Raw genomic sequence first — 123,662 nt, 5'->3', positions numbered from 1 at the left:
AGAAACGGGTTGATTCCAATGGGATGAATGACTTTGTGCCCTTTGGCCACCCCAACCTCCTGCAGCACTCCAGACTGGGCACAGAGTGGCTGGAGAGCAGCCAAGCAGAAAGGGACCTGGGGGGACTGAGGGACAGGGAGCTCAACATCAGCTGACAGTGTGCCCAGGTGGCCAAGAAGGCCAATGGGATCCTGGCCTGGATCAAAACTAGCATGGCCAGCAGGCCCAGGGCAGTGACCCTTCCCCTGTACTCTGCTCTGGTGAGGCCACACCTTGAGTGTTGTGTTCAGTTCTGGGCCCCTCAGTTCAGGAAAGAGATTGAGGGGCTGGAGTGGGTCCAGAGAAGAGCAACGAGGCTGGAGAAGGGGTGCTGTGGGGAGAGGCTGAGGGAGCTGGGGGTGTTTAGGCTGGAGAAGAGGAGGCTCAGAGGTGACCTCAGCACTGTCTAGAACTCCCTGAAGGAAAGTTCTGGCCAGGTGGGGGTTGGTCTCTTCTCCCAGTCAGTAGAACAGGAGGGCATGGGCTTAAGCTCTGCCAGAAGAGGTTTAGGTTGGACATTAGAAAGACATTCTTTACAAACAGAGTAATCAGGCATTGGAATGGGCTGCCCAGAGAGAGGGTGGATTCTCCATCCCTGGAGGTTTTTTAAATAAGACTGGATGTGGCACTCAGTGCTGTGATCTAGTAATCAGTGTGAGGTTGGATCAAGGGTTGGACTTGATCTCAGAGGTCTTTTCCAACCCAGTTCACTCTGTGTTTCACTCCTGCCTTGGTAACTACTTGGCAGACCCCTCAGGCAGGGATACCTTCACTATCCCAGGCTGTTCGGAGCCCCATCCAACCTGGCCTTAGACACTTCCCGGGATGGGGCAGCCACAGCTTCTCTGGGCACCTTGTGGCAGGGCCTGCCCACCCTCCCAGGGAAGAATTTCTTCCCAATATTTAACCTAAACCTACTCTCTTTCAGTTTAAAACCATTCCCCTTGCCATCTGTTCACTGAAAACAAAGTCTATACTATTTATAATATTTATGCAGTCTTATGTTAAGTACTGACTCCAAAAAGAGGAAGTTTTGACACTTTAAAGAGTAGAAGTTAGCATTGAAATTTTCTGAATATCTCCATAAATGAATTTCAACATAACTACATTTTTAAGGACTATGTTGTAGATATCTTCTAACTGAACTATTATATTCTCTTAATGTATACAAGTAGTAAATTGTTTTTGACATTATTTCTCCAGCTACAATAGTATTAAAACCTAAAACTAGTACTTAAATGCAGACAACATACTATACAAATTAAGATGTAATTAATTAAAAGCATCAGTAAAACAAAGAAAGAACATATCTAAATATAGCACTTAAAGATACTACAAAGATAAATGTAAATTTAGGGTTAGACATGTTTTACAATGGAAATCATTTATCAGATTTCTATATTAACTATAATAATCTCTAATAAACAATTCAAGTATTTTGTTCTTTCAGACATTATTGTTATCTACCTTGCCTGTGCACAAAGCAGTAGCACTACTGAGAAAACTCACCAGCAGCTCAGCAAGCTGAGTCCTCGTTAGCCAAATTTTAGGGGATGGAAAGGTATGAAGGGCTTTAAGTAGAAACCAACCCTCCTGTCTCAGCTGTTTGGGATTTCCAAAGTCAGCAGGAAAGTGATAAAACCTGTGCCTGGGTGAGGTACCCTTGAGGATCCTAATGATTAAAGTTTTTGTGGAGCTGAGGTGGCTGGTTAAGCTTGCTTTGATCAGTAATAAAGGTGTTAGAATCAGTGCTTTAAGTTTATTTCACATAATTTAAGAGATCAATTTTTTTTGTTTGGTTGGTTTTGGGTTTTTTTGTTTGGTTGGTTTTGGTTTTTTTTGTTTGTTTGGTTTTTCTGTTTGTTTTTTTAATTTTGTTTTTTGGGGTTTTTTGTGTATACAGCTTCTTCCTTAATTGTTTTGTTTACTAATCTTGGTTAATATCTTGTGTTCTTATTTATTTTCTTTTAAGAAATGTCATGGAGATTACTTGTTTGAGTGAACTCTGCCCTTTTATTTTTAACTGGTGTAGAATGCTTCATTTCCTCAAGCAGAGAAGTCTTTTTCATGGCTGTGGAAAACTTCATTGCCCCATTTCAGGAGCTAGCAACAAGCAACAATGGTAAGGATGGCAAAGGAAATTCTTGTGATGTGCCTCAGATGGAAGCTAAATTTGAAAAGGAATTTACCCTCAACAAGAAGAACAGCCATTGGGCTAAATCTGTAGTGACTTTGAGTACATAATTTGTGACTCAGTAACAATCAAAGCAGAGCTTTGTCCTGTTTTCTTTATGTTTTTGTCTTCCCAAGCATCCACCTTATCCAGAAGTAGTTTCCCATTCTGTGCTGAGGTATGGGCCTTTCCTGTTGGCTCTTAGGCTGAAAACAAAATTTCCCTGCTGTTATTGGGAATTGTTGGTGCGTCACTTTGTGGGCCTCAGGGGTACAAAGAGGATGGCATGGGACAACAGGGGTCTTAAACCAGAGGCAGCCTGTTTCCAACAGAACTGCAGAAGGGACTTTCCTTTTGTGAAGGGGTTACTCATAGCCAACTGTGAATTTGGCACTATTTTCTGAAAAATTAAGGTGTTTTTTATGTATTTGGCCAAGTGACATCTTGTCTTTTCACAATGGTGTCCTAAAACCCATTGTTCTGAGTAAAAGTATTGTAAACAAATCAGGTGACAGTGAACTGATGTGATGAAAATTAAGATAAGATAGTGGATGTTTTTTATGAGTAGTTGTAGGCAAAACATAGGAGTCAGCATTGCCAGAATTTTGTATTTCTATTTTATAAATGGGGCTTGTTTTGCATTATGGTTTGCAGGTTTTGGACTGGACCCAAATGACTGAAATTGCTCTTTGTGTCCTTTCTGTCATTATGATGTTGTTTTAATTCTTATGGTCTTAGAAAATTCATCTATCCTTACACTGCCTTGGCTTGTGACAATATTGCAATGTGTGTTTCAGTGGATTAAACTGTTGGGGTAAAAAAACATGCTGGGCTGAATTTGGGGTGTGTCAGCCAAGATACTGGTTGAGCTGGTGCATCTGAACTTGGTCAAACTTCTCTACTTATTCCAGGAACCAGAGAGATTAAAAAGAAGCAGCAAAAACTGTGGTTTATGTGACATGGTCTGATAACTGGATGTTGTACCCATTGTAGCTACTCCAGTAAAGGTACGTGATGTCCTGGTACCTTCTCAAAGTACTTCCTGACTGTCCTGAGAGGGATAAAGGAGGTTATTGCTTTGTGTTCTCTATTGTATCCCTTATGAATGGGTCCCGTGAGTATGAGTTTTTGTTTAATAAGTCTTGAACATGTTAATAAATATCAAATCAGTTTGAGACTATGATAGAGCTGTCAATGTTATTATATTCATATAAATTTCAGGAAAATAGGTGGAGGACAGAGACACTGAGTGCCTGCTGAGAGAATATGTTCCTGTGTATTGGGTGAAATATGTGGATGATGGAAACTGCTGGTGGGGACAAGGGCATTCTTGTCACACTTAGCTGCGTTTCTGCTGGGCTTTGTGGTGGCACTGAGGCTGTGGTGTTTGCATTTCTTTTAAAGTAACTATACAAACAACTTTATGGCAAAGTTTAATATACAGTAACTGATGGTTGCAAAGAAAACACACTGACTTCCGTTTCTGAGTAACTCAGTAGCAGAAGAGGTCCCTGAAAAAGCCTGGATTGAAAACCCAGGTGAGCCAGCCCTTATGCCTGATGGCATATGGGATTTCTGATCTGGAGTTAAAAGCTAATTTGGCCTTGAGTGAAATTATTGAGGAATTATTATTGTTGATTGCTAAATGTCCCTTTATCAATTTGGATTGAAATGAAGGAAAAAAATAGCGTGGCCAGCAGGCCCAGGGCAGTGACCCTTCCCCTGTACTCTGCTCTGGTGAGGCCCCACCTTGAGTGTTGTGTTCAGTTCTGGGCCCCTCAGTTCAGGAAAGAGATTGAGGGGCTGGAGCGGGGCCAGAGAAGAGCAACGAGGCTGGAGAAGGGACTGGAGCACAAGTGCTGTGGGGAGAGGCTGAGGGAGCTGGGGGTGTTTAGGCTGGAGAAGAGGAGGCTCAGAGGTGACCTCAGCACTGTCTAGAGCTCCCTGAAGGGAAGTTCTAGCCAGGTGGGGGTTGGTCTCTTCTCCCAGGCACTCAGCAATAGGACAAGGGGGCACGGGCTCAAGCTCTGCCAGGGTAAATTAAAGTTGGAGATCAGAAAAAATTTCTTTCCAGAGAGAGTGCTCAGGTACTGGAATGGGCTGCCCAGAGAGGGGATGGATTCCCCATCCCTGGAGGTTTTTCAGCTGAGATTGGCCGTGGCCCTGAGTGCCATGATCTGGTAAAGGGACTGGAGTTGGACCAAGGGTTGGACTTCATGATCTTAGAGGTCTTTTCCAACCCAATCCATTCTAGGATTCTATGATGGGGAAGAGAAAGTGAGGCTGCACTGCAGCTGTATATGGAGACGGCAAGGCCAGTTGTAATTGAGTAAGTTCAGGTAGCAGAACTCATCTGGCTGCAGAAACTTAGAGCTCGGATCCAACTGGCTTATCCTGCCAAAACCCAGGATCAGTTTACTGTGTGGTCTCAGATTTGGTATTTCTGGTTTGCTTTCAATGCCCAGACTACAGTAGTTAACTTGCAGGACATTTTAAAAGGAAAAAACTAGATTGCCATGCAAGACCAAATGTAACATTTCATTTGAGAATAGGAAATAAAACCTGTAACCTGGGAGTATCTCAATGTCAAAACACTCTCATGTTTATTTTGATATTTAACCTCCAATTATCAAGTGATTGGAAAAGGAAGATTATTGTGCAAATGCGTTATGTTGTGCTGCAGTGAAGTTCAGCATGGGATTCTCTAAGGCCTCTATGCCAATCCAGCTTCCCAGAGTCAGGAAAAGGGAAGCAATCAGGTTGAATTCCAACTGTATAAATTTTTCCTTTTATTAAGCTCCTTGACAGCAGAGCACAAGATGTAGGGATGTATTTGGCCACTGCTCGTGTTACAGGAAAATATTAAGGAAAGGATTTTGAAGTAGGTGATTTCCATCATGTGTAACTCTCACACGAGGGAGAAAATAAAACCAGAGTCAACTTTCAGCTGTACCTTGCAAACTTCTTTTGATCCCAGAGGGAGTGCACCCTGGAGTTGAGCAGAAGAATCCCTAACACACTGGTGCAAATGAAACACACTCTTTTAAGTTGTAACTATCACAGACATCAAAGATCACAAGTCTGCTTGGCCACACAATGTAATAGGATTTGAACAAAGATGTTTCTTCAACTGCTGTTGATTAGTGCTCCTCAGATTAGCAAAGAAGCTGGAACAAATGCAAGATTAATAACATTATCTCCCTTAGTGTCAGCATCCTTGGGATCTGTGTATGGATATGGTCAGTTCTGGAGCCCAAGGCTTGGTTTGTGCACAGGAGGTGAGGAATCCAGGCCAAGCTCCAGCCTGCTGGAGTGTAAAGAGCCTCTTCTGGGCCTTTCATACTTTGCTTTCATGAAAAATGCTCTCCTGTGGTCCTTTTCAGAACAAGATCTGATGAAAACCAAGTCTTCTGTTCTGCTTTTCATAAAAGGCAGTTTTATAACCTCATTGCTCTGCTGGTTAAAAACACTCTATCATTTTTTGTCTTTATTTACTCACAGGTGGTTTGTAGCCATTTGGGATGTTTGTACCAACTTCATCCCTTTATAAACTGAAAACTTCTTTACTTTGCTGAGCCTATTGCATCCTTTCTGAGTCTTCCTAGCTGTTCCCTCTTCCCCGGGCTTAAACACAAATTTTTAATAGAAACCTGGAAAGGTATTTCTTTAGAGGGGACTTCATGGAATATCTCCATGCTTTGAAAAGCCCAGAGTTTGCTACCAGGAGGTGTCATTCTCCTTGTGAATAACCCTAAATATCTCCTGCCTGTCACAGGATTGTTAGTCCTTAAGTAGTGAACAAATTCTGCCTGCCTTGAATCCCCCTGTTCAGTGAAACCAGCCCTCTGTGTTTGTTTCCAGGGCTCTGCTGTCCTTTGCTTGTCCTTCCTTGCTCTCTGTGTCTGTGCCTTGCACCATATGTTGGGGGCAGGATGGAAATGGTGTGCAGGTGATGATTCCTGAGCCCCAGCTGTTACTTTGTGGTCTGCAGAGACAAACAGTGTGAATGAGTTGTTTAATTGATCAGAGTTCATTTATGTGGGATATATGACATCCTGAATAGAAGGGCCTTGGAGCTGCAGCTGCTTTTCTTCAAGGTAAACTCAGGCATTTTTGCTCCTGGATTAGAGATATGGGAGTATTTTGAATGGTGGTTTTAGGGCTGGAGGGACTCAGCCTGGAGGGAAACCATTGTCCTTTGTTTGTCATGGTGTTGGGATTGCAGCTCCCAGGAAAAATATCAGAATGAAGATGATGGATGTGGAATGTAATGGTATGAAGAATTCTGGACCTAATTTGAAGTTATGTCCTTTGACTTAACCTTTATATAAACATTTCTCTGCCTTTGACTTTAGGGAGTATAGAGCAAATGCACTCCTAATTAACTTATCTTCAGGTAGGCATAAATCTGCATGTTTCATTTGATTTTAACAGTGGGGTAGCTTCCCCTCTGTATTTTATTTGTATTTATTTGTTGCTTAGAAGTACAAATAAACAGAACTCTTAACTGCTTCAAATAAGAATGTTGCATGCAGGCCCAGTATTATTTTATAGATGATAAATGGCAAGTCCCTCCCTTTCTGCTGATCCAATACCTATTATGAAAGTTAGCTTAGCTTGTTATTACTTCTGTCACCTAAATAACCAGGCTCTGCTATTGTTTGTGATCACATGTTGCCACAAAAGATGAGTAAATGCCTATTGATAAACAAGAGGGGGGGTGGGGGAAAGACCCAACTAATATTCACCAGAAATATAAATAAAGAATCAATCATTTAGTTTGGGGAAGACTCTTAGGATCAGAATCCAACCATAAACTTAACACTGCCAAGTCCACCACTAAACTATGTCCCTAAACACCTGAATATCCCCAGGGATGGTGACTCCCTGGGCAGCCTGTTCAGTGCCTGACAACCCCTTCAGGTGAGGAGTTAACAGGGTCTCTAAGGTGGGGTACATGTTCAGTATGTGAGAAAAATCGATTTTGTGGACTGCTTTTTAGGCTCAAATATGAAAGTGCAGCAATTTCAGGGGAGGTGACAGACTCATTTTTCCTGATGAGTCAAGAAATCTAAAAGTGTCGTGAGAACAAAATTTTCACTGGAAAAATTAAAGTATTGTTTTCATGGCCAGGAAATAAGAAAGACCTAATAATCTTAACACCAATTAACTGGAGCTTTGAAAAGCCTTGCGGTGCTGTGGATTTTTGTGTGAGTTTTTTGTTTTGCTTTGTTTGATTTTTTTTGTTTGTTTTGGTTTTGTTTTTTTTTTTTTCGGGAAATGATAAGATTAAGGTATTTAACACCATTGCTTTCAACTTTAGTGATGATTTCTTTGTTCTTGAAACAACCACTATATGCAGCAATTGAAGTACTCGCCACTAATGACCTTGTGTTAACATGCCTGTCCTACAAAGTAATTACTTATCCAGCTGATAGAAACAAATTTCTTTGTTTGAATAATTCATGGATGAAATGATTGTGGCAAACTTGTGGTGGAGTGGCTAAAAATGCTCCTGAGTAGGTACTTAATTCAAGAGCTTCTGTTCTCTCATCTGCTGACTGAGAAACACGGTGAGTAGTCTGACTCGTATGTCTTTGCTGGCTGTTCTTGAGTTAGGTTTTACTTCTCAGTGCTGAGCAGTTACTCCTTGTACTTTGGTCTTCTGCCTTGAAGATTTCAGATACCAAGTGAGAAGATCTCATTCCACAGAATTACTCCAGTAGGTTTGGTGGTGGACCTTCCTGCTGCTTGGTTTCATAAATGGCATCAGACAGTGATGATAATCCCTGGGGCTTGGCTTGAAATACAGAGGTCAATATTACCCAACACCTTTTAGATACATGGTCCAAAACTTCTAGGTCCTTTGGAAAATGGGTCTCTCTAGTTCATGATCTGCTGCAGGTAACACTTGGAGAGTTTGTTTACTGCTTGTCTCCCAGTAAAAAAAAATTAAGGACTAAAATATCTGACTGTCCTTCACTGAGTCTTGCTTAGCAGACGTTCCTTCCTAGAGCAGCACAGATCTTGGAGTGGGCAATTTGGGCTGAAAACTTATGGAGAAATCTGAGAAATCATAATACTGAAATTATGAGATGCTTTATTTAATGATTAAAGAGTTGTTGTTGAATGTGGCTTTAGTTATGAACTCAAACATGTTAAATATTTTGTCCACTGATGTATAAACATGATGTATCTGAAACTGACTTCATCACTGAAGAGAACAGCCTGAAGCTTGGAACCCATATCCTAATGGTGAGATGTATTAGTAAAGCAGGGAAGCTACTGCTTTTTCATCCTTTTTTGTAGTCTCTCCCTCATAATACTGCAAATGGAGAATTGAAGGTCATGTCAGCACTGCAGTGCTGCTCATATTTCATGTGCTCTCTGGTAAATCAAAACAGAGCAGGGAACAGAGCTAGGTAGAAGCTATGCAAAGAATCTGCAGAACAAAAAACATATCTCCTGATGACTGATCTTACACTACCAACCACCTACTTATTCTCCTAATGCTGAAATTTGCTTTCACTCCTCCCACTTGCCAAAAGCAGTAATTGTTCTGTTCCTCAGAGCCAGCATTCCCATTAGTGCCACTTCGGGGACATCTCCCCTGCCGAGAGCATGGGGCTATGGATCACACCTGGGCAGGAAAATCATAGAATCCTAGAATGGATTGGGTTGGAAAAGACCTCTGAGATCATCAAGTCTAACCCTTGGTCCAACTCCAGTCCCTTTACCAGATCATGGCACTCAGGGCCACGGCCAATGTCACTTGAAAAACCTCCAGGGATGGGGAATCCACCACCTCTCTGGGCAGCCCATTCCAATACCTGATTACTCTCTCTGGAAAGAATTTTTTTCTGATCTCCAACTTCAATTTCCCCTGGCAGAGCTTGAGCCTGTGCCCCCTTGTCCTATTGCTGAGTGCCTGGGAGAAGAGACCAACCCCCAATCACCAGTGCTGGGTCAATGCATGGGCTTTAGTTATTCTTATGTATTCACAAAGCCTGGCAATCCTCCAAGGGCTTCTCTGCCGTAATTTCCAACAGTGGAATTAGAAATAATCAAATTCTGCATGGGATTAGTTCCTCCTGCACCTGTGGGCAGCCAGTGTGTGATGTGAAGGCTGGCCCTGCTTTTATCTTAACTCAAGGTGTGAGTTGTTGTTTCCTCTGCTTGTTTGCTGTGTTTCAGTGCTCTGGATCCCAGCTGGGCAGTGCAAATGATTCCTGGCCTCAGGTTGGATTCTTCAATGCATATTTTTGCCTGTTTGGAGGAAATTGAGCATTATGAGTCACATCAGGGTTCCCGAAATGAGGAGGGGAGATAAAATTCTGTGGCTCCTGGGGTTCCACTCCAGACAGAGTGGAGACTGTCCTGGGCAGCCTTGCGAAATTCCAGCGCCTTTGTGGCAGTTGCACTGCCCACCTTATTCACGCTTAGTGAGACACAGAGGCTGGGAGATGAGTATGTTTGGGAAATTCTCCTTGCTTCCCATTTAGTCCCCGGGGAAAACTTGTGCCTTAAAGCTTTTGTCTCAACTTCTGATGAATTAGCATTGCAAGCTCCTTTCCAAACAGGAAACACCTTCACTTCTGGCATCACAACTCCTTTTCCCCTCAAGGCTGGCTAAAGCTCTTACTTTTCCTCCTCTCGTGAGCGTCACTGTGGGTGAAGCTGGAGATATTTCCACTACTTCAAAATTTCAAGTAGCTCTCCAGCTCTTTGCCATGAGATAAATGTCCACTATACAAAGCATTTTGACATAAATACTTATCAAGTGTTTTAATTTAGGAATGACAAATGTACTTTCTAGGAGAGAGATGGAACTGGATTACTCAGGGGTACTTAGTACTCTATTTTTGTCTGTTGACATAAGAGCATCATTAATTTTTTTTAAAAGGAAGACTTAGAAATATGTAAATGCAGGTGTAATCTTTCCATGTAGATAAAGAAAAAGTTTTTTTTAAAGACATGGGAAAGGAATCTGTGTCTCTTCTTAGATGTACAAATGTACATCTATATATTCTGCTTACCTGAGATCCCACCATATTCTGTATTTGTCTTGGATTTGTGACGTCTGCAAATTCAACAGAGAATTTTATATACTGTAAAACAATTTTCTGCTGCATTGAATTTTCATAAGCAACTGATAAAGATATTAAAAAATGTTTCTCAAACCACGACTTAAAAATTTCCAGCAGAAGCGTAGACTCAACAAAACTCTTGTCTTAGCATTTCATGGGCTCTTTGGAAAACTTTCCTTTAAAACTTTATCACTACAAATCAACCCACAACTACCTATCATGCACCAAGTGGACACAAAACGTTGATCACGTGCCTACTAAATACTCTAAAATAACTTTTAGATTTTAGAAAATGGTAAAGATTTCTTTCCTCCATCACCCTTTTCTACAGTGGGGTGGGAATAAAACAATTCTCTGGGACAGAGAGTGATCTTTGAAAAACTACCCTTTGAGTAGTGATTCTATCTTTTATGTAGTCATTTTATGGGGATTTCAGCTAAGCATTGTTTCATTTGTTTCCTCAAAAGAATGTCTCATGGGACATTATTAAAAGTCTTAATTATAACAAACTGTAGTCCACTATTGTTTCTTTGTCACTGACTCAGCCTTGAGCCACCAGCTCAATTGATCTGCCAGGAAGAGATCAATCCTATCAGTATCAGCTGTTCTGAACAGCAGAGCAGCTTTCTGCTGATTTTTTTCAATTATTTTCTTTAAAATTTTTTCAGTGTCATTCTTGTATTTTTCTAGGAGCTCATATGGAAGACCCAGCTTCCAGTTACTTTGGTCTTCCTTTCCTAGACACAGAAAGGCAATATTTGCTTTCACCAGCCCTCTGACACCTTTTTCCCCACACTCCCAAAGGTACTTAATGAGGGTTTGGATTCCTAAAGAACTAACTGTACCTAACATAAGGAGCCTTCACTCCTGTCTTTCCTACTCTGACCTGTTCTCTTTCCCCAGTACGTAACACAGTTGTATATCTACCAGCTTTTCTCTGTGTACAAAGAAATGCCATTTGATGTGTCCTCTGTCACTTGCTGTCTTTTAAGTAGCAGACCCGACTGGGGTTTGTTGTTTTTACTGCTAATATGTTTATTTAGCCTTTTCTTACCCTCTGTCTTTTAGTCACATGTTAAGTAAACGTTCCAAGGGGGAAATTAGTTGTGACTGGATAATCCTTGTTAGACACCTCTGTTTGTAGGGGAAAAGGTGATCTGGAGTATTCCCATTCCCCTGTAAAATGCTGGGCTTTCACTTGTGGAAGTGAAAGTCTGGAGTGTGTAAAAGAAGCATTCAGCATTTCTAAAAATTTGATTTAAGTTTGGAGTCTCCTATTTTTCTGGCAGAGAGGAATTTATTAATTTTAAGGAACTATGTCTGTGTTCATGTAGCTTAAGAGAAGAGTGGGCAACTTCACCCAGCTCTGCACAGCACAAGAAATGAGGCTCTTTTGTTCCCAAATCAAATGACAAAAGAGGAAAAAAGTGTTAATGTGAAATAACTGTGAGAAGAGAATAAATCAGTAACATGCAAGCCAGCTAAGGGGGAGGCTGCATGGCATTTCTAGCCTGATTATCTACTGTTCAACCTAAATGACTATCACAGGAATTTTTCCTGAAATTTGTGTGTAACTTTGAATCCAATATGATCTTTAGCTCAAAGGAATCCCAGTCCTCCTGAACTATAAAGTTGAAATTTTAAGAGCTTTTGACTTTTAATAAAGAGGTTTTAACCTCTGTTGTACTTTTGAAAATATTTTTAAAGTAGTTTTTTGGGTTTGTTTTGTTTTTTTTTTTTTACTCCTTGAAAATTTTAAATTTTTATTTATTTTTTATTGCATTATAAGGAAATGAAAATGTAATCAGTGAATGGCAGAATTCCTTGGGAAAAACCAAAAAGAGCCCCATGTCAGTGTATAAGGCAATACTGCCAACAAAAACAGTCAGTCTTTTTTTAGTCTGGAATTTTTACAAGCATATTGCTTTCAGGCTTTGGTGTTTTGTTATTTTTTTGGGAGGGGGGGTGTTTCTTTATCTGTCGCAGACAAGAGGTCTCGGGCAGCCCACATGAAAGGAAGACTATTGTAAATTCTGAAATACTCTTCCTTCCTCCGGAGATTCCATTGGCAAAGCAATTCTGCCAGAGTTTCCCCACGCAGCTTCAGCGCTTCTGCCATGACAAGGATGAGCACTTACTGGTAGGAAGCTCGTTAAATGACTTTGAAAAGGGAATATCCAGGAAAAAGCATAGGATTTTCTGCCTCCTGGCAGAGTAAAAACCATCCTGGAGTTGTCTGTAATTTTTTGTCTGTAATAACTATAACAGCTGATCAATGTTTTAGAAAATAAAAAGCCTGTTCTATCAGGACTCATTAACATTAATTTGTATGACATTAATATTTACAGAACCCCTGGGAACCCAGGCCCTGCTGCATAACATACTGTGCAGGTGCTGCAAAAGCACCAGCCTTTCTCTGTGTTCTTCAGATGGAAAACCTTCCTAATAGGGAAGGGTTGGCAAACAGAGAGTGTTTTCATTCCCAATTTACAGCTGTGGCTGAAGAAATAGCAGTCCTGACCCCCTGGAAACCTCAGCAAGTCTGGTTCTTGTGTGCAAGGCTGGCCCAGGCCAGCCAAGAGCTAAGCTGGACTTTCCAGGGTTTCTTGGTGGTCAATTTGTGTCTCTAACTCTGGTGGTTCACACCTGCTAGGAAGTGTTCCTCTCCCTACAAATGTGGCGTATGTCGTTTTTAACCCTCACTCCCTTCAGTAACTGCCTTTGACTTGCTTTCTAGGCCTTTTGATTGCAATTTCTAGTCAACTCTTGTGTTTTAGAAAATACTCTTTATTTCATGCTCTTTTCTGAGATGGATTCCTTTGATGGGCAGAAATCTAGTAAGATAAAGCTACTTGTCAAATATTCTTTCGTGAAAAAATTGGGAATTGATACTATTTGGGATGTTAGCTTGGAATCCAGGAGTCACTGATTTTTATTTTGCAAGAAGGGGCTGAGGCTCCAAAATAAAAGCTCCAATACACACTGTATAAACTAGAACTATGTTTTACAGATATGAAGGGGGGTGCTGTCCTGTGGCTTTCTATTGCTGACAACCCTTGTTGAGTCCTTTGCATGTTAAACCTAATTAATCCTCAGCCACAATGGTGAAGCTTTATGCAGAAGTGTAATTAATCAGTGTATACACAGTAAATGTGCATGAATTCAGTGTATTGTCTTGTCCATCTGAAATATTATATGCACCTGTTGAGGAATTCCAACTCTATTGAGAGCAGGATATTGGAGCAAATAGTCCATGTCCCAGAGCTTAACTGTTATAAGTGACTGATGAACCTGCATTGTGAGCAGGACTGTGGAAGAGGATTAGCAGTCCTGGGTCTGGCAAACCTTCCCACAGTGTTCTGTCCACAAGGAATGGCTTGTCCAAAGCTGCAGTTTTGGTTTTACTCAAACTTGGTTAAGCAGCTTTGAGTGCTGATGCCTTTCCTCCTGAGAGACCAGAAGGACTGGCACCTCCTTGCTGCACAACATGCCAGTGAAAAACTGGAATCTGTTTATTCATGCAGCCAACTCGAGCTAACAATCTTCCTCCTCCTCAATATCCTGGAATTATGTGTTTCTGTCAGTAAGAGCATGTAACGTGTGGCACTTGGCAGTTTGTCAGCACAGTGTCTTTCCTGAAGGGCTGATTTGGCAAAAGACATCTGTTTTAATGGGAGGGCGGGCTGGATCCTGGGATTTTCCAAGAAATTTTTTTCCAAACGGACTTCCTGTCTCGTGGAGGAGAGGCCAATTAAGGGGATAAAAGGCAGGGCATTACAGAGTTGAGACAGTTGGAGCTGAACTTGATCTTCAAGTCTGAGTGCATCAACTTAGCCACAGAAAGCAGCCACTGAGAAACATTGCAGAGGAACTTCTGCCTCCTGGACACTGCAGCCACAGCCTGTGAGTAGAAATGCACTGTGCTGTTCTGTTTAGTTGCTGGGCAGCTGGATTTCTGTGTTGGTGTTCTTTAAAAGCTGTTCACTTTAAAAAGTTACCTTGATATTAAGAACTGTTTTAAAATGAATGATTTCATAAAACTTGAAATTTTATTTAAGTCTTTAGAACAATTGTTAAAAAGCATGTAGAAAAAATTGCATAGACAGTGTTTTATACTTGCAACAGGTCAGTATTTGTTCTTTATAATGTGTTTCTTTGATCTCTTATAGCTGTCTGCTTAAAAGATAGAGAAGAGAAAACGCTCAAACATGATTTGCTTGTGGTTCCTAACCCTTACTTATGGTAAGTGTGTATTTCTCTATGTACAAATCTAGCTGGATGGTAATGCCAGTGTGACTGTTCTGTTTGAGGTCATCATTAAACAAAATTTTTGAACCTGCCCTAATTAACTTGAGTGTAGGTTCACAGAAAAGCATCTTTAATTGCAATGGCACATTTCCTTGCTTGCCTGTCACATCCATACTTGGCTTCTATAGTCTGCCATGAAGTCCCAAAGCTTTGTGTCACCAGACACAGCTTCTCAGGCTGAACTCCCTGCACTTGAAGTTGAAATGCCTGGTTTGAAACTTGCCAGTTCATTGCTTATAAAATAATTGCCTCTGCTTTTTATGCAGCTTCAGATATTACCAACTCTGCAATATTTGTAGAGCTTTATTTATCCTCTTCTAGAGAGAGATGAGGGGAAAAGTCAGATACCAACTTTTTTGGACATCTTTTCATTCTAGGACTTAAAATGCTGCAAGGGGTGAATGGTTGGACATACCATTATTCAGACAGAAACATGACCTACAAGGAAGCAGAGGAGTGGTGCAAAAAGAGGTACACTAACATGGTTGCCATTCAGAATAAGGAGGAAATCAACCATCTCAATGCCTTCTTACCCTTCAATCCGGGTTACTACTGGATTGGAATCAGAAAAATTAATAATGTGTGGACCTGGGTTGGAACTAACAAACAACTGACAGAAGAGGCAAGAAACTGGGCTTCAGGAGAGCCAAATGGCAAAGGGAACAACGAAGACTGCGTTGAAATCTACATCAAGAGAGGGAAGGATGACGGCAAATGGAATGATGAGCAGTGTGAGAAAAAGAAGGTCGCCTTGTGCTACACAGGTATGGTGTGATAAAGGTCATTCTGGTGTGTCCCTGTGGAGGTGAGATGGTGGGTGGGATGAGTTGTTTAGTCTTACATATTGGCTACCTGACCCTGCAAGCACTTGCACGCTTATGATTACTTACAGGGTGAAGGTTGTTCTTGTTCTAAGGCTTAGGTTAATCTCATCTTTTAGCTCCCAGAATATTTTGTATCCTTTTAGGGGCAGATAACCGGACCTTCTCTATAATGACTGGGGAGAAACAGCCTCTTGCAGATGGTGACTTCATCTCTCTCTCAATTGGATATCTCAGCTAGATAAGAATTGCCCATTTGGAGGCATTTGTCTGCTGACTACAGGCCACTGGATTAGATTAAACACTTTGTGTAGATGTGGCTAATGCTAGGTAAAAACACCAAAAAACCCCAAAAGCCAACAAAGTCAAATATCGGCCAAATTAGAGCTGTAGTGAGTTAATGAAGAAGGTACCTTTTGAGGATTTTTACTTACCCCATAATTTATTGTCTTTAGCATTTTAAATATTGTGAGAATAAGTGGTCTTGGGAGTTTCCAGCCAGTAAAATCCTTTCACTGTGAGCTAGTCTGTCAAAGGTGTGGATTTCAGAATTCCTTCTGTGCAATGACAGGATAATCTGAAGTACCAAATCCTCTGATCTTCTTTTGCTTCTTTAGTGTTAAACCAAGTGCTAGCCAGGTTACATTAGAGGCCATTGTTGATTATTTTATAATTTGTTCTATTTTTTTCTTTCAGCTTCTTGCAACCCATCTCTCTGCAGTGGCCATGGAGAATGTATAGAGACTATTAACAATCACACCTGCCATTGTAACCCTGGGTTCTATGGGCCCGAATGTGAGTTAGGTAAGATTGTGTCATCCTTCTTTTCAACCAGCTCATGCTGGCTAGTGTTCATTTTGGATTGTTGATTTATCTGCCTAGCTGATGACCCTGACTGTGTACCTTCTTGTGCTTCTTTGAAGTTAAGAGTTGTGATCCACTAGAGAAACCTGATCATGGGAGCCTCGAGTGCAACCATCCATTGGGGAAATTCAGCTACAACTCATCCTGCACAGTCCAGTGTGAGGAAGGCTATGAGCTGACTGCACTGGAATCTGTACACTGCACCTCCTCTGGGGTCTGGTCTGCCCCCGTTGCTGCATGCAAAGGTGAGCTTTCTGCATTATACATAGCTGTGTAAACTTCTTGTTGCTCTGTCAATAGGTACAAATTGAACTCTGGCCAATTTCTTTGCAATTAGTCATGTGGTGTAGGTGCTATTTTATTTCAGCATGCAGGTCTCTGTTCCTGAGGAGATGAAATGGGCAGGCTGAATATTCTGGCCCTGGTCTAGGTTTCCTTGTAGGAAAGACTTTTTCACATGGGTGGGAACAGGGGATGGAGATGATCTGCCTGTGAGACTGCTCATAACAGAATAGTTACACCTACCATAGGAATTATTTTTTAAGGTACTTGGCTTAGAATAAGCTACTGTTTGAAGCAAATAAAAGCATCAAACATCACACAGCAGTAGTCAAAATGTGGACATTTTGGATTGTAAGTAGTTGCTGTCATGACCTGTAGAGAAATTTGCATTCTTGCCTTAAGAGTCACTTTTCCATTCTGAGATATTGCCCCTCCTATCTGCTTTCTGAAATGGCAGCATGGTAGGTCCCCTTTCTAAAGCTGCTCCTGTTTAATGGGTATGTTGCTAAGTTTCAGCAAAGAAAAAAGCTTTTTATGGTTTGTTCCAAGCTTAGCTCTGTGGTGTCTCTTGTGCTTTTCAGCTGTGACCTGTCCTGCCTTGGAAATGCCTGCCCACGGTGCTGTGAACTGCTCCCATCCCTCTGTGGAGCTCACCTGGGGTACCACCTGTGAGTTCACCTGTGAGGAAGGATTTACCCTGACAGGACCAGCCACACTGCAGTGTGGGTCTTCCGGGGCCTGGGACAGGCAGCAGCCATCCTGTGCAGGTACCTTTCCTTACCCCTGCTCACCTGAGCACTCAGGGCTGTCAGCATTGGCGTGTTGTTTTCCTGAAGCCTCTGTGCTGATTTCCATTGTGCTCCTTGTGTTGCAGCTGTGAGGTGTGAGGCTGTGTCCTGGCCAGAAGAAGGCTCTGTGACCTGTGATCCTGCAGGTCTCACCTATGGCTCCCGCTGTGAGTTTCACTGCAATGAGGGCCATGTTCTGGATGGGCCGTCCAGCACTGAGTGCACAGCCCAGGGACAGTGGTCAGAGCCACTGCCAAAATGCAAAGGTGAGACTTACTGCGTTGGAAACCATCAAATAAAGCTTAGATTAGTTCAAGGAATCTGAAGAGACCTCCTGGTTCAAGTGTAGTCAAGGAGTAGTATTTGTCCCAGAATGTATAGAGCACTTTTCATAAGCAGATCTCAAGGGGGGTCATTTCACCTCTCGTATTAATGAGGAAACAGCAGTGCAGGGAGATAAACAGCACTTGGGAGTGGTGTCCCTGACACATAACAGGCTTCTGGAGTGGAGTGTTCTGACAGGAGCTCTTTATTCCCTAAACCCCAAGTGGAGTCACTGTCTATGCAGTCCACTGTGGAGTATAATCTGAAGCCATTCTTGGGGTAGCTTGTGTGCTTTAGCTGCATGTTTAAGGGTTCTGGCTGCACTCTGCAACAAGCTGAAACCCGTGTTCCTGAGACCCACTAGGCCTGAAAGGAGGTACTCTGGCGCTGAAGGGAACAGCTCCAGGCATGGCATGTCCTCTTGTCAACTCAGGAGAGTGTTTATCTTGACCTACTCCAAGCTAAGCTCTGTGGTGTCTCTTGTGCTTTTCAGCTGTGACCTGTCCTGCCTTGGAAATGCCTGCCCACAGTGCTGTGAACTGCTCCCATCCCTCTGTGGAGCTCACCTGGGGTACCACCTGTGAGTTCACCTGTGAGGAAGGATTTACCCTGACAGGACCAGCCACACTGCAGTGTGGGTCTTCCGGGGCCTGGGACAGGCAGCAGCCATCCTGTGCAGGTACCTTTCCTTACCCCTGCTCACCTGAGCACTCAGGGCTGTCAGCATTGGTGTGTTGTTTTCCTGAAGCCTCTGTGCTGATTTCCATTGTGCTCCTTGTGTTGCAGCTGTGAGGTGCGAGGCTGTGTCCTGGCCAGAAGAAGGCTCTGTGACCTGTGATCCTGCAGGTCTCACCTATGGCTCCCGCTGTGAGTTTCACTGCAATGAGGGCCATGTTCTGGATGGGCCATCCAGCACTGAGTGCACAGCCCAGGGACAGTGGTCAGAGCCACTGCCAAAATGCAAAGGTGAGACTTACTGCGTTGGCAAATGGCAGCTTTCTGGTCATTGGGGAACACAGGAAATCCATATTCCTTTAGAGTCCTGGCTTCCATGTTTTCAGCTGTGAGTTGCCCTGCCTTAGAAGTGCGGGCTCATGGCTCTGTGAGCTGCTCCCCGTCAAATGAATTTGAAAATAAATTTCACATCTACTAGTGCAAAAAATAGTGCCAAAGACATGAAATTCCTTAATGACTCTTAACCATTTCTTTCTGTGTTCAGTTGTACAGTGTGAACCACTGAGCTCTCCTGAGAAAGGCTCTATGGATTGCTCACACAGTGCTGGGATGTTCACGTACAACACCTCCTGCCACTTCAGCTGTCTGGAAGGATGGAGTCTCAATGGCTCTCATGTTCTGGAGTGCAGTCATTCAGGAAACTGGAGTGCCAGCCTGCCCACATGTGAAGGTATTTTGCCTGTCTCTGACCACAATGAGGTAGCACTGGGTTTCTAGTTAGATGAGGTGTGGAAGGGTAGTGGGCTAAAACATTTAGTGTACTCCATGAATTAAAAAGCCCAGCAAAACTACTCAGTATTCTTGATGAAAATAGAAGAGGGGAAAAACCCTAAAAGATCTTGGTGAAAAATGCTGCAATCTGATTTCAGGTTTTGTTTGTTTTTTATTAAAATATCTCTCATGCTGGGGTTTTTTCATATGACTAAAGACAAAAGCTTTTTCTATAGAAACAGAAGATTGTGGGCACTCTGCACTCTTAAACTTTCCCAGTGAGAAACAGACTTATAAGTTTTTTAATTTGGTGTGATAGTTTCTTGGATGAACTCCTCAGCCAAAAGACCTCTCAGAGCTTTTCTGTCAGGTTGCAGTTTCAGAGGACAGAAAGTTCAGCCTTGCCTTCTTGTTCAAGGCAGTAAGAGCTCTGTCACTGTCCTCAGGGAAAACACCCTTGTCCTGCCAAAATACTTTTGCTTGAGGTCCTAAAAGCTCAACTCCACTTATATTTGCTCAAGCAGAATTTAGATCCTTGAATAATTCCATTGATCTCAACAGGGTGGTCAAAGAGGAAGACAGTACATAGGGAGTTAAAATATGAACTGAAACATGAAAAATAAAGGATGAGCACAAATTGCCATGTGAGGCTGGAGGTGAGACATACCCTGGTGTGTCCTGTCTCATCAAGAGAAAACTTAGGGGTTACAAGCTGCAGTTCTGGTTCTTGTAGACGACAAGGAAAGGGAAAAAGTAGAGAGGGCCTCAAAGACCACACAGGCCTCTTGATCTCACTGAAACTTTTCCATCCTTTCAGCTTCCGAACAAGTCAGCTATGTCTCTGTGGGCATAGCAGCCACATCTGCCTCTCTGCTGTCCACGGCATCATTCCTACTTTGGCTTGCAAAACGCTTCCGGAGAAAAGGTGAGCAGTTGGTCTGGGTCCACTAGTCTTACTTATCTTCCTGAAAAACTTCCAGTAAAGGAAAAAACCCAAAGCTCCAAAGCCCTACATCTTACTTTTTGAAAAGTTACCAATCCCTATACTTAGACAAATTCCAAAATTATTTTCAAGAACCCTGCTTTCATGCCATGCTTGGCTTTTGCATGAACACTCAAAAGTAAAAAAATAATAAACCCCAAATATTTGGAAAACAAAAATTAGATGAAAAAGTGCAGCATTTTATTTATTGGTAACTGCTTGCAGGAAAAGTGAATGAGAATTTGAGGTGGGGCTAAATGACATGTTAATAACTGCCTATGAGAATTATTGATAGATAATGGCATTTTATGAGATATTCAGAAATTTTCATAAGGTTTTTTAGTAGAAGAAAATGCTTGCATGATAGGGCTTTTGTCTTGAAATGCTAATACCTTTTCTTATTCTTCTTGCAGCAAAGAAATTTATTCCTTTCAGGTAAGTTGTGTCTCAAAATGCAACAGGAAAAACACTGCCATCACTTTGCTAAAATCCATTTGACATAGACCTGTTGTCATTAAAATACTTTTCATTTTGTGTTTTACAGCAACCAGCAGGAAACAGCCACTGAAGGTAGTTTCCAAAGGGCTGGCCAGAATGTCTAACGGTTTTTTCAGGTGAGTGCATGAGAAAATTCTCCCAAATTCTCTTCCTTTTGATCACACAAGCAATCAGAGCTGCTAATTGCTATACAGTTGCTGAAACAGCAATATGTGCTTTGGGGTACCTAATATGCATCTTGGCATTGCATGGAAGTTCCTAACAAAACTGATGGATTTATTGCTTTAGAAATAGCTATTCAGCTCCTTAAGGATGACTCTGCTTGGTCCTGTCCAACTGCATATAGTATTAGGAACATTCTCCGAAATGAGAGCAAATACAAAACTATGCCAATTTTCTGATTTATGGAGGAATTTTGTTCTCTCTGCAGAATTTGAAGCCACCTTTGTCTCAGATTTCTGGAGATTTTCTGCATGCAAATCAGCAGCTGTCCAGATGTTTTTACCTCTTGCTGACAAGATGATTGACCTTGTGTATTTGCTCAGAAATTTTTAACTCAAGCTGTCTGGTATTTCCATTGAAGACCAGCAGAGAGTAAAACCTGGCTTTCTGGCAAAATACTGTCTACATTCAGTGCTGTAGTTATAACTGGGAGCTTGCCATCTCCTGTCCAGATGGTGAGCAGAGTGCTCCGCTGCCTGAAGAGGAGGCTGGTTCCTCCTCTGCTCTACTCAAAGGTACCGAGTGAGGTGAAGACATGCATTGATTCACATCACTTACTACACTGCTGGAGGTGTCTTCTCTGGATTCACATGGGTTATGCTGGGAGAAACAGAATAATCAGGATGAAAAATATTCATTGAATAGCTTTGAAACTATTGATCCTGGTTTGTGGAGGTCAGTTTATTTTAAGAGGATGTCCTTGTCAATAAATAAGCCTGTAGTGATATGGGCAATTATTTGGGTTTCTGCTGCATATCCCAAAAAACTTAGAGACTTTAACCCCCACCTCCTTTTTTTTTTTTTTTTAATAATAGCACTAGAAACCATAGTGCTTATACAAGGTACTCTGGTTTCTGAATGCAGCAGGTAGATCTGAAATGATCTCATCCCCGTGGGATTATGCACTGTAATACATGTATATACATACATATTTAATTGTGCAACTTTTTCTGAGGGTATTTCTGTGCTGTTAACTGTAAATGTTTTGTAAAACATGTGTTCTTGAGTAGGTCTGTGGCCATTGATCCTGGCCCAGGTAATTTTAAAATAAATTGGAACTGTTTATATGGATTTTGTGCCTGCATATGTAACAAATAAAATCGAAGCCTGAGATTTCTATGTCTAGAAAGTCTTTCTTAACTTATATTTAAGTTATGATTATAAATTAAAAATCTTTGACTTAATCTGATATGTATTGTCCTGTTTGTAACATTATTTAATAAAATGTTTTTAATGTAATGATCCCTTTTGGAAACGTGCATCATTTAAATGATTTGGGTTAGTCTCGTGACTGTGGCTTCAACAGCAGAATGTGAGGGTTGGGAGACTGTCTAAAAGTGGGGGCTGTCCCTTACGGAGCTTTCCATGTTTCCATAGTGGCCAAGGACAGAGCAGCCAGCAGATGGAGCTGAGTGCCTGGAACTAACACAGCCAGAGCTAGATCCCAAACCAGCATCCGCGGTCGTGAAAGGAGGAAGGCTCAGTGTTTGTCCCGTGAAGCAGTTGCCTGTACCAGCAGCGAGCTCTGAGGGGCGTGTTCAGGAGACCGCAGAGCAGACGAAGCAAGTAGGTGATCTTGTTGCACCTCAGCCCATGCAGGTTTTTGCAGCCCTTTGTGCTGGGAAGTTGGCTGAGTGGGAGGCCGTGGGCTGACAGGTGAAAGCACAGCTCTGGGGATTAGTGCTGGCTGCTGTCACAGGACCTGCACTCCCCCTCTGCCTTGGGCTGTAGCCAAAGACTGCCATGGGCTAATGCTGGGTAAGTACCAGTGATGGCGAGACACTCCTGTGTGAGAGAGCCAAGCAAGTGGCACTGGCTCTCTGCAGCTGCTGCCAGGAGCCAGCCCTGGATGCTAAACCATGAGAAGCTGTCCTGCCCTAGGCAAGGCCCAAGAGAAGCCAGCAGGCCTGTGAGCAAGGACTCTGCTGCGAGGTGCTGTGGACAGGGCCCATTGCTGCTTATCCCAAACCGATTAGAGAACTGAGAGTGGCTGTCAGCACCTCCCCTGCCTTGACAAGGTGGGGCCCAGTCCTGTGAGCAGATGTAGAGCTGTAATCCTCAGGTTCCCTGAGGGGACACAGAGATTAGCCCTGAATGCCCTGCTCTGAATCCCTGCAGGAGCTGTTTTGAGAGCTAAACCCCCACATGGATCCCCCAGCCTGTCCTTGTTGTTGTCCTCTACATAGATGGACTTCATGTAGCATCTTCTGGAGAGAGGTGCTTAGGTCAGCATGGCTCCCACCCTGCTGTCCAGAGCAGTCCAGCTTCTCCTTCCTTGAACAGAGCTGAGATCTTACAGGGGCTTTATTGCCTGAAAAGAGACTATAAAATTATTCTCCCTCTTCCTCCAAGCCTTCATCACTTGTGACTTCTAGACGCAACATGAATGAGACCACAACTGGGTGGGATTAGTCCTCTACTTCTGCTTTATATCCCCTAGGCCAGACAAAGGGGATCTCTTTCCTTGCAGTGACTTGCAGGTTACGTCTATCCTTACCCTGTGCCTGTCCAGAATGCCTGATTCTTTATACCCTCCTTGCACAGTTTTTCCTGCTTCAGGATATGATTTACCAGTTATGATGGCATGGTGTGTCCAAGCCTCTAAGAGCTTCAGGAAGTCATTTTGAGTGGATGGGTCTCTGTTGCAGCATCTGGGAACACAGCTCTTGTTTGCTCTCTGTATAGTTCCTGTGCTGGCAACAATGGCCATGGGAATGCTGGCTGCCAGGCAGTCCTTTAGTCACTCCATTGTGTCAGTCCTCTGTGTGGTGTGGTGTGGTGTGCTGAGCGACCACTGATGGGCCACAGGGTCTTTGCTAGAGGGACTTTCCTTATTTCGTGTTGTTCCACTTCCCTTAAATTCCTCATCTCTCCCTGGGCCCATGGCATTGTTCAGAACGGGATCCGTGTTTTGCCTGGCATCTTATTTTGGAGCGGATATGTGCTTGTGCTGTGACCTATGGAAGCTGTGAAGGTGACATTAACTGGGAGGCACACATGTCCTTTCACAGCTCTGTGTTTGCTGCTTGGGAAGGGGATGGTTTTTGTGGTGTAACTTAACACATTCCTGATGAACTGAGCATGATGAAGTGTGGCTTCAGCTTTTTGCTTCTGCAGTCTGTCAGAAGGGGACTTAGAAACAAAATTTTACTAGAAGACAGGTAGCATTGGATTTGATTTTGGGTATTTCTGTAGGCTTTGGTGATATGAACTGTATAAAATAGTATAAGGTTTGTGTGTTCTGCTTTCATCAGCAATTAGCCATCAAACAAGCAGTCATTTATCAGGGCCTGGCTGAAGTTTACTTGCAAAACTCCAGTTTTCAAGTATTGGACTAGACCCAGCATTTGGCCAGAACTTCTGTTGAGATGATAAGTCACTGCTCCCGGCCCCAGGGGCTGCCCATCCTTGCAGCTCCTTGCGTGCTTTGCTGGGGCCTGGCAGTGGGTACTCTGGAGCAGCAAGTCCCGCAGGAGTTGGTGTCGTGATCCAGCCACTAACCTGCTCAGCTCCTGCTCTGGGGGCTGTCAGAGGATATTAGGACCGGGAGACCAGACTGAAAAACAGTGTCTGTGCAATGCAACATACTTAAGCTTCTGTGAGTCTGGTTTTTGTCCTAAGTCTTGCTCCTGCTTGGATTCCCCTGGTTCTTGCAGGACTCCCTCCTCTTGGCTTGAGCCTGCTGCTCATGTCTGCACACTTGTGGCTGCTGGTGGGTGTTTGGTGAGGGGTCTTCAACTCGTACACTTAGAGGAGCAAGTTGTTGTGAGGAACTCTTGGGCAGAGACAGAAAAGTCTACAAGATCACTGCTCCCTGGGAGCCATAACTCACCTTAAATGAGAAATACAGCCTGGGCTTGCCCATGGACAGGCAGACCTGGCTTGTGGTGATTGTGGTCAGTTAAGGGCTTGGTGGAGCACAGAAAAGCAGGTAACAGAGCCCAGTCACAACATTTGAACAGTTGTACTATGGAGGTCCCTAGTCTGGTTTATGGCCTCTCTCCTGCACACCTGTAGGGAGAAACAATCAAAATTGCACGTTAGATTTGACCAGTGGAGTCAAAACCTGCTGAATGGTTTTTGCTACTCACCTGGCTCTATTAAATCTCACCTAGAAGAGAGGCAGACTCGGCCAACACAGTTCAGCTGTGGCTCCACAGAAAGAAATCCACAGCCCAGAAAGTGTTTCCACAGCTGATGATGGCCAATGCTTTTTCCAGCTCGGGAAAGCTGCTGCCAAGAACAGGGCAGCATGCAAAAAGCTCAAATGCCTCCTCAGCAAGGCAGCAGAAGCCCCTGGGCAGCTGCCAGCAGGTTTTCTGTCTGCCTTCCTACTTCAGGGAAGGACATTCCCTGAAAAGCCCAACAGTTGCTTTGACTTTCAGCCTGGGCCAAGTGGGACCTTCATCAACTTCTCGCCTCGCCAGCTGCCATGAAAGCAGCAATGGCAGGTGTGAAATTGCAGGTGACTTGCTTGCTTCTGGCACTCCAGTGCTGTCATTTTTGGCTTTTGACAGTCTCTGAGTGGGCAGGACAAGGGAATTGCACTGAATTCATGCCTTCTGGAGCAGGCCTTGGGTCACAGAGCGCTTGGGTGGAAGGAAAAGGGTTAAAGGGGATATAGGAAATAGTTTGTTTAGGGCTTATTCCAGAGGATGATTTCTGGAAAGGAAGGGATGCAATCAGGCAGGATGTATTCACTTTGGGATCTTGGAAAATCAAGCCCAGCCTGGCCCAAACCAAGAGGAAAATATAGCACAGCTTACAGAGTATGAAAATGGCAACATTCCCACTTTACCTCAGCTTGTGTCAATGCAAAAACTCCAGATAACATAAAATCAGACACTGTGGATGGAATGCTGGCCTCACATGAACAACCATCAGGAAATGGTACAGCTTGAGCAGAAAGACAGAAAGGAAAATCCTATCCCTAGACAGAGAGAAAGGGCCCTCCCCAGTCCTCACTGTATTTCCTCCTCCTCCCCTGCCTTTGTTGGTATCAGGACCCCAAGCTGGTCTTTAGGTGGAGAGCAGGGTAAGTTGTTTGTCGTAGGCTCCTCCCAGCCTGGACTCTGGTCTGGATGGACCGTGAAGGCAACAGAGGAAAGCTCTGCACCTGAGTTAGGAACTGCTGGATCACTGTCAGAGAAGGAAGGAGATCTTTTCTCAGCAAATCACTTTTGACTAATGCAACCCCTGCAAATAACCAGATGTAGCCGAGGTTCTTCTATTCTGTTAAAGGCACTTGGGGAGGAAAAACTCACCTGTGCCAGTAACCTGTTGCAGCTAAAGGCAGAGGATTTGTCTGAAGCAGTTGACAGTGATATCACAGAGTCATGCAGGAGGGGGCATATAGACAGCCCGTGTTCCCCACTGTGCTTCCTCCTCTCCTACAGGGAAAAACATCTCCACTTCTGTTTTGCAATACCTTTCTTGTTTGGTACTTGTGCTTTTTTCTCTGGCCTTTTTGGTGGGTGCAGCACTTGGGGAAGGGGTGAAAGACCCTTGCCATATGCCCGTGGAGAGAAGAGTGGCAGTTTGCATTGTGGGGGCAATTGGTAAAGCCACAGTGAATTTTGCACGCATTGCTCAGACACGCAGAGTTTGCTCAGGCTGGTGGTTTATTTGTACAAAAGGCAGACCAGTCATTCACCTGAATGCATTTGTCACTGCTCTTTTGAACTGGGGTGGCTGAATATTGCTGCTCAGGGCGGTACAGTTTGATCTGTTTCATTTCCCTTTCCTTCTATTAGCTCTTTCTTCAGGAATATTCAGCATCCTGTCTAATTTGCCCTGCCTGAGTAGAAGGTTTTTCTTCTGGTATAAAATCCCAGCTGACATGCCAGGAGGAGAGCACTGAGGATGTTAAAAAATCCATGCCTTTCCTATGACTGAGTTTAAAATCTGCATTTTTAAAACATACTGGACATAAAAATTTTCTTGTAAAGTAACTGTAATTACTTACAAACAAACATCTAGCTCATTGAAGTCACAGAAGTGCTGAAAAGAAGTCAGACAGAGACCCCCATTTTCTCCACACTGCAGTTCATTCAGTTTGGGTACATTAAATTTAGAATTGGTTCCTTTAGGTGCTGACAAAAGTGTTTCAAGTGCTGCCAGACAAAACTAATAACATGCACATGCACCCACATGCTCACAATGGGGCAGTCAATGCTTTTGTCACTTTTTCTTCCTGTTTCCTTGCACACACACAGGGCAGATCTTGATTCTCAGCCCATTAAATGGTGAATTACGCCTGACAACATCCTTCCCTGTTCCCTAAGTGGGAGAAAGTCTTGCAGGTCAGCCTTTTGGTGATTGAAATGGGTGATGGAGACTGTGGACTTTAAAAGCACTTTATTCATGTTGCCGCATGAGCAGGGGAAATGGAGGTGGCTGCAAACAGCAGACACTCTACTTCCCTGTCGGCATTGAAATGTGACTCGAGAAAGTGATTCTGCCTCGGAGAAATGCACTGTGCAAGGATGAACCATGTGTGGAGGAGTTTTAGGACCATGGACTCCCCCAGATTTTCAATGAGCAAAACTAACTCTGAAGAGCAGGTTTCCCCTTGTGCTTACACCTGAGGAAAGAACTTGTTGGAGGATCTTAGAAAACAGGATTTGAAGAGCCCTGAGAAGTTCTCCACTCCAAACCCCTGTCTCAGACTGTGAGGGATACTGCAAGTGGAAGCTGGTGCTGTGCACCCTGTTCAATAAGCAGGGTCTCTCTGACAGGAACCTGTGAGCCTCCCACTGCAGTGGCACCTCATGTCTGCAAGGATGCTTCAAGCAACTCCAGGGGTTTGGGTGCACAGGTCCCAGACAGTGGGGTGGATTTGGTGTCTGAATTTCTGACCATTTGAGGAATCACAAGCTGGGGCTATTAGCTCACTGAGGCTGTGGCCTGGAAAATGGAGCACTTGGTTTAATTTCCCAGCACTGCTGAAATTCATGCCTCTACCTCATGTCTAAAAGAGACTTATAGAATCGTAGCATTTTTTAGGTTGGGAAAGACCTTCGTGGTCATTGAATCCAACCATAAACCCAACACTGCCAAGTCACACTAAACTGTGTCCCTAAGTGTCACATCTACATGTCTTGTAAATGTTTCCAGGGATGGTGACAGGATGATATTGGACTCCATAGGGAACAGCTTTGGGACCTACCCAGGAAGAGCAGAGAACCTGTACCAGGGGAATGACGTGTCATATTCTCCTGCCTTCTCTATCTGCTGCTGGATATGAGGCCAAACAGGCCTTTGATCTGGGAGTCCTGTCCTTCTGTTCCCATGTCTGGAGTGGGAAAATCTAAGCCTTAGGGGTGTTTGGATGCTGTGAAAACAGGTGCAATAGGGGACCTAAAAATAACAGATCAGAAAACATATGGGCCCACCCCAGCTCTTAATTAACCTAATTGCTGTAGCTTCCACGAAGGTCTGTGTGTTTTCCTAGCGTGTTGTTTCCGGTGCAGTCAAGCCCCTGTCCCTATGATAGAGAGCAGACACAGTAATGCTATCAGCAGCCCCTTCCTTGCCAGAAGGGGCCCAGCAGGACAGAGAACCTCCATAAAATCCATCTGGTGGGCCCAGGGTGCAGGACCTCCTAGAGGTACAGCCCACCCCCCCAAAGAGGTGCTGTAGGCTAGAGAGAGAGTGGGGGCAAGGACTGGCTTTGGAAAGCCAACAAGGGTTATTATAGTTTGGCTGGTCTGCCTGCCCTCTGTCAGAGGAGGTTACTGCTCATTGCTGCTCCAGGGGCAATGAGTCACTCAGGCTGCAGTGGTCGGCTGATAAAAGTATTGAGCCAGCTCACCTGCATGTCCAATGGCACAGGAAAACCACTGGATATTTATAGAAAGGAACTGCGTCCTGACTGAAGCAAACAGAACACAAAATGTTCTTTGGTTAAAAAACACAACTGGGCTGTAGTCCTTTCTTCAGGACCTCAGACCAAGAGTAGGGGTAGTTAAGAATCTTACTAACCTCTTTTGATGCTCATACAACAGCAAGGGTTTTTTTTCACTTCAGTCACCCTCACTGGAAGTATTTGGAGAACAAAGTCACTCCCACCTTAGTTAAACTTTTGTCTTTTCATGACAATGAATTGTAAATAAAGCTGTTGTCCTAAAAATACTGCAGATAACTCAAATTTTCCTGAGGTTCAAAGATGTCCTCTAACAACAATCCTTGTGTTGTGCTGCAAACTGCAATGTGAAATCCGTTGTCCAGATGTCTGGTACAGAGCAGCGCAGCCAGCCAGCCTGCTCTTTGTAAGGGAGCAGCTATTCCCACTGATGTGTTTCACTCCAGCAGAGCCTCGATCCTCTCTGCAGCTCAGGGGCTGGAGATGTGAAGCACAGCAGAAGGATCTGCCTTGAGAGGCACAGAAATGCCAGTGAGAGAGGAGGGAGATTGCAGTGTCTGATGTGGGCACATCTTGCCTGGGCAGCCAAGCCAAATGTTTATCACCTTTGCATTCGCCATGCTACCCAAAAAGCAAAACAGACGTGTAGTAGTATTGGCAATCTCTGTAGGAACCTTCTGTCTGCCAGATTCTCTCTCCCTGCCCTCCCAGCAGGTGCCAGCTGGGTTTTTGCTTTCTTTCATCCTATGATCGTGTTTCATCAAAGCAAGCACAGTCAGAGGATGAAGAGCCCAAAGGCTTACTAAAATTAGGCCTGATCTTTGGTCCTGTTTGCAAGCCATTTCTAGGCATGGTGACGTCTGACATACAAACTGGCTAAAATCAGGGTTTGCAAGTCCTAAGTGCAGCTATGTTTGTATTATTGTTTGCAAAGTCCTTCAGAGCAGCTGTGTGCCTGCTAGAACTGACCAGCAGCACACAGGCTCAGATCAAAGAGGCCCCTTGAAATAAATTTCAGTAGACAAGCAGCCTACACTCTCCAAGTACCTGACAAAGGAGGATCACAGGAGAAGCACAGCCACTGCAATTTTGACACAATCAAACCATGTTCATACAGTCCCCATGACTTAGTGCTGGAGTCACACATGTTCACGGTGGAGATCTCCAAGTCTTCTGCAAGAACATGTTAAGTCCCAATTAAGTTAATGGGGCTTAAACAAATCTTTCAAGTTTGTGTTTTAGTGGATCTGGATCTTGCTTAAGCTTCCCTTCCCCCTTCTTCCCACAGAGCTTCTTAAATTAAGGAGGAATTATGAACAGCAGTTCAAACCCTAAAGTGTAACCAGAATAGGTGTTTGGAATTCCTGTACAAAGTACCTTCAAAGAGCTGATGAATAAGCAACAGAGGTGAGGAGAGAGCAAAAACTGGTTTGTGCCTGTTTTTACCCATTGTGGTTTTTGAATGAAGAGGAGGTGTGGATGTTGGGTCTCTGGCTGACTGCCTAACATGCCATGGAAATCAGTGCCCATTGGTAGCACTGCCCTGAGCTAGAAGAACATTGAGCTGGGGCTAGATCTGAAATAACAAATTATTTCAACTCTGGTCTGCTCTTTGGGCAACAAATTTGGTCTAGTTCAGGTCGTCATGCAGACCTGGACAGTCAGCAGTGCTCTGCCAGGCCTATGCTCACCTGCCTGCTGCAAAATGGGCTTCTAAATGGCATGAACTAAGGTGAAGCCAATCTTGTTCCTTTTCACTGCTATGGTGTGTCCCTGTATCCTGCAACTTGTGAGAAGGAATGGGATGTATGGGGTGTGTCATGGCCCAGGACAGGGATGGAACCACTGGTTTAAAGATGTACTTGACAGGGCTGAAGTGCTGCAAGTTCAAAATAAATAAGAAGTGATTCTCCACTCTTCATTCACCTGTCTTGGAGATTGATGTCACAGCACTTCTCTCTGTGCTCCAGAGGGAGACAGGGGAGATCCTGTGCCAGCTCTAGCTTGGGGTAAGGGGCAGCTTCTGAAATGGGCTGCTCCTAGACTGTTAGAGGCTTTATAGGCCAAACCCAACACCTAAAACTTCTCCTGAAAACAAATGAGCACTCAGGCCTGATGAAGATCCTTCCAGGAAGCTTTGCAAGGTGCGCTTTTATTACAACTCTGATTATAAAGGTCTACAGCCTCTCACTTGACAAACAGACAACAGCATTTTTTCCCTCCTAACAAGGTTTCCTTAGAAATGGATCGACTGCTGAATCCTGAGTCTGCCTGGCATATTCCAGGGGACATCTGGTGTAAATTCTTCATTATTAGATTACATTAGTTGCAGCAATAATCATTCACATGGGATTATTACATCCAAGCTTGTCTCATTGCCCTTATCCTTTCACACATTGTCTTTCCTGGTTTCCCTTCAAAGAGCTGTTGTGAGTCTGTGTCGGAGCAAGAAATTAACTTGTTAGTAATGTATGCATCATTTCCTCCAGCCACATGTATTTAGGGAAAGATCAATAAAATATAATAAGGAAGCGGGTGGGCATTGTCACCACGGGGCTGAAATAATTCCTTTGGTATCACTGTAAATCCCTCCCTCGCGTATGAAGACCTGCAGTCCTGTCCATCATTAGTTTATTTTGCTAGACTGTATCAACAGGGCATTGATTCGGCTCTTTTGTGTGAGTTTGTGTCCTGCCACTTCTGCTTGCAGCCACACAAAGTGCCTCAAGTGGAGGTTTAAGATGTTGAGAGAGAGGAGTTTCACAGCCTTTCTTCTGGCTCCTGTCATGGAATTAAAGCTGTGCCATCTCGCACTGGAGATTCATTTCTGGAGTGGCTCCGTACTCTGGCAGCTGCTGCGGTATGTCAGATCTGAGAAAAGGAAAGGGGTAGGAAGACGGATCCAAGCACCACAGGTCAGGGCACAGAAATCTTGCTGTTTATGGGAACTGGGAAGACAAACTTGAGTTGGTCTGAAAGGTCACTGGCAGATTTGAGGGGATCTGGAGTCCTTGAGTAGTGATCTGACTGCTGAGCAGCCTTTCCTGGGCAAAAATAAAAAAAATAAAAAAAAAGAAAGAAAAGAAGGAGTTTGGATTCATCTTACACACAGCAGTGCAAGGATGTAAGAGGGGCAATGCCTGTGGAGAGAAGAGACAACAGAAAGAGCACACTGGATTTCTATGGCTTCTAAAGAGGAGTCTCTTTCTTCACCTCCTGGCTTCAATCCAGATTACCCTGCAGGGTTTCAGCTGCATGAGAACTTGAATTTGAGGAATTTGTTTCAGTTTCAGATCAGGAATTTTCTAAAAGTGCAAGCAAAATCAAACCAGCCTTTTGGTACCCTTGCTAGCTCTGCCTGCCTGGACTCCCTGTGGCTGCTTCTCCTCCTGCAGGAGATGTCCCAGCAGTTGGCACTGGTGTGGAGGGAGCTGTTTGGCCCACCTTGGCTTTGACTGATCTCAGCAGAGCAGAGGCTCCAAGTCCTGACAGACTCTGAAAGGCCAAGTCTTGAGATCACTCTGCACTTTGAGACCTGCATGTTTTGTTGCTGTAAATGTGGAGAAATCTAGGACAGAGACGTGGTTAAAACCCCCAAGCAGGTCTGACTCACATCCCAGAGGAACAGTCTTTGTGGAGTTGTGCTGGGCTGGGCAGGACACAGTGTACAGGATGGGGCAGTGGAGTCAGAACAATCCTGCCCTCCACAACCCCAGCAGTGTTGACACAGCCTGAAGGGGAGCGCAGAGGAGATGAGATCCCGAGATTATCAGTGCAGACAGGGGAGAGGAATGTTGTTTGCTTGTAGCTCTTCTCCATCAAGACTGGCAAAATACAAACACGAGGGAGGATGCAGGCAGGCGCCTAGGCATGGTTTGAGAATGTACAAGAGATAAGAAAGCACAGGAACAAAGCCAGGGGCTCTAACTTCAGCACAAGAAAAACCGGTCACAGCACAGGATAGTTGTCTTCTGAAAGTCTTCTGGAGACAAGGGTCTGTCCAGGTCACCTGCAAGCAACTACTGGCACTGCCCAGGAATGTGTACAGAACATTGCTGCCTTCACACCTGCCCCCACCATCCTCAGACAGCTTCGGTGAGGCAAAAGCCAACTATGCTGGTCTCCACTGGAGTCAGTGGTGATGTGGCCAACACTGTCACCCTCTTGATGACATAGGTTGTTACCAGACAGAGTGGGTGCAGAGGAGAGAGAAAAAAAGACAACTGTCAGAGAGAAGCAGGAAAGCAGAACTGAGACAGATGCTCAGACCGGATGGCAGTTGTTTGCTTGGTTTCATTCCTCTAGGAGCTGGGATTAGAAAAGAAATCATTTCCAGGAGACACTTTCTCAGCAGAGCCACTTTGGACCAACTCCTCTGCATCCAGGGCCTTTCCCAGGCAGCCTGTGCATCCAGCCCTCCCCCAGGCATTGCAACATCTCGCGCTTTCCAAAGAGACAGGAGCAAACACAGGAAACCCCAGCTCCGGTCAAGGTCTGGGAGGTAAATTTGTAACTTGGGACAGATTGTGAGGATGCTGCTCTGTAATGTGTAAACACTCCTTTTTTCTCCAACAGACCAGAGCCGCTGACAGAGCTGATCCCAAACCTCGCTTCATGGTTGAATCTGCTGAAGAGACAGGACGCAGGTTGGAAATGCAGCCGGGCACACAGGCTCCTTATTCCCTGGAGACAGGCTCCTTCCCTCACTTCTGTAAGTCCCTGTCCTGACCCTGTGTGAATCAGCTGTGGGTTGGGAGGCTGTGCAGGACACCATTGAAAGCTGTGGGGTTTGCCCAGCCTGCTGGGCATAGTTACTGCTGTTCCTACAGGCATTTGAACAGAGCCTTCAGGGGACTTTAATTTGGGCACAGCTCTTGGAAAGAAACCCTCATAACACCGTGCTGAACTTGCCATTGAAGAATGGTTTAGACACGGGGAAGATCTAATTTAACAGGAGTGTGGTAGAGGTGTGATGGGACAGATGGGCTGGGGAAGGAGGTGGCAGCTCTGTCCCCAAAGGTGTCTGGCCTGATTTGGGGCAGGAAGATGGGTGAAATGAGCTTGTGTCCCTCTGTGTCTCTTCCAGATCTGAGTCTGTGTTTTCTTCCTGCAGTGGAGGGAAAGAAAAGCATTCAGGGTGTGGGAGGGATACTGTATTTACAGATGAGGGTTGCAATGGCTAAAGGAGTTTTGGGGATCAGCTCATAAAGCTCAAAAAAGAACAGGTGGAAGTTACATGTAGAGCTAGTCAAGAATTTTCCATGAGTTTAATACCTTTAACAAAAGCGATGCTTCTCTAAAAGAAATGAAGCTCTTCCTGGATAAATATTGATTTTGTCAAATATATTAAATATGTCTGCGTATGTACACACAGAGAGAGTTCCACTGGGAAAAAATCTTAATGGCCTAATTAATTCAGATCCCTTTGAACCAGGTTTGGGTTTTGACATAATTCAGCGTGTTTCACTAACTCTGCTGCACATGAGCTCTTTGCAATATACAATGTAACAATATACATGTAACAATATTCTGACCAAAAGGAGTATATTTACTTGCCTTTATTTCTTTCCAAGTCACATAAAATCCAACCCAGCAACTCCTCTTGCTTTTTTATTAGTAAATATGTCACATATCCATATCTAGACTAAGCTAAATTAGCATCAGCAAGTACACTTTTTGTCTGATTCCTGTAAATCGGGTAAACCAGCGGTACAACACTGGAATTCATGTGGTCAGATGCAAAGTAACTTTTGCATCAATTCTGAAATCTGGGGTTCGAAACCAACTTGTGTTAGGCAGATGTGCATGAAAGTAAAGGATAGAAAGAAACTTATGTTCTAGTCTCTGTGCTCTAAAAAACTGTCATGAGAACCAGAAAGGCTCCCACCAGCCTACTCTCAGCCCTCAGGAAGCTGCACAAGATCCCTGCTTGTTGCTCAGCCCCAGTCTCAGTTTCAGGCTTAGTCCCCAGACTGTTGTCTATAAGTGATCCACAAAGGATTTGTCAACAGCTGCAGCCAACAGAGCCCAGAGTTGAAGTCCAGCATGTGCTGCCAAATCCAGCTTGCAGGTACTCACAGGTTGGTCCCTTCCACTCTGCATCTGTCAATAAAGCGAGCATCCTTCCCATCCTGACTTTTCCCAGCTGACCTTTTTAAACATGGTTGCAGGTTCTGCCCAATCTTCCCTTTGACAGCTCTGAAGATTCATTCTGAACGTTGCAGAGGCAGTTGGTTTAGGGGAGAGATCAACAACCTTTCATGAGCGCAGGGCTGGCCTGCCTTTCCCTTCCTCAAAGACAAGCTCACGCACACCTGAGAACACTCGCAGGGAGCTGGGAGAGGCTGCCTTTACAATGGACCAGATGGTCCCCTTCAGACAGCTAGCTTGGAGTTGGCTTTGGCAGGAAAAAGAAATGTCTGTATGAAGTTGGGCAGCTTGGAAATCACAGGTCACTGGATAACAGGAATAAATCCTACTGCAAGTTTCATGAAACACCAGTGACCTCCCGGGAAGAACTAGGGCTACTCTTTACAGCAGAGAGGGGACAGTAAAAGCCCTTTAATTAGCTGATGAGAAGGAGGTTTCTCCTAGGCTAGACCTAGAGTGTTTAGCATTGTAATATAATTGTTTTTATAATATTACTGATATTATAGTCACTGCAGGCATTATTGCAATGATAGCAGTAAAGGGTAGGGTACTTGTGTGTTTGTTGCAGATGTTTTGAATCCCTTCATGATCTACTTCAGCTGAATTCTCTAAGTGGACTGTCCAAGGGCTTTTTACCCATAGGATGAAGCTAGAGGGTGGTTTGGGGTTAGATTTTTCTTCTGTTACTGTGATCTTGTTTAGTTTCTCTCTCCTTGCTCCTGCTGTGGTAGCTTGCTGGGTTGATTCAGAAGATGAGCTGAAAGTTCCCACTGTGTGTGACTTGTGAGATGCCTGGTTCTGCTCTTCCTGTGAGCCCCTTGCCTGGGCTGAGCAATATCCTGTAGCCCAGCAGGCACTGCCTCACTGGAGGCATGTGCTGGGCTGCCCTTGAGGAAGGGAGAGACGTGACCTGTCTGGAGTAGGTCCCTCTGTGGCCTCTCCTGTGGCCAAAGAGCAGTGTCTGCTGAGAAAAGCCCTCCCCTCAGATGGGTTCTGCTGCTCTGTGGGTTTTCTGCAATGCTCTTCTTTGCTGCTTTCTTGTTACAGCTTTTAACAGGAAGCCTTTGACATGGTTCTGGCAGAAATTGCTCTCATCTTGGTCTGTCTCTTCTGAGTTTTTTTCCAGAAATGCTGCTGGATCATGAACAAGACATTTTTGGGGCCAGGTTTTGAATGGTCCATTACTTACCTGTGAGGGGTGGTGGCTGCATTGTGGGGAGGCCAGGCAGCCTCCACTCCCACCTGGCAGAAGTCCTATGCTGTCTGGAGTTTTACAGGAGCTTTATTTGTATTTTTTGGAATAGTATACATTAGTATTTATTACCAGAGTAAAGCCTCTATTTTCTGTGTTTTGAGGAAGAAAAGCATTGCACTGCAAATCCAGTTGAAGAAGTTGCATTCAGAGACAGACTTGGCAGTGGATTCTTTTGTTGTTGGCACCAACCCTGCTGGGCTTGAGGGCACAAAGTCAAAGTGCACAAGGAGTCTTCGTCTTCTTCTAAAAACAAACAAAATCTGAGTTTGCCATCCCTCAGCACCCTGAGGAATACATGGTATGTCTGCTGCAAACCCAGAGCAGAAGAAATTGGCTGGGCAGTTTGGCTGTTTTGAGGTGTAGGCTCAATCCTTTCCCCGTGGGTCCTTCTCTTTAGGATCCCCAGCTGAAAGGAAGGCATGAGAGCAAAGATGTCTTGACTGGGTGCTGAGGGCTGTGCTTGCTGTTCCTTGGCATAGGATCCAGCAGGGTTACAGGAGGATACAGCAGTGTTTTGGGAAGAAGGCTGCCTCAGTGTCTGGCTGGCCCTGGGGACAGTGAAGGGGTTAAAGCTGAGCCGTTCTGCCCAATCAGTCTGGCTTGCCTGTAATAACCAATTAACGAAGTGTAATTGTGCAAATCCATATGTGGCAGTAATTACCAGAGAGATTAATGGATTCCTTCCTTTCTAAGTGGACCCCACCACAGCTTGCCAGCGTCCCCCCGCCACCCAAAAGGGTTCAGAGTGGGGGGAAGCAGAAGCTGCTCTGCCCTGGACACTGTGATGAAGCCAAGCGTTCAGGGAGGCCCCGTGGGGACTGTCCAGTGCTTGTTTAAATAACCCTTTTCATCTCCCTGTGTTTCCTTATGTACAGCTCACTGCTCCCTGGCTTGGACCCGGCCTCTTGAGGACAGTTCGTGCCCATCCTGTTGGGGCCTGGGCTGCCACGTTCCTGCCCTTCCCATTGTCCATTCATTCCCTGCCCCCTGTTCCCCTGTTTAGCCCTAATTGCTGCAGAATATCGCGTCTGTTTGCCCTCTTCTTTTGTAGCTTTGTTATTTTAGTTGCAATGGGTAAACCAGCAAACTGTTAAAGGCATACATGAGGCGAGGAGGGGACACCAGGGCACTTGGGGCAGGTTTTCAGGCCAGGCAACAGGGTTGCATTGGGGGATGGCAGCTTGCAGGCAAGCTGGACCTGACACATCCTCTAGGATGGGTTTTCTTAGAGATATATCATCACAGAAGTCAAGTAGGACCCTGGAGAGGGTGAATACTTCCCCTCTAAATGCTCTGGGAACAGGACACTAAGTCCTGCTGAGGGAGAAGAGAGTGCATTTGCAGACCTGTGCCCTGACAGGTCACTAGCTGGGCAGCTGGGGCTCCTCCACAGTTGTACCAACACCTTGGGCACTTGAGATGCAAAACTGCCTGTCCCATTCAGCAGACATGGCCAGCCTTGCCTCCACATCACACACGTGGCTCTGCCTGAGCCTTGCTGGCCCATGGTGGGAGGCAGCTGGGAAGAGCTCTTGTTTCTGTGCTGGGCGATGCTCCCTGCCCCTGACAGGTATCTCGTGCAGAGAGCCAGCCCGTGGGGAGGGCTGACGTGCTGGCTGGGGAGCCAACCCTCGCTGGCTGCACGCACAGGGCTGTGGGTGCCCTGGGGGTGTCTGTGCTGCTCAGCAGGGGATGGGGCAGGTGGCTGTGGAGCCAAGAGCCCTTTGGAGCCTGGGATGGCAGGGAGTGGTCACATCACATCTCACATCAAGCATCCTTGCATCCTCACTGCCTTCCTCTTCAGGCTGAAAAAGGAATGCTGGGGTTTAAAATCTGGGCCTGTGGTATTTATTTATTTGCTTTCTGTGTCTAGCTGGGACTTGAACCTGGGGTAGGTCAGAGCTGTGTGGACCTAGTGAGAGCACCTTGTGGGTGTAAAAAGCAATCAGACAGAGCCAGGCCAAAAGTCCATCCATCTTGCAAATGATGATGTTTCAAGAGAGGATAGGAACAGAGTGTGCTCAAGTGTCATTCCTCTGTCAGGTATCTGCCAGCAGTCTCTGATCAGCACCTCCTATCACTGATAACTGTGTGGGTCCAGGACTGGCTGCCCCCCAAATCTATAGTGATATCTGTACAGACATCCCTGCAGAGGACTGACTGGCCCTGCTCTAGCTGTTCTCTGGCAGCCCTGGCCCCATTCGCTGCCACATACATGGTGATGGATCTCAATGACCTTTTCTTATTGCTGACTTGTTATAAGGGTCAGAAATGTGGCTTCTCCCTGGGAGTAGCTGTGCGAGGTGCTCAGTAAGCACAAGCAAGGCTCTTCTCTAAGTATGGTTACAGATGATGGGATGGTTTGGGGAGTTTCTTGCCTGGAAGTAATAGGAATGCACAGAAAAATTGCATCTTCCTGAAAGACCAGGAGAGGTGGAGAGCACTGACCAAGAGTCTGCTTTTGGGTCTGCTTTCTCAGGGTCCTGGGAACCAGCCCTCACCAACAGCTTGGTTTCCAGACAGGAAGAGGCACCAGGGCAGCACTTGGGTATTGCAAATGGGATAGTTTTGTTTGTCAGAGAGGTGTGTCCATTGGTGTCAGCTGAGGCCCTCAACTGTTTTAGCTCTTCTGTTTCACCTGACCAAGGGTTCATCAATATTCATCTCCCCTTGCTGCTGGGTTATCCTAGGTTAGAGGTTATGTATGCCAAATCATGGCATGTCAATGTGTTTCCTGGATCTGTTTTACTTGTGGAATCTTGAAGTAGCCTATGTCTTGGTGGAGCAGCCTTTCTGGAAAGCTTCCCACCTGGCTCAGGTGCCCAGGGGGATTCAGAGAAGTACTTGGGGCACTGATGGGTGTGTTTTGTACAATATCTGGGGTGCCTGAATTGTTTGGTCTTGGTTGCCCTGGATTTTAGGCTCTAGGGCTGCCAGATTTAGTAGATAGGTGTGATTTTAAAGTCTCATTAATTAAATGAGCCATAGAGGCTGATACGTGTGGGTGTGGCCTGGCTCTTAAATGTGCAGAGTTCCCTGTGGGAACTTCCCTTGCTGACTCAAACTGTGCTTGGGAACTGTCTGATGGGAAGTGCCAGTCTTTCCAACTATCAGGATAGACCCTGGGACTGATGAATTTACCAACCTTGGAAGCTGTGCTGCTGGTCTGGAAAGCTTAAGGCCTTAGAAGGGACTGGGCTCCAGATTTTTGAACTAGGATATGTCTGGCTGGCAGAGAAGACTCTGTGGCAGCTCTATGGAGAAGCTGCTCTGGGATCTTCAGGACTTGCTTTAATAATCTGACTTAAGCCAGTGCACATCAGTGCAGTGCCAGTACTTGTCCGTGCTTTGCTGTGCCCACTTCATCCCAGGTCCTTTCTCTGCTTCTGTTGTGTAGAGGCTGCTCCTTCTGCTCAGGGCTCTAAAGGAAAGGGCCAAAACATGTGGCTGGTTCTCTTTTCTCTCTCTCTTTCTACTGGGAAGAAGCTGAGGGCCAGAGAGCAGGTATTTGACAGTGACAGCAAATGCCATTCCACATCCCTGCAAATTCTTCATGTGCTTGCTCCTTGCTGCTGAGCTGTCTTGGCTCTGTATGGTGTGGTCTATCTTTGTCTTGATCCAGGGCTGTTCCTTTCTTTGGGGCACAGGGAATTTTGTCATGCTCCTGTGGCTTTAAATACCAGTGGATTCTCCATTTGGTACAGGGGAACATGTGGCTTTTGAGAGAATATGTTTGAAAGGCAATGGAGGGCATTGATGAAGAAAATTATGCTCACTGGAGCTGGCTCCTTCTCCACCCCTTGGCTGCACATTTTCTGCAGGGAAACACTGAGAGGAACTGGTCTCGTGGGAGAACATTTTGGCTGAATTTCGTGTTGTGTTTGTCTCCCTTCAGCTGCCACTGGAAGGTGAGTCCCAGGGGAAGGACGGCTGCTAGAACAAAGATGACAGTTGTGTGTCTGTGTGGGCAAGGCAAAGAGAGAGCTCAGTCCTCTGAATGCCAGACTGGGCTGGCAGAGTCTTGAACTGAAATTGGCTGTACCTATAAGGAGGTGATCTCAAAATGAACCTGTTGCTTTTCTATGAAGTGGAAATGTCTGCATGGCTTAGGGAACAGATGCCAACTACCAAGAGTGGAGTGGTTTGAGCCACCAGTGAGGACTAAGGTGAGGTCTCCTGTGGTTTTTTACTGCCAGTTAACTAAGGGGTTCTTTGGGCTTCAGTTCATCTTAAATGCATTTTATGCCTCATATGCTTGGGCAACAAGGCTTTGTTGTGCTTTATTTCTTCCAGCTGCTATGCCTAGTCTGTGTCCCTGGATCCAGTGTTTGGGAATGGGCTGCATAGGCATGTTTGCAGCAGAGCAGGGATATGGGTGTGTCTTTATGCAAAGATGGGGACGGGTTTATTGATTGAGGGTGTGATGGTTGCTCAGGAGAGCCATCCCCAGGAAGATTGTGTCATTACAGAAACAGAGGAGATTTTTGTGCATTAGAGGAGACAGCAGAGCACTGAGAAACCTGCCTCTCCCTCCTTCATGCAGGTACACTTGGGTTGTAGTAGAGTTTGATTTCCTTCTCTGCTCTCAGGGGACCCAATGCATAGTTGAAATCTACTGAAAAAGGGGTTAATGAGCCAGTGGCATGTGCAGGAAAGAAGTGGAAGCGAGATCCAAGCAAGCTGCCTGGTTCCTGTGGAGCTGCAAGCATCCTGTGAAAGGGGCAGCAGCCCCACCATCCCACTGTGGCTTATAGGAGAAGTCTCTTTGACTGGAGCAAGAACTGAAGTCAGAGAGGTGGCTGAGAAGTGCTGACTGGAGCTGCACCTCGGTGACACGGTGGATGTGGCTTTTGGGTCCAGATCAAAGCTCTGTGGCCATGTGACTCACAGTGCTGATCTGGTGTAAATGCCTTCTCCTTCCTCAGATCTTTTCAAATTATAGGAATGGACCAATTTGGTAAATCAAGCTGTATACTGGGTCAGATATGCTGGCTGCCAGAGAGCAGACTGTACTGGAGACATAAGAGGAGAGACAGGAGTGATTCAGAGAAAGCTGGAGCCCTCACTGTGGCATTAATGGGATTGAAGCAGTGCTCAGTGGAGAAACTAAGTGTGAGTAAACTTGAAGCTGTGGTCTTCTGGCTTGTGAAAGACAGGGATTAGAATTCCAAAGGTACACACTGATCTCCCCTCTCCCATGGCAGGATACAGAATGACCTGCAATTAGGTGTCTTATGATAAATAGCAACCTACTGGGCTTTTGGGGCCTGGCTTGGACCTTGGGACCCACAGCTGTGCCCTCAGCCATGAAGATACCGGTGCTAGCCCTTGATGTGAAGCTGTTCCTCTTGGATACCTTCAAGCCTTCCTCCCTTGAGAAAGGAGCTACTCAGAGCAGAAATAACCCTTGTTACCTTGAACTCCAAGATAGCCACGTTTGCCTGTCTGGTATAAATAGACCATCTGAGGCAGCCAGATGTGATGGAGATTGACAGGTTGTCTCTGGAGTTTTGCACTTGCTGAAGCAGGAGGAAATGTAAAAGCATGAGCGTGGGGGATGCACAGCATGAGAGCAGCAAGCAAAGCCCCCAGGTGCACAGCAGGCTGGGGCACCTGCTGGGAGGATGCAGGTGGGAGCCCTTTGTGGCCTTGTGCAGGCCAGTGCTGTGACAAGACCTCCCCCACCCCTTGTTGAGCTCTGGTGGCCATCAGTACATGCAATGTCCAGCAGATGCCTTGTGTGGCTGGGCTGTCCCCTGTCAGCTCTGTGCCACCAAGCCTAGACTCTTGCCAAGGAGGGGAACACAGTATGCTCACAGAAATCCAGGTTTCCCAGCAGAAGAGAATGAAGAATGGGGCAAGATCAAGGGGGGAAAAAAGGCAGTTTGAAAGTTTTCCAGAAGATCTGCAGAGATAGGTGGGGAACCGAGTTTCACTTCATTTGTTTCTAGATGGTCAGAGAAGGCTCAAATCTGTAGGGTTTTTGTGACTGAGAGGTGGCGCTTTTTTGTGGGTTTTTTTTGTTTTGTTTTGTTTTTTATTCTTTGTTTGTGTTTTTTTAAAGTCCCTGTCCTTACAAGCAATAATGCAGGGTTAACCTGGGCAAGGAACATCTTCCATTGAAATATTTCCTCTGAGAAGTGGTTGTTGTGGGAATATGGCAAAATTGCAGGGAGTTACATAGGCTGTGTCTTCTGAAGTTTTTTCTGAGGACCCCTTTTTTCAGAAGATGAGGAAATCTTGGTCAGGGCATAGTTTTCTTTGAAGAAAGGTAACCTAGCTTTTGGGGAGCTTTTTGCAGAAATCCCAGCTTCACATCATGTGTGCAGGAGAGTTAAAGAGAGGCTTGTGTTTAAATGGCAACCTGTAGGTCCTCTGGCACTGTGGAAAGCTGGCTTGCATGGTGATACCAAGGAGGTATCAAGTGAACCTTTCTTCACCTGCCCTTTGAATAGCCCTTGCTGAACATCAACTGACATGTCAAAGTTAACTGAAGAGTTGAGTATTCTTTTCTCACCAAAATATCTGGAAAAAAGGACCTTTTGTCAGAGACCTGCCTTTGGATCTGAGTGACTTTAGTGCTTGCACATAGAAATCCTGGCTTTATTCATTCCTCATCCAACCTGGAATCTGGTTTTATATCCCAGCTTGCTCTCTTATACCATGGACAAGCAAAGGCATATGCTTACCTTGGAGTGTGAGGGATGGGTGACTCCCCCAGTTGCAATATTGTGGTTCCTTTTTTGTCTCTATGATCTTTATTCCAGGAAAGGCAAAAAGGTGGAATGACCTGTCTGAAAGCAGGCAGAGAGCCATGAACTTTTAAACACTGAGCTTGCACTCTGTTGACCCAACCATGCCTTTTCCATACAACGCATGTACAAACTTTTTTGTGGTATAGCACAAATCTGCATTATCACAGAATATGCTGAGGTGGAAGGGACCCACCAGGATCACTGAGTCCAACTCCTGGCCTTGCACAGGACCATCCCCAAGAGTCCCGCCATTTGCCTGAGAGTATCCTTCAAACACTTACTGAACTCGGGCAGGCTTGGTGCTGTGACCACTGCCCTGGGGAGCCTGTTCCAGTGCCCAACCACCCTATGGGTGAAGAAACTTTCTCTAATGTCCAACCTAAACTTCACCTGACTTCTCCCTTGGGTCCTGTCACTGGTCATCACAGAGAAGAGATCAGCGTCTGCTACTCCTCTTCCCCTCGTGAGGAAGATGGAGCCCTGTGGAGCCCCACCAGTGACAGGTGGCCATTGTGATGTCATTCCATTCACTATCACCCTCTGTGCTCAACCCATGAGCCAAGTGCTCACCCACTGCATGATGTGTTTATCCAGCTGTGGGCTGGGCAGTTTGCTCAGAAGGATCCTGTGAGAGACAGTATCGAAAGCTTTGCTGAAATCCAAAAAGATGACATCAACTGGCTTCCCTTGATCAAATATGGGCTGGCTTATTCCCTCACAAACCCAACCACAAGCAATGGATGCTTTTGACAAAAAAATATTTTTCAGAAGGTCCCAATGGCTATTTTTTGGGATCCACCTTCCCAGGAATACTTTGCTGCATGCCTTTCCATGACGCTACCACTGCTGACCTTTCTGCTCTGTCAAGGGGGAGTCTCTGGGAAGCACATAGGCAGTGATTCTTTGCTGTTACAAAGGCAGGGATTGTTGGCAGCTTGACGCCCCAGAAAGTGTCTAATTGACTTGACTCTCTCTAGCTGGGCTCCGAATGGATTTTCTGCCTCAGGATATCTCAGTGTTATAGTGGACTTGTTGTTTTTGCTCCCCGCATGATTTTAAAAAGTGCATTGTTGGAGCAGAGAGCGTGAGTCGGAGCGGATGTGCGGAGGGAGCTGCCTGTCGCCCCGTCAGTGAGTGCCAGCTCAGAGGAGCAGAGCGGCACAGGGTCACCTGCCAGACACAGTTAGGAGCTGAAAACTCTCTTGGAGCATCTCAGGGAATGAGCTTGGCTTGATGGTACAGCTGACAGATGTAAATCTGCCCTTTGTATCTCAAACAGGGAGCACTAGCATTAAAATATCTCCTCTACTAGTTTAGCAATGTTTATCCACTCTAGTGCATCTTCAGTGTGGGCTTGGTCCCAGGTGCCTTCTGGGCTGGGCAGAGGCCTTGCTTGGGTAACTCTGTCACTCTGGTACCAATGTCTGTGAGTGTCTTGCCTGCATCTGTGTCAAAATGTGCATGTGCCACCACTGGTGCTTGCCTGGGGAGGTAATTCCCTGCAGGAGTGGGCAGCTGGGCTCTGCAACCAGCAAAGCTGCTGGAGGTGCTTAGGCAGGCGTAAGAGGATTCGGTGACACCGCTGATTAGTGTCCAGGGCCTCATTATGGTGCCAGTAATTGAAGGTCCCCCAAGGTTTAAACATGCTGGGAATTATCTGCCCTCAGAGGCTGCGTTTGGCTCATGGAATGGTGCTTTCTGCAAGGTAGGCAGTGCCCTCCCTGGAGCAGCCTGGCACTGGGGATGGTGGCCCCTGCCCTCCAGACCCTGGGAAGGGAACCCACCCTGTGTGTCAACCATGGGGCTCAGGGAGAGATGGGGAAGGCCTGGGGAGAAGGACAGGGCAGGCTGTGTTACTGCAGGTGTGTTTGTGCCGCTGCTGTTCAAGTGTGCTGCTCCTGGTAATTGCATTAGCCTGGTGGGGCTCTGGGGGTAATTTCATTAGCTTGGTGTCTGTGGCTATTGCTGGACACAAGACAACAGTGATAAGGGGCAGGGCTGGGTGAGAAAGGACTGATGCAGCAGCCCCCTTCCTCTCCATCTCTGGAGAATCAGAGAATCAGAGAATCCATTGGGTTGGAAAAGACCTCCGAGATCATCAAGTCCAACCCTTGGTCCAACTCCAGTCCCTTTACCAGATCATGGCACTCAGTGCCACGGCCAATCTCAGTTTAAAAACCTCCAGGAAAGGTGAATCCACCCCCTCTCTGGGCAGTCCATTCCAATGCCTGATTACTCTCTCTGGAAAGAAGTTTTTTCTGATCTCCAACTTCAATTTCCCCAGGCAGAGCTTGAGCCCGTGCCCTCTTGTCCTATTGCTGAGTGCCTGGGAGAAGAGACCAACCCCCACCTGGCCAGAATTTCCCTTCAGGGAGGCAACTTGATTTTGATGACTTTTGCCTGAACCAGGCCAGTGCCAACCAGTACAACAGATGGATGAGGTTGGCTCAGTCCATTCGTTAGCCTGGACAAACCCAGTTTCAAGTCCCTGCTCTGCTGCTGACTTCCTGTTTGGCCCTGAGAGTGTCACCTGGTGTCCGTGTGTCTGCCCTTGGAGGCAATCAGGGAGGAAAATGGCCATTTTGGCTCCTGGGGCGCTCAGCCTGGTAGTCCCCGTTGCACCTCACTAGTCCAGTGAAGGGAGCCCCAGCTCCAATGGCAGCACCCCATGGGCAGTGGGGTTTCTCAGGGACTCTGTCATTCTGGAGCAGGGCCAGGAGAAAGGCACATGTGCAGCTGCAGGATTATGAGAGCTGCCACCTTTGTATTTGGTTCATGTGGCATCAGCATATACATTGAATTCCTTTGTCTTAAGACAGAGATGGGATGGGGGTTGATGGAATTCCTGGTCATGTTTTGGCATGTTCCTAGTTCAAGGAAAGAAACCATGTTTAGTTTCTAGCTTTCCTGATTCTGAGGCAGGGGGGAATAAATTGTTCCATGGCAGGCCTTCCATGTTTAGCGTCTGACACCAGAGATCAGCATCCTAAAAGGCTTGGTGGAGAAGTACTGGCAGTTCTTTGAGGTGCTACTCCAACACACTGTTGGAACTGAGGGGGCTGCCTTCTGTATGGTCCTGCAGTACTGCTTAGAAGAAACTGGGCTGGCTCCTGGAGTCTGTCACAGACTGATTTGGGTACAGGGGCTGGAGCTTTTCCAAGCTCCAAAATCCATGGTGGTCTCCTAAATTAATTGCCTGATGCTTGATTTGCCTGAGGTAAGGGCCTGGAGGTCTTTCCTTGAAGTTGTTCAGTGTGTGCATGTGTTCTGCAGCACTAAGCACTCACTAACCCAGATCTGCTAAAAATCAATAAAGTAATCCACTTACTGCTTGGGACTGCCAACCTTTTTAAGGAGCTCAGAGCTGTTTTGTCTTCTTTCCTCTCCCCTTCCTTTTAAGCTGAAAGAAAAGAGCTATGGGGAAGGGGGTGCTGACAGAGCTAGACTAAAATCAGGCTCTTTGCTCTGGGGAGATCAATAAAAATAATTCCCTACTAAAACTTCATTAGCACGGAGTTAAAGCTGCTGAGATCCCGCGTGGTCGGTAAGAATTAATGGTACGAGTAAATCTCAGCACGGTTGGTGCTTAGAACGCAAAGCCGCTTCGCTGCTCACACCTCCCTGTGCCCAGAGCTGCTGGGGCTGAACTGAACATGCAGCTGGCTCTGCCCCTGCTTGGCGAGGGCACAACCCTATTATCTGGCCTGAGGGCCAGGGACGAGCCAGCCGGGGATGGTAGGGAGGTGTGACTCAAGCAGGTGGAAGCCAAACTGTTGTGCAAGAGTGGATTTGTCTCTAAACAGCATCTCAGTTCTGGGTGCTGGTGGGCATTTGGGGACTGAGGGTTGATCGCCCTGGTGCATCTCTGCAGGGTGAGGGACAGGTGATAGGAAAGGTGCCTGAGTGGGTGCTGAACAGGCAGGCTTCCCATCAGGCCAAAGCTTTCAGATAAATGTCCCCCTGGCAGAGTGTGTATGGGGCTGCACAAAGTCCCTCTCTGGTGTGGAAATCCTGGATCTTATTCAAGTACGTGAAAATCACTTCTTTTGGAAGGAGATTGTTTGCTGGGGTTTTTGATTGAAAAATGCTTCTTTCAGTCTTGTCACAAAGGAAAAAAACTTGCCCTGCTGAGAAATCCAATTTTCTATCTGGAGATTGAAACAAGCCACCTTGCAGCCTGTTCCTCAGCAGTGCCCTGGGTCTCTGCCTGTGGGGCATTGAGGCATCCCTGCCTTGTGCCTGGCTCTTGTCTCCTGCCCCCAACAAGGATCCCCAGTGTGGCTGTTAAAGGACAGCACCGCAGGCAAAGTCAGTGTTATCCTGAAATAGCAAACTTTGCCTGCAGGTTAGAAATCCTTGTGGTTGCTGGGATTGAAGTCACTTGGATTAGACAGGGTGGAATGTGGGGCAGCATCCATTGAAACATGAGCTGTGCCTGCATCTCCTGCACCTGGATGTATCTGTGAACATGTGTAGGAGGACTGAGGGTGTTTCCTGGGGATGTCCTCGTATATTGGGGTGGTGGCAGGGGAGGACTGAAGCCCAGCTGAACAGGGACAGGGAGAGGATAGTCAGATGCTTCTGTGTTATGCTCTTACGCTGGTTATCAAACCCTCTGGTCTCCCTTGCCTGGAACTCAAAACCTGGGACATATAAGCATGATACTCAACTGCCTGTCCTCCTCTAAACCAGTTCTGCAGCCCCGTTAATGTTTGTGCAATAAAACAAATGAGATGTGAAAGGTGGCTAGATAGAAAATACAAGAGTGATCTCTGCTGTTTGTATTCCTCTCATGAGACTGCAGTTGCTTGGGTTTTCTTGCCTTAGTAGAACCTACTCTGAATACTGATATTCTTTTTTTTATTTTTTTTAAAGTGTGAGGAAAGCCAGTGTGTGTAAACCTGGACTACAGCTAATGAACTATACAGAATGCTGATACTACTGCCTTCAAACCTCCTTGCTCCTGACAGCAGGCAGGTTATCCATTTGTTCTGCTACGTGCTATGTTCTGCCAAATATTAGCCTCCCATTCCCAAGTAAACTCCAAAGTCCTGGAGTTGATATGATGTCCCTGCTATCCATAAAGAGCTGTACATCCCTGTCAGTGTATCCTCCTGATACTGCACGTTACGAAGTCATCATACACAGGTGCAGAGCAGAAATGGGAGGAAACCAAATCACTTTTTAAAAATAATTAAAAAGTTATTAATATGAGGGAGGGACAAACCCTTTCCCTTGCTTAAACTCTAGCTAGAAATAAATATGGCAATGTCTGAGAGTGAAGGAAGAAACAAAGATAACAACGGTAACCTTTCCTTCTCCTGCACACGCAATATCTCAGGGTTGACAGCACCTCAGTCGGCATCTGCCTGAGCTGCTGCTGGGTGCTGTGAGCAGCTCTGGGCTGGCATATTCTGTGCCTTCCTCTTCCAGCACATTTAGTGCCAAATGGCAGCATGGGTTCTTGGGTCTTCTGGAGGGAGCCAAGTGGCAGAAGGCTCTTGAAGGATGCCAAACATCCTAATCTGCTCTTCCCTCATTTTGTTTTGCTGCTTGCAGGGCATGCTCCTCATCCTGTATGTGTGGATGATTCATGGACTCCCTGGGAAGGCAAAGCCCCTTGCTAGCCCCATGCCCCCTTTTTCTGCCACTTATGCCAACAATAGGTCTGCAATCCACCTTTTCCAACACACATGTAAGTGCAGACCTTAGTCCCTGCTTGCTTTCCAACCTTCAGCAAAATGCCTCTCTCTCCTTAAGGTGACTTCATTCGAGGTGTCCCAGATCAGAAACCAGAAACAGTGGGCTGTGCTGTTGCCTGTATCCCTGCCTTTCCCCAGAACTGCATGACTTTGATAGGGGGCTTGGCAGGCAGGGAACTGGGACTGCTCCTGCTTCAGGGTTGTTGTCACTGAAGGAGGCAGTGCAGGAGACTTCATTGTCAGGATGGATGGGCATTAAATTGAAGCTGTGGATGTATGTATGGGATCGTCTGTGAAGCTTACAGCATTTGCTGCCATGGCTGTGAACACTACTGACTCTGTGTAGCATGGATTGAGCCCTCTGGGCTATGTCATGTGTCCCACCTCTTCTCATCCCATGCAGCTTTAGCAGCTGGTTGATGATGGTTTTTTTGGTGTGATTCGAGTGTTTATTTGACTCCTTTGGGTGGAGAAGGAAATGAGAGTTCAGGTTCCAGCTCCACTAGCCCCAAGAAAGTCCTGGTCCTCCTCAGCCCTGACTGTATTTCCTAGGGGTGACTGCAGTCCAGCACCACAGGGCCATGAGTTGGTGCTGGGAGCACAGCTGAGGCATGGTTTGGTGTGGGGTGCGAGTGTGGAGCTCCGTGCCCGCACAGCCCTACCCCCAAAGCACCGTGTTGGTTGCACATGAGCATCATCTGGGCGCGGGATGGTCCTTCGCCTGGCCAGAGAATCCCGCCACATGGCTGGGGCTGCTGGAGCTAAAACACTGCAGCGAGACTCCACTGGTGGAAAAGCAAACCCCCCCGCCGCCCCGCCCCGCGCTCCTTCCCTATGATGCTCCTCCCCTAAACAACTTAACCTCTCCCCCTCCTCCCAATTTCTGATCTATACGGGGGCCGTCATGCATTGATTGGCATCTTATCGGGGCGATTATGCTCCCTGGACGGTCCGCCGTGAATTTGCGGAGAGCGGAGACAGCTGAGCACGGGAGCCAGCCCTGAGCGGCGGAGAACAAGAGCATGTCTCATCCCGGCGAGCAGCTGCTGCCGGCGTGAAGCAAGGATGAGGCCACGGGAGGAGGCAGCTGCCCTGGCACCCTCCGAGAGCCCCCGCTCCTGCAGAGCCATGTCCCGACCCCGGCGGGCTGCGCTGCGCTCCGGGCAGCTTTGAAGTTAGAGCAAGCAGTTGTGTTTAGAAAGGCAAGCGATGAACTGAAGATTAAACATGTATGGGAATTATCCTCACTTCATTAAGTTTCCTGCAGGCTTTGGCAGTAAGTATTTTACTTGCGTTTGCAATCTGTGCCTTCTGGGTTAGGTGGAGGAACTGATCCCACAGTAGGACTTGTGAAGGGGGGGTAAGGGGAATTTAAAAACGTGTTTAACCCAGCTCCTATGTGGCTGTAACCTACAGTGCCTGTGCGCTTATTATTGAAGATGTCCTGTGGTTATATGTGGTGTGAACTTCTGCACAGCCAAACCAGGCTGCCTGAAATTATGCAGCATGAGTCAAACCATTGCACTGTGCTTTGAAGTTTAGTATGTCGTTTGAGTGATGCATGTGTGTGTCTGTGTGCAATGGACTGAGTCCAGTCATTGAAAGAACAGATTTAAATCCAGTAAGCATCTTTTGGGTTTCATTTTTATTAAGTTGTTGGAGGAAAAAATTACTTTTAAAACATAAAATACCCCCAAAGAAAATCTTAAGTGGGCTCTTTCTGTGCCTGGTGGCTGTCCTGCTCTTGTGACACAGATACCACCATAATCGTGTGAAGCTGTGTCAGATTAGCCAAGTGAGCGTGGCCAGGAGTGGGCAAAGGGCTGGGGCTGCAGGGCTGTGACACCCCTGTGAGCGAGCCCTGGTTGCAGAAACCACAGCTGCTCTTGGGAAATGGACTTTGCAGCTACTGGGGCTCACTCATTATTTTTATCTGAAGTTATTCCACACGGGGGGTGTGCAAGGGGAAAGGGTTGAGGAGCTGTAGGGTGCTCCCCAACCGAGACAGGGAGTGGGTAGCCTGGAGTGCTTGGCTGTGAGGGGCCCACATATTGACTGCTGACAAAAGTACTGGGGCTGCTTCAGAGAATTTAGAGTGCATTGTTGTTTATGGATGTGCAGAATCTTAGTATGTCTGGAAAAGTTGTTGCCAGCCCTCAAAGGTGGGAAAATGCTTACAAGGCTTGCTCTGGAGGCCCCCAGGCTGTGTACATCAGCCTGTTGTTTCTCTGATAGAGAAGAAGTTTGTGCAGACAGTGAATTGCACATGAGATGTTCCTGCTATGTGTGTATTTTTTTCCACCCCCTCTTTCACCAGATGCTCACCTCTGGTAATTCTCCAGCTCCAGAAAAGTCACTGATATTGCATCAAGTCATCTGCAAGTTTCACAAGCGCTTGACTTTCCAAAATACCTTTTTAGGCTGTTTCTGCAGGAAAGAGATGACTCGTTGGAAGAATCTGTTGCTCACTGATTTTTTAAGGAACAAGCAAAGAGAAGCTGAACTCTCTCCTATTGCTGCAATAAGAGTGAAACAAAGTGTTACTTGTGTTTAGTTTATTGAGTATTACAAATTTGCAAGGAACTGAAAGGACAATGACGTTAAGACTGATCTTCATAGAAACCAGGCACAGATCCCTGTCGGGACAGGGGTCACAGTGCTCAGAAGAGCCTTTGGGAGATTTCTAGGAGAGGAAAATGGTAACAGAAGGAGTAGAAGGATTTCTGTTGCACTAGTAAGGCTAAAGGGACTGTTCTCCAGCCCACCAACAGTTCAGTATATTGAGACTTCAGGTTTCATTTCAAGTATGTTTAACTGGTGTTTTAACCTTGCTTGTAACTTAGTGTTAGAAACAGGTGATTTCTGCAGGTGAACTGACAGAGATGCTAAAGCATCGGCCAAGTTTTGTTTGGGCTGCTTTAAAGCTGACACTCCAGGCTGTCCTGTGCTCCCTGGATACAGGTTACCACTCACACCTCTGCTCTCCTCAAAGCTGGAGGGCTTCCATGACCCTGGGGCAGCTTGGTGTTGTGAGAGCCGCCTTTCCTTGGGCTCTTGGGTCTGCAGATTGGGATTTCTGGCTGGCTGAGAAAGCAACAGCTGCTCTGGCCAGACAAATTTACGCCCCATGGGCTGTGAGAGGGATGAAACAGGAGAGACCATGGGTACCATGGATAGAGAGGATGCGTGGCAGCTTCCCACTGCCTTGGGATCCTTACCACAAAGCCCATGCGGAAAACCTGCATCTCCACCAGCACTGCAATATGTTTGCGGTCCTTGCTGCTCCCCATTCCTTTAAAATAGCTTTGAAACTGTTCCTGGTCCTGCATGAAGTGTGGTGGAAAAGGGTAGTGTCCACACTGGGCTGTCAGCCTGTAATATTCATTGTTCTTGCACTGTGTTGCTGGGGGGCAAAGTTAAGGTGAAGTGGCTGCTGCTGTTCAGCATGTCTAGATCGTACTGTACTTCAGATTACCTGAAATTCTGGTCTTCATTTTGAGCATAGTGGCAAAAAAAAAAACCCAAACCCACCCATGTACTTGCTGCCTCTTTTTGTATTCAAGTGGCTGTTACATATGCTTTATTTTAATTTTATCTGAATTTATGTTAGAAATAAAGTACCTGTTTTCAATGGTGTGTATAACATTTGATTTTAAATGTCTGAGTAATGCCACCAAATTTGTCTGGGAAAGTACATATATGAATTGGTCATAAGCACGTGATTTGTGATGAGAAAAGGACAATCACACTCTAAGGTGTTACAGATGAGTTTGTAGAATAGCAGGGAAAGTGTTCAGATGAGTCACCTTTACACATCTAAAGCAGGAGATGTGCCCTAAGGCTGGGCTATAGGAGCAAGGAAAGGTCTTCAAAATGTGTTTCATTCTCCAGAAGGATGCATTTCACCCAAAGCCCAACTCCCGGGGCAAGGAAAAATGCTGTGCTGGCTGTCCACTCTCTCTGAGCACTCTCTGGCACAGTTGGTTGGGGACAAGAACTAACTTGGCTCCTCCACAAAGTCTCTTTTATTAGTACTCATGTAACTTGGCCTGTGGCCACACCACCTCCGGCTGCAATCTTGTCAGCTCTCCCAAGCAAAGCGGGGTTAGGCCAGGTCGTTTGGGGGATAGGGAGAGGAAAACCCAGATTGTGCCTGCAGTGGGGCTGCTGCCTGGCTGGCTGGTCCCTTTTTCACGTGTGATGGCCCAGGTTTTGTGACCTGCAGGATGCCTTTTTTCCTGCATGTCATACCTTGCCATGTCCAGTCCTATAACCATGGATGTCAAGATGGAAGAAGGCTCTTTGACCCAGCAAAGGTGTGAGAAAATCCAGTGACTGGACATCTCCTGGGGCTAGGAAAATGTGCAATTTTTTTTAATTTATGTATTTATTTTTTTTAAAGCAGGAGACACTTGTCTTCTGTTGCCTGGGGCAGCCACAGAGCCTGCAGCCAGAGGAATCCTATTTAATGGAGAACCTGTAGCCTTTCCAGGAGTTAAAGTCAACTGTAGGAATTTGTGCAGGTTTTTTTCCTGGTGGTTGCTGGCCAAGTGGGAAACCTGATCAAACAATCATGAAAAACCTGTCAGGCCTCAAATTCAACAAACTTTATTCTTTTTTTGGAGGTGAGAAACTTTATCTAACTCTTGTGTGTTACTGTGGTCACCAGGGGGATGTGATACTTTGTTAGGGTGGGTAAATGTGGCTTGCAGTTCTTTTTTAATTACCTGATGTGCAGTTGCTAAAGGAGTCTTTGCCCTGGTGCAGGCTCAGCAGCAGATGCTATTTTGAGGTCTTGGCCTGATTTGGCTGAAATCGGACAGTGGGTCAATAGCTGAACATGTCCAAGGACATGTGGACAAGACACAGGGCTTCCTGTGGCCAGGTTTTGGATGGCCCCTGTTTGCAAGGGAGGCAAAGGAGTATCACCAAAGAGGAGCGGGAGCAGCTCTTCCCACAACCCAGGAAGCTGAATGAAACTTTCTGCTGTGCTGTGCAGGTCCCTGGTGGAGAAGCCCCTTCAGAAAGTTTTTCTCCTTGATGTTAGTGTTGGGGAAGGCTGCATTATTTATTGATTTGGAGTTGACTGAAAGACAGAGAAGCACAGAGGTTGCTGGACCTTAAAAGCGAGGCAACACCACTAGCCTTGCTTTAGGATATTAGCATGGCAGTCTGTGCTATCAGTGGAAATCTGCCTGGACAGTTAAAAATATCACCAGAGAGGGAATAGTTTTTCAGTTTATCTTCTGTGTATTAAAAATTACTTCTGCAGTCATAGTAGCAAAACTTTGCTTGGGTACCCTGCTGCATAACTGCATCCAGTTTCAGGAGTGTTTCTCACAGGTATTTCCCCTTGAAGGTTGTGCCCAAGGACATGTTGCCTGCCACACTATACCTCTCCCACACACCCGTGTTCCTGTACTGAAATCAGCCCTTCTCTACTTGTCTCTTCCCACTTCTTGGTGCTTTCTGCCCTGTGGAGGATGAAGTATCTGCAAAGTCATGTGTCAGGCAGGGTGACTCACACCTTTAAATGTTCATGCCAGTGCAATGAACCCTTTCTGTGTGTATCTGAGGCCTGGGGAGCAAAAGTGTGTTTTTCATTATTTGAAGACTTACAGCTTTTGATTCTCTCTGATACTGACAAAAAAGCTGTGAATGTTGAAAGCATCATGATCATCTCTAGGCTTGCCAGGGATCTTCAAGGTTTGCTTTGGGCCTTAGCTGAAGAAAAACCCCGGTGTTTCACATGGGTATTTTTTCTCTCAAGGCTTTCCTGGAGAGCAGAAGGGGCATTAACCAAAACAGTCTTACTACCTGTGTTGGGTAAATTGACAGTATATGTAGTGCTTGGATGTTTCTTGTCTCTGCATTATCATTCCACTTTCTACTCAAATGTAATTGCTGAGACTGGGGGTTTCTGCCATTATTTGTCTGAAAATCAAGGCAGCTTTATTGGTTACAGCCTGGATGCTTCATTTCCTACTGCCTTCTCCAAGGCAGTATTTGGGATCACTTGTACACTCTTGCAAAAGAGAAATCTTTGCTTCCATGTCTGCCCCAGCTTTACCTGTGAAACCCTTGAACACAGAGGTATCTGAGGTGGCTTTATTGAGCTCACATCGGTTCAGTTTAGCTGTGTTAGCCCAGACCTGGCTGTTTAGGATTGGTGTGGTGGACCTGGAGTTTTGTGCTCTGCAGGTGCATGTCAGACACCTACACATTGTTTGTGATGTAGATGGTGGTGTTCTACTCCTGCTTTTATGAGGCTATTCATGCAAGTTTGCAGGTGAAACGTAGCTGGAAGTGCAGTATCAAAGCTTTGTGTCCTTGCACTTCTTCAGTGGCTGGTGGATCAGTGTAATGCTGTTGCTTATAGTTGCAGAGAACCAACTGGTTCTTGGGGTCTTCCTTCATTATTTTTTCTAATTGCTGACATTGGATACGATCTTTATTCTGAATGCTGAGGCAACAGGGTGGATGTTGTGTTTCTGTGTGTGCACGTTTCCAGCTGCTCTCTGCCACAAATGATGGGATAATTTGCAGAGGCAAATTGAAACAGTGAAGCACCCAGAAGCAAGTGCCTTCTTTGTAAGCTTTGCTTCCTACAAGGAGGAGGCTGGACTTTGTGTATTGCTGTACAAGAGAGCTTGTGAAGGGTTGATAGATGCACTAGGTTCTGTGGACACTGCATATTTGCAGCAGAGACATCAGAGAATCCACACAATCCCGTCCTCTCTTCCCTTGCTCCTCCAGGAGAAAAAGAAACACAACATCGGGCTCCCCAAACTTGGACAGGAAACTACCTGTCCTAGCATTAACGTGGAGAAAAGAAACAGGGGAGAAAGACATAAAGTCCCACTTGTGGATGAGGAATAAGCTGATCTTGAACCTGGAGTAGGTGGTTAAAAGCAGCAGCAATCCCTGATGCAGGGTCTCAGCTGGCCTTGCCCAGCTGCCATGGGGCCCTGGCTGGTCTGGGAGCCACATTTGGTGCTCAGGGGCAGGGGCTGTGCAGCCACAGAGCCCTGGCCCCTGACATAGGGCTGGCTGCCCCCTGCTCCGCAGGGCCCCGCTGTGGCTCGTGACTCCCTGGCCTGCCTGTCACCTTGCATTACCTGACAGACAGGCTGTGGCCGCTCTGGCCCGTGTAAATGTCACCTGTGCCCAGTGCCGCTGCAGAGGCACAGGCCGTGGCTGGCGTGCAGGACTGGGTCCTGTCTCCCCAGTCCACTCTGTCCCTCTGCTTCCCTCTGGCAGCCGCTCTCTGGCCTGGCTCTACTGCTGTCTGTCTGTCTCAAGTGATGGGAGAAAATACCTTGAGAAAAGCCATTCCATCCCGGTGAACCCAAGACCTTTTCTGGGTGCTTTCTGCTGGGAGACGTGGGACCCAGACCATCAGTGGTTTCCTGTAGATCATTTCATTTTTTAATTTTCTTTTAAATGAATCCGACTTGCAATCTCAGCTGTTTGCATTGTCCAAGCCTCCCTGGCTTCTTTGAACTGAAACAAGTTTGAGGGTACTCAGCTCAGGGAATAAGCAATCCCAGTGTCAAGGACACTTTGGCATGGCTCTTCCTGCACACCTTCCTTCAGCCGTGCAAATGGTTCCTCTCACAAGCTGATAGCCTGGTAACTGTCACTTCTTACATTCCTCTTGGAGCACTCCAGCCTGAAAATGAGAAGTTGAGACGACAATTTTCCCCAGATGCAGGAGAATGCATTTCTGCTTCCCCTGAGACTGACTTGGCAAACTTATCCCAGGAAGAGACCAGGAATCAAAATTTTCTGTTGTTTGTGGGCTTTTTTTGTTGTTGCTGTTCTGCTTTTCTAACTGGAGTTTATATTACAATTCATAACAGATGGATAAAGTTATTCATTGGTAAGTGGAAAGTCAACACTGATGGTTTTGACCAACAGGTTTGTCAGAGCCAGGCACTGTGGAAATGAACATGTTAACTTTGGTTTAAGTCATCAGGCCCTGGCAGAGGGCACCTCTTTCATTTATCTGTCCATCTTCACCAGCCAACACTCCTTTGTGCATTCCTGCATCCTCTTTGGTGTCTCGTTGCTGGGGTAAGAGGTAGACAAGCCCTCCAGGTTTCCTGGCTTTGACCTTTGATCCCATCCTGGGGACCAGGGGATTCCCCTGGGCATAGCCCTTGAACAGCTGCCCATTGGCACTGACATAAGCACACGATGGGGCTTGCCTTGGCCAGCAGTGTCCTGTGGTGAAAGCCTTGCTCTGTGTCCTTATGAAACTTGAAGCTGTTCTAATGGAGAAACTTAGCAGTGACAGCGTTTCTGTAAGGTCTGGCATAAATGCAAACAGTTAAATGACTCTCCTGGGAGTCTTTTCTTATTGGTTTAAATCTTCTGCATGATACTTTCAAAATATGCCCTTTTCTGTGTTAATGGAAAAGGATGAAGAATCATTCTTCTCTTTAGCTGTCCTGGTGTGATAGATTTCTGCCCAATCTCCCCTTCAATGGCTTTTTTTCCAAGCTGAAGAATCCTCAAAGGCAATGTTGTTTATCTAGTTGTTTAAAGAGGCATAAAACCAAATTCTTTCTAAGCCTGTGCTACAGATGCTGGGGAGGACTGTGTGTTATGGTACCAGAGTACCCACAGGTGATGAAAAATGCATTCACTTTTCTCTGAAGCTGATAATGACACAAGTCAGGATGGTCCTTTTATGCCCCAGGAAACATCTGAAGTGCCTCTGTGAGCTGAGTGCTTGCTTAGGTAAGGGGGGCAAGCAGGCAAACAGCACATCTTCTGCCCACTGCTAAAGGCACCCTGGCAGCTGTCTCTGGAGTGAAAGGCTTTTGCGCTTGGAAGCCATTCCAAGATAGGGATTTTGCTGTTTCCCAACAGAAAGCAGGCTGCGTGTCTCCATGATGGGGACAGGGGGATGTGGGGTGACTCTGTGGCAGCAGGCAGGAGCCCTGGCCCTGCCTCCAGACTGCCTTGCTGCCTCCAAGGCTTCTGCTTTTGTCATTAAGCTGGCTTCCTCTTGCTGCACATCACTTTCCCACTGGGAGAATTGATCCAAAAAGCCAAAGCAAGAATTGACAAAGACCTTTTCTCCCCCTCCCTCTGCAGAATTAAGTCTGAAGTGGGTTGATAACGGTGGATCGAGTCCTCCTTGACTCTGACAAATGTCTTTAATGTTATTCAGCAAGCTGACCTTTTCCCGTCTTTATTGTGCATCTTCCCTTTGAATCAGATTTGATTGTTACTTCAGGTAGAATAACAAACACTGTCACGTAAATAACTTTGCAATAATGTTAAAAGGAGGAAAAAACACAAACAAACAAAACACCAAAGTGCTGCCTTACTTGCAAATGCAATGAGAGCAAACATCTTCTGTGCCAGCCATGGAAAACCAACTGTATGACCTTCCCACACAACATCTTAGCCTTGCTACTCCAGGGAATGATTTTCTGTGTTGAAAAACCATCAGAGAAATAATGGTTCATGGAAATGTTAACAGCAGCTAATGCTAAGTGAGGTTGGTAAATTTTAGGGGAGGGAGAAAAGGTCATGTAAATCCTTAAAATGCAGCTACATACATAACCCACCAGCACTAGTGGGCATTTGATGCCCAGATACCCTCTGAATATTTGAGACTTGTCTTACAGAATACATTATTTAGGCCTTGGGTGAGGCATTTTGGCCTCAGAGATAAGTGGCAATGACCAAGGTTATATTGCTTTTCTATGCCACCCTTTCCTCAGAGGGTCTCAGGGGCACATGAGTCTCATGTGAGGCTCAGCTTGGTGATGTGAACTGCAGCTCTTTAGTGTGGAAAGAGGAAACACTCTCTCCTTGTGGCTGTGAGATTGTCTTCCCTGGCACATCTGTGTGCCCACAGCCTCTGCTCTGTCTTGTGTAAGTGAGGAAAGATAATGGCCAAAACATTTTGTGGGTGCCTTGTCCTGTAACCTGCATTTCTAGTGTATCATGGGCAGTTTCAGTCCTGTGTTGTTCCAGCTCCTCCTGTTCAAGATGCTGACACCAGGCTTTGGGAGGAACGTTTGGAATAGCACAGTGGAGATGTAAGTGTGTGGCAAGGGATGGAGCAGAGCCACGGGAAGAGCTTGCTGAGTGCGATGCCAGAGCCACTGCAGGAGCAAAGGTGCTTCATAAGACATGGGGAGCATTTGGAGTTTCCAGCCTGGTTGGTGGGATTTCATGGTTTCAGATGTGTGCTGTCTCTAGAGCTGGCTTGGACAAAAGAAATGAGACCTCAGAGAACAGTTCAGAGAAACTCAGCCTGAGGCAGGCAGGAGGTGCCTTCTCCCAAGTCTGCTGAGGCACCAGAGCAGTGAAGGAATATTTGGCTATTAAGCATTGCCTGCAAATTATGTTCTGTTGCTGTATATAACTCTACTTCCCATACTATAACCAACATTTTGTTCTTTTTCCTTTACAGCATAAGACATGTTTGCATAGTTTGGAGCCTTTGCCAGCATCTAATCTGACAGTCAAGGCTGGGCAACTGATCGCTGTATGATCAGCCACACTCACATTGTATTTGCTCTTTCTGCTTCTCCCTGCAGATTCCCCTGTGCATGGCAGCTCCACATCCATGAGCCTGTCGTCAAGCCTTTCCACAGGAAATTCGGTGGACGGGCACCACAACTACCTCGAGGCCCCTGCCAACTCCTCCCGGGCGCTGCCGTCGCCCATGAACACGCTTGGGTCGCCGGTGAACGCGCTGGGCTCTCCATACAGAGTCATCGCGTCCTCCCTCGGCTCACACCCTGTTGCTCTGTCCTCGGCCCCGGGCATGAACTTTGTGACACATGCCAGTCCCCAGGTGGGCAGATGCGTGCACTTGCTTTGCTGCAGTTCAGTGTTCAGGCTGGGTAAAGTCCCAAAACTTGAAAGAGTGGGTTGGCTGGTGGGCAGTCTGGTGTGTTTTGGCCACTCAGGGAGATCAGCTGTAAAGAACAATTTCCAGCATGTGAATCTTTCTGTGTAGATCCCCCTGGCACAGACGCAGAGAAGACATCTGCATGTATGACAAAACACCCTACACAATAAGGGGAGAGAGCTGATTTCCAGGTCTGTTCTCACCATGAGTACAGTCCAGCTCCCCTCCACTGCATCTATTGCAGGGTGTATCTTTACTGTATGGAAACAGGATAGCCAAGGACTGCAGCATGTGAAGCACTCCCTTTCTTCCTGCAAAAGGATATCTGCTTTGTTTCAGTATTTGGAAAGGAGACAGACTTTCTAGAGAGAGACAAATGTTAATGCTAAATGCCTGAAGGAAAATGAAGCACTCCCATCCTTACTACCTGTGTTCGCGTGAGTGCTGAGGTTCCCCCTTCAGATGGTAGGGCTGGTGCCTTCCCACAGCCATGGATGGTCTGGGAGCATCCCAGGGTGGCTCTGTGGGACAGAGACATGCTGATCTCAGAGCCTGGGACCAAGGTGGCAGTGTGGAATTTTTGATAGAGTGCTGAAATGTTCTGGGAGTCCAGATCTGTGTGGAAATTCTGTCTCTTATTAACAAGACTTTGTATTTTATTAGTGGGACCTGAAGGCAGGAAGTGCTCAAGAGCCTCACAGCCCCTGCTGAAGAAGCAGCAAGGACATGGTTCCCCAAACCCTCTCTGCCCTATACCCTGCTGCTATTCCTTGATCTGTTGGAAGCTCTTCCAAGCACGTGGAAGTCTGGGAGAGATTAGTATGGGGAAGACCCTGAAGAGTAAAGGGTGATTTGGCAAGTTTTGCTTACCTTTCCCCAGCATCCTCAACTCCTGTGTGGGCCTGGACTGTCAGCAATGGGCGTGCTGGGCATCTTTCTTCCCCTGGCACCACCTGAGTGTTCCCCATTGACCTGACAATGTTTGTGCCCACAGGCAGTTTGTGGCTGTGGAATTGCTGGCAGTATTGGCTGCTTGGAAGCCTTTCCTTTGGGGTTGGGGATTCTCTGGGAAGTGGTTTCTCCAGTCTGGGCACTATGCCAAGTTCCCAGGTCTGAGAAGAGGGTTTCATTTGTGTTGCCTCTAATGCAAGGAGACAGCTGGGCCTTGGGGATTCAGCAGGGAGGCAGCTAATGGATTTGGGTTCAAGCAGTTGTCCCAGATATCATACATGATTGCACTTAACCTGCAGGAGTCAAGCTCTGAGGACACTGATGGCTAAAACTGCCCTGTGTGTCCCCCTCCTATACACCCTTTCTCCCTTTTATTGTCTCAAAGTGCTGACAGAGGGAAAGAAAAGATGGTACCTGAGCTCTGAGCAACATTTTAAACCATAAAAAGTTCCTTCTGGTTCAGCCTCTTGCCAAGATGATGTTTACAGGGTAAAAAAAGGTGGCTGGACCATTGTGGGGAGGGAAGGTGTTTATTTCTCCTTTCCTTGGGCCAGATTCTGAAGCATAAAGATTTACAGCTGTCAGTGTCTGGTTTGAGTCTCTCCCAGGGACAGTGAACTTCTGTTCCTCTGGACAATTTTCCCCAATGCACTTTTATTTTCCAGTGGAGCAAAACAACCTGGTTTCTAATTTTTCCCAGTTAATTTGTATTTTCCATGTTATTAGATCTTTGAAGCTTGGAAAATGAAGGGACATGAATTGCTGAGGGAAGATGAAAACAGGCCATACCTTTTTATTTTTCTAATGACAGGTCCAAAAGTTCCAAAATATAACCCTTCTTTTTTACTGAAATTCTCTGTAGAATTTATTATACTTTTTCATGGGAAATGGGCAGTTTCTTGGAGCAAATTGAGAACTTGCAGGATCGTGCATGAAATCTAGTGGTTTAGATGTTATGGAGACATGGAGACTGTAATGAAGGTCTTAGCTGGGCCTTCATTCAAGCCTTGTTTTCTATCCCTGCTTCTGCCCTCTTGTTGGGAAGAAGAATTTTACCTGATAAATTGGGATGACTGTGAGAAGCAAATTCAGTGATGAAACAACCATCCCTAGCCCTCAGTGCTTGACAATGGGAAAGATGATTTGATAGTGGGTTTGGAGAGACATTGCTCTGCCCAGACAGCTTTTGACAAGACCTGCTCAATGGCCCTTAATCCTCCCTGCCCTGCCGACAGTGGCTCCAAAGCAAACAGCAATAAAACAAAGCCCTGGGCAACATCAGGCTTTGGTCTGTATTCGATGTAGGTTTGTAACCTTTAACTCCAGCAGCCACGAGCAGCTCCTGGGGATCTCACCTGGGGGCTCTGGGTCCTTTGCCTGCATCTCACTGCAGCTGATTTTTAGATGCTCAGCCCAGTCCCCTTTTTTTTAATTTTTATTTTATTTTATTTTGTTTTATTTTATTTTATTTTCATTCTGGCAGCCCCAAATCTGTTCCATTCTGCAACCTGTGAGAGCACTTGGGTACTTAAGTCCCAAGGAGTGACCGAAAAGCCACATTTTAATGTATGTAAGCAGATTTGCATACCACAAGGCAGGGAAGCTAACCCACTTAATTTTTTCAATTTTTAAAACAACATTACATTTTCTCTAGCTGTGCAACAGTGCAGGTTTAATTGCAACAAACTGTGTGGCTGCAAAGCTGTTCCTTACTAAGCTGTTGGTGCTTGGGGCTGCAAGCAGCCAGCAATCACCATCCTCTCATGCAGCAGGCAGGATCCCACCAGCTTTGTCGCTTGCAGGCTGTAACTGAACTGCTGAGGCTGCTGCCTGCCCTTTTCCAGCTCTGCTTAGTCCTGGCTCTGCTTACAGCATCAGGCCACGGTGAGAGGCAATACCTGCTACCAGGCAACTGCTTAAACCCCTCCAGCTGGATCCACCAGAGGATGTCTGCCTGCCATGGTGCCCCACAGAGTTGCTGGGGATAAGCCTGTGGGATGAGCTCAGTAGGAGCAGCAAGGGAGGGATCAGCTCCATTTGGGGATGGTTTCATGAGATATGAGTCTCGACCCTCCAACCTGTCTTGTGGTTCTTGCTTTTGCAGCTCAATGTCCTGAACAATGTCAGCAGCTCGGAGGATGTCAAGCCCTTGCCAGGTCTCCCAGGGATTGGGAACCTGAATTATCCATCTACAAGTCCAGGATCCTTAGCCAAACACATCTGTGCCATCTGTGGGGACAGGTCCTCAGGTAGGCAGTTTTCTTTCTTGGGGAAGGCTTTGTGCAGTGAGAACTCCCCTGAGCCTCTGAAGCAAGGCTTTTCAGGAGTGAACTGTGTGGAGGCTCTCTGGGGCCATGCTGGCACTGTGGGATTTGTACCTGGGCCTGCCTTACCCAAGGGCAGGCTGTCTGTATTGCAGATTAGTTACACTCTGCCCAAAAGAGAGCAAACCTAAAAGCTGTGCTCTTCTCCCTTAGGTGTATAATCTCATTTTACATTTTGTTCCTGCTTATCAAAGGATATATCAAACTCTGTGTTCTCATTTACCCGTGCTTTGTGTTAGCTGGGTTTTGGCTGTGTCTGGGCTGTCTCTCCTACCCCAGTGCCCTGCAGCCTGGTATGCCTTGCAGACCCCTCCATGTCAGTGCACTGCATTTGCTCCCTATGGCTGTGCTGCACTTGCACTGCAGCTAAGGTGCTCCACATCATTCCACTGGGATGCAGCCCCTCCTTACCACAGGAATCATAGAATTGATTGGGTTGGAAAAGACTTCCGAGATCATCAAGTCACACCCTTGGTCCAACTCCAGTCCCTTTACCAGATCATGGCACTCAGGGCCACGGCCAATCTCGGTTAATAAACCTCCAGGGATGGGGAATCAACCACCTCTCTGGGCATCTCATTCCAATGCCTGATTACTCTCTCTGGAAAGAATTTTTTTCTGTTCTCCAACTTCAGTTTCCCCAGGCAGAGCTTGAGCCCGTGCCCCCTTGTCCTATTGCTGAGTGCCTGGGAGAAGAGACCAACCCCCACCTGGCCAGAACTTCCCTTCAGGTAGTTCTAGACAGTGCTGAGGTCACCTCTGAGCCTCCTCTTCTCTAGGCTTAACACCCCCAGCTCCCTCAGCCTCTCCCCACAGCACTTGTGCTCCAGTCCCTTCTCCAGCCTCATTGCTCTTCTCTGGCCCCTCTCCAGCCCCTCAATCTCTTTCCTGAACTGAGGGGCCCAGGAAAGCAGTGGTCCTACAGTTTGGCTGCTGCTGGTCATTATTCCTGCTAAGAGCCACTGAAGCCAACTCAGGCCTGGCAAGGTGATGCTCTGTGGCCAGCTTTTTCACTTCTGGGATTGGTTCGAGCTCCTCCATTCTGGAAGGAGAGGCAAATACCTGCTTATCCATTGCTGGCTCTCCTTGCTTGCCCAGGGAAGCACTATGGGGTGTATAGCTGTGAGGGCTGCAAAGGCTTCTTCAAGAGGACGATCCGTAAGGACCTGATCTACACCTGCCGGGACAACAAGGACTGCCTCATAGACAAGCGCCAACGCAACCGCTGCCAGTACTGCCGCTATCAGAAGTGCCTCGCCATGGGGATGAAGAGGGAAGGTAGGAGTGGGCTGGTGCAAGGAAGGGGCTGGCAGAAATTTTCCCTCCATTTGTTAGGGTGAATCTGGCTCTTAGTGGCCCTCCAAGGCTGGTGAATTGCAGAAACTGACACATTCCAGAACAGTGACAGCTTTAGGGTGTTATTGACCTTGTTACATAAAGGAAATGAGAATCAGAGAATTGTTTAGGTTGGAAAAGATTTTTAAGATCAAGTCCAACCATTAACCCAGCACTGCAGTGTCCAACACTAAACCATGTCCCTAAGTGCCACATCTATATGTCTTTGTCCCTAAGTGCCACATCTATATGTCTTTAAATACCTCCACTTCCCTGAGCAGCCTTGTTTGACAACCCTTTCCATGAAGGAATTTTTCCTAACAAGGAAAGAGGGGCTAATAGGGTGAGAGACTGATAGGAAAGCTATTACACTGTATTTTTTGTCCTACCTAAACACACATACTGGTGACTAGTGAACCTATTAACTGATGTTGACCCAAGTTTTCTTTTAGTTAGTGACTTTTATGGACTGGCTTGCCTTGGCCCCCTGGAAGCCTCTGCTGTGGGCAGCACCTGGCAGTGAGGGGTCCTGCAGTCTGCTTGTCTCCTGTGTGAAGAGCAGCCTCCTTTTTTGTCTTTGATTTGCTGACTTCATTTGTCACCACCTAATTCTTGTGCTGGAAGATAAGGGTGAATGATTTATTTCTATCTCTTACTTTATAGTTCTCTGTCATTTCCACTCAACCTCACCTTTGGAGATGAGCTCTGGTACAGCTCACATCCTGCAGTGCTTTTGTGCTGCAGGAGAGAGCTGTGTGGAAGCAATTCATGGAGCCTCTTCCATATTCCCCATGCTCACTGCAACACCCAAAGGACTGTGTTTCTGGCCCAAACCACGTAAAAGTTTAGTCTGGAGCAAGGATCTGACCCAAGGCAATTGGACTTAGAAGAGTTTTATACTGACTTGAATGAAGCCCCCAAGAGCTGCTGAGGGTGACACGTGTCTGTGGTGGGTCCTGTAGCCCTGCCTCTCTCCCACCCAGCTCTGGAGAACATGAAGGTCTTTATAAAAGCCACGAAGGGGTCTCTGCTGCAGAGAAAGGCCATCCAAACTGCATGGATGTTTATCTGTCCACCCCTGTCCCCTGCAGCCAGCTCTCCCTCCTGGGTGGGGCAAGGACTGCTGAGCTGGATTGTCTCCCAGATTATGCTAACAGATGCCAGGTTAGGTAGTGAAAATTAACCCAGCATTTTTCCACAATAAAATAACTGTTCTGCCTCCAGGGCTGAGTGTTAGGAGACAGTGTAGCTGTCCCTTTTGGAAGCCGTGCTGTCCCCTTGTGGAACACACAAGCTGCTCCCTGTGCAGGAGCTTAGACTGTGCAGGACAGAGCCTAGGAAAGCAGCTGTAATGTTGGACATGGGCTGAGCCTCATCTTGTTCCCTGTAGCACCATCAAAGCTGTGCTGCTTCAAGCAGGGGACTGCGAAATGCAGAGCTGGAGTCAAAATCCTAATCCCAGGCATAGCTCTCTCTTCCAGCTGGGTGCAAAATGGTTCAGACAACCAGGGTGTCAACACAACTTCCCTTAGCAGAGAGTGAAAATTTAAACCCCAGGATCTTGGTGGATCGTGTGGGAGTTTGGCTGCAGCAATCACAAGGGCTTTTCAGGAACTGCAGAAAGTGGAGACAGGTTGCAGCTTGAGTTCAGAGGCTGAATGGTGGGACTGGTATTTCTTGCCATGTTCTTCCTTCCACTAAGATTTTGATGACTTTAGAAGCATGGCTTCTTCATGTCTGTTACCCTAAAGAGGACAAATGCTTCCCCCAGCTGGCTGGGACATATATGTGTCCCCTGTTGCCCTCCCTCACAAGCACTAGACTGGATGCCCCACTGATCCATCTCCTTGGGTGCTGTGAGTTCCCCAGCAGCTGGGCAGTGCTGGGAAGCACATTCTCCCAGCTGGGAGAAACACAGGGAAGTGCTCATCCTTGAAAAGTTGTCATGAATGATGAGGAACCTCCCATGGTTTGGCCCTTCCCTTAAAGCACCTCAGGATAAGCCAGGGCCGATGCAAAGCACTTTGGGCTCCTACTCACACAGAGGAGTGATGATAGCAGGACTAGTCTTGGGACATTTCTCCCCAGCAATGAGCTAAACCAATATGATGCCTGCTGATCACTTTCTTTTAAGCAGGATTTTCTTATTTCCCTTTTGAGATTTCTCCAATAAAAATGATCACTCAGGACTTCTATTGCAACACAAGGCTTGGCATAAAACATAGATGTGTCCTGCACTGACCTGTCCTACACGCACACAACAGCCCTGAGAGTTAATAGCTGAGATCTGGAGACAATTTTGTGATTCTGTGCCTTCGGTCAGTAAATATTTTGGAAACTGTATGGGGATGGGAGGAGTGAGTGAAGGTGTTGGGGCATCAAGGTGCTAGGAACTTTCTAGTGGGGAGTGTTACCAGGTGAGGCGATAGATGGAGAAGTGATACCAAGGCTGGATCAGGCTGGGTAGTATTTTGCTCAGAAATGAGAAAACAGTGTGTGTGGATCCAGCTTGGGGTGAGAGATCTGTCTAGCCCTGCTGCTGGATGCTCTGGCTGCTGTGGGACTGTTTGAAGCACACTGGGAGCACAGCAAACTCGTGTGTGAGTGCTGGGTCCCTTCTGCCTCTTCCAGCACTGAGTGACAGATGAGTCCAGGCTGCCACCTGGAGGTATCAACTTCTCTCTATTCTGAAGCTTCGTGCCTTGGAAATCACAAGCTTTTGTCAAATTTGGAGGCTACTGGTCTACAGAAACCTCAAAGTAATTGGTGCAGGAACAGCTATTTTAATGGTTGTGCATATGAAATATCTGTTTATTTTCGTTCTCCCCTCCTGTGGGGTTTTCTCATTCCTTCTCCCAGAGGAAGGGGGATGCACTGTGAGCAGGTAAGTGTTGCTGTGGATGCAGAGCCATGTTTCTGTCCCACAGCCGTGCAGGAGGAGAGGCAGAGGAGCAGGGAGCGGAGCGAGAATGAGGCTGAGTCCACAAGCAATGGCAGTGAGGACATGCCTGTGGAGAGGATCCTGGAAGCTGAGCTGGCAGTGGAACCCAAGACAGAGACATACAGCGACATGAACACAGAGAGCTCGGTAAGGGGCACTAACAACACTTGCAGCTTGAGATGAGAGACTCTGAGGCGTGATTTGAACATACCCAAGTGAACAGCCAGCATTTTGCAAGGGGTTTTTGCTTCATACCACCTAAAAATCACTAACAATTTTTCTTTTGAAGCTACTCTGAATGACAACTAGAAAACAGCTTATACATTATTTTACAAGCTCGTTTTCCCAGTTCCCTTTAGTTTTAATGAGTAGATAGGGCAATAGCTGGATGCCAGAGAGTCTGAGCCCTGTCCTGGCTTCCACAGTTGGACACTCCTGGACACTGTTTGCCCAAGTGAACAAGACTGGAATGGAGCTGGACGCAGCAGGTCCACTGCTGTGGTGTTCCTGGTTTGGATAAAACTGCTGCTCATCCCTTTTCAGAGGCTGCTTGATGGCTTTTAGATATGCCCTGGGGAGCAGGACTACAGCCTGCCATGCAGGACTTGCTTTGCTAAGAACAGCAAACAAACAGAAAAGTCTGGCAACCAGCTGATTTGGCTTGCTGTAGGGGGGATGGTAGTAATAAATATCTCCTCTTCCCAACAGTACACAGCTGAGATTATTGGCAGTTTGATCCTTTTACTTGTGGCTTTGAGTATCTCTAACTTGATCCGATACAGTGTGCGCTGCAGATAGTGATTAGCAATGATTTTTCATTGACAAATTCCCCTCTTTTCCCCTGTTCTTTTTCTTTTGATATCGTTCTTAATTAGACAAATGACCCTGTCACAAACATATGCCACGCAGCTGACAAGCAGCTCTTCACGCTCGTCGAGTGGGCCAAGCGAATCCCCCATTTCTCGGACCTGACGCTGGAAGACCAAGTCATTCTCCTACGGGCAGGTAGTGTCTCCCACCTGTGGCCTCTGGGGCTATTCCTGGTACCCCTGTCCCTTCCCTGGACTGTGTGCCATCCCAGCCAGACTGGATGGTAAATGTGAAATCCTGAGCCGACCATTCATGCTGTCACAGGGCAAACAACCCATCCTGAGCCATGATGAGCAGCTGGTAGAGGTTGTGTTGTGGATGGGGCAGTGGAACCTGTTGTTTGTTCCCCTCTTCATGCAGAAATAGAGTGCTGGGGGAAAGCAAAAAACTCTGCTTGATGCAGTTCTTGTAACTGCAGATCTCACTATGAGTGGGGCACATTAGTGTATAATGTGCAAAATGATGTAAAGGGGTTTCTGATGCGAGAGATACGATTTTCTTTTTACTTTTTTTTTTCTCCTTCCTTTGAGCCTTTTTCTGAACCTTTTTTGTTGCTGGTAAGGGTCATAGAATCCTAGAATGTCTTGAGTGACAGGAGACCTACAAGGATCATCAAAGTCCTACTCCTTGCCCTACACAGCACTACATCTTACCATGTGTCTGAGCATTGTCCAAATGCTTCCAAGGCATTTGCCAGCCCTTGCACTGTTGGCAAGGGTGCAATTGGTACCTGAGGTTCCATCTCTCTGTGAGCTGGATCTGAAGCCTTCAGGGAGACACCAGCTCTCCTGCTCCACGTGACACTGATTTTTGGTTGAACTACCTCATGTGTCCTGCACACCTCCTCTTGCAGGCTGGAATGAGCTGCTCATTGCCTCTTTCTCCCATCGCTCTGTGTCGGTGCAGGATGGCATCCTTCTGGCCACGGGCTTGCACGTGCACCGCAGCAGCGCCCACAGTGCTGGGGTGGGCTCCATCTTCGACAGGTATGAGCCCTCCTTCTGTCATCCCCTCACAACAGTGACCAGGCTGGCGCTGTCCTCTCCTCTGAATGGGAGACATCTTTGATGAGAACTGAAGCAAACCCACTGTGATTTGGGACAGAAGTAGCTTAGAGTGAGGAGGGGATGATGAACCAACTTAAAAATCAATAATGTGGTGAAGGCATGTTGGAAAGGGTTCTGCAGAAGCAGGTCTTTGGTTGGGTGTGCAGGGGGAGGAATGCTTCTCTCTTGAAAGTTTGCTGTAGGTCGAATTCTAGTAGATCCAGGAGCTTTAGCTGGCAAAGCCCTAAACTCCAACTTGCTCATGTAACAGCTGCACATGTACTGTCCCTGCCATGCCTGCTCCCTGCCTGGCAGGACACTGACTTACCACTCTGACACAACTGGGATATATAAGGACAGTGCCCATGTTTTGCACAGTAAACAGTGGAGAAGACCCATGTGGTTTTCCTTCAGTGAGTGCAAATTGTTCTCCATAGTCCAAACAGAGCACAGAGGCCACATGCTGAGCAAAGTGAGAACAGGAGCAAATTTGATGCTCAGGTCCCTGGATGCTGCTGATGCACATGTAGGACAGCAGTGTGGGGCATGGCAGTCCCTCAAAGCTGCCTCTTCCTGCAGAGATGAACTGGGGGGTATTCCCAGTGCCAGTCCCAGATGCTGTTCAGCCCCTGGCCTTGCTGTCTGTACCTGTCTCTGATTGTCTGCCCACCCATGTGTCCCCCACATGCAGGGTTCTGACAGAGCTGGTGTCCAAAATGAAAGACATGCAGATGGATAAGTCGGAGCTGGGGTGCCTACGAGCCATTGTCCTGTTTAATCCAGGTAAGCCTGAGGCCCAGGCCAATCCCAGGAGACAGGCACTCCCTCTGGGCCATGGCAGGTCACAGACAGGAGGGCTGTGACAGTGAGCATCAGGACTGCAGATGGATTTCATGGAATACTAGAATGGTTTGGGTCAGAAGGGACCTTAAAGATCATCTCATTCCACCCCCCCGCCAATGAGCAGGGACACCTTCCACTAGACCACTTCCCATTAGTCCCAGTCCCTGGGTACATGATTAAAGAGCACCTGAGTCCTTTCCCACCCATCCATCCGCGCAGTCCCTCTGCTGGCTGCGGAGAAAGGTCTTCTCTGCAAGGATTTCTTCCCCAATGTATTTTCTCCCTTGTCCAGATGCCAAGGGTTTGTCCAGCCCCTCAGAAGTGGAATCGTTGAGGGAGAAGGTCTATGCCACGCTGGAAGCCTACACGAAGCAGAAGTACCCCGAGCAACCAGGGCGGTGAGTGTCCCCGGGCAAGGCGGGCAGCGCAGGGCAGCACGATACCCACCCTGGAAAGAGGAGGCTGAGGCAGAGTGCCTGAGCCACAGAGCCCTGGCCCCGAGTCTTTAGGGAGCCGGCGAGATAGAATTTTCTTGCTTTCCAATGCAATCCTACCCTCTGCTGGCCGAGCTCTCGAAGCGCTGGCAGCTGGGTCTGTCCCCACCGCCGGCAGCCAGCGATGCGACCGCAGCATCTTCTGCGGTTTTTGGCTCTCGCGGTCACCGCAGAGCGCTGCGAATGGGCTGAGGGAACAGGCTGCCGACTGCAGCCCCTTCCAGCTGCGCCTCCTCCCAGCTGCGCCTTCAAACGGGAGGCAGTGACTGACAGCAGCACTGCTGAGGGGCTGTGCTCCCTCTTTGGAGTCCGGGGATTTTTGAAGACAGTTTTAAATGGCACCATGGAGATGTAAGTCTTGCAAGATGTTAAGATGTTTAAATCTCGGAGGGAGAATCTGGTTGTATCTACATTTTCTTTTTTTTTTCCCTATTTTTTTTCTTTTACGTTTTAAACATACTGAATTCTGTTTTGGAAAGATACATATTCCCTCCACACATGTGGAGACAAATGCTTCATTGAAAGCATAGAGGAATCTAAGACTGAGAATGCCTCAAAGTGTTTTTGGGAAGAATTTGGGCTGGTTCAGGCCTGGAAATAGGTGGGAGAGGGTGGCCAATGCCTTCCTTATGCCTCTGACTCTGGTCTCTTCTAGGTTTGCCAAACTCCTTCTGCGTCTGCCGGCGCTGCGGTCCATTGGACTGAAGTGCCTGGAGCACCTCTTCTTCTTCAAGCTGATTGGGGATACCCCCATCGACACCTTTCTCATGGAGATGCTGGAGACACCCCTCCAAGTCACTTGAGGGTCTGGCCCCCATTGTGGCCAGCTCCTGGTCCCCTGTGTCCCTGCACAGCCTCTTGCCTCTCTGCTCTGAGCCTGACAGAGCTCCAGAGATGTCCTCCATCCTCCACTCCTCCTCGGTGGGATTGTCGTGGTTTTGTACAGCTGTAAATCACCCACTCTAACCCTCCCTGGCCTGGCTGGGGAGGCAGTCACAGATCCTCTGCCCAGCTAACCATTCCTCTGCCTCCCCTGTACAGATAATTGCTTTAAATTATTTTTTCATTCTCAATAAAAGTCAACAAAACAAATAAAAATAATATGAGCGAGGCACTGGTTGGAGCTGGCAGAGCAGTGTCCTCTCTCTTTCGCTGCAGTTGTGGGTCCATCTTGGGAGGGGGCTGAGGGACCCTCCTGAGACAGCCAAAAATCAGCCCATCTCAGGGCAGGAAGGTCACTTGGGATCTCACTGCTTGTGCTGATGGGCACAGTCCTCTGGCCAAGAGAGGACGGGTATTGATTCTTCTTGCTCCTGCTAAGGAAAGACCTGGAAAAACTTGCTACTTGGAATCAAAACATTTCATTCCACCATCTTAAAAAGAAACTTGTGGACTCTTTGAGTTATTTGAAATTTTTAAAGTAATTTTAATGTGGTTTTGTTGTTTTTTTTTTCTTTTCTGAGCTAGTGCAGCCACTGATGAAAGAACCAAGGTGTTTCATTTTAGTCCAGGTGGAGTATCTTGGGTTGACCCAAACCTTGTGTGCTCATGGATAACTTATATTTTCCTGAAACTTCATGGATCCCATTCTCAGGCTTTTTTTTTAATTTTCCATATTTTTGCACTGGAAACAGGTTCATCAATCCCAAATTTGTTATCTCACAGTTTCATAAGTGAAACTTACGGAGAACAAAAGCACAAGACACTAAAAGGCAATCCTCAAAGGTCTGCCTGGTCTTTCCCCTGCTCCAGTGGCACCACTGGAGCTTCCCATTGCAACCAAGGTAACCAGAGTCAAATGAGTTAAAGACATTAATTTGTTCAATATGTGGAGCTTATCCTGGTGGGAAAATGTCCTCCCAGGAACCCAGCGAAACTGTCTGTATTATTATTCATAAAACAGGTGTAGTGTTAAGTGATCTGCCCCTCCTGACCCTCTCAGCAGACAGAGCGGTGAGATGCAGCCGCGCTTCGTCTGTCCGTGTGACAGATTGCAACGCTGCCGCCCGGCGACTCGGGCAACTTCCCGGGAAAGGAGGAGTGACAACAGGAAAGGAAGAAGGATAAAAATGAAACATTTTGTTACAGCTACCCCTCGGGGATGTGATTCATTCTCTAGTATTTCACTGCAAGAAGGAAGAAGAGGATTAAAACAGGAAAAAAAAAGAAAAGGAAACCTCCAAAATTATGAAAACTCTTTTAATTTTTTCTTTTCCTGGTGACACAGAAAAAAATCCAGGCAGAAATCTGAAAGAAATGAAAAGCACTGGCCAAAGGGCTATTTTTAATTTAAAAGATAATTTTTCCATTAAAAGGGGAGGTATTTAAAGACAGAAAAACCACAACCATCTCATTGTAAAACTGTTGCTAGAGTTTGAGATGCTGCATGGAGGCTGTGCTGGGATGGCACCATTCCACACTGCTAGTGAGATGAAGCAAGAGGTCACATCCAGCGTGAACTGCTCAGGCTTCCCCCGCTAAAAGCTGTGAGCTTCTAAAAGCTGGTCCCCAGCTGATTGTGTTGGGTTTCTTTTCTGATTATAAAGCCCTGAGGTTTTCCTGACCTCCCTGCTTTCTGGTTTGATGGTTTAAATCAAGGAAGTTGACATCAGCAGGCTCAGTGATAGAAGGGCTTCAGGAGCTGATGCCACTGTCTGAAGATGGACCATGTGGCATTCATGGGTTGTTTTGAAATATGCTGAGGAAACCCTGAGGGTCTTCATGCCCACAGCAGACCTCTTGCTAAGGTGGTGTGTGAGTGCTGTTTTGGAGCCCTGAAGCTCTCAGTAGTAACTCACAGTGTGCTTTGGCCCTGGGGTGAGCCAGCTGGAGAGGGCAGGATGCTTCCACCCCAATAGTGCTGTCTCTTTCAGAAGCTCACTGGCTGTCCTCAGCACACAATCATTGCAGCTGTGATCACAAGTGTTTACATGGAGCTGCAAGGTTGGAGTTTAATGTGGCCAAGACATCTCTAAGGGCTTTGGGCCATGCTCAGCCCACTCTGCTAGAGGTTCAGTGTAGCGTGATGCCTTTTGGTGAATTGAGTCTGTGATGAGGGATTCAGAGTTCCTGATATTCCAGGTTGGCAGAACAGCTCAACACATGAGAAACAGAATAAAATAAACTGGACAGAGGAGTGGGATCAGCACGTATCCCAGATGGCACTGCACATGTCACTGGAGGGAGTGCAAGGAAAGCTTGCTAAGCTTCATGAGCCATTCACCTCACATATCTAGATGGTGATCTCAGTCCACTGCCTACAATACCAACAGTGACTTTTTTTTGGATTTTAAAGTGATGGGATATGATAACCAAAACTGGGACAGGAAGTCTCTAAGTGACATTTTGTGGCTCCTGGACACCCTAACTCTTAGCAGTCTGGCTTGCAACCCTGAAAGGGGGGTCTCTGGGTTCTAGGTCACATTGGAGTTTGAGCCTGGCCTTGTCCTGTTTCTTCAGATGACTAGTGGTTTTTTTTTAAAAAAATTTGTAGGCTTGATCATCTGCTTAACACACCCCACCACATGGTCCCCCACCCTGTGTCTGGCAAGGCAGAGACCATGAGACAGAGTGTGGCTTCTGTGAATAAGAGACCACTTGCTCATCTGAAAGTGTCACCAGCAGACAAATGTCTTGTGCAGAGGAAACGAGTCATTGAACAACTGAGCTCTATCTGCAGTCGTTGGGAACCTGAGGTTTGCTGTAATCTCCTGGATTTGGTCCTAACCCTCAGTTCCTCATTCATGTGTGGGTCTCTAGACAGTGGTGTCAGAGTGCTGTCCAAGAGCTGTGCTTCCCCAAGCCTTGGAAAGCAGAGGGGTGAGTCTCTGTGGTCACTCTGAGGAACAAATCCCATACCAGTTGGTAATAACTCATTGGTGTAGTTTTCCATTAGGATGAGTTGCTGCAGAAGAACAGCAGTTTGGCATGGTTGGAGCTTATCAATCAGCAGCCCTTCAAAAACCTAATTTTCATAAAATAGGAGAAATCACCATCATGGATAAGCCAAAGAAAACCTCCCTCCTTGTATGTGTGATCCATCCCAGCCTCTGTGAAGTTATAGCTGTACAAATGATTAAAAAATCAAGAAAGACCAAAGTTTAGGTCCCTTCTAATGTGATTTCTTTTCCTTCCAGTTTTATGCAATGATGGTGCCTTCAAAATCCAGGCATCAGCCACTGGTCATTTGTAATGAGGAAAGTGTAACAGGGTCCGGTTACCTGCCCTTCCTACTGAAACCTGGCTCTTCATCTCTCCTCTGAATTTTGCTCTTGCCAGATTTCAGTTGTTGGGTCTTGCCACGACTTTGTCTGATTATCCAGGCATTGCTTACCCCTTGAAACCCCTCAAAGCCTCAGATTCTGTAGTGGCTCCTTCAGTTTCTACTGAAGTCCAACAACAGCACTTCTGGATTGGGAATAAAAAAAAAATCCCAAACTGTAGAAGTCTGAGCTGGTTTGTGTTCAGCCCTGTGCTCCCAGCTGAATTTAGTGATTCAAGGGCAAATCCTAGAGACCTGACATGACTTTTAGACATCAATGGTGTGACTGACCTGAGTGGCATCACCACTGGACTTTTCTCAATGACATCTTATCTGGACAGGACCCCGGCCAGTCTTCCCCAGCACATCTGAGCTCCTCTGAGATGCTCTCTTTGCTGCCTGGTTTCTCTGCTCATCCTCTCTCCATCCCTCCTAGGTTTCTGCTGTTTCATCAGAGGCCCAGCTGGGAGGCTGTGCTGACTTGGTGCCTCCTGGAGCACTAGAGGGCATGGGGAGTCAGAAGAAGAGGAACTATGCTGATAAAATGGGGCTCCCCAAAGCTGATGATGGCAGTGTGTATCCTCTTTCAGGGATCGGGGTTTTTAGTTCACTGCAAGGTACACAGTGGTGGAAAGCAAGACATAGAGAAGCCCTGACAAATCCCCAAGTGTTTATTAGCATGGGTGGACAAGGACAAACCTATAACTAAGCAAGGCCAGTGACTGCCATTCCACTCCTCTCTCCCTAGGCCCTCAATGCAATTAACTCTATAGACTTGTAGAGACAGGCTTGGCTGGGGGGATTTCAGTGGGAAAAAGGAGAGGGTTTTATCACCTATTGGACAGCATTGTGGCTGTGGGCTGGTTTCTGGCTTGCCTCTCTGCCAGGCTGGCCAGCCCAGCTGGGTGTGCAGCAGCTGATGGCTAGAAAAGGCTGGGAGGGTGGGTGGCAGAAGGAGAGTGAGGTGAGTGGAGGAGAGGGATATCTCTGGTGCTGGGATATCTCTGGGTGTCTTCTGGGTCAAGCTGGCTTCAGGCATTAAAGATACCTGGATGATGGTGGCCAGCTGGTCCACTGACTCCTGCCCTGAGGGAGGTGGCTCAAAGCCACCTTCTGCCTTGGTCTCCTGTGTGTCTACTGCTGGGTTCAGCCCTCCCTGCTCCAGAGTGGTTCTGCATCTGCTTCACTGGGCAGAGTTAAGGTGATGTTGGAGGAGGGATCTGGCTGCTGCTGTCTGGAGCCATGTCAGTTGCTGTGACTGTGGGTACCTGCCCTGGGAGCTGAGTGCTGCTGATCTCCTTCCAGCAGTGAACAGTGGGGACCTGCACAAAACATGACAGCTGGGCAGCCCCAGTGGGGTGATGGTGGGGAAGATGTGCAGCCCCTCTACCAGTGCTGTGGCCTTGTTAATTTGGTTGGCAGCTTCTGTTTAGTGCAGTTTTCCCAACTACCCAGAATTTGCAACACCTGGCTGCCTGCAGACCCTACAGATAGAAGGACAAAGCTTAGTCCTGCTTCTCTTCTGGTTTGATTCCCCTCAGCTGCTAATGTGGGCTGCTGCATCTAATTCAGCCCTGGGTGAACTAATCATGGAAACCCTGAGCCTCAGGGGCTGCAGTGAGTTGCCTGAAATACTCCCCCATCTTTTGTAAGGCCAATTGCCCGTAGTGAAGGTGTGCTTTTGGGAGTGAGGGGGTTTGGAGTGTATTTCCTGCTTATTTTACTGGTTCACCAAGTCTCTGTCCTTTGCACTAGGCCAGGAGGACTCCAGTACCTCTGACCTGTGTGGAAACTGGTGGATGTATAAATCATGAGCAGCAACACTGCTGCAGCCTCCTTGGTATTACACACTTGGCTCTGCCCTCAAACCTTGCCCTTCACAGACTGAGCTGGGAGATGTGCATGAGAGCTCAAAGGTAAGGCAGTCTCCAGACCTCTCCTCACATGGAAAAGGAGGAACAACACCATGGGGTGGCAACATCTAGGGAGGAACAACTTCCCTACCACCTGCTCCTGCATCTTTGATCAGAGGAAATCGGAGCAGGGTGGTGGTATGAGTCTATAAGCAAGGTGCCCTGCACAGGGACAGTTTTTACCAGTGCTGATGGATGGTGTTCCCACCTCATGGGCTGACCTCTCCTGGCTGTGCAAGGCAAATCTACTGCCCTGCACAGCTCTGGGGGTGGGGTGGGAAAGCTGTGCTGGTTTGCACAGTCAGGTAGAGCAGTGTGCGTGCAATGCTCAGACTCTGGTCATGCAACAGTCCTTGCTGGGCTGGTGTCTTGGCAAGGTGGCTCCAGTGGATCTGGCTACCCACAAACTTGGCTGGAGCTGCTCAGAGACCTTCCAGAGAGCCAAAGAGTCATCAGAGACCACTGCCTCCCAGCTGCATCTCAGCCTTCCTAGATATGAGGCATCAGAGCTGTTTCATGCTGATCTGTGTGATGGCACCAATGATCTCATGCCCGAGCTCCCAGTGTAATTATGTTGGGATACAATGGAGCTGTCCCAGGACCATGTTTCCCACTCCCGTGGGATTTTGGCAGGGTAGTGAGGTACCTGTGTTAACTTGTGGCCTCTCTCCTTCCTACGAATTCCTAAATAACATGATTTGGTTCCAGCATCACCTGCATCATCAGGGTGTGGGAACATTTGGTGATGAGGATGCCCCACGAAGGGGCTGAGAGCACTCCTGCCCCTGCTGCCAAGGTCACCGGGGAATACAGGAGGTGAGGCCGCTGAAAACCTCCCAGCCACGATCCTATAGCAGGTCCCTTGCAGCTCTGAAGCCGTGTGCCCTCTCGCCAGCCGCAGACGGGGGACCCAGCCCTCCTCCGTGCTGGGGAAGCCGCAGCCGCCCGCCCAGGCTGCTCCGGTAGCGGCAAGTACGCGGTCCCAGCCCCGGGCAGCTCCGGCCTGCGGGGCCGTGAAACTCCACGTAAAACAGCGAATACAATGAGGCAGGAGAGAAAGGGGAGCGATAACTGGGCAGGACGGGAAAGCGCCGGGACTGCGGGAAGCCTCCAAGTTTCAGCTTCCCCGGCCGGGCGGGATCTTTCTTCCCAGGGTTTCCCCTCCCCAAAACCGATGCGGAGCCGGAGCGCCGCTTCCCCGGGGCCGCCTCCCGCTGCGGTCCCGTGGTACCGGCGCTCGGAGCGGACCGAGCCCTGCTCGGCGCCAGCGATCACCGGCGACGAACCCTGCGGGGCAGCTCTCTGGCTTTGGATTTTTATTATTTCTGGTGTTTTTTTACTCTTCCCAGCGCTCCTTTTCCTTAAACACTCCGGAGCAGCGGGAGCGGGGCGCCCGGGGCGATGCGCAGCGCGGGGCAGCGCATCCTCCCCGGAGACCGCCCCGGGCAGGGGACCGGCTTTCCCCAAAAACTCCTGGCCTGGGCTTTTACTGGAAGGGGGAGTTAATTCCAGCCCATTTCATTATCGGGAGAGACACTGTGGTGGGGCACCACCCTCTACCCTTTTCTTTTTTTTTCCGTCTTTTTGGTTTTCAAAGAAAAGAAGGAAAAACGCCAGGGAGCGGAGCGGAGCCGGGGCGGCTGGGCCGTACCCCTCGAAGCCAGGCAGGAGAGCGGGGAGGAAACTTATTTCGAGTGGGGTGGGGAGGGGAGGGCAGGGCAGGGCAGAGCAGGGGGTGGGGGTCGGGCAGGGAGGTATCAGCTCCAGGAAATGTTCCTTGGCAGCAGTTGGACGGGCGCTTCCCCGCAGGTTGGTGAGCTGCGCTGCGGAGCCGTCCAGGGCGCCGCGGCTCGCTGCACACCCCGAGCAGCCCCGGCTGCGGAGAGGGGGCCGGGGACGGGACAGCCCGGGGAGGCAGGGCCTGCCGCAAGACCCCCAGGAGCGGTGGCAGCGGACGCCTCTCCCGCCGGCTCCCCGCAGGAAGGCACCGCCCGGGCCGCCCCAGGTAAGCGGCCGAGCCCCGCCGACGGCAGCCCTGCATCCTCCCGTCCCGGGGCCGCGGGAGGCCGGGGCCGGACATCCCCCGCGTCGGGGCCGCGGGGCTGGGGGGGACGCTGCGACCCCGCCTGGGGCAGCGGCTGCACGCGAGCGGGGGGCCCGCGGGGTTCTCCCGTTCGGAGGGAGGAGGGAGCGCGGCGCTGGGGAGCGGGCGGGCAGCCGAGGCGGGGGAACCCCGGCCGGGGGCGGTGGGGCCGGCGGCCGGGCTGAGCGCCGTGTGTCCGCGCTGTGTTGGCAGGCGGGCGGCGCGGCCCTTCGCCCGGCCCGGCTCCCCACCATGCTGGACGGGCTGAAGATGGAGGAGAGTTTGCAGAGCGCCTTGGACCCCGCGGCGCCTTTCTCCTCGCTGCTGGGTAAGTTGGGGCACCCCATTTGCCCTTCTGGGGACCCCTCTAGTGCGGGGCACGACCGGGCGGGCCCGAGCGATGGGCGTTGGGGGTCCGGGGGGCCCGGGAGCAGCTTTCACCGGCTTGTTCCTGCCCGCAGTTCTGCCCGGCCCCAGCCGCTGCCTTCGCCCGCGGAGTGCTCTCGGCGCCCGCCGCGCCCACCTTCCCCTCTCCCGGTTCGTTCCGCGATGACATTAAATTGTGTGGCCCCCTAACCCCCGTGTAGCGATGGCCTTTTCTTCGTATCTAACAAAAATTATTTTACTTTTTATTTTTATCTTCGTTTTGCTATCGGTTTCAAACAATCGCACTCTCGCTGAGCTGCGGTGCCGCTGCCGCTTTTCCAAGAGGAACGAAATTAGGGGCGGCGTGTTCCCCTCGAAGCTCCCCTAAGGCACAGGTCTCCCCTGGACCCCTCAGCAGCTCCCCACGCTCCTCCGTCCCCCGGCGACTCACCAGCCTGTGCGGAGGAAGCGAAAGCCACAGGACCCCCCCCATCCGTCCCTCGCCCAGCCCGTGTCCTCGGGCGCCTTACCCTTCACCCATCGCAACCCCCGGGTCCTTCCTCGCAGGCAGAGCCGCGACCCCCAAGTCGGTGTGTGAAGGGTGTCAGCAAGTGATTTCGGACCGGTTCTTGCTGCGCCTGAACGACAGCCTGTGGCACGAACAGTGCGTCCAGTGCGCGTCCTGCAAGGAGCCCCTGCAGACCACCTGCTTCTACCGCGACAAGAAGCTCTACTGCAAACTGGACTACGAGAAGTAAGTGTCCCTCTGCCCCGGGAGAGCCTTCCTCGCTCTGCTCCCACTGCCTGCAAAGACCTAGTGCTCTGCTGACAGTAGTGGGGGACTGCTGGCCCATAACTGCTCCCCACTCCCCCAGCCCTGTATGTCCCAAGAGGTGTCAGCCCTTCCTGTGCTACACGGCTAGTTGAGCTTCTCCCCCGCAGTCTTGTTGGCCCCTGGTTTTCCCCTTTTCCGAGGTGTTTTGTTGTGCTTTGGGAGTTGAGGAATGTTTTTTCAGGAGCCTGTGAGACGCATGGTAACCCCAGGACTGCACAGGAATGGGGCCAAGTGTTTTCCCGTGTCTTCTGGCTTTATTTTTATGCTGAACATCTAGAGAAGAAATACTACATTGCCGCTGACCTGGACAAGGTTATTTTCTTGATATCCTCACAGGCAGAGAAGTGCTATTGTTCCCCCTAGGTCAGATGGGGAAACTGAGGCACTCAGTAGGAACTGGGGAAGGCCCTGCTGAATTCGGAGTGTTGACTGTCACACAGAGGCTTTGCCTGCACTCAGGTCTGTGATGGAGAGAAAATTCGGATGTAGGTGGTTAAAGCTTCCAGCCCCAACACTCCCCCTTTGGCAAGTGTGGGGATGAAGGGAAAAACAGTGAGAAAAATTTATTTTTCTTTTACTAAAGAAAACCCATTCCAGTGGGAACATGGAGAAGACTGCTGAGTCTTTCCTCCCCTGCAGCTGCTTTCGTTTTTGCCTGCTCATCGCGCTCTTGCCGTCCTTTCTGGACACCACTCCCTGACTGGGTTTTGCAGCCGTTAAATTTTTGTTGCCTCTGGGCTGGTTGTTTCTTGAGGAGGGTGTAGGTGGGGGTCTGGATCCCTCACTATGGTGATAGCAGGGCTGCTGGAGCCCTGAGGATTTAATTCCCATGTCAGTGTTACATGAGAAAACAGTCATTGGCGATGCTCTTGTCCCCGGCCTTCGGCGAGTTGGCGAGCGTGCCAGGGGCTAGGCTGGCTCCAGGCCTTTTTAAAGTTGTTTTTTTGGTTTTTTTTCCTCCTTTAAATCCTGTATTGTGGGTCTGAATTTAATCACTATGGATACAAGGCAAATTGAAAGCAGAATTTGTGCGCGTGACCTTGTTTTCAAATGTTTACGAAAGAGCGGAAGAATTAGCTGCTGCGAGAGTGGAAAGGGCAGAGCTGCATTAAGGGGTGGCTTTTTTGTAGGCAAAAATTTGTTGAAATTGGGCGTGCTGCTTGTTTGTCTGTAGAAATTTGGCTACTGGTTCCCGTACGTTTCCAACACAATTTCATTTTCATTTTCTGCTTTATCGGTGTTTCTCGTTGGAGCATTGGGGGAAATTGGGGTGAATATTACCCAGAAATGCCTTTCCAGCTTGGAGCACTTGTGGATTTTAATCCTGACTGCAGCTTCTGAACTCTGGAAGCAGCTCCAACCTGAAACCCTCCTCTGATGTCTTTTGGCCGTGAAAGAAATCAGTGCCGCAGTTGGCTTCTTGCTGTGCCCATCTCACTGTTGGGATGGACAAGGATGATTGGGGGGGGAAAAATGTCACAAATTATTCCTAGACTCCAGTGGTAGCACCATTTATCCTGGTTATTTCCCAGTTGTGTTTGGGTTGGTGACTTTTGCTTGAGCTGGGGGGCAGGCTCTCTGACAGGCAGTTTCCCTGAGGTGTGATGGTTTTAGCCCTGAACTGCCGCTGGCCTGTTCCCATCCTGCACCAACCTGCTCCTTGCTATCATGTTATTGTTCCCTTGAATTTAATTTTATTTCATTATTTTGGCATGAGTCTGCAAGTCTGTGTCCCTTTTATTCCATCTCCTGGCAGTGTTCTCTGCTTTGTCAGTGCTGCAACTCCTTACCTGGTGATGGCAAGGATGCAGAGCAGGGTTGCAAAGAACTGTTCCCTTCTGGGCTCTGCCAGGCTTTACATACTGTTCTGCATTTAACAAAAAACATTCTCTCTTTGCCCAAACTTAGGGCTGAGCATTTTCCCGGGTGCAGGAGCTCTGTGCCCGCTTTGGCCGCGGTGCTGATTCCAATAACGGGTTTCGGTGTGAAACACGCAGAGCAAGAGCTGCCGCTCTCAGACTGAGCTCATTATCTCGAGTCGATAGCTGGTTAATTATCACAAGTGAGTGACACTCCTTGTGCGGTGCAACGTGTAAAGCGGCTGATCCTGCCTGCGGCAGCGGCGTAGCTGCGCTCTGGAGGCCTCTCCCTTGGCACAGCAGTGGAGCTTGCTGGGTGGGAGGGCTGGGGTGTCTCTGTGTGAAATGCCAGTGCTGGGGGTGTTGGTGAAGCAGTCAGAATCCAACCTGCCAGTGTTGTGGTGTTGGTGTTTTGGGGTTGATTTTGGTTGTTTGTTTGTTTTGGGTTTTTTTATTAAAAGAAGGGATTTCTCTTTCAGGTGGTGACTGTTGGGATGTTTTGCCAGAGATGAGTAGGTGCAGTATTTTCCAACGTGTTTCTTCACTCTCTGAGTTCGGGTTATAACAAGGCTGCAGAGGGTTAATGACAGAGCGTGAGACAGCAGAGTTATGCCTTTAGTTATAAATACACCCATGGAAAGTGTTACAGACGGATTTAAGCGAGCATCTGACTTGCTGGACTCTAGAAATTGAGGAATAATTTGTTAAAACACATGTTTCACATTTCTTTGTCTTTCATAAAGAGGAAGACCTTGGGAGAGGACTTGGAGAGGGATGGATTAAAGACCGAGGATGCCAGGCCAGCAATGTTTTGGTGTATTGCTGCTCAGGACCCACGGGCAGTTTGGATAACGATGCTGACCGGGAATTTGGGGATTTGGGGGTCGCTCTTGGAGCAGTTTCCCCAGCGCTGACAGGGAGGATTCCTGGAGCGGGACAGCTCAAGCCTGTGCCCCTGGGACAGCATCTATTTGGGGCAGAGGACGTTTGTTACAGAACATCCCAAGTCCCGCGGCAGGCCCCGGCGCTTGTCCAAACCTGATAACTCTCAACTATGACAAGGTTCAGGCTTCGCCCTGGCCGGCTCCCTGGCTGCAGAGTGGCTCTGGGGACACACCCCAGCCATGGGGCCCCTGTGGTGGTGGTCAGGGGAATGGGCTTTTGTGATGGCAGATTTGAGGGGCAGTATTAACCCTGGCTATAAGTGGGGAGGAGGGCTGGGAGCAACAAGAAGAGTGGGACTGCTTCAGAGGCTTCAAGTCTGCATGAGGAGAGGAGTAGCTGAGCCTGGAGGTGTTGTGGCTTTGCATGGGCCAAACAGACACAGAGTCATAGGGAGGACCTGGAGCCACAGGGCATCCCCAGTGCAGGTGATGCCGGTGGTGTGTGGAAACCCTGCCGGCCAGTTCTGGGGGCCGGGAGCGCTGACAGCGGTGCAGTCATGACGGGGGGCGCAGCTGGGGAGCGTGGCGACGGCGGGACGGCTTGGCACATCCCCAGCCACGGCGCAGAGCCCCGGCCCCAGCCCCGGCTGCCAGGAGCAGATGGCCAGCACATCTCGGAGCAGGCCTGGCATGTGGGCGCCCGCAGTGGAGGGGCGGCTGCAGCCCCTGAGCCGCCTCTGCCATGCCGGGCTCCCCGGCCGAGGAAGGCAGTTGTGTGATGCTCGCCCTGTCTTCACACGGCTTGATGGCTCTGTGCTGTTGCCAGCTTCTGCTCCATCACCACAACGCCCCCCTTGCCTGGCTCCAAAATCCCCTGCTCCCAGAGCCATGGGGTTATGTGGGTGCCTCCACCACCTTCTTCATGAAATAAAATGAGAAGTCGCATCCAGTTGTAAAGCAAACAAAATCCTTCCACCCTCTGAATGTGCACGCAAAACAACATGCGTGCAAAGAAACCCATCAGTGTTGGGGTTTAAAATCATGTGCAGCATCTTCCTATGGGGCATGAGCCTGAATCCCTGGCAGGATAGTCCTGCCAGGCTGCGGGTGGATCTTCCAGCTTGGGATAGCACAGCCTCCTCTCACCTGCTGAAGGCTCCTCTGGCAGCTGCTGGTGAAGAGGAGAGAGGGGGAAGTGGTTTGGAGGAAGTGGTGGCTGTTTATCTTGCTTAATGTGGGTAATGAATGTAATTGTGCAATTAGCTGCAAACCTTGGCGTTTCTTTCCCAGGCCTTTGAGGGAGATAATCCCAAATGGATTGAATGAAGAAGGTAATGCTGAACACTTTAGCACAGCCTGGTCCCACCAGCTGGAGAATTGCTATGGTCTGGTGGGTTTGTCCTGGTGATTTGCAGTTCTTTGCCTAGAGAAGTGGGACTTCCTATGCTTTCTGTGACTGATAGGAGAGAACTGCCCCTCCAGAGAGCTACGAGTCAGTCCGACTAGAGTGCAACAGTAGGGCCTTTTCCTTTCTTGCAGGCATTCCGTGGAGAGGATGATGCCAACTTGGGTTTCTCCAGCTGGCCAGGCACTGGAAGCAGTCAGGCTGGTCTGGATGGGGTAGCAGAGCACATGCCAACTCTATGGCACAACGTTCCTGTTTCTGATCTCTCTTTTCCCATCCCTCAGTCTTTTATTCTAGCACTTCCTTGCTTCTTGCCTGCTCTCCATCCCCACCTAGCACCTCATCTCCTGTAGCAAGCACCTCTATGTCCTCACTCCCAGATCTCAGAAGGAAATGTGCCAACTCTTTGTGGGCTGGAATGAGCGTGGCTGTGGGGCAGCTGAATTTGGCCTCATCCCCACCAGGGATGTGATGGTTGGTATTGCCGCCCTGGGACAGGCACCGATCCTTTGTTTTTTGTTATTAAGTTGCCTTGTTGTGCCAGTGGGGGGTGGAAGCAGCAGGATGCAGCAATGAGAGGGGCGTTACAGAGGACACTGTGGGATCCATGTTGGAAATGCCAGGCAAGCAAAATACCCCTGTCTCCCGCTCATGGGGCTCCCCCTTTCCAAAGGGAGTGGAGAAGTGATTTGGCATCTTGCCCCTTCTCTCTTCCCTTAATTAGATTTGTGTCTTACAATTAATGTTTCATAGAAAGTCCTGGAAGGGAGTGATGCTTGGCAGATTGGGAGCGAGGCAGTCAAATATACTTGTCATCTGTCCTTCTATGGTGGGGACTGCAGTGGCTTTGGGGGTCACCCTTTCTCCTGCTCAATGGCAATGGGAACTTGGAGTCTGCAGGACTCAGAGCCACGACCTGAACATCCTTTGGACTCTTCATGGTTTCTGCCATCTTATTTTGGAATTACTATGGGGGTTTTCCCCCTTTTTCTTTTTTTCTTTTCCCACCCCAAAGGGAAAAAACCCGCCCTGACAGGGCACTTGGAGCTGGGGGAGATTCAGATTTTTGCAGTCCTGATAAGGCACCAAAAAGAAATCAGCTGGGGAAGAAAGAGGGGTTTGTTTCGTTTTGATGAGAATTTTGTCTCCACCAGCTGGAGAGACAGCTGGGGTCCTCTCCTGCCCCGGCTCGCCAGCCCTCGCCTCGCCGGTTCTTCACCTGCTCGGGATTTGCCGAGCCGGGGATTTCAGAGCGCCTACAGTTTGGTTTCTTGCTCGGTGCTTCCTTGGGGAGCTTTCCAGCAGGCTCTGGATCTGGTGGTATGGTCACTGCCAGCTGATTTCGGAGCGGATGGTGGTCTTGATTGTGTGAGCTCTGTTGAAAGTTACTCAGCGTGCGGGCAGGATTTGCCAGTGGCTGCATGTACTGATGGAGAGGCTGATCTCCACCGGCTGCCCCATCCCCGCTGGACACTGTGGGGTGGCCTCAGTGTACCCAAACCCACGGTTTCTGATTCTGATCCTGCAGATTCACCCCAGGTGTTGCTGGAGGCACCCTAAAGCACCCTCTGCCTTGGAGTGGGAAAAAGGGGATTTTGCGGTGTGAGGGCTGGTCTCTACAGCTCACAAAGGTGCAAGTGCTGCTTCTGGCTGTGGAGCAGGAAAACCCAATGGTTTGGATCAGATTTGGATCTGCACTTACACCTCCCCACTTCTGGTGAATGCTACTGGGTGCAGCCAAGGAGGGTACTGAGCACACGTCAGTGCTGGAGGATGCCTGAGGAAGAGGAGGCTGCAGCCAAGAAAGAGGGAGGTGGGAATGGGAGAAGTGTCCTGGGTATTTTTCTTCTTGAGATGCTCTTTATCCCTTTGAGGTGTTTTACCTCTTGCTCGTGCCCTCTGCAGATGCAAATGTGAAGTGGGGAGAGGAGGCCTGGGCTGGAGGACTGAGCCTGTGCCTGCAATTTAATCAAGCATCTCCTCCATAACAGGAGTGAAGAATGTATTTAAAGCAGGGAGAAAATATTTGGATTTTACTAAGCTGAAATATGGGGGTTAACAAATTTTTTTTTCATAACTGTGTTTTTGTGAGAAATCTGAATTTCTGTGTATTTTCTTGAGATTTCAGAAGGGGAGAGGTGAGGGGGACTAGCGGTGCTCCCTGAAACAGCAAACATCTGTGACAGCCTACAGCCACACTGACACTGGCCTGGGACTTCAGTGTGTTCCTCAATACTTTTAACCTGGAAGGAATACTACCTAGGCAGAAAGAAGGCAGCTGGTCCCTGGTTATCTTCTCCTGAGGCTGTTGGTCCTCAGGGGCAAAGGATTCACCCGGGTTGTCTCGTGTGTCTCTGTGAAACCGACAGGCATGTCATGGCAGCTCTGTTTGAGGTTTGGTGTTTGTTTTTGTGAGGTTTTTTTTTAAGATCATGAAACCTTGGTTACCCAGGAGAGGGGTTCTGTAATCCCTGGCTTCCCACCCCAAATATTTACGGACAGCCAGAGGCCAAAGCTTTTTGCAAAAGGCCTGACGCAGACTGAGTGCTGCTGTGCTGGGGCTGTGTGAGCAGCAGGGACCCAGTGTTGGGCTGGGGGCACCCTACTCCATTTGTTTGGGGTGTTTTCTATCAGGTGGCTCTGTCTTCTTGCTTATCTGTCTTCCTGGGATCTTATTAACAAAACAGCAATTTCTTCAGCTTGTCAGGGATCCGTCAGGTTCATGTTTTGTAGACTGGATATCTGAAAATAGGAGTTTCTCCCACAAAGGTTGGAGTTTTCAGGACCATGACATACATGTTTCTCAATACAGGGGTGAAATCATGTCATGTTCAATGCAAACAATTTGTTTTCTCCGATTGCACTTTGTACTTGCATGCACTTACCTGTTTTCAGCAGAGCATTTCCCATGCCCATGAATATGATCCTGTTTTGGCTCCAGCTCTCCTGCACTGGTGCCTGGTCTAGGTACGATGGACTGTGGTTGCATGCAGGAGAAAAAGCTGAGACTTCACTCCTTCCCACCTGAAATGCAGCTGGAAATGTGAATTTAACTAAAAAAGGCTACTTTCATCATCATAACTGCTTTAAGCATCTTGCTGGATGAGTTTGAATGGTGGATGTGAATTCTCAGTCTCTCTCCAGATTTGCCAAATTTTTATGTCATGCTTGCCTTTGTGTTTTCCACCGTGGGCTACCTCTGCCCAGAGGTGATTGAGAGCTTGTGTAGCAGAGATGCCAACTTCTCCCAGGCACAAATCAACATGATTAAGGTACAGATCAATAGGAGAAGGCACAAATCAATAGGAGAAGCACTCTCTGCTGTATCACAGTACATCCCAGGAGGCAAGGATGCTTAGCCTTGTCTGAGGGTCACTGTGGCTCTGTGGCCACAGATTAAGGTTCACCCTGCTTGGAGGAATCCTGCACTTCCTTGGGGCAAATGCCTGGAAAGGCAGAGGATGGTGGAGGAGGCTTCCTCAGCCCAGACTCGTGCCTTGCTAGCCCATCAGGGCTCTGCATTGATCCTTCCCAGCTGTCTCCCTGTCACTGTTGTCCATACATTGTCTCTTGTCGCTCCCTACCCCTCTCCTTCTTCCCTCATGGGCTTCATTTCCTAATGCTGTCCTTGACAGCGGAACAAATCCCTTTTCACGCGACCATCGCTCCTCAGCCCATTGTCCTCCGCCCCCGCCGGCACCGTACAAAATCTCCCTCCCTGGTACGTCTGTTCCGCTGGAATGACAACCACCATCTCAGTGGGGTGGAGAGCCCCCGAAATCCCTCTGGGCAAGGTTCCCTGCCCTGCAAGGGAGCAAAGTGGGGTCTTAAAAACACAAGAGGCAAGAACGATTCCCTGAGAACCACTGTTTGGATGTGATTGATCTCTTTGGGAGGTGCATCCTCTCCTCTGATTTTGTGCCTCAGAGCCCCTTGGGTGAACCCGGAGTCTGTGTGTACTGAGGACGATGTCTGCCCTGCCTGAGGCCAGTGGGGCCCTGTCTTAAGTTGATTTTTCACTGTATAGCATCGCCCAAGGTGGCCAAGCAGGAAGAGGGAGGTGGGAATTTTCTCTTTGCTGTTGAAAGCTCAGGGAAGCTTTTGGCAGGAAGAATTTGGAAAAGAGAGAAATAGGTTAAGGGACCTGAAGGCAGTTCTCAGCTGCCGCAGCTTTTTTATTTGAAAGAGTCAGTGTTGTCATTTCTTGCCTCCAACCCCTGCCATTGTAAAACCATAGGGTGCTTTTGTTGTCAGAAATTCTGCTCAGCATTTGCTGGCCCTGTTAAGTCTTTATTCCTGGAAAATTACATCTTAGCTATGCAAAAGGTTGCTAACCTCTGCAGTGATTTATCTAAACAGGAGGAGGGAAATGGCACATGTTTGCAGTTTCCTCCACGGAGGTGATTTTGATGAATAAATTCATGGGTGCTGATAGTGGAGGTGAGCATTTTTCAAGGCACAGACCCAGTACTCTTGACCAGTGACCTCTGTGTTGATCCCAGTTTGGAACTGGCCTGCAACATGCTTTGGAGGCATCTTTTCCTTTTCTGGTCTTGGAGAAGACCATCCAGTCAACAGGAGAAGAGGGAATGGCAGCTGTGCTGTGTGTTTGTTGGGTGTGCAGAACCTCAGCCCTGCACTGGGTGTTGAGAAGGACATGACAGTCTCCTCCCTGCTTACAGACCACTTTCTGTGGGCTCCTACAGGGCTAAAGGGGAGGAAGAGGCTCCTCTGGAGCGCAGAACTCAGCCAAGCCAAGGTCTGAATTGTGCAGTGAGGATGCTGAACTCCAGGTCTTGGCTGCAGGGAGAACAAGATAAGCAGTGTCCATGAACCCAGCCATCCTCTTGGCTTGGATGCCTGTGGACTCTGGAGTTGTGGGACAGCTCAGGCTTGTGCGTCCTGAGTCTCGCCCATGCCAAATGTGTGACCAGCCAGGTTGGTGATGGGGAACTGAAATACTGAATTATATATATCTCACCATCTCTGCTGCCCGGCAGCTCAAAGGAGTGGTATCGAGCAGATCCTTTTAAACAGCGCTGTGGATGTGGGAGCTTGGTTAGGAAGGCCATTAAGTGTTTGAATCTCCTTAATGCCTGCTCAGGTGAATGCTGCTCCTTCCTTCTGCATCCGTAATTACGGAAGGCTGAGAGAGCAACCTCAGTGGACTGAACTAAAAGTTTAATGGAGCTTAAAGTCTTGTAGGTTGGGCGCTCTGAGTCTGAGCTTGTTTCAGCTCTGGCCCTAGGAAGGAGGGTTAACCAGAAAGGAGGAGAGGCTTCCTGCATGTTATTACCTCAAGGACATTAAAGCCCATGTTGATGGGAGGTGCTGTTGTGGAGATGGATTAGGAGAAAGTAATGAAAGAAGCCATCAGAGATGGGTGAAGAGGGGTTCAAGGGCCCTGCATGGGGAATGTAGTTCTAGGAGAGATCTTTATCCTCGCAGGGGGAAAACCGCCCATGATAGGGACAAACTTTTCTGGCTCCTGCTGTGCCAGATGCCTGTGTGAGAGATGCCCTGTGCTTTGCAGCTCCAAACCCAGGCAGTGCTGGTGGATGGGTGTTGGGGTGCAGCAGGGTCTGAGTGGCTCACCCGCGCTCTCTGTGGTGTAACTGACCTCTCACAGTGCCCCTCAGAGATGCTCCAGACTGGAGAGGGTTGCCAAAGTGGGACACAACTAACTCCATGGCATTGTTTCTCCATGGCAAACCAGGTTCAGAGGCACGGATGCCACCCATCCTTATCCAGGCAGGAGAATGTGAACTGATGCATCTGGCTGCTAAAGCAGAGGCCCAAATCCACTCAGCTCTGCTGGGATGGCCCATCCCCATCCTCCAGAGGAAGTGCAGTTTCCCTGCCAATAATGTCTTTATGCTATTTCCAACCACACAACAGAAAAATCCTAGGAACTCCCTGAATCCTTGGCTTTTAAAGTAAGTATACTCCCACCTTGAACTGATTTATTTTTGCCTGTTTTGGCACTTCTGCCTCCAAGCATCAGCCTTGGTCCTTCCCTCCCCAGCCTGATGCCTGCTAAAACACCATTCTCAGGCAGAGCAGCCTTAGGGTGGTGCTTTGCAGGTCTCCCTAGTCAGCCAAGGACATGGCTCAGCCACATTATGGGTGAAAGGTGCTAATGAAATGACACCCAAATCTATGCCTTTCCCTTTAGTGCCTCTGTGCTGGAAAAATGCAGCAAAAGTCAACCAACAATGCATCTTGCCGAAGCTGAATTTTTTTTCCATAAGGATTAGTGGTTCAAGAGCGGGGATTTTCAAATTGACAAGCCCTTGGCAGAGAAATAATTACAGGCTTTTTATCCTTTGTGTTTGCTAAGAAGTTCTAAATAACTTTTTCCCTCGAGGCATTTTTTTAAGTCCAAAAAATAGAGGGGGGGGGAGTGAATTTCCTTAGTGTCCTTGAAAATATGCAAGATGCTTGTGGAGACCATTTAAGTTTCAGCTATAAGGTTTTTTGTGTGCATTTTTCACTTTAACCACGTCCAATGAACCAAAGTTTCTTGGCTGGTGATGCTTCAGAAATGGCTCTTAGAAATGGGAGATTGAGGGGGATAGATGTGATCACTTCTTGGCCATCTCAGGAATGTGAGCTTTGCCTCTCCAGGATATTCCCCAAGGTTTTTACCCCACTCCTTGCTGTAAGAGAAGATTTCTGGGGCTAGTGGAGCTGGTTTTCCTTGTCAATATCTATTACTTACTTATGCCGAGTTGCTGTGCATCCTGCTGGGAAGCCGTGGCCATCCCCCTTTCCTCGGCGTCCCACAGCCCATTGGGGCTCACCCAGCCTTGTCCTCTGCTGGATCCTCTCCTTACTTGTGCCTCCATCCTGTCTGCCTTGTCCAGTCTGTTTAATTTAAAAAAAAGACAGTGTGGTGTGGAAAAAGCCTCCTGGGGGCAGCTGAGGGGTGGCTCCAAGGCACATGTGAGCTTGTGCCTTTTATCCCTACTAAAAGCCACCTCCTGTGAGTTTCTGTGGAAGCCCGTAACATGGTACCCTAATTTTCTGAGCATTATGCTGGACACATCTGTGCCACATGTTTTATCATGCCACAGTCTCGGGCTGGAGCTCTTTGCCCCCTGCTTTTTTCCACCACTGGAAAGAGCCTCTGGAGTCCCAAATCCCAGCTCTCCCACGCTGGACCAGGGAGGAGGGATCCATCCATCCCTATTGCTAAACACTGCTTGTGATGTAAGGGGGGACCTGGGAGAGGACCCACTGGCGTGTTGTACACTGACTGCAATATGAAGGGGCAGCTTCGGGGCTGCGTTATTGCATCTGCTGTCAGGGCAGCGCCGGGGCGCTCCCGCGGGATTGCCGGCGCAATATTCCTGCCGTCGGCAGGGAGGGGAGCCAGGCTGCCGTTAATAACGGCGTTGCTCTACCTTGACTTTTATTAAGTGAGGAAAGCCTCCTTTCCTCGCACCCCGGGCGTGTCTGGGTCTGGGCTTCGGTGGGAGAGGGGAAGGAGGTGGGAGCAGAGTGGGGGAAGTGTTTGAAGTAATTAGAGCTGCTTGGTGGAGAAAGGGGAATTGCCAAGGGGGGTGGCAGTGGTATCTTGGTGAGGCGTCCTGCTCCCAACCTTCTGCAGACCCCCCTGTGGGCTCTGCCCAACCCACCCCTCTCCTCCCAGCCCTTCATCTCCCTGGGGGCTACGGCATTTACTCGGTGGGGTGGTGAATGCCTTGCTTTCCCCATTCTCCCCTCTGCTGAAGACCCTCTAAGGGCAGCTAAAGCCTGGTTGACCTACTGAGGAGGCCACAAGGCTCACAGAGTGTCTTGTGCCCTGCAGCTGTGGTGGATGACTCTGTAGAGGGACATGGTACCAGGAGGGGGGACCTGCTTGTCCCATTTCTCCTCTGCCCCAGCCATCATTTCTCAGGGGAAAGGATTTTTTCTCAGCTTCCCCTGCCCAGACGCTGCGAATCCCACTAAAACTTCTGACTGGAGCAGGGATTACATGCTCGGGTTTCAGCCCTTGTCTGCAAGCGGTGTAAACTTTCTGCTGGAGCTCAAGTGACATTTTGTGGGAGATAGGAGAGTATTAAGTGTTGGTCCTTGCAGATAAAAATAGCTGCTGGCCCGACGACGTTTTCTGTCGTCTTGTCACTGGTCTGACCTGACTCCGTCACCTCCATGCTGGTGCTCTGTCCCTGGGCTTTTCTTGTCGTGGGGTGTTGGGGGGCATCCACAGCCTGACCCAACACAGTCCCACTGAGAGTCCTCACCTGCCTGTCACAGCAGTGCTCACATTGGCCTGGGTGGCAGTGTAGGCTTGAGGGCGAACTGGAATAGGAACAGCAGGTCCTGGGCTTGTGTTCACAGGGGCTGGAAGGAAACACCATCTATCCTGCTCACTGTGAGCCCACCCTAACCAAACCCAGGATCCCTCTTCCCTGGAATCAGGCTCCAAATTGCTTGTTATTGCAAACCTCACTGCTAGAGTGGGAGCTCTCCTGATTACAGGAGTGCTCATGTGCACACACGTGGCCGCCTGTCTGTTTTTCCCGTTGCTGTGTTTCAGAGCTGATGTTTTTATCCTGAGGTTATAGCTGGAGTTGGCTCAGGGCCCTTCAGCAGCATCGGCAGAGCTGACTCTTGCCGCTCCAGAAATGCAGAGATGAGGCCAGTCGAAAGGAAGGGGAAGGAGAAGATGAGGAGGAGGGAGCGGCAGGGTCTGGCTCACTGCTGAGCTGTGACCAGATCTGATGCTGGGAGAGGCTCTCCCACCCTGCCTGCACTGTGCTGTTCCCCTGCTCTGCTTTGGAGTAGCATCTGCCTGTTCCACCTCTGAAAACAGCCAGCATGGCTCTGGAAGAGCTCATGTAGAGCTGGTAGGATGGCAGCAGGGACAATTTTTCCTGGTGTTGAGCCTTTCATTTTCATGCCTGGGTCAGAAGTCGTCAGCCATTGGCCTCTATGGACTGGGCATTCTTTGAGGATGCCTTCATTTCATTTGCTTGTTCTGAAAGATGATGCTCCCATCATGCTCCCCAAGGATCTCTTCATGGACAGAGAGGCATAGGCAGGCTGCCTTTAATGCACGTTTTTATTTGGAGCCCTTAAATACCTTCTCAAACAAGTGAAGGCATTTGGGAACAGCATCTTTTCCAGGTGTTCCCTTTGCGCTCTGGTTCAAGGCCCATGTGCCTCTGGGGGATTCATCATTTTGTGTGGTGTCATCCATCAGCTGAACCGTCTCTCCCACCAGAAGTAAGGAACAAGGTTCTTCTTGTGTGTCTGGAGCCAAACCAATGTGATGGCACTTGGCCACTTACAGTAGTGGGCGATTACTGAGCCCTTGCCAGGAATTCTTCCAGTGGGATCGGGAACGCTCTCGGGTGTTAAATTTGTCCTGCAGCGTGTAACCTCTAAGTAGAGCCCATCGTCTTTTGTAACAGATCATATGATGCCGGTGATGGCAGCCGCCCGCCCTGCGTTTCAAGGTCAGTGCTGAGCTTGGGGCCAGAGGGGCAGCTCCTGGCTGCAGCCTCTCCTGGCTCTTGGGCCTCTCACCGGGCTCTGTTCCCTCACAGGGGAAAGCCTTTGGCGCCTCAGGAACTCAGGCTTGGAGATGGAGGCTGTTTTGCTTCCATCTGCTGAGCCTGCGGAGCACATCTCAGGATCTCCCCTTGCAGGGTGGGCTCCTGGGATGCAAACCTGCTCTTGTCTCATGTGCCAGAACCCACGCAAGTACAGCTCTATCCATTGAGAGTTCTACAGCATCGTGCCAAGGGCAGGACTTTGCAGCAAGGAATTTATCTTGTATCCCTGAAACCAAGGGAACTGCTGAGTGGTGAAGGGTCTGCTGGCAGAGGTGAGAGTGCAGGGTCCTTGTCTGGATGGATAACCGGTGATGTTGAGGCCTGCTCTGTCCCTTGGCTTTCAGCCCCTCACAGGAAAGCATGGCCATTCCCATGGGAAGAGTTTCCCATGGTCTTTATCAATAAATAAATGTTTTAGACCCATCACTGTATCAAGCAATTAGAAGGGACTTCTTGGACAGATCGTTAAATAAGAATTAAAGGTTTAAAATATTAATGGGCAATTGGCCCTCTCCAGTTCTCTTGTTACATGAACGTTTCATTTATAATTTGGACCCAAGATGGGATGTGCTGAGAGATGCTCAGGCTGCAGCCTGCACACGGGGGTTAACGTGGAGCTCTCTCCTGCCAGAAAATAATAAAATCCAGGGACTGTCTAGGGATTGTGCATGAAGGATTAGGAAGAGGATATGCATGGGCCTGTCTGCAGCTGGTTGAAGTCTAGTGCAGAGAGGTGAGCCTGGAAATCATTGCTTTCTGATAGCTGCGAGGGGGCCAGCATGGAAAGGGAGCTTGTCTCCTAAAACCTGGGGAGCTCTGCAGCCGGCTGATGCTTTTAGTGCAAGGCAGTGAGTGGATCCTCTCTCCCTGGAAGACATCTGTGCTGCTCAGGAAGGAGAAAGCACCGTGGGGTGGACGCTTTGGCCTCCACTTTCCAGGTGCTGCAGTTGTTCACCATGAGTGGAGGATGCAGTGCTGTAGGGATCGGGTTTTTCTATGAGTGGAGGATGCTGGGCTCCAGGGACTGGGTTTTCAGTATGAGCAGAGAACACTGGGCTTTGGGGAGTGTTTGGGGGTTTTTTGCATGAATGGAAGCTGTTGGACTTCAGAGACTGGGTCTTTGATATGAGCAGAGGGTGCTGAGATCCAGGGACTAGGGTTTTCCACCTGTCTACAGGCAGCCTTGTCAGATTGACAGATTCTGCTGGGAGCCTGGCTTCATCCACAGCATTATCTGTGGCTTTTTAGTTTTTAAAGCTGCAAGTCCCAGAGTCAAGGGATTCGGTGGAGTCTCTTCTGCCTTCGCTGACAGACAGTCCTTGCTCAGGTCTTGTGTTTATTTGACTTTTTGATATTGGCTGTGCTGTCTCTTGAAGTAGTCACCTCAAGCTGGCTCAGTAAGATGGAGTCATAGCTCTTCAGGTTAGTGGGTGCATGAAGATTTCCTAGCATCAGATGTTGAACATTACATTTACCTTGCAACCACCACACTTGTGGAAGGTCCCTGTGGAGACAGAGGCATCGGAATTCCCCAAGGCAAATCAGGGCTTTATGGCCCTCACCCAAGACAAGCACGTTGCTTTTGTGGCAACTATTAATTGCTTCCTGAATTTAAAAAGCATAATCAAACTCTCTTGCTGGGGAACGAGTTACCTGGTGCATAAATGCTTTGCCATTAATGCGTGGCTGACCCTGACAGATGATGTGAGGACCAGAAGAGCTTTCAAAGAATTTACCAGAAACCATTTCAGGGGAGGTTGTGTGTTGTAAATCCTGAAGTAATGGGATGGAGGGAATTAGGTTAGATCATAGTTTGAAGAAACTGGGCACGATTCCCCATTGAGGATCTTGAGATCATCAGAGCAGTGTGGTGAGGGGAGGCCCCCACACATCCTTATCCCAGCGACCGATGAGTGAGTTTATAGCCTGGAAAATGAGATTATTGGAGGGTTTGTTTTACACGTGACACTGGGGAGCAAACAGGGTCCTGTTACATCCAAAGGTGCACTGTAAAGCCGCAGGGGTTCCTGGAAGAGCAGCCCAGGATGGGGCTGTTTATGCTATTGCATCTGCCACCCAGTGCAGCAGCACTGCAGCACCTTGCGTGGGTGTCTTGTGTGGTCCTGTGCCTCTGCTGAGCTCACACCAGGTCAAGGGAATGCTTCAGGAGGACATTTAGCTGCTAGAGCAAGGGAGGTGGTCTATCTTGCTTTCACAATCTGTCCTGGTGTGTAAGCTGTCTCTCTCTCTCTCTCTCCTTCCTTGAGGTGTCCTAAAGCTCTTTACAGGTTCTGAGGGGGCCCCAGCCTCTCCCTGCTAACTCCCCAGCCCATGGATGGGACTGCTGAACTATTTCACAGGGCGATGCTGGCGCGTGGAGTTGTTTGCTGCCTCTCTCCTCCAGTAATACATTCCATTTGCTTGCTACCTCCACTAGTTGCTCTTCCTTGGCTCCCTCCACACCAGAGAGATGGGGCTGGGCCAGCTTTAGAGATGCCAGTGGCTTTTTTTTTTGCTCAGCAAACAGTGTTAAACCACTCTCATTTGAAAGGGCAGGTGTGGGAAAGAAGCTGTTTCGCCTGCAGCAAAAAAGTATTTCCCAAATCCAATATCTATGCAATGAGAGGTACCCTGGTGGGAATTACACCTCCTTCCATGGGGCAGTGCTTGCAGGGAAAGCAGTTAGAGGCCAAGCTGCCTTGAGTCATAATAATAGTCTTGCTGGCTGCCTGGGGCAAGGCAGTGGGGCTTGAAAGATCAAATCTAGTGGCTGATATTCGTCTGCCTGTTAATGTTGGAGTAGCAGATCACATCCTGCTTGTCCGTCTGTTGTGGAATTGTGTGGCACGTGCATGGGTTGGTGATGTTTTCAGGATGCCAGTGCTTGACACTGGGGAAGGTGTAAGTCTAAATTAGCATTGGGGTGTGTGTTTGTAATCTCCACTCTTCACTCTCTCCAGCAGAACAGAGTTCAAAGAAGCTCTGGCTTTCCTGGAATAGGAAATGGCAGGATCCACCCCGGAGCCTTTTCTCCTCTTGAGCAGAAGGGTCCCACCCCAGCTGGGAAGCCCCATATCCAGCTGGGTGTGGAAATGTGGGTGGAAAGGTCTGTGAGAGGACTGTGCTTAGCTCCTACTTCTCCAGTGCTGATCTTTCCTTTTGAGCATGTTGTGTTCGGTTTTGTTTGGTCTGGGTCTGACCTTGGGTTTATCTTTATTCTTCATTAGAAAGGGGAGAAAGAAATTCAGGAAGCCCCAGTGAGATGGGCTTGGAACAGAGTGGCTCTGCCTCCACTGAGCAGGCATTGGCGTCCAGTTTTCTGTCTCACTTTGTTAAACGAACCTGCAAACCCATTGCAAAGCCAGGATTGCAGAGGCAAGTGCCCCACGGCCAGATTACAGGATCTTGCTTAACCCAGCGCTGCCAGGCTTCTCCCCACAGCTTTCATGCGAGGTCTCAGCTTCACCTTTTCACCAGTGAAAACTCCCCAGAGTGGCATGGCTGGCCTTGAGGGACGGGGTTTTCTCTTGGAGGTGAGTTTTAATCAGCTGTATGGATGCCTTCTGTGATAAGTAGTTAGATGTGGGAAGTTCTTCATGGTGGCCACAAGAATGGAGAGGCTGTTTTGAAATGAGTCCCCTGCTTTCTGCTCTCAGGAGGTGGCTTGGAGGAACCTTTCTATGCTGGTGACATGCAGGTCACTCTGCATTCCCCACCCCAGAAGCTGTTCAGCAGGTGACATCCTTAGGCTTCAGTGGTGTAGAAGTAAGCAGGGTGAATCTCTCAGCAGTTGATCCCGTAGCCAGGGGCTCTCTGCTGCTTTGATTTGGACTCTGCTCAGATGATTTTCCTCCTGGTATGTGCCTTCCCCACAGGCTTTCACAGCAAACTTGGGCTGGTTTTGGCTTCCTACCTCCCTATACGTGGCCTTGTGGTCTGAGGTGATGTTACCTCTGTTTTCATCTTTGTGTGAGTCCTTTCCCATGTCTGCATCCCAGAGAGGACTTTCAGGGACAGAGGACCCCCTTGAGGAAGGGAAATGCTGTAGAAATGAAGGCATGGTGGCCTGGTGTGCCACATCCACCACCGTGTCCAACCACGGTCACATCCATGTCTGGCTTTGGGGACCAGGACTCCCAGAGGCAGAGAGCACCCAGAGAGGATTGTTTTCTGGGAAATAGGAACAGAGAGGTACAACATCCATGTTTGCAAGCCACCAGGGACATCTCTGAAAGATGTGGAGATGCTTGGGATGCAGCTTGCAGAGGGACTAGAGTGAGCTTTGGAGGCTTGGGGGTTCCCTTTGCTCCGATGCTGCTGAGAGAGGCTGTTTTTATCTGATGTTTTCCACCCCTGGGCTCAGCAGTGGAAGGTGAAGGGTTCCCCTGCCTGCCCTGGCTGTCAGCAGGGCTGTACAGGCAGGACACAGGAAAGGAAGGAGAAGAGGATAACGCCCCAGCCGTGGGCCCTGGCCATTTCTGGATGAGTAGGTCATCTGGGTGTGGAAGGGAAGCTGGTGTCCAAGCCAGCCTGGAGAGGCTGAGATTGGGTGTATGTGTGATTTGGGGGAAAGTGAGAAGGGATTTCTTAGGCGAGAGGAATGCAAGTTTCCTCCTTCACATATGTCTCCTGTTCTTCTAGTTTGCAACAAAAATCATCAAATTGCCCAAGACCTGGCAGCAAGGACAGCCTGAGAACAGCCCACAAGTCACGGGAAAGCATCTCTTCTCCCTTCCTGCCTCCAGATCGTTGAGCATCAGGAACCACTTCAATCCCCCTTTGGGCATTAAAACTCCTGCCCCTTCCCGTTGTGGGGCAGCTGCACAGCCCAGAGCTCGTGTTTGCTACAACACTAGTCCTGGTGGGTTAGAATTCTGGGTTTCCCTTGAATTGGTTCTGTTTTTAAACCCTTCAGATAGTCCACAGAAGGGCTTGAGCTCTCAGACATCAGAGGTGACAGCAGCCATTTGGAGGAGACACTGTGACATGGCTGGTGTGACTTTCCTTGTCCCCAGAGGATGGGGACAAGTGTCAGTGAGTCAGGTCCTGTTGAGTCTGCCTGGATTATCAGGCACTGGGAGAGGAGACAGGGCCTCCCAAGGATGCTCAACTGGGGAGCACCAGGGTTTGGGGGTATAGGACTACAGCTGAGAGGTGAAGGAGCAGCCATGTATCAGGGTGAAGGGTGTTTCAATGAGCCCAGCCCTTTCCCTGCAATCCTGTCGGCTGCTGCTTTTTATTTGGCAAAAGGAGCTATTGGTGCAGCAGAGCTGCAGAGATCAAGCAAGCCTGTCTGAGATCTCCTCTTCACCCTGCACGTCTCAGGGATGAGCAAAGTCCTTCCTGCCACTGGAATTGAGAAGTTAGATCACTGCTGAAGGTGTGCTTCATGCAGTTTCATCTGTCCTGTTTGGGGCTCCCAGAGCAATGTGAGAGTGGCTGCAGCCCCACCATCCTCCCTCCATGATCATTTGTATCCTTCCTGGTTTTGCAGTCACTGGTTTGCACTAAGAGGCACAGGTCCATGAGAGTCCCTGTGAGAAAGGAACTTGGGTTACCCCATTTTGGTTGTTTAGTTACAGTATTTTCTTACAAGAAAACAATTCTATCCATTTTGCTATTAAGTGTAGACCAGCAGTGATGCCAGGACTGGGACCAACAAGCTGTTCCACCCTCAGGGTCCACCCCTCATCCCATGGCCCATAAGACAATGATGGGCACCAAGTGGTCTTGGGGGTTCATGTGGTGGAGGAGACACGGGGGGTTTCAGCATGGCTGGAGGGGCAGCAGCATCCAACACTTCATGCTGGTTGATGCAGGGCATGTAGTGAGTCCTGGTGGTACTGTGGGACTCAGCAGGGAAGGAGAAGGAACCACTTCTGTGTACAACTGAGGTGTGGAGGTTCCTTATGCATGAACATAACCATTAGTTCTGCACACCAACTGCTATCTCCCTGCCTTGCTCCACCCAGGGTGAAAAATGACAGCTCTCTGCCACCTCTTGCCTTCCTGTATTGGTAGATGCACCTGGGAGCCAGGCACAGAGCTACAGCTGAGCAGGGAAATGTCCATGCCGTGGGACTTCCCAAGCCCCAGCAGGGGCAAACAGCTTCAGATGAAGTCAAGTTGCATTTAATGGTTCTACTTGGGATATTTTTTTTCCTACACAGCACTAGCCCACCCCAGCAGTTGACCACCAGCATGCAGTGCTGGTCCTTCTTCTACTCTCTTGGTGAAACCTTGCAGATTGCCCTGCTCACTGAGCCAGTTGTGGGCAAGCCTGGGGCCTGTTTGCTGGGGAGCTGGTGGGCTGGGCTGGCTTCCTTCGTGGGCCTGACACACTGCTCCCACACCGAGCTGCTTTCCGCTTCCCTGCTCCCGCCTTCCTCCTCCCGCCGTAGCATCTGCTCCGGATGTTTTTCCCCTGAACTGCAGAAGCTGCATTTTTCCCAGCTGAATTTCCTTTGTGTATATTTTTTTTAATCTCTCCAGAGTCCCCTTCAAATTGTTTTGCTCCATTCCATCCTCTCCAGTTTATTATCTCCTACTAATGTTATTAACATGCTAATTAGTCCCTAATTGCAATTGCCAATGAAGATGTCAGATAGGGCTGGTACTAACCCTGATGCTTCCCAGTACTAACCCTGATTCTTCACATGACTCTTTTTCTCTTAATTCTGCAGATTACTCTGTCCCTCTCTCATCATCCTGATTGTGTTATCTGGTTTAGTTTCACAGAGGGATGCTCACATGTGAATGAGTGGGGTTACTCCCCTAGGAAAAACATGCTGAGACGCAGCATAGGGTGCTTTATAAACCCCCAGGGCTGGGCTGGTGATGAGTGTAGCTCTGAGTGATATTTTCTAGCTGGTCTCAAGGTTTTGCCTCAAAGTCATGCCTGACTGTCCATGGCAGCCCCCTTGGGAGGCAGAAAGAAAAGGACTTTGGAAAGTTAAAGAGCGGCATTTGCCATCCCGCCTATACACTCAACCCTCTGGCTGCTTGGGCACTGTGCAAAGGTCTTCCATGACTATAAATAGGCAGAGAGGTAGGCAAAGAGATGGTGAGATGGGATGGGGACAGGCGGCGAGCCAGCCTGAGGTAGCATCTGGAGCTCTCATCGCCTTCATGCGCAGGAGAGGTGCGGTTTGTTCTGGCCATGCTGCTCTCGTCAGGCAAGGTTTGCCCCCGCAGAGCCTATTTTTGAATACAACCCCCCCTGGTTACCTCTTGGAGGTGCTGCAAAGAGCCAGGGCTGCCTTATGGTGAGATGTCCTGGCGCTGCTGTGGGACATCGAGCCACGTGCTCTGAATAGCTCTGTGCAGACGTGGCCTATGGAGATGAAATGTGGCTCTTGCCCGATTGCGAATAAATCAGGGTCAGGAGCTTGAATGCTGGCCAAGAAACCCAAAGGGATAAAATATAGCCTCTCTACAGACTGTTAGCAAACAGCACGTGGGCTGAGATCTGCTAGATAAATTTATGCGCTGTGAATTGTTCACCCAGCTGTAGTGGAGGGATGGATGGACCCACAGAGAACTAATAACCATATGTGGTGGACATGCCTTCGGTGCTGACCTTTAGAGGGGTCATCAAGGCTGGGAGGTGGCATGGTGACGTCTTCTTAGGGATGTCACTGGGAGGGAATGGGCACATGTGTTGCTTGACGCGCGGGAGGGGGATTCAGGCTGCCTCTGCTCTGTGCATCCTGGAGACAGGCTGGCAAAACAAATTACTGCTCCTGACCTTGGTTTTCACATCATGTCATTTGACATGGATTGAGGATAAATACCAGGCTCTTTGCCTTTGCTTGGTTGTTTCCAAGATCATGGGACTTGCTAGCCTGAGAGCTCCAGTTCCTACTGCAGCCCAGGGAGATCAGTTTAAAGTGGGAGGAGGTAATAGGGAAATAGTAAAAAGATGGGATTCTCACCCAGTTCCAGGCTGTAGGCACAGGGCCTTCAGCATCCTTTATCACCCATTTGAGTGAAACACTGGGAGCTGGCAGTACTGCCCTGGCCATGGGGGCTGCCTCCTCTCACTCGCCCTAAATTCCTTGTAGCCACAAAGGGGAACATCGGATTCATATTGGGATGAAATGTCCTGGAGGCGGAACCAGTTCTAGGCAGACTTAATGAGCATTTGGGCTCTGTTCAGCTGCTTTAAACCAGAGAGATGGGCCTGAGCCCAAAACACGGAGCCAAATAGCCTTGTACTTGTCCAAGCTGCAGAGTAGTGTGAGTGGTTTGTGTCCAGTCTCTCCTTTCGCTAACCAGGCATCTGCTTCCCACCCTCCACCCTGGGATGCTGGATGTGTTCATGCTGTCATCAGATGAACTGGCTCATGTACATATGTCAGCATCTTATATATCCACATCTCTGTCCTGGCTTTAACTCAGCTTGCTGGGGGGATGTGACCCTCCTGTGGGCAACAGGCCCTGTGCCCTTGATCTGGCTATGGGAGGGTGACTGCTCTGTGTTATACCTCATTTTACCCCAGCACTGCAGGGGGAACCTGAATTCTGCTGCTGTGACTTGGAGAAATGTGGGGGGAAAAAATCCCATATTTTTAGGGAAAAGGCATTTCTCCTGAATGCTGGGCCAGTCCTGCACTCCTAGGCTGGCTGTGCACTCTGCTTTTCCCAGGCTCAGAGGATCTTGAGGGGCCTGCGAACTGTCTCTGCTTTCTGGGATTTGCAGCATTGCTTTGAGGAGAACTGCAGAAGAGGCTGGGCATCCCCAGCAGCCTGGGAGTCCTCACCGGGATGGACCAGCATCTCTCCTGCACTGTTGCAGCAGGGTAATCCACATCCTGGCCCCAGCAGGCTGCAGACTGACTGGCTAATCCATGTCCCGCCTCAATGGCTAATCCATCAGCCTCCCCCACCCCACCTTGCTACCCTGTGCCTTTGCCTTGGGCTGTGACTTTTGACACAGGCAGGATACATTTAACAGTGTGCTCTGAATGCTTTGCCAGTGGCCATCAGTGGGTTGTGAGATGTGGGGCTGTGCCACAGGTCCTGCTGGAGTGACACCAGGGCTGGCATTGCCATCCCAGGCAGGGCTGGGGACCCTTGTCCCAGTGGCAGCCAGTGGAAGATGAGAGTCCCCAAAGGCTGGTGCATGTGAGGGTGAAGCATCCCCACCTTGCCTCGCACTGCTGTGCTATTTGGTCACCTCATTTGTTCTTTTAAAAGTTGTTTAGACAGCATCAGAGCAAAATACAGCAAGTTTTTCACACCGACTCTTTATCCACCAAGATGTCTTTCCCTTCTCCCTGTGACAGTTGTGGATTTTGATGAAACCTTTGAAGGAAGCCACAAATAAAACCCAGATTAATGAAATCAGTGTGATGAAGTGTGACGTAGTACTTGGTTGAATGTGCCTGTTTCTTTTTGTGAGACAGCTCAGAAAAGACCAGCATCGTGTGGGGAAGCCCTAAAGATATGTTTGGGGAAAAACTTTTTTTTTTTTTAAAGGATGTGATTTTGCAAGAATATGTCAGCATGGTCTTTTGCTCTGCAGCAAAGCTCTGCACAGTGCTCTCCCTTATTATTATGATCTAGTTCATCCCCTAAAAAAGGCATCTGCCAGCTTTTGCATAGAGCAAGTGATGTTGGGGCAGGCAGGAAAAGCGTGCTCGTGGTGCTGCCCAAAGCCACTTGCTTGCCCACACCTAACAAAAGGGGGAAGAAAAAAGAAGGTAGTTCCCAACACCTAGTGGGAGAGAAGTGTCTTTCTTATCCTATCTCTATCCAACTCATGGAATCATAGAATATCCTGAGTTGGAAGGGACCCACAAGGATCATTGAAGTTTTAACTCCTGGCCCAAGAATCCGACCATGTGCCTTGAGAGCATTGTCCAAACACTTGTTGAATTCTGGCAGGCTTGTGACCGCTTCCCTGGAGAGCCTGTTCCAGTGCCTAACCACCCTCTGGGTGAAAAACCTTTTCCTAATATCCAAACTAAATTGCTCTGGCAGGGCTTCATGCCATTAATGAATGAGCTGGTGCCTTTAGTGTTGAAGTGAAAGACATGAGGCTTCTGCTAGGGACGAGTGGCTTGGTGGTTCAGCAGATTCAGCCTCCTGCCTGGCTGTTGGTGCTGTTTGTGGTCTCCTTTGGTTGCAATCATTGGGTTCCAGAGCGAACAGTAGACAAAGGTTAGTTTGCATTTGTCTCAGGTGTGAGGGGACACCCCAGTTTCAATATAATACCCTTCAAAGATGTTGCCTTCTACCTGGAAGGATTAGCAACATCATTCTTGCTGTTGTCTTCTGGAGGGTCCTGCTTGGGGTTTCCACAGCCATATCCTGGCATTGCTGCTCTGTGAACTTCCATCCCACTGGCATATCCAGTAGTTGGGAGAGCCTTCTCCCAGCTGAAGGCGTTGAGATATCTTCCACGAGGGATTCACAGCTAATTGGTACAATCAATATTTGTTTTGCAAATGCAATTGGAGGGAAAGAGGGATTGAGAGCGCCAGAAATTCAATTGACCTGTAAAAACAGATATGGTGTAAAGGGAATCCTTTCCCTGCCAGGCAAATATTTAGAAAGGAGAAGCAATAAAATGAATAAGCAACAAAGTAATATCCTGCCTCTATGGCCGCCGGAGGCTGCTGGGAAGGGCTGCCGCCCCTGACACTGTGATAACCCTGAGCAGACGAGTGGCAGGAACCTGTTTCCTGGAGAAAGTGTGTTTGCTCTTGCCATCTAATCTATCAAAAGATCATCCTAGTGCCTTGGCAGCACTGGGACCTGTCTCAGGTAGCCTGGCAAGCTGGCACCATCCCTGCAACCATGACTGTGGCATAAACCCAGCGGTGGCACAGGGGACAGGGCTGTTCATGCACTCTCGTCTCCCCTTGTGGGGTTCTCTGCTCTTTGCTCCCACATCCCTGCTCAGCTTTCTCAGGTGCCCCGGTGATGGGAACAGACTGGGGAATGCTGTGGGCAGAGTGGGGTGTGAGGGGTGTGTGGGACAGAGTTCCTGCCTGGAAGGACATTCCAGGGTGTCAGCACTCAGCCTCAGCATGTCTTGGTGTGAAAATCAAAATAGTTAAGGCAAAAGAAAAGAGGTGTTTTCAGATCAAAATGCTCCAGAGAAATATTTTGGGTAGGAAGTGGTAAGATGGTGTTCAACCCAGGGTTTGGCCAAGCAGGAGCAAAGCACCCGAGTCCCTCTTTTTCCAGACGGTTCAACATCCCTGAGCACAGCCCTGCGGTACCCAAGTGACTTGAACCAGAGAGGCTCCCTTGGGCTCATGGCCGAATGTAAAAAAACCTCTGTGGAAAGCTCAAACTTTTCAGAATAAGATGGTTAATGGATATATACATGTGTTGTCTCTATGTATATATGTGTGAGTGTATGTGTATATATATATATGTAAAAATAGAGCAAGCAGAATGAAGGGAAATTATCAGAAAACTCTTAACCAGCTCCTGTGCTGAGCACGTTTAGGCTACTTTGGAGCCTTCTGAGCATTTTGTCCCCATGGAGGATATTGACCCCCCTGATTTTGTCAGGATCTGAGACTGCTGCTCATTTACTGACATCAGGTCGTTCCTTTTTAGGGGGGCATTCGTGGCTACTGAAGTCATGTTAAAATACCGTCGCTGCGCAAAAGTCAAAGCGAGGTTTGGATTCGCATTGGTGTATTACTGAATTTTCAACAGTGTGTTAGCTAAAAATGTAAGCTTCCCTCCTAGACTTCATCAGACTAAAAAGGAAAAAGCTCTAGGGAAGCAATCAAATTTTGAACACTCAATAATCAGATTTTCCTGAAGCTCTGTCTCTGTTTATTATAAGACTGAGCACCTTGGGGCTTACTGAGCCCCTTGGATGCTCAGTACCTCTGAGAAGCTGATGCTCAGATACTCACAAGAGAGCAGCTCTGGTTCTCCACACATGGGATGTCATTTGGGAGCAGGTCACTTGCAGGAATCATGGCTGATGACCTGCTCCCTGTAGCCAAGTTGACTGTCCCACCACGTCCCTGGACCACTGATGGCATGAGAAACCCCCCATGTGCCATCATCTGTTACCTCATCCCTGTCTCAGGTGCAATGAGGTTGGAAAACACACCCCAAGCATTTTTTTGCCCTGAAACCCCATCCCAAGAGCACAGACTAGAAGAGTACAGCAACGTGAGCTCAATGGAGCAGGGCGAAAAAAAGATGGCTTAAATTTAATGTCTTTTCAGATAAATGCTTCCATTCATTTCAGAGCATATTCCTCTGGCATTTCCAGTGCGCTTGTTTAGCCGAGTAGTTAACAAACTTCATGGAAACACATGTTATAGTGCTCTCTAGTGCACAGAGCTATGTATGAAGGATGCCTCTTCTGAGATATCTCGATGTGCAGCGCAGCTTTTGCTCCGGAGCAGCCTGTTAACCACAACAGCTGCTTCCCATTGTGGAAATGCTATCAAAAAAAAAAAAAACCTTAACCCCCTCCCAACGACTTGACAACACACACAGATGATATTTATGCAAAACCCCGCTTGAGAGTGAGCTGGGGTGCAGGGAAATAAAAGATAAGGCAAGAAATAACCCAGCCGGGAGAACGATATCTCCCTGCTGGCAGCGCCCGGTGTGCTCCCGTGGATCTCTGTTTGCCGAGCTGGTCCGGAGCAGCTGTCTCTGTGTCCGACTCTGTTTAGCTTTTATACAGCCGAGCGGTTTTTACAGCCGCTGGAGCGCCGGGAAGCTCGACAGGATATTGGCCACCCCCTAATGAGAATTTGCCGTGTTGGCACATCGGCACGAACACCCTGTGAATTTTAAACGCCTGGGAAACGGCAGCTCCTGCAGCCCCATCCCTGAGAGCTTGGAGAGTCCTTGGGGGGAACGTGGGGATTCTGTTTAATAAGGGAAAACACAAGCCTTGATTGTAGCCTAGGAGACTGGAGAGCAGCCGGGAGCCCCAGCGCCGGTGGCACGGCTGGACCTGATGCACATCCACCCGCAGTGCCCTGGATGGGGATGCTCCAGGACATCCTCCCAAAGGCCAGAGGAGCCCATGCTACCCCGGGCAGCAGGGATATGGGGGGTCCTAAGGGTGAGGTTGGACTCGTGGAACCATGCTGGTGTTGAAGTCAAGCCCCTGGATTTGCCTGCTCCCTTTCTGAACCTGCTGGTACGAGGTGGAGGTGAATTTATAGCATCATGAGGAAGATGGGGCTGGAAGGAACTGGGAAGTCCCAAGTCCTTTCTCTGCTTATAGTAGGGCTGACTTGGATGCTGGATCAGGTGGCTCAGGGCTGGGACTAGTAAAGTACTGGCTGTGCCCAAGGAAGGAGATTTTTCTGTTTGATCTGAACACTCTTCTTTCCTGTCTTTTTTTTTTTTTTGTAAATGTTCTTTTGAAAATACGAATGGAAAATAGAAAGACTTTTCTGTCACAGGAGGCTTAAAAAATACCAGAAACAAATACAATGATTTGAAAGAGAGGGTACCTTAAGCTGGAGCAGAACAAAAACAGCTCCTTCCCCCACAGTGGTACAGCACGTTAAAAAACCAGTATGTGTATTAAAATCCCCAAGGAGGCAGAAAAGCCAGCCCTCAGGAGATTTTAGCCAAGATATCCATTTCTTGGAAAACAAAAATATTAGTTTTCAAGATCATCACATTTTTATCCACAAAATGAATTATGTGAACAGCATTTCCTTCTCTCCTGGTTTTTCCTGCCCCGCTTACAAAACCAGCCAAATCGAGGTGGTGGCGGCAGCAATGGCACATCCTCTTGCTCCTGGTGACTTTGCTTTTCCATCATTTGCCTCTCCATTAATCTCAGTACAAACAAAGGCTCTGAAGAGACAAGCTGAAAAGCTCCTGGGGGTACGTTTAAATCAGTCCTTTCTAATAATGTCTGTCGACCTCTCTGTGGAAGCGCTGCTCCCCAAGGAAAGGACACGGAGCTGCGGCAGCGTGCTGAAATATGGTGGGGTGTAATTAATTCTGACCTCTGGCTCCCGCTCACTCACTCTCAATATTAAATTTGACTAGTGATATTGTGGTTTTTCAATTATCCTTGTTTTCTTGGGGGCAGGGGGGCGAGGGGAGTCGCTGCTCAGAATTCAGCTTGGTGGGAGATGCATCGCTTGGATGCAAAACTGCTGTGCTGGGGGCTGGATGGGATCGATCCTTGGTTTGTCTTCATTGGGAGGGCATTTGGGCTTGGATGTGGTGTTGTGTGTGCCTCTCTCTCTCCTACCTGTGTGCCTCTTGCCTCCAAAACCAGGTGCTCAGTTGTTGCTGGGATGAGGCCAGCTCCCTACCTGATGCTACAGACTGTTATTACAAGTAGGGGACCACAAAAAGAATCAGCCTGTAGGGAAGTGGGGAGGAATATCAGCATTTTCTTCTTGTTCTTCTAACTTTGCTCAAGAGGTTGCTTTCTAGCTGCTCCTGCAATCCACAGTGCATTTTTATCAGGCTTCTGGAGGGGACACAGAGCCATCAGCTGCAACAGGACTTTGCTGGTGACAGTCTGACTAAAGTATGTCCTTGATCAGAAATGAAGCAACTCAAAGCAGCCTTAGAAGCTGTGTACTTGCTCGACCTTTTACTTTGATGTGGAGAAGGCTTGAAAGTTGCTGGTGTGTTTTAGCAGTGGCAGTTTGCTGGAAAGGCTTCCTTTGTCTGTTTACTTAACCCTATCATTCTAGCAATGCCCCTGAGTGTCACAGTGTGGTCTCTGGAGGGTCCCAGAGGTGTTAAGTGACCACTTTTGGACTTCGTCCAGGAGGCAGGGATGAAGGTGTCCTTTCTTGGGAAAGCTTGGATGGTTCATGTGTAGCAGAAGGAGGATTTAAAACCCCCTCTGCTCTGCTGTCTCCCTTTCCTGGCTGCCACTATTTCCCCACCATGTCCCTCATCACCAGTTGTCCTCTGCCATGGCACCAGGCCCCAGAGGGTTTATGTGACCTGCTTAGGTACTTACATCATGGCTGGAGCTTGTTTAGGGATGTTTCTGCAGAATACTAGGCATGGACCCCTCAGTTTAACCCCTTCAAAGCCTCAGGAGTCCCTGGATAGTGCTGTCCCCCTCCTCCATGCCTCATCCATCCCCAACACTGCCTCTGGCTTTGAAAGCAAGCTCTGCTTGTTGGCATCCTCTGCCATGATGGGCCCTCTAAGGAGGTGTGCAGGGTTGGGACGTGCAGCAGAATGGGATGCTGGATGAGGTAGAACCACTGGGTTTGGACCACAAGATAACTGGGTTAGGTGGAGAAAGGGCTTCACCTCCCTTCCTTGCTTTCCTGGCCTCTCATAGACAGCCACCACCCAGCTGCTCAGGGGTGATGTTGCAAGAGGCCAAGGCTTTGCTTTTCAGACTCCCTGTTCCCAGTTGTCAGCAGCAGCTTGGCTGGACCCCGGGCACAACTTGCACCCTGGGGCCATGGAGTCGAGCTCACATCAGCCCCTGGGATGAAATAAGCCCATTTCAGCCTGGTTGCCATGTCCCCTCAGAGTGTCGGAAGACGCATTCAGGCAGCAGGAATGAGAAGGGCTTGAGCCGGGGGGGAGGGAGAAGGGAAATTAAAGGAGGAAAAAAAAAAAAGGAAAACGCCACTTGCTGCAAAGCGAGTGAATTCTCCAATAAACTCGAATCTGCTGAGAATACATTTTACAAACATGCAGCAAAGTTGGCTGCTTTTGTTTGGGCGTTTGTTAAGCATTAACTAAAGAATGCCATGGTCCAGCCTGCTCGGTGTGAAACCTAATTCTCCCCCTTTCTGGAGCCATGGCATGGAGTGCTCAATTTTTTTCTCTCTGTAGGACTGCAGCCTTCTGGTACTCCAGCCAAAAAACACTCATATTTTAGCAAGCTTAGCCCCGGCCCCGTTGCCAGGCAGTAAAGCGAACACTTGTCCGCCTCAGAGTGGGGGGGAGGGAGCCAGGAGACTGGGAAGGGTCAGCAGAAGAGCCCCGGGCAAAACATCTCTCCTCTGTCCCACTGGAGAGCTCTCCGAGGGCTTTGAGTGTGTGGTGAGGGCAGCAAGGGCAGCTGTGAGTGCTTTCCTCCCTCAGTTTAGGAGTCCAGATCCCTGAAGGTCCCCAGGATCACTGGTGTTGAGTTGCCCTCTGAATCATGCTCCCCATCCCCAGGATGTGCCAGCCTGCTCTCCATAGCACTGAGGTGGACTCAGCCCCTTCTGAGTTGCTCCCATGGCCTCGGCACCCCTCCTGCCAGGGCCAAGCATCCACATGGTCCCCCATGGCTGCTGCTGGGGGTTGCCCTCACTGGCACCACATGTGGGGGTACATCCGTCCTCCTTCCTGCTTGCCCACAGCCCCATTCCCTGTGCTTCACGCTTTTGCCTCACAGGGGCCAGAGTGGGGACAGGGTGATGTGAGTCCAGCAGCAGCAGGACAGTGGCTCTTTCCCAAGCCATGGGTGTGAGGTTGACAGCAACTGGCATTTTTCCACTGCCAGCCTGTTGAGGACCCAGCACTGCTGCCCCCCCCTTCCAATGAGTGACAGTGAGTGAGAAGGTGACCAAGTGCCAAGACAACTCAATCCGGTGTCTTCACTTCCCGTGGAGCGCTGAAGCTCAGGATTTGCTCAGGCTCCTCGGCTGCAGCGAGAGCAGGAGATGAGTTGGTCAGGTCTCTGCACAGAAGTATTGGAAAACCCAGCATCCCTGTGGATCTGCTGTGGGCAGCCCTGGCAGGGAGGCGAGCAGGGCAGCTGCTTTGTAGGGGCCAGTGCCAATGGTGCCTGTTCCAGTGGGAGCCTGTGGGGGTCCCAAAAGGGCTGCCCCTATCCCTCTCATCACATCCCTAGACAGGCTGGTGCAGGCAGGGAGGAAAGCATCGCACCTCCCAGCAGAGCTGCTTCACCTTCCCCGCTGCTTGAGCCAACCCTGTGCGCAGCGATTGAGGTTTGTCTATCAGTATTTAATATCGGCGTCCCTGACCCGCCGCCCCCTCCCCGGGGAGGCTCCGTTTGTATGCGGCGCACGCAGACAGACAGCAGCCGGGAAGCGCCCGTCAATCACGGCCCCTTTCAGCCTGTCACCTCAAAATAAAGGCAGAAAGAGGGGGTGGTGGCTCCAGTGGGAAACTGGGGCTGCCCACACCGCACCCCCTCCATTGGTGCGTTGGGAAGGGACACGGGACACCCCGGAGGTGGCTTCGGCCACACTTCGACATTTCTAGGTTTCAGTGGTGCTCTGTGGATGCCAAACCCCAAAGGAGAGGTCTGGGATGCTTTCTTGAGGAATAGGAAAGGTGTGGAGAAGTGGGACTGTGTCTTGGGGAAGGGAGGATATCTGTAACACCATCAGAAATGTTGCACTTTTGGAAATACCCAAATATTTTGCTTCAGGATTTTCTTGAAAGCCGCCACCAGAACCTTTCCGTTTCAAAACAGCAGATGGTCATTTCAGAAGGGCCCTAAACTTAAAAAAGGCAGATGAATCAATACAGGAACTTTTTAAGAACAAACACAAAAGGCTGTGTATTGTGATAAAAAGGGCTCACATCACCATTTTTTTGTTCCAATTCCTCCTAAGCTGAGTGGGTTTTTTTCATTTACAAACATTTGCTGTCATCACTTCGATGAGGCATTTAGTGAGCTGCCAGTGGCAGGCTGGGACTCCACTGAGCATCCCTGTGCTGAGCAGGTCTCCCTGTCTGGTGCCTTGGCCTGTGCCTGCCAGCTTCCCACCTGGCTAAACAAATGCACCACTGCCAGCCAGGCCTGTTTTAGCTTTGGAACCCCAGGCTATGGAGGGGACAAAACCCTGTATTGAGAACTAAAGCTGGCAGCACCCCAAGGATGGCAGAAGTGAAGGTGCTCCCACTGCAATTCAGGGGGTGGTAATTTGTCCTTGGTTTAAAACCTGTTGAAATCCATGGGCAGAGCTTGTCATTCTTCTCTTTTGTGCAACCTCCTTCAGGAAAATAAAACTTCACAGTCCCTTTAGCAGCTGCAGAAAGGCACAAAGAGATAGAGAGGGTAGAAAAGATGGCATTTGCACTGTGGCCTGCTTGCAGTGGAAGGGAGATGGGCATAGAGCTGAGGATCTCAGAGATGGAGGAAGGCATCTCTGGATCCAGTCTGGTGTATCTTGCTCAGGCTAAAATGTTAAATTAATTGTTAGATCTGGTGCTGGAGAAAATTTTCCTTCAGCCTCATCTCAGGTTGACCAAGAGTGTTTCAGCTGAGTTATCCATGCAGGGGTTATCCATGCTGGAGTTATCCTGTATGGAGTTGTTACTGTATGGAGGAATCCATGCATGAGGTTATACATTTGTGGCGTTGTCTGTGCAGGGGGTTATCCGTGCATGCTGTTACCCCCCAGTCCCAGGGCTCAAGAGACCAGTGAGTCCCTGTGCTCCCTCTATCACTGACTTTGGCTGTGTTTTTTCTGCCTGTCACATTTTAGCACCTAAGGTCTCAGTTTATTGTGTGTTTATAAGGAGGTTTTTATGGTTTCATACTGTGGAAGAGGTTTTGTGGGGATTTCTCTGCCTCTCATGTTGCCCAGGGATGGGGAAGTCCTGCATTGGGCAGGGAAAGACTGGTCTGACTGGCATCCCTCAGTGAGAGCTGCTGAGGACTCGGCAGCTGGGAAATGAAATCATTCATTCAGCAACCTCAGAATGGCTTTATGTACCTAATATTAGGCAGCCATTTACCTAAAACTCACACCTTCCTGCTTTGCAACATGCAACATCCATCACTGTGTTGGTGCTGCTGTGCCTGACTGACAGAGGTGTGTGACTCTCTAATAAGTGCTCTGGAAACAAATTTTGGGCACATTCATTTATGAAGATTAGATGGCAGTAATGTAAAAGCTTATCAATATTTTATTACAGAGAGCAGTTAGTAATCCCAACAGGTAGGGCTTAAGCGTCATTTAAATAAGATGAGAATGTGTTACCAGATGAATACAAATCGCCTCCACTTTGACATAAAAGAGATGTAATTAAAGATGAAGTGGCTATAGAAATATTAGCACAAGCCATTTTTTCTTGGGACTGGAATAGAAAAAAATGACCCTTCAGAAGGGATGCTTTCAAGGGAATATACATCCTCTCCTCCCACAGCAGTCACAGGGATGTTGGAAATACACACATCTAAGAGACAGGCAGTTGTATGTAAACATGGCAAATGAAAGCTGAATGTAGAAAAATAAAAGATACTAATGGCAATATCTGGAGTTATAAACTCCCTAATCTCCACCTTTTCTTTGATGATTTTCTGCTTTCTGTGGGGACAATAGTGTTTTATAAAAGCTTTGAAATACCCCTTTCCTACTTCTATGAGGATCCTACAATTTGTTAAGCATGCCCAGGATTTGCGTGGTATGGGGAGAACGATGCACCACATCCTTGTGCTTCCCAACACTGTTTGGGGAAGACCTGGGAGGGAGCAGGCATAGCCCATGTGCCAGCACGAAGTGTCCATGAGAGAACCTGAAGGTGGGAGGAGGAAAGTGCCAGTTAAATGTGGTACATTTGTGAGCCCCATTCCTAACCCCAGACACACAGCCCTAAAGGCTGTTGGGCACTGCTGGAGGGGTGGCAGTGCGCCCTGACACTCTGCCAGCTGTGTGCACATCTGGTGGGCAGCTGTTTGCCTCCAGAGCTTGGTGCTCACCACCTGTGGTGTGGGATACCGGGGGGTGATGCCCTGTGTCTGACCCTGCCCCCTGGCATGAGGAGACAGGCATGACCCTCTGCTCCTGTGCATATCTGCCCTCTTTACACCAATGGGATGCATTGCCTGGGCTTGCTGACTCCATGCAGGCAAGGCCTGATTCCTGGTGAGACGGGCACAGGTGTGACCAGCTGCTGCCAGCTCTGCCGGGCTCGCTGCCGGTGCAGCGGAGCCTCCTGTCCCTCTTCATCAGTTTATACAGCTCTTTATCAGATGTTGGACAAGGAAGGCAGTGAAATGAAAGGCACTACCCCTTTGCTGTGGGGAGGTGTTGTCCTGCAGCTTCTCTGGTGTTACACCTGCCTTTGCCTTGGGACCTACCCTGGGGACACGAAGAGTTGGATGTGCCTTGCTCTGCTTCCATCTCCTTGTTTCGTTCATCACAAAATCTTTTTCAAAGGGTCCCCATTTTCTGATGGTTTTCCTGCAAGGCTTTTGCTTGCATCTGGTCATTTCCTTGTAGGAATGGGACTGATTCAGCACATTTCCTATGTGTATCAGACAAAAAAGAGAAAGGATTGAAAGCCAACTGGTGGCTGCAGGGCTGCCTGTCCCTTCCCAGCCAGCCCCAGCCCCCTGGCTCTGCACATCTCCCCCAGGGATGAGAGAGAACATGGCATGGGCACCATGGAAGAGAGAGCTGTCTAGGGCCAGGGGAAGACTGGGTGTGGTGCTCCCTCTGTCAGTCTCTGGGGCATCCCCAGGCTGGGACTCGGGCAGTGTTCGGAGATAACCTCTGCAGGATGTGTGCTGACTTTTGACTTCTCTTTCTGGGACAAAGTCATCAAGACAGGGGACTAATAATGTCCAGTTCCCACAGATATTTAAAACAAAAATGGGTAAACAGTGGGTTTTTTTCTTTATGGGGTCCAAGCCAAGAACTCAAATATTTAGGGGTGGTAAAGAGGTTCTGGTTTGATACCTTCAAACATCTTTATTGGGGAGAACATCCCATTCACTTATAATATTCAGTCCAGGGTTAATTCCAGGTGCCTCCAGGTCCTCTCCACCCAACAGTGATGCTGCCACCTCTTTTCTTCTTGCCTCAGTTTCCCCAGCTGCAAATCATTGATCATTTTCAGTAAGAACATTTAAAATTAGAGAAAGAAAAGCTCTGTTTCAATGTAAAGTGTTATTGCTGTTATTATTATTGACTTTTAAGTCTAAAGCCAGTGTGTTGAAACCTGGGAACAGTTTAATTAGGTATGCCTCAAATGCTGTCACATCAATGTCAAGAAACAAGCTGAGCTTTTTCTTTTCCTTTTGACACATCAAGTCTTCAGTCTGTCACCAGCCTTAACCCCAAACTTGCTGCCATGGAGACTTTTTATGATGTATTAGACATTCCTGATGTGTTTGCAAGCAGGAATGGGGCTGTTCTAGTGACGCAGGCTTGAGGGGTGGGGTAGTTTGTGGGTGCCTGACCACGCAGATGGTTTCTGCAGATGAATGAGCTCACTGGTTCCATTGACATCTTCAGCATTTCCTTAGGTCTAGGCATGAGTTGGAAGCAGGTGGACATGTAGAGTTGAAGTGATAAAACTCATATGAGTGTGTTCTGTCCTGTGTCTTGTGGTGGTGGTAGCTGGGCTGTTGGGTTTGGCACCTGTTTGTTTGGCACCTGGAGCATCTGGATGTTGGGTCTTCATCATTTGACTGCATTCATGGTAAGCATCTGGCAACAGGCCAACCAAAACTGCTGAGGTTGACCCAAAGGCATTATCCCCTCTTGGCACAGGGCAGGTGTGCAGCACATGCCATGTCACTGAGGGGTTCCAGCACCATTGTGCCCAGCTCCTCAGCACAATCCAAACACCAAAGGGGTGTCACAGTGACCCTGTGCCAATGCCCATCTCCCTACCATGGGTGCCCCATCCCTTGTCCCCAGCAGCTCCCGTGTGCAGCTCGGTGTCACAGTGGGATCTCCTCTTGCTCCCACAGGCTGTTTGCAGTGAAGTGTGCGGGGTGCCTGGAGGCCATTGCGCCCAGCGAGCTGGTGATGCGCGCCCAGAAGAGCGTCTACCACCTGCGCTGCTTCTGCTGCTGCGTCTGCGAGCGGCGCCTGCAGAAGGGCGACGAGTTTGTGCTGAAGGAGGGGCAGCTCCTCTGTAAGGGCGACTACGAGAAGGAGCGGGAGCTGCTGAGCTTGGTGAGCCCGGCTCTGTCGGATTCTGGTAAGGGGCCACCCGCACCCGGCATCTCCCTGGCTGGTACCACTCCAAGGCCCCTGTGAGCGTGGGAGGGTCTGGAGGTGAGGTTTGGGCTCACTGCCCTGAACTTCAGCCTTTTGGTCTGAAGGGGAAAGCTCTGTAAGCACTGTTGGCACTTGTGAATGCTCCAACCAGAGTCCCTCCCACCTCAGTGGCAAGGGCTTGAGCAGGGACCTTGTCAGTGGAGGGGCTGCATGGATAGAGGACGCTCTGTGCACCATCCCATCTCAGCAGGCACATTTCTGTAAGGGTTTGTGCTCCTCGTCTGTGCAGGGCACCACCCTGAGGAGGGTACAGCCTCCCCCATTGTGGGAGGGTAGCTGGTTGAAATGACATCTCCCACCTTCTCACCTGGGAAAATGGAAGAGCTGCCTCTGGTATAAATGCACTCTAACTGAGAGATTTCATACTAAAAAAATCATAGTCCCAAGCATTCCACTGTCTTCCTTGGGCTAAATCTGCGAGGTGAGCTGCTTCTGCTGTGTACTCACCCTTTCTAATAACAATGGGAAACTGAGGCACAGAACTAAAATGGGAGCTGGCAGCAGAGAAACAGCAAATTTTGTGTCCCCAGCAGCTTCCCAAGCAGTGATAGCCAGAACCAGCCTGCTGGCCCAGCATGCTGACACTGTGGGGACACTGCAAAGCCACAGGGAACTGCAGAAGAGGTGGCACTGCAGCTGGAGTTGGGCAGGGGGCTGATATCCTGCTCTAGCCAAGGTGACACAGCTGGGTTACGTAGCCCAGAACATCAGATCAACATTAGAATATGTATCCACAGTCAATGCAAATCAATCTGAATGTTTCCCAGGAAGACAAATTTAGTAAGAAAGCCCAGCACTGGGGACCAGGGGGTGGAAATGATCTGCTAGCAGAAATGCTTGTGTTAACGCTGTCCCCACATAGCACTGCTCCTTGCCAGGGTGGCAAACCTCACACCTGGGTCTCTCAGTTCCTCTTAAAAACCCACACTGGGGAAAACTGTGCATTGCAGAGGGAAGGATTTGCCTTTAGAATGGCATGCTCTGGAAAGGGCTGCCAGCAACTGGCAGGGGGCTGTCTTTTCCCTGCTAAAGCAAAGCACTGGAATTTAAAAAGCAGAAACCAAGATTAGGAGTATAGTGTTAAGGTGCAAAGCATGGACACAACAAAACCTGGTGCTCTCTGCCAGGCACTGGAATTCTATAGCTGGGAGAAGATGTGTGAAGGGATAGGGGTGGTTTTAGTAGATCTGGAGCAAGAATTGTCCAAAGCCCACATTTCTCTCCAATGTCATGCTCCTCTGCAGGGAGAGCCTGGCTGCCTTGCAGCACTGCCTGTGTAGATTCTGTCCAAGCTCTGCAACCCTGCTCGCTCAGGAGAAAAAAATCCTTCCCCCAAATAACGGTGATGATATTTAAAAAATAGAGTGAAGCCATGGGAGGAGGTGGCTGGGGGGAGCTGGTGAGTGATGGTCCAGTGCTGGAGTAGCTCAAGAGGCAGGAGTGCAGGCGGATCTGGCACGCTGGTGCTGACTCTTGCCTTAGCCCTGGGAAAGTCCTTAACTGATTGAAGAATTATTATTTTTATCTCTGGGATGTGCAAACTTTTTCAGTTAAAATAGGAACCAATGAGGAGATGTCATGCAGGAAAGTAAGTAAATTGGCCACAATGGTTTGGGTTTCTTCCTAGTAGGGGAAAAGGGCAGTTTGGGAAAGGTTGGGGAGCTTTTCCTCCCCAGCGACTCATCGGCCTGTGGTCCAGCCCTACTTCCAGGGGCTCAGGCCAAAGCAAGAGCTTCAACTTAGCAAAAACCTCCAGGGGAAATACTTATTTCAGTAGAAACTCCAGCTGAGACCTGAGGGATGTGAAGGGCCAGTGTGGGAGTCAAAAGGGCACAGCAATCCCTTGGCTGGTCAGAAATCCAACCCGAAACCCCTGACATCCCCTGGCTGCCTCTGACTGGGGGGTCCTGGCCCTTCCCGTTTCCCTGCAGACCCCATAGCTTAGCCCCACCACCATCCCTGCCTGCTTTTGGTGGCTACCAGCAGTTTGTCCCAGAATGTTGCATGGCTCTGGGGACAGTGGCACAGTGGGGCCTGTCCAGGTCCACATCCCATGGGAATGGTCAGTGTGGTGTCACTTCTCCCTCTCCTGCTGCCTCCACCCTGGGGACCCCATTGCCAAGCTGGGGGATGCAGAGGGGTGTCCCCACTCCAGTCCCAGTCCTGGATGCCCTTCCCCAGCAGTGTGTGATGTGCTTGTTCAGCCTCTTCCCTGTCCCCCCTCAGTGCTTTGAAGCCCCCCACCCTCCCTTCCCCCCCGGCTGCTGCGCACCGAGGGCCACTTTATGAGAAAGCACAGATAAAAAGCGAGCCATATGTTGTCTGTAATCTCCCAAACCCTTGCTTCAATTACTGCCTCCCCCGAGCCTCTGCCGCCCAGCCTAAGTAAACAAGCCCCTCTGAAAGAGGACCCTGCTTTCCAATTAAAAGCGTCCTAACGTTTCTCCTCTCCCTAAATCCTCCTGAGCGAGGAATGTCCTGGCCCCGGCGGCGGGATGTGGGCTCGACGGGTCGGACCGAGGGCACACCGCACAATATCCATCGCCCCAGCCCCTTCCCAGGTGACGTCAGGGGCAGCCCCAGACAGTCATTAATTTCTCCCCCCTCCTCAGTGGGGAAAGGCTTGAAAGGGAGAGTTAATTAAAAGTAATATCCCACCAAATCCGGCTTCACTTTTCCTTCTTTCCCTTTGACATTGGGAGGGATTTAGGGAGCAGGTGTTGGTGGGGGGAGGGCTCAGAGGGGCTGCTCTGAGAGTGTTTTCCCCCTTGGTGTGGGTTTTTAGCATCAATGCACTTGATGGAGTCCATGAGCCTGTGGCTTCACCATGTTGGGCTCTGCCCCTCCCAGACTGGAGGGGAGTGGGGTGCTCACCTCGTGCTAGGGTGCCAGTGGGTTCAGACACCATTTGACATTCCTCATGTTATTTTTAAAAATATCTACCTTTCCATAAAAATTAGATGCCTTCAGGTTTCAGGAAGGCTGGCAGCTCAGCGGAGCAGAGACCCTGCTTGTGCTGGCACTGAGAAGGAGGCAGCAGCAGCTGCGGCTCAGTCCCGTTAGCCATCAGAGACTCCACACCCTGGGCCTCCCCAGTGCTGGGGCTCTCAGATCCACTGCAGTGCTACTTCTCTGGTGTTGAGATACGCAAGAAAACAGAAGTTTTTCTTTCCTGTTGCTGTGAGCATGCCATGGATGTGTCATGAGTGAGCAGTGTGCTGGAGCAGCAGCAAGGCTCTGGTTCCTGGGGCCCAGCACTGAGGTCCCATCTGTCTGGGGACTGCCAGCATGAAGAGCTCTCCCTGTCCCATCCATACCAGTCCTCACCACAGGGAAGGTCTCTATATTGGCTGGTGAGCCCAGGAGAGAGCCCAGTGGTATAGAGGGAAGAGATAACTGAGAGCATCCTTTCTGCTCCACGGGGATCATTGCCACCCCTCACCCTGGGGATGTTCTCCCATCTTTCCTCATTCCCAACTGGGCTGCTATTGGATTTACATTTTCCTGATGTATGACCCATGATTAGCTCTTGCCATGGGGTTTGACCTGACCTGTTTTCACCCTGAATTACTCTGAGCCAGGCTCACACTCCCTGGTGCACTCCCATCTCCCAGAGCCATAGCAGCCGTGGGATGGACTTCGTCCAAGCACAGCCTTGCAACCTGCATCTGTATCAAACCAGCACCTCAGCTCCATTATCAATTCCCAAATGAATAGTGCGGGAACTTTCTGGAAAAGGTGTAAGTGATTTATAGCTAATAACAGGGAAGGACCTGTGCTATCAAACCTGCATTCAGCCTTCCCACCCCAGCTAACAAGCGAGGTCATCAGCACTGTGGTGATGCAGTAAATGAGGAGGGCTGGGAAGAGGTAGGGCAGTGCTGTCTGCTTTCCCAGAGCAGCTCCTTCTGACAGCTCAGTGGCCCTAAGTGGTGGAGAGAATCAGGGACATAACACCTTGGTGCTTGGGAATGCAGTGGAGCAGCACATCACAGAGAGTACCCCTGGGCTGAAGCCTGAAGGAGATTTAAAACTACACAAAAAGGCGGAAATACAGGCCAGAATATGCTCCTTAAATGTGTGATTAAAGGTCTGTGCTCTAAATGGAGGCCTCCACAGTGGAGCAGAGCAGGAGGTGTTTGTGAGGGGTTCTTCTCTAACACATTGCCCTCTCTGAGAATGCCTGCCCATGCAGCACCCTGACCTGTGCTGTCCAGGCAGAGGGACCCCATGTCTTGTCACAAGCTGGGCTGCAGGACGGCCCCAGGGGCACAGCGGTCCTCAATGTCTTCTGTCTCCTCATAGATGTGACTCGTGTGTCTCTGTCCAGATGTGTCCCCAGCTGTGGCCTGGCTGAAAATTTCTGTGGAGCAGTCAGAGATTTGGGTCTGATAGAGGGAAAATCAGCTGTCCAGGTTTCCACATTGCAGCTGCTCAGACTGTTGGGGTAAAGAAGAACCCACTGGTTAAGTAACCACAAACTACAAGTGACAGCAGCTCTCTCGTCTCTGAGCTGCCATGAGGAAGCCAATCCTAAGCCTCAGCGTTTCATACACATTCACAAGAAGATCCCCACCAACACCAGCTTGTTTTAAATCTTCCAGATTATTTTGGACATGCTGGAAGTGGTTTGTGTGGCTCATTGTCTGTAAAGGACCTGTTTTTTTTCCCCCTTTAGGCAAAAGTGATGATGAGGACAGCATCTGCAAACTGGGCCAAGCCTCAGGGAAGGGCACGGAGGATGGGAAGGATCACAAACGGCCCAAGCGGCCCCGGACAATCCTGACAACGCAGCAGCGGAGGGCATTCAAGGCATCATTTGAGGTCTCCTCCAAGCCCTGCAGGAAGGTATGGGGAGAAAGGGCCCATGCCCAGTCACCTCCAGCCGTTGTGGATGCCCTGGATGCTGGGCAAGGACTTGCCCCGACTGCTGCTCTGTCCCCTTCTAAAGTCCCCCTGAAATGCTGGGTGGGCTGAGGCACCGCTGTCATTCTTCTCTCCCAGGTGCGGGAGACGCTGGCAGCAGAGACAGGGCTGAGTGTCCGCGTGGTGCAGGTCTGGTTCCAGAACCAGCGAGCAAAGGTGGGTGCAAGGGGTAACCCCCCACCAGTGGCTGTTGCTGGGGCTCCTTCCCTCCTGGCTTTGTCCAGGGGATGATTTCATTCCCTTTTTTTCCCCTTCTTCCTTGCCCAGATGAAGAAGCTTGCTAGGAGGCAGCAGCAGCAGCAGCAGGATCAGCAAAACACACAGCGCCTGAGCTCAGGTACCTTCCTCACACCCAGCTCTCCCCACTCTTGGGGTCTCCCTATTTTCCAGCAATCTCCAGGCTTCTCAGTGTTGCTGGGCCACCCAAAAAGCAGCATCCTGACTGTGCTGGTGACTCGGTCTTATCTTCCAGCGCAGACAAACGGCAGCAGCAGCACAGGGCTGGAGGGGATGCTGAACCCCTATACCACTCTGCCCCCACCCCAGCAGCTGCTGGGCATGGAGCAAAGTGTCTACGGCTCCGACCCTTTCCGGCAAGGGCTCACCCCACCGCAAATGCCTGGAGACCACATGCATCCATACGGTAGGGCTCCAGGGTTTACCTCTTGCCTTCTCTGCTTCACAGAGATGCTGAGCTGTGGTGGGGACAGGTGTAGAGGGCTGCAGTGGTTTCTTGTGGTTCCTCACCCCTAAATACCTCACACTGCAAAACCTGGGGGTACTGGGCACTGTCCAAGTGCCAGAGGAGAAAGCAGGCTCTGAAGCACTTCTGCTCCTTCCCTGCTTCCCAAGGTGCCGAGCCCCTCTTCCACGACTTGGATAGCGATGATACCTCACTGAGCAACCTGGGTGACTGCTTCCTTGCTACGACGGACACGGGGCCGCTCCAGGCACGAGTGGGAAACCCCATCGACCACCTCTACTCCATGCAGAACTCCTACTTCACCTCCTGAGCGCAGCGTGGTCCCTGGCACGGGGCAGTTGCCGCCACTGCGCTGCCCCAGGAGGGGCTGCAGGGCCCTCGGGGTTGGGAGGGAGGGAGAAGCAACACTGCTGGGATGCTGTCAAATATGTTGTAGCTTGGGATTCCCAAGGAGCGAGTTAAGTTATGGGTTGCATAGTTTCATGTTTCTCTTAGGAGCCTAGGATTAGGGACAGGAGTGGTTTTTGCAGCTGGCTGGTGGATTTTCAAATTTCAAATGGGGAAACGAATTTCTCATTTTGCAAGGGGGAGGGGGATTCTTCCATAGGAGCATCCCAGTGATGTATCCCCTCTGTACCACCTTTGGAAAGAGCGAACTGCTGATCTTCATGGAGACAGCCTGCAGCATCAGCCAGGCTTTGAAATTTGAAAATCTGACAGTGCTTTGGGGAAACACGAGGGAAAATTTTGCTGCAGGATTTTTTTTCCCCTATGTTTCCTCAACCAGTTTGAGTGCTCGCTGCTTAAACATAGGAACTTTTGAGATAGATGTTCCCATGCGAATATAGAAAGCTAGAAACCCCTAACATGGTCCCCGAGGAAGGGGCTGTGTGTGTGTGTGTGTGTGTGTGTGTGTGTGTGTGTGTGTGTGTACACACGTGTGTGTGCAGAGCTGTGTGGCTGTGAGTGTTGTACTACACGGCCACACCTGCCAGATTGTAACAACAAAGTTTATTTCTAAGTCTATCAGAAATTTACTGTACAGCAAAAGTAACTTTATTTTCAGCGTGAACCATATTTAAGGAAATACTCAATGCACTTAAGTTATAAGAGGAAATAATTTACTTTTTATAAGCGTTATGTTTTGGTTGCAAAAGCCCAGTGGCAGGGAAGGAACATCAGTCCATTTCAGGAGATAAATTTGGGGTTCGGGATTGGTTATTTTTGATGTTCTCAGGTTGCCCGACTGGTTTTGAGGTGCAGTTGAAACACAAAGCAGAGCTGGCTTCAGAAACCTGCTCTTCTGCCAGCAGATTGATGGGGACAACGTGGTGGCCAGGTCCTGGTGTCCCCACTGCTGGATGTGTCCAGGAGGTCAGTGTGGGGTGGACAACGCTGCTGGAGCTGGTGGACATCCAGGCCCATCGGGGCTCAGCCATGCTTCTCTACATCACTCCTCCTTCCCACATTGGGTCCAGCCTGCCTCCACCAGTGACCCCATCCCATACTCTCAAATATGGGTGCTAGCCCAGTGTGAACTGCTGTCCTGGCGCTGGAAAACACTGCAGCCCATGTCGTCACCCCTTGGGCGAAGGAGAAAGGAGGGAGAGCCCTGCCTTTCCCACCCCATGATCAGGTTCATCCCTGTTGAAGCTGTGGGAACCTGGGGAAAGTTCTTCGTAGGGCTGAGCCTTCATCTGGCCCTCACCTCATCCCCACTCTCGTTTTCATGTTGTGTCCTTTTGTGCTGCTGTTCACAAATGATGTAAGTGACGACCTGTAAAGACATGCAAGTGACTGTGAGGCTCAAACACTGGCTCATCGCCACTGTACAATCTGACACTGAATGTAGCAGGGTCTAGAGATGACTGACCCAGCAGGAGATGCTGACACACTGTCAGAAATCATGTACCAAGTTGAAATTAAAAGACAAAAAATATCTGGTAAAATAAAAAAAAAAAAAGCCTGGTCTTTTCTTGTGTGGTGTGTGCCCTTCACTTGGAGAGGGAAGTCTCTGAATCATCTCCAAAGTCAACAAGGTCTTGGGTAGGGCATAGTGAGACCACTGAGGATGTTTCTGCTCACTGGGTTTTCAGTATCGAATACTCATAGGATGATGTGGGATGGTGTGGGTTGGAGGGGACCTTGAAAATCATCCAGTTCCATCCGCGCTGCCATGGGCAAGGACACCTCCCACTAGACCAAGTTGCTCCAAGCCCCATCCAACCCGGCCTTGAGCACTTCCAGGGGTGGGGCATCCACAACTCCTCTAGTCAGCCTGTTCAGTGCCTCACCATATGCTGTGGTCTGGGTCTAAACTGTCCCTCTGAGTGTCCTCCATGGCTGACAGATAGAGATGGGTGGATCTGGAAAGTGGTACATGTATCTCTGGCTATCACCTGATGGGTGAAGAATCACTATGAACCCCAGCCCTTCATGACAGAACCATAAGCAACTTTATGTTAAGACTGCCTAAAAGGTATGAGGGGGTGTTTCCCAATACGAGTTACTCTCATCACAGTTCCCTGACATGGAGAGGTTACACAAATATGTGCTGATGCCACCAAATGGGAATGGGATTCACAACAGGAAGGTGTTTTCCTTCTTGCACTTCATCAATCACTGCTCTGCTGCTCTTGTGCTGTGTTTCCTAAGTCCAACTTGCAGAAAAAAATACTCTTAA

The 123,662-nt window shown here is 48.7% G+C and overlaps 3 protein-coding genes across 5 annotated transcripts; all 3 read left to right on the top strand.

Moving 5' to 3' along the window:
* Positions 1–14,102: 14,102 nt before the first annotated feature.
* Positions 14,103–22,059, top strand: LOC139676205 (E-selectin-like). Its single transcript, XM_071564929.1, has 14 exons — positions 14,103–14,202; positions 14,469–14,541; positions 14,985–15,371; positions 16,125–16,232; positions 16,352–16,537; positions 17,156–17,341; positions 17,449–17,628; positions 18,180–18,365; positions 18,473–18,652; positions 18,906–19,091; positions 19,950–20,057; positions 20,528–20,549; positions 20,659–20,728; positions 21,043–22,059. The coding sequence occupies exons 2-13, from the start codon at positions 14,508–14,510 to the stop codon at positions 20,714–20,716; spliced, it is 1,821 nt and encodes a 606-aa protein (XP_071421030.1). The 5' UTR covers positions 14,103–14,202; positions 14,469–14,507; the 3' UTR covers positions 20,717–20,728; positions 21,043–22,059.
* An 11,214-nt stretch (positions 22,060–33,273) lies between these two features.
* RXRG (retinoid X receptor gamma) lies at positions 33,274–71,117 on the top strand. Of its 3 annotated transcripts, none has more exons than XM_071564936.1 (10): positions 33,274–33,409; positions 59,126–59,385; positions 62,498–62,642; positions 63,816–63,995; positions 66,980–67,140; positions 67,869–67,998; positions 68,717–68,849; positions 69,601–69,692; positions 70,045–70,150; positions 70,902–71,117. In XM_071564936.1, exons 1-10 carry the CDS (start codon positions 33,313–33,315, stop codon positions 71,047–71,049), a joined length of 1,452 nt encoding a protein of 483 aa, XP_071421037.1. In that variant the 5' UTR covers positions 33,274–33,312; the 3' UTR covers positions 71,050–71,117. The 3 variants fall into 3 exon arrangements, with proteins under 3 accessions (XP_071421037.1, XP_071421039.1, XP_071421038.1); XM_071564938.1 differs by lacking the exon at positions 33,274–33,409 and adding an exon at positions 44,547–44,563; XM_071564937.1 differs by lacking the exon at positions 33,274–33,409 and adding an exon at positions 49,452–49,836.
* Positions 71,118–78,290: 7,173 nt separating this feature from the next.
* Positions 78,291–121,351, top strand: LMX1A (LIM homeobox transcription factor 1 alpha). The gene is made up of 9 exons (XM_071565104.1): positions 78,291–78,425; positions 78,717–78,831; positions 79,437–79,623; positions 115,038–115,270; positions 120,029–120,198; positions 120,355–120,432; positions 120,544–120,613; positions 120,749–120,919; positions 121,129–121,351. Exons 2-9 carry the CDS (start codon positions 78,756–78,758, stop codon positions 121,287–121,289), a joined length of 1,146 nt encoding a protein of 381 aa, XP_071421205.1. The 5' UTR covers positions 78,291–78,425; positions 78,717–78,755; the 3' UTR covers positions 121,290–121,351.
* Positions 121,352–123,662: the final 2,311 nt, after the last annotated feature.

The sequence above is a fragment of the Pithys albifrons genome, chromosome 10 (genome assembly GCF_047495875.1).
Source record: "Pithys albifrons albifrons isolate INPA30051 chromosome 10, PitAlb_v1, whole genome shotgun sequence".
NCBI classification, from domain to species: Eukaryota; Metazoa; Chordata; class Aves; order Passeriformes; family Thamnophilidae; genus Pithys; species Pithys albifrons.
The sequence above is the reverse complement of the archived record's forward strand: the minus strand, read 5'-3'. Positions and strand labels throughout refer to the sequence as shown.

Coding starts and splice junctions, on each gene's coding strand:
- LOC139676205 (XM_071564929.1), top strand. CDS start 14,508: ATGATTTGCTTGTGGTTCCTAACCCTTACTTATG. Junction 15,372..16,124: donor GGTCGCCTTGTGCTACACAG/GTATGGTGTGAT, acceptor TTTTTCTTTCAG/CTTCTTGCAACCCATCTCTC. Junction 17,342..17,448: donor GCAGCAGCCATCCTGTGCAG/GTACCTTTCCTT, acceptor CTTGTGTTGCAG/CTGTGAGGTGTGAGGCTGTG.
- LMX1A (XM_071565104.1), top strand. CDS start 78,756: ATGCTGGACGGGCTGAAGATGGAGGAGAGTTTGCAGAGCGCCTTGGAC. Junction 79,624..115,037: donor TGCAAACTGGACTACGAGAA/GTAAGTGTCCCT, acceptor TTGCTCCCACAG/GCTGTTTGCAGTGAAGTGTG. Junction 120,433..120,543: donor TCCAGAACCAGCGAGCAAAG/GTGGGTGCAAGG, acceptor TTCCTTGCCCAG/ATGAAGAAGCTTGCTAGGAG.
- RXRG (XM_071564936.1), top strand. CDS start 33,313: ATGGTTGAATCTGCTGAAGAGACAGGACGCAGGTTGGAAATGCAGCCG. Junction 59,386..62,497: donor TGACACATGCCAGTCCCCAG/GTGGGCAGATGC, acceptor TTGCTTTTGCAG/CTCAATGTCCTGAACAATGT. Junction 62,643..63,815: donor CTGTGGGGACAGGTCCTCAG/GTAGGCAGTTTT, acceptor TTGCTTGCCCAG/GGAAGCACTATGGGGTGTAT.